At 43.5% G+C, this 144179-nt stretch overlaps 2 protein-coding genes and 1 pseudogene across 10 annotated transcripts; 1 reads left to right on the top strand and 2 right to left on the bottom strand.

Moving 5' to 3' along the window:
* Positions 1-35719: 35719 nt before the first annotated feature.
* MAP7D3 (MAP7 domain containing 3) lies at positions 35720-69683 on the top strand. Of its 6 annotated transcripts, none has more exons than XM_059910935.1 (18): positions 35720-35830; positions 41773-41871; positions 41965-42048; positions 43271-43434; positions 46372-46483; positions 47033-47131; positions 50243-50332; positions 54734-55107; positions 55904-56034; positions 56300-56508; positions 60769-60901; positions 62416-62554; positions 63502-63606; positions 64618-64671; positions 66304-66406; positions 67458-67653; positions 68578-68849; positions 69433-69683. In XM_059910935.1, exons 1-18 carry the CDS (start codon positions 35776-35778, stop codon positions 69438-69440), a joined length of 2427 nt encoding a protein of 808 aa, XP_059766918.1. In that variant the 5' UTR covers positions 35720-35775; the 3' UTR covers positions 69441-69683. The 6 variants fall into 6 exon arrangements, with proteins under 6 accessions (XP_059766918.1, XP_059766917.1, XP_059766916.1 ...); XM_059910934.1 differs by having other exon boundaries at positions 54734-55131; XM_059910933.1 differs by having other exon boundaries at positions 54734-55275.
* A 5407-nt stretch (positions 69684-75090) lies between these two features.
* FHL1 (four and a half LIM domains 1) lies at positions 75091-135451 on the bottom strand. Of its 4 annotated transcripts, none has more exons than XM_059911944.1 (7): positions 135378-135451; positions 112295-112368; positions 79490-79671; positions 79174-79348; positions 78394-78563; positions 77761-77947; positions 75091-76637 (listed from the first exon to the last, which is right to left on the bottom strand). In XM_059911944.1, exons 3-7 carry the CDS (start codon positions 79643-79645, stop codon positions 76483-76485), a joined length of 843 nt encoding a protein of 280 aa, XP_059767927.1. In that variant the 5' UTR covers positions 79646-79671; positions 112295-112368; positions 135378-135451; the 3' UTR covers positions 75091-76482. The 4 variants fall into 4 exon arrangements, with proteins under 4 accessions (XP_059767927.1, XP_059767929.1, XP_059767926.1 ...); XM_059911946.1 differs by lacking the exons at positions 112295-112368; positions 135378-135451 and adding exons at positions 76992-77191; positions 86504-86616; XM_059911943.1 differs by lacking the exons at positions 112295-112368; positions 135378-135451 and adding an exon at positions 86504-86612.
* LOC132357195 (chromobox protein homolog 1-like) lies at positions 124989-128325 on the bottom strand (annotated as a pseudogene).
* Positions 135452-144179: the final 8728 nt, after the last annotated feature.

Below are 144179 nucleotides of genomic sequence, written 5' to 3'. Positions count from 1 at the left end.
AGGGAGGGAAAACAGGAAGGCAGGGGACGAGAGAGATAGGAAGGAAGAATGGGAATGAAATCAGTTTCCTGTATGTCTCATACCATTCTGTACTGCTTGATTACTTTACAGTGAACCTGTATTACTCCCATAATTTTTTTAAAAATGAAGGAAAGAAGGAAAGAAAGAAAAGGGAAAGAGAGAAAGGGAGGGTAGAGATGAAGGACTTTTATGCCTCATACAATTACATGCAATTTGGTTTATGTATGATGAATATCTGTTACTTTTATAATTTAAAGAAAATTAAAGGAAGGAAAAAAAGAAAGAAAGAAGGAAGGAAGGAAGAGAGGAAGACACTTACCTGAGAACTAGACTCCCTTAGCCTCCCACCCCCGTGTCACCGTGGGGTCCAGAAGAAGAGTTTGCTTTTCCAATGACCAGATCTGGTCTCTGAATCCCTATGTTTGATGTGAAATGAAACGAGCAAAAAAAAAGCAGGAGGCTCATTATCTGCTGGCCATGCCTCAGTCACCTTCCTCTGTGGATCAGACCAGCCTCTCTGCTCTTAGCTTTATGGGGCTTGTTGGTCGGGCACATCCTCTTTTCGTGGCTGGTAGCACGTCATGGGGCTGCTCTCCCGAGCATGAAATCAGCATGAGCAAAGTTCTCAGGTTATTACACACCTGCAATAACCCATTAATTTGAGGGCTCTTTCCCAGTTTTCACTAACGATTATCTTCAGTCGCTAGTTGATTTTGGCTTTAATTAAATTAGATCTATTAAACAGGTACTTGCTCACTTCACTCAAGCTCATTTTACTTCATTGAGAAAGTGGGGAGGGGGTGTGGTGGTGTTCAGAACTAGGAGCAGAAAGCAGAGGCCAAGAAACTATTAACTTGTTCACATCTCACGCTGTCAGTATGGGGGAGCCAGCAGTTTACCGTCACTGCAGATCCATCCTTCAAATTGCCTTGAAAAGAAGTAGAATTACTGAGGGACTTCCCTGGTGGTTCAGTGGTTAGGACTCGGCGCTTTTACTGCCCAGGCCCGGGTTCAATCTCTGGTCGAGGAACTAAGATCCTGCAAGCCGCTAGGTGTGGCCAAAAGAATAAAAAAGAAGTAGACTTACTGAACCGGTTTGTTGGTATCATTCTCAAGATGGGGGATGTAGTTTTTGTCCCAGAATGTGTCATTACAGCCCTTTTGGGATGATGGAAATATCAAATCCCATCAACCATCCAGAGATGATTCCTGCCACCCTCTGCATTTCCAAGATCAGGACCCTGAGGTCCACAGGGTAGAATGATTTGCTCAAGGTCATGGACCTTATGAGAGGCAGAGCAGGAACTAGAACCGAGGCTCCTGACTCCCAGACCAATGTATATTCCTTTCCACCTCACACCTTAAATGGAAAAAGTCAGTCTAAAAAGAGGCTGAGTCCAAAAAATAAAATAAAATAAAATAAGAGGTTGAGTCAACCTATTATCTGTAGGTACTCCATGGGGGGGGGGGGAGAAGGGGTGTATCAGAATCACCCATTACTCACCCCCAAGCCTAGAAACTGTGATCAACATGGTGGATGAGAGCCCAGGCTTTGCAGAAGATAGACTTGAGTTTGAATCTCCATTGTGTGATTTAGGGCCAGTTCCCTAACATCTCTGGAGCCCCCAGTGTCCTCGCTTGTAAAACGTGAATAATGGCACTCACCTCATATCACTGTGAAGATTACGTGAGACGGTGTGTGTAAAGGCTTAGGCCAGGGCCTGGCACGGGTGTCAGTGCCCCCTGCTCCTGCGTAGAACTCCACCGCTTCCCCTTTTCACTAGGAACAAGGCTTAGCTTTTGAGGTCTGCTCCCCACATGGGGCCATGCAGCTTACAAGAGGATGTGGGGCAATTGCTAAGCATCTTGGCGCCCCCTGGCGGTAGTTTATATTTCACACCATGCTTGCTCATTGGTCTGTCTCTCCCCGTCCCCCAGGAGCTCTGGAAGGGCTGGGGCTCCATGTTATTCAGTGGTTCACACATTGCCTGGCACACAGAGAGCACTCAATCAAGATTTGATGAATGAATGACTACATCTTTCTCCCCTCCTAAGGACAGGAAAACACATCTCTCTTCTCATGCCCCGAGAGTTAGCACAGTGCCTGGCACATAGTAGGTGCTTAACGAATATTTGCTGAATTGAAAAAGAATTTAGAGGAGAATATATTCATACATACTTGGATATGTTTTAAAAATTCTCTGAAAGGAGACCCTGGTGAGAATAACTGATTCTAGGAAAGGAGACTGAGAGGTCTTGGATGGGAAGGAAACTCACTATTCTCTGCATATACCTTTGTACCATTAGAATTGTAATCATCTGTATGTGTTGCTTTTTCAAAGAAAAACACTGGGTTTTTGTTAATCCAATGTAGTGCAAATGAAATAATTGACGGGAAAACGAAATGTGCAAAAAAATGAAGAGGTCGGAACACTTTGGTCAAGAAAAAAATACCACCTGAGGAGGAAGGACTTCAATGGCTATCTTCCATTCTCAGGAAGGTTATAAGGAGAATGTTGACCATCTGTTCTCTGTATCTATAGAGTAATAGGAAATGGATTGAAATTGCAGTGGGAGATATGAGTTAAACATAAATAAGTCATTATTGACGATAGGGGTTGAAAAACACCAGGAAAGGCTATCATGGGATGTTACGAGCCATCCATCCCTGGAAACTCGAAGGTCTAGATAGCCATATGGCTCTGCTGATTGAAGTATCCTCCCACTCAGAGTGCTGAGCTTGGTGAGACTTTGTCCCCGTTTCTGACAATACAACAGACCCTTAATCTGGTGAAGGTCCAGGCTGTCATTTTTCCCTCTTCCCTTCCCTGCTATGAGCATTCCACAAGACCAATTAGGAGTCTGATGATTTCCATACAACATGGCCCCCCAACCACAAGCACGCTATTGAATTCAGGGCTCAACCACAGTGGAAGGTTTGGTGACTACCTAAGAGATTTTCAAGGACAATCTTGATTATATTTGATTGCTACCTCAAACACTACCATCCAACAAATTCCCTGCTGGTAGTGGTTTCTGTGCGTACCTTCATACTTTTGCTACATAGGTAGGCATTCCTTGACAACATGTAATATTATTTTTAGGAAAATGCCAGCTTAGGTATTTGGGATAAAGTGTTCTTACATAAGCACAGTACAATTATCAAAATTAGGAAACTTACCTTGATGTACTATTACCTCCTATACAGTTCATATTCACATTTAGCCAACTGTCTCACTAATGTCCTTTATTGGTTTTCCCCTTTGATCCAGGGACCAATCTAGGATGACACACTGCTTTTAGCTGTTGTTATTTTTTAGTCTTCTTTTTTTTTTTTAAAGATTTATTTTATTGATTAATTGATTGATTGGTTGATTGATTGCTATGTTGGGTCTTCGTTTCTGTGCGAGGGCTTTCTCTAGTTGCGGCAAGCAGGGGCCACTCTTCATCGCGGTGCACTGGCCTCTCACTATCGCGGCCTCTCTTGTTGCGGAGCACAGGCTCCAGACGCGCAGGCTCAGTAGTTGTGGCTCACGGGCCCAGTTGCTCCGCGGCATGTGGGATCCTCCCAGACCAGGGCTCGAACCCGTGTCCCCCGCATTAGCAGGCAGATTCTCAACCACTGCGCCACCAGGGAAGCCCTAGTCTTCTTTAATGTGGAAATATTCCTCAACCTGTCTTTGACTTTCATGACATTGACATTTTTGAAGTGTACCAGCAGCTATTGTATAGAATGTCCCTCAATTTGGGTTTGTCTAATCTTTCCTCATAGTTCAGGTTATATATTTTGTCAGGAATAGCACAGAAATGATGTGTCCTTTGCAGTGCATGACACAGGACACACATGATGTCATTTTGTCCCATTATTGAGGATGTTAACTGTGATAACTTGGTTAAGGTGATGTCTGACAGATTTCTCCATGGTAAAGTTATAATTTTTCCATTTGTAATTTGTAAGTGACCTGTGGGAAAATACTTAGAGTCTGTGTAAATATCCTATTCGTCCTTGTCTTAGTTCATTCAGGATGCTAGAACAAATTACCATAGACTGGGTGACTTATAAACAAGAGACATTTATCTCTCACAGTTCTGGAGGCTGGCAAGTCCAAGACCAAGGCACCAGCAGATTTGGTGTCTGGTGATGGCCCACCTCCAGGTTCACAGACAGATTTCTTCTTGCTGTGTCCTCACAGGGCAGAAGGAATGAGGGAGCTCTCTGGGGCTTCTTCTATAAGGACACTAATCCTATTCATGAGGGCTCCACCCTCATGACCCAATCATCTCCCAAAAGCCTCACTGCCTAATACCATCACATTGGAGACTAGGTTTCAGCATACGAATTTGGGACATAAACATTCAGTGTATAGCACTCCTCAAACCTTCAACCAATAGTTTTAGCAGTCATTGTTAATTTTTGCCTGATGGTTGCCAAATGGCAATTTTCTATTTCCATGCTTTGTCCTGCATTTATTAGCCAGCTTTCTACAGAAAGGGTTTTCCCTTCTCCCATATTCATTCATTCGTTTTTATCAGTACGAACTCATGGATTCTTATTTTATTCAGTGGTTTGCAATCTATTATTATTTTGATGTTCAAATTGTCCTAGATGGGACAAGTTTCCCAACAGGAGCCCTTTCAAGCTGGCTTCTGTGTCCTTTTTGACACATCCCTATGATTCTTTGAGCATTTTCTTACCTTCTTGCACAAGATACTCCAGGTTTATCTTGCATTTTCCATGCCTCAGACCTAGAATCCACCATTTCTCTTAGGACCCCTGGTTCCATTTAGTGCATAATAGTGTCTAGAAACCAAGATCTGGGTCATGACAGAGTTTTGAGTAGAAGAATAACATGATCTGACATGTTTTAAAAGGATCACTCAGAGTGCTGTGCTAAAAATTGACTCTAAGGAGACGAGGGAGAAAGCAGGAAGATGCATCGGTGTTGACAGAGTAGACTGCTTTCTCTACAATGTAAATCTGAGCATGTGACTCAGGCCATGGCCTGATCCCTGTGGATTTCTCCTTCTTCATCCCCAATAGCTCCCATTCCTCAAATTCTAAACTTTTCCTATAGTGAAGCATTTAGAATTCCCAAAAGGCACCATTCTGTTTCATTCTTCTGTGCTTTTGCAAACTCTGTTCCCTTTGCCTAGAATATTCTTTCCACAGCCTGTCCTGCTACCCCTTGACCATCTGATGATTTTTCTGCTCATCCTTCAAGACTCAACACAGCTATTTTCTCCCTCTGTGAAGCCTTCCCTGAGCTATTCCCTCTACTTGCATCCCGTCCCAGGTATAAACGATCATTCAGACCATCATGGGAACATAATGCCTCTCCTTCAGTCACATTTCTAGACTCCCAGGAGAGATAAAAATCACCTTTTCAGGTTTTTTGTCCTAATGTATCAAGGATAATGATTGACGCTCTTGGTATGAGGCCTTAGGAAGCTCAGGTTCACTAGGGCCTGGCCCCATAATACAAGTGAAGCCCCAAGGCTGGGATGCTGGAATCCTTGAGATTAACTAGGGATAATAGGACTTCCAGGAGAGCACAGGCCTGCGCAGACAACCCTGGGAATATGGGTAGGCCAGAATTTAAAGAAGCCTGGGGCGCAGGGAAGAGGGAGGTAATTGACTAATTAGAAGAAATAACTCAGTTGAGTTTTGAGCCTTCTTCCCTCAGTGCCCTCCAAATCTTATTGAAGCCCAGCAATAACTTTCTTCCTCTTGTTATCTGACAATGAGCAAAGGTCACCCAAGTAGGTCACAGCCTTTAAGCCAGCTGGAAAACCATAAGATGCCTCAAGTTAGTCCTTCTGCAAGGGTCTAGCTTTCTGAAACATTTCCTTCAGGGTCTTGGAGATGAGTCTCACCAGCAGCTCTTGGGTCCCCATCAAAGTGCTCTAATGTCAATGCCCTCCAGCCAAAGGCCACCAGGAACACAGCCGCAGTTGAGCAAGTTGAGTTTATTAGTTGTTGCAGCAAAGGACAACACACACCATGAGGAGCCATAAGGTGTCTCAGAGAGAGTTAGAAAAGACCTTTTACAGGATTTGGTCTTTGGCTCGGTAATTTGGGGAGAGTTTAAGAAAGCAAGGGTTTGCTTTAGGTGAGCTGCTGTCAGAAAGCGGGGACAAGTATAACATTGGGTATCTCAGTAAATCTGACTAGAGCAAGGCGAAAGCTACAATTGGTAGAGAAGCAGCAGTCACCGAGATTAGCCAGGAGAGGGCGATGTTTGGCATTTTGTGGGTTGCGCAGTGACCTTGTTTTTGTCTGCGCTTAGACAAAATTATGAAGTGGCCTTGTTTTGTCTGACTTGATCGTGGTCTTGGAGTAACCTTGTCTGACACTGGTGTTCTATAAGGTTGTTTATGTCTCACGGGAGAAGAACATGGTCTAGCTGTGAGCACCAGACCAGCTTGTACCAACACCGAGGCCCAGCTGTGAGCATCAGACCACTGCCTGGTTGTCAGGTGCTGCTTCTTTCCTTTCTCTTTTGGCCCAGGGCAGGTGAAGTCAGGCTACAGGACATGACTCCATTATACCCAGATTTCCCCACTGCTGATGGGGTGGTTGTTTAGAACACGTAGTCTGTTCTTGGACTAGGGTTTGACTCTCCTGCTTGCTGCAGGATGAATTGCTGCATTCTCTGAGATGAAAATGGCTGCACAGTAAGAAGTCAATATAAAAAAACACTGGGCATTTTGCATCAGCCAACTGCAAAACAAGCAATTATCAGAATCATTGATCAGTAATAGGTCCTGAAGTCAGGAGCCTAGAATATAAAACCCAGGTAATGAAAACATGTTCCAGAAACCAATCAGGTTTGTTTTAGACAAGCAGGTGGCTTTTTCTTTTAACCTAGTCACAAACTCTTCTGCTTGCCATGTAGTATTCACCTAAGTGTGACAGGTAATGTTTGCTACAGCACAAACTTCCTCTTGGCTGGCTAAGAGGAAATCAAAGGCTATGTGGTTGTCCAGGACAACTCTGGTTAATAAATTTAGATGAGTTTGTTGAGCTTCCAGAGCAGAAGTGTATCATTTATAACTTCCATTAGTGGCAGAGACAAGTTTCAGACCCCCTTTCTGGTTGAATTATCCCCATTATGGGAATTGCAGCCCACAGTGTAGGTGTAAAGAGGAAATCAATTATCCCTCTTGGAAGTTCTCCTGAATAACTTGTGTTTGCCTCATTTTAGAGGCTTCTGGGTGTCCTCCTCTAGGTATAAGGCTGATGTCCACGTAAGAAGTCGTACTCTAGTGAAGCACAGATTGTATTAGGAATGCAACTATCATTTACTACAACAGAAGTGAGCCAATTTGTGTCTCTCAAGATGGACATATCTCTTTAGTGGAATTAAATAGTTCGTGCAAAGCAGGTTGAAGAGAACAGATCGCTGCAGTCACAATATCCCCCATATTAGCGTCTACTCCTGATTGACTCGGCCTTGCTGATAGGGTGATAATGACTTCAGCAGAAACACTTTGTTGATGTGAGGTCAAGGTCCAGTTTTTTCAAGACTAAAGGTTGAAGTTAACGCTGTGAGGAAAACAAGTACCAGAAGGCACCTGTAAAAGGGAATCTACCTCCTGAAGTGTTTCAAGGAACAGCTATTAAATTGTTGTCAGCAGAGTCAGCAGTCAGTTAAATTAAGAGCATTGGTTACGGGAAAAACACGTAAGAGAGTTTTGTTTTTTCTTAAGTAGTAGAAGGAGGCATAGGGTAACGAAAATAATCAGATGGAGATAAGGGATATCCCATTAGTGTTCTAGGGGGCATCGAAGTAGAATAATAGGCAAGTTTAGTGGAAGAGTAAAGGAATAGAAAAGATTGTCAGAGAATCAGAAAATTCATCTTGTTCTGTCATTTGGGGCAGAAGCTGTTCACTTTTGAGGTCAGCAATTTGTCCTGTCATCTTGGGTAGAAGCTGTCCACCTCTGAAGTCAACAGACTTTGTAGGATTCCTAAGAATCCAAAGTTTCAGTTCTCCAAGTAGAACGGATGTCCGGTAATCAGGATGAACTGACATATATCTTTTGAGTTGGGAACCATGAATCCAAGGATCAATACCTTGGAGCCATACAGCTGTGACAGTTGTCAACAGTACCTGATAAGGTCTTTTTTTTTTTTTTTTTTTTTTTTGGCTATGTTGGTTCTTCGTTTCTGTGCGAGGGCTTTCTCCAGTTGCGGCGAGCGGGGGCCACTCTTCATCGCGGTGCGCGGGCCTCTCACTATCACGGCCTCTCTTGTTGCGGAGCACAGGCTCCAGATGCGCAGGCTCAGTAGTTGTGGCTCACGGGCGTAGTTGCTCCGTGGCATGTGGGATCTTCCCAGACCAGGGCTCGAACCCGTGTCCCCTGCATTGGCAGGCAGACTCTCAACCACTGCGCCACCAGGGAAGCCCCAGGTCTTTTTAATTGAGGCTCAAGAGCAGTTTTTCTCCAGTGTCTTTTCCAGAAGACAAAATCGCCAGAGCGCGTTGAGGCTGCTCAGGTAGATATTTTGGAAATGTGACTGGTACATGTTGGTGATAAAGTCAGAGGTATTGTATGTGTCCCTTGCATTAACTAATCATATCTGCTTGTAATAGGGTAGAATCGAAGGCTGAGGGTGAGATTCCCGAACACATAGGGTTTATTACTTCATTAACCCTTATTAATTCATAAGCTAACTTGCGGGTCCCTGAGGGGGTTGATCTTATGGACATTAAAGCTAACGGTAATACTTTAGGCCATAGAAGTTTTAGGGTTTCTGACAGCATTGCTAGCTTTACTTAAAAGTAAAATACTAAAGTATTGCATTAATTCTCTCTACTTTTTACGAGGACTCTGGGTGATAAGGACAGTGGAAGTTTCTGGGTAAAAGGGAGAAGTTTAGAGCTCTTTAATAACGGTTCTGGTAAAATGAGTTCCCCTGTGACTACAGACATAATTTGGAATGCCCCGGGTTGGCAAAAAATGAGATCAAGTTTTTATTTTTCCAGAACTTCCCTGGTGGTCCAGTGGTTAAGACTCCACGTTTCCACTGCAGGGGGTGTTGGTTTGATCCCTGGTTAGGGAACTAAGATCCCACATGCCACGTGGCATAACCAAAAAAAAAAAAAAAGCAACAAAAAGATTTTATTTTTCCACAGTTAGAGCCTATTATGTGTTGAATTGTGTACCCCCCAAATTCATATGTTGAAGTCCTAATACCCAGTACTTCAGAATGTGATCTTGTTTGGAAATAGCCTTTGCAGATGTAATTAGTTAAGTTGAAATGAGGTCATCAGCGTGGGCCCTAATCCAGTATGACTAGTGTCCTTATAAAAAGGAGAAATTTGGACGCAGAAACAGGCACACAAACAGGGAAATTGATGAGAAGAAACACAGAGAAAACAGCCAACCATGAGCCAAGGAGAGAGGCCTGGAACAGATCCTTCCCTCGCAGCCTCAGAAGAAATCAACTCTGCCCACACGTTTATCTCAGACTTCCAGCCTCCAGAACTGTGAGACCATCAATTCCTGTAGTTCAAGCCACCCAGTTTGGGGTACGTTATTACAGCAGCCTGAGCAAACTAATCCAGGGCTGTAGCTCTCTGACAGGAAAAGCTTTAACCCACCCTGAAAATAAACAATAATCAGACATATTTATAGCCTAGTGAGGAGACATTTGCAGAAGTTCACTTGGAGGTATTCAAAGGGCCCTCCAAGCTTCCGTTCCTCTCCATGACTCACCTTTAGAGTTTAACCAGGATTGTTGTTAGCAGGTAGGGCATGTTGTGCAAACATCTTCGACAATGCCTCTAAAATTACCCCATCCCACCAATGTTAAATGTAACATCATGGCCAATTTATCTCTGCTGTTGTGGTTAATACCATGAAGAAATCTGGCTAAAATCCATTTTAAAGGATTTGGTGCTACCAGTTAGCCATACTGAGAGTGCCAAATACTATCTTTACGCAATGAGCCTTCAAATTTTCCCAGTTATCTTTTTTCCAAATTAAAGGCTTCTCTCTGACAGTTAACAACAGTTAACAACAATCTTAGAGGAATCTATTAATTCCTCTAAAGCCTCTCCTTTCTGAGTGATTACAGGAACAATTATCTTGGTGAAAGCTGCTTGTTTAGTAGTGAAACAGTCCGCTAAGGTTTTATCGTGAGATGCTGGGTCCTTGCACTTTGAAAGATGCTCCACCTTTATTATAGCTATTCCCTTAAGTTAACAGCATCTAAAGGTTCTTTAGTTAGTCCATTTTTATAAGTGTTTCTGTCAAGGTCAGAAAACCTCTCTGTTTCAAAGCATTCTGAGGTCAGATTAACCTAAAGCCATATACTTACAACAAATATAAATATTTTCTTTTCTCCTTTGTCAGTAGGTAAGTCTAGGTGAGGGCAAGCAATTAAGCTATCTGAACTGATTTAATTTCTATGAGAGCTTTATATTTTAAAAGTAAATGTAAGGGGGGTAGGATAAACTGGGAGATTGGGATTGATGTATACACACTACTATATATAAAATAAATAACTAATAAGGACTTACTGTAGAGCACAGAGAACTCTACTCAATACTCTGTAATGGCCTATATGGGAAAAGAATCTAAAAAAGAGTGGATATATGTATATGTAAAACTGATTCACTTTGCTGTACACCTGAAACTAATGCAACGTTGTGAATCAACTATACTCCAATAAAATTTTTTTTAAAAAAGTAAATGTAACTCTGTGATAGCGTATCCTGTTTGTCAATTTTGATTTTACTTTTTATGCGTGAACAATTAACAGACACAATTAAATTAGTGTTACTCAAGGAAGCCTCTAGAAGTTCTGTGCAGTGTATGGTGTTGGGAATGGGGAAATTTCCCCCTCTCTCCCTCTAGAGTTCTTGTGGCTGGACTAATAACAAAATGACGCAAGACAGAATAACAGGAGAAAAAGAAACAAATTTTAATTTGCGCACACGAAGGTCTCTTAGAAATAGGACCCAAGAAGTAGCCAAACTAGGCAGCTTCTATACTTTTTAGACAAAGAAACAATAAACGTGTCAGGAATTGACAAGACAAAGAAAGGTAGATTTGGGGTGCTCAATTAGAGAAGAATCTAAACAGAGTATGAGCTTGGGGTAGTCAATGAAAGAAGTGAATTCCCCGTCTCTGGTGATAAGGGGGTCCTACCTCCAGATGTAGGGAGTTGCACTTTTCACATGAGAGATTTATTTCCCGCTTTCAGGGAGAGAGAAAGGAGGGTCAAAGTGCCCCTCCTGCATCAGTCATTTCCTAAAGAACTTTAATTCAAAATAATCAACATGCCAATAAAGCATATTTTGGGGCAGCCTGCCCTGGGCCCCAACAATGAATACTTTTTTGTTGTTGCTATTTTGACAGAGGTTATGAGGTTTCCCTTTTTTTTTTTTTTTGAGGTTTTCTTTTTTAAGCAAAGGAAAGAGGCTGGATTTACAGTGTTGCAGGAATGGACAGTGATGCTTGAAGGAGAAAGCAACAACACTTTACAGGAAGTAGGTAACAAGTTAAAAAGTGGTGAGCAGAAAAAGCTTTTGACAAAATTCAACACCCATTTATGATAAAAACCCTCCAGAAAGTAGGCATAGAGGGAACTTACCTCAACATAATAAAGGCCATATATGACAAACCCACAGCCAACATCGTTCTCAATGGTGAAAATCTGAAACCATTTCATCTAAGATCAGGAACAAGATAAGGTTGCCCACTCTCACCACTATTATTCAACATAGTTTTGGAAGTTTTAGCCACAGCAATCAGAGAAGAAAAAGAGGTAAAAGGAATCCAAACTAGAAAACAAGAAGTAAAACTCTCACTGTTTGCAGATGACATGACACTACATATAGAATATCCTAAAGATGCTACCAGAAAACTACTAGAGCTAATCCATGAATTTGGTAAAGTAGCAGGATACAAAATTAATGCACAGAAATCTCTTGCATTCCTATAAACTAATGATGAAAAATCTGAAAGAGAAATTAAGGAAACACTCCCATTTACCATTGCAACAAAAAGAATAAAATACCTAGGAATAAACCTACCTAAGGACACAAAAGACCTGTATGCAGAAAACTATAAGACACTGATGAAAGAAATTAAAGATGATACCAACAGATGGAGAGATATACAAGGTTCTTGGATTGAAAGAATCAACATTGTGAAAATGACTATACTACCCAAAGCAATCTAGAGATTCAGTGCAATCCCTATCAAACTACCAATGGCATTTTTCACAGAACTAGAACAAAAAATTTCACAGTTTGTATGGAAACACAAAAGACCCCGAGTAACCAAAGCAATCTTGAGAAAGAAAAACGGAGCTGGAGGAATCAGGCTCCTGGACTTCAGACTATACTACAAAGCTACAGTAATCAAGACAGTATGGTACTGGCACAAAAACAGAAATATAGATCAATGGAACAGGATAGAAAGCCCAGAGATAAACCCACGCACATATGGTCACCTTATCTTTGATAAAGGAGGCAAGAATATACAGTGGAGAAAGGACAGCCTCTTCAATAAGTGGTGCTGGGAAAACTGCACAACTACATGTAAAAGAATGAAATTAGAACACTCCCTAACACCATACACAAAAATAAACTCAAAATGGATTAAAGACCTAAATGTAAGGCCAGATGCTATAAAACTCTTAGAGGAAAGCATAGGCAGAACACTCTATGACATAAATCACAGCAAGATGTTTTTTGACCCACCTCCTAGAGAAAGGGAAATAAAAACAAAAATAAACAAATGGGACCTAATGAAACTTAAAAGCTTTTGCACAGCAAAGGAAAGCATAAACAAGACCAAAAGACAACCCTCAGAATGGGAGAAAATATTTGCAAATGAAGCAACTGACAAATGATTAATGTCCAAACTATACAAGTGGCTCATGCAGCTCAATATCAAAAAAACAAACAACCCAATCCAAAAATGGGCAGAAGACCTAACTAGACATTTCTCCAAAGAAGACATACAGATTGCCAACAAACACATGAAAGGATGCTCAACATCACTAACCATTGGAGAAATGCAAATCAAAACTACAATGAGGTATCACCTCACACCAGTCAGAATGGCCATCATCAAAAAGTCTACAAGCAATAAATGCTGGAGAGGGTGTGGAGAAAAGGGAACCCTCTTGCACTGTTGGTGGGAATGTAAATTGATACAGCCACTATGCAGAACAGTATGGAGGTTCCTTAAAAAACTAAAAATAGAACTACCATACGACCCAGCAATCCCACTACTGGACATATACCCTGAGAAAACCATAATTCAAAAAGAGATATGCACCACAATGTTCAATGCAGCTCTATTTACAATAGCCAGGACATGGAAGCAACCTAAGTGTCCATCGACAGATGAATGGATAAAGAAGATGTGGCACATATATACAATGGAATATTACTCAGCCATAAAAAGAAACGAAATTGAGTTATTTGTAGTGAGGTGGATGGACCTAGAGTCTGTCATACAGAGTAAAGTAAGTCAGAAAGAGAAAAACAAATACCGTATGCTAACACATATATATGGAATCTTAAAAAAAAAAAAGGTCATGAGGAACCTAGGGGCAAGACGGGAATAAAGACACAGACCTACTAGAGAATGGACTTGAGGACACGGGGAGGGGGAAGGGTAAGCTGGGACGAAGTGAGAGAGTGGCATGGACATATATACATGACCAAATGTAAAATAGCTAGTGGGAAGCAGCCGCATAGCACAGGGAGATCGGGTCAGTGCTTTGTGACCACTAAGAGGTGTGGGATAGGGAGAGTGGGAGGGAGACACAAGAGGGAGGAGATATGGGGATATATGTATATGTGTAGCTGATTTGCTTTGTTATACAGCAGAAACTAACACACCATTGTAAAGCAATTATACTCCAATAAAGATGTTAAAAATATATATATAAAAAAAAGTGGTGAGCATTTTTTTTTTAATGCAAGAGGTTTTACAGCATGGAGATCCATGAAGTTTAGTTAGAACTAAACTCCCTGAAAATTTCCCATCTTTTGCTACTGCTCTTATAGTTTTAAAAGAAGTGGGATATGTCTTGGCTACGGGGTCTAATCAAAGGCTGAAGTAAGCAATAGGCCTCTGATGAGTGCCATGGAGATAAGGCAGTATTCCTAGTGCCTGTTCACACTCTTTATGAACAAGAGGGGAAGTGGGTTTGTGAGTCTAGAATTCTGGGAAAAAATTTTGTGGTTAACAGTTATTGTATTAGTCTTTGTGCTTATATATAAATATGTTTCTTCTACCTTGAAAAGTATTCAATCATTGAAATATATTCATATATAACCTAGTCCTGGTCCACTTACGTCACAGATCAAGCCAGGTCATAGTAGGTTGATTAGCACAGAGTAGTGCAATCTGGGCAGGGCAGGGTATAAATACAGACTCACTCCCTGAGACAGCTCAGACTCTGGAGAAGAGCCTAGGTGAAGACATCAGAAACCCACCTTCGTGGCAAGGCTCACATCCAGAGAATTATCAACATCCATCCACCCACCAGGAGAACACTTGCACTTGACATCTATCAATTCCCATCAGAAGCAGCAGGCTTGCCCGAAAAAGAACAAGGTAGTGGGAGGGATGGTGGATGGGGTATATAGAACAAGCAGCAGAGTGGTCATCAAGCTATGGTTTCAAGGTGAAACTCTCCAAGAGACTGTTTATTCTATTTGCTGCAAAAAGATTTGGAGACAGCTTATAAGGATTCATTCAATAGAGGCATCTAAAGAAATTTTAAATAAAGTAAGATAGAGGGCAAAGGACTAAAGGTACTAAGCAGGTAAGCTAGTCCAGGAGCAAGAGAAAGATGCAGTTCTGACACTGGGTCTCAATTCAAACTAGCAGCAAAAGGAGCATTTAAACTAGAGGGTAGAAGGCTTCAAAGGAGATAATGGACCTGGACTTTGAAAGATAAGTGGCTTTTGTAGGGGTGAAGATGAAGTAACAGGCATTTCAGGCCGAGGGCGAGCTCTAATACTGACACTAGTTCTAGGTAAAATACCTAGAGCAGAGATGATGGGGAGAAGCCTTGGGAGATGGATGGGGCTGGAGGGGGAACAGCTACAAGTCATACAGGGTCCTGAGTGCCTGGTAAGGAGCAGGGCCGGGCTCCTTTTCAAGCACTCAACAGTTTTCAAAAGTTCTGAGGTGCGGAAAACGTAGATATGACTCAGAAAATACATTGGATAATTAGATAAATGGAGTGATTCAATGTGAGTGCTCCTAGGTATGGGAACCAGCAGGGACAAGTGTTTTTACCAAGGGTTACCTGTGAGGAAGGCAGACTATGACATTACAGAATAACAGCAGGGCAACTGGGTGAGGATACGAGGGGATGAGGGGAAAGAAAAGGGATGAAGGGAGAATTCAGGGACCTCCTAGTAAATAACTGCCTTCTATATTTGCATTTCTGCCCCAAGGGAAGTTGTTCAGAGGGAGAGATACATTCCCTGACATCAATATTCATGTGTGAGTACAAGGTGTTCTCTGAGTGGCTGAGGGACCCACAGGCCGGCAGGGGGTGGGTGGGGGGAGCCATGATGTCTCCATTGTGAGGCATTGATAACCCCTCAAACTAGGTCTCCCATTGGTGGAAGCTGGCCAATGGCTGCCTCCTACTTAATCACATATCCTGTATCAGCAGCCGAGGTGCTGTTTAGCACCCCAGTGCCCCAAATCATAAGGTCTGGCCATTAAGACAAATAGGGGCGGTCTTGGAAGGTAATGTTCCTCCTGTCACACCTCCACCTCTACACAGCGCAATCCACCCTGGGAAAGGAGTTCAGAGGGTTCCCAGAAGTCATCCCTGACATTACTGTGCATATGTCTTACCAAGGTTCTCTCTAATTGGCTGAAGGGTCCCATGGGGGAGAAACCATGATGCCTCCACTGTGAGGTGTCAACTGGCCTCTGAAGCTACATATTCCCATTGGTGGGAGCTGGGCCAATAGCTGTCCTCCTACTTAATATAGTTACACTCTGCCAACCACGTGGTGGTTTCCGTTAGACCTAAAGGTGAAAAGGTCTCTCTCCCATTACCACTCTCCTGAGTATACAAAAAGCATAAGCGAGTTTTAATGAAGGGATTATTATATCTTGAAACGTTAAGAGATAAATGTCGATGAGAGTTTGCGAAATAGGATATACAGTATTACACAAAATGGGAAAGGAATTTTTAAATCTTTCTGCGTAGTTATATGTAAATGTACATAATATATGGTCTATATAATTTATATACTCTATAACCATATAATGTAAAAACATTTCCAGTCAGAAAAGGTATAGGCCTTTTCCTGACCCCATTTGAATCTTTTGAAATTGATTTTAGTTTGCTTTGGGCCATGGTTGCTATGGAGATCTCAAAGCTCATCCTATCTTGTCTGTGGTTCTGTCTAAAATGATGTCTTTGGGGAGATTCAAATTATGAGAATGAGGACTGTGGGTGTCTGCCTCTGAAGATGCCACTTGTTATCAGCTACCATCATCTACTAAACTAGAAAGACTCATAGGTTCCCAATCTTAATAGATGATTACATTTCATAGTAGATCTTTTATCCTGTCAACCATCCTGAATAACACACCAAATTAACTTGGGGGCATAAATGGATGTGCTTTTTAGGAGAGTTTGGCTCTATTTTCAGCTGTGAATTATGCATCAGTAAGAATTATTTGGACAGCATTCGTCATCATTTCCGAAGTTAATGAAATTCCATTACACTTCAGTACATTTTCATTTCACCCAGTGGTAAATTAATTCTCCTTCCCTCTTTCTGTCTCAAGTCTCTCTCTCCTCTTTTGCATCATTTACAGTAGTTACAGAGTGGGAACATGGAGAGGTTTCATAACTCGAATAAGTTAAATAAAGGCCAGGAAAGACAGATGTTACTGATTCCCTCTATAATGATGATGTGCCCTATAACTCAATGCCAAGATGAGCAAGGCTGCGTGTTTTCACAGCTGTCACTGCTGTTTCCATTGCTCAAGAATTCAGGGCAGGGGCCGGGTTCAGGGGCTTAGCTGGGCTACAGCTTAGAAGTCTGGCGCACGTCTCATCTTAACACAGCAGAAGCCCAGGCCACCCAGCCACCACACTGAACAGATTGCTTGATCTGGGGAAGCTCTTTGAGCAAATGAGAAGGCCAGGAGCATTGCCAGGTCCAGCCCCTCTGAGAAGCAAACCTGGAGCTCTCCTAGGTGCTGGATATTTCCCTTTAATTGTATTGGCCTTGTCCTTCCCTGGTCCTACCCTGCCTCCGGCCCTAGCCACTGCTCAAACCAAATCCTGCTCCCACGGGTCCCCTGACCAATGGGCAAGAAACCTGTTTGTCTGGTTCTCTAGCAGCTGACCCAGGTGTACCCTGGAAGCTACTTTGACCCTCACTTGGGGGAGGCTCTGTGCTATTCTAGACTCTTCCTCCAGCTAATAGTGGTTAAAAGGGAGTTCTGGCTCTGAACTCAGAAAGACCAGGGTTAGAGCGCCTTGGACTTGTGTGGGAATGCTGCCGAATTCTGGACCAACCTGAGGCCTAGTTTCCACAGCATGAAATGGAGGTGAGATCTCTCTTAGAGACTGATTATGAGGAAGACATGAGATAATCTATGGGAAAATATTGAGCATGGAGCCTGAAACTTGGCAAATGGCAGTTATGATGATTAGTGCTAGGCCATTCTAGTGATGCTCATTGACTGCTTTCTGATTCCCTGTTCCTTTCCCCTTCTGTTGGCTGTGGGGAACAGCCTCCTGGGGAACAGCTCGTCCCCAGTGAGGCTCAGAAGGATACTGGTAGGTAGCCCCACTCACATAACACCCCTGGCTTCCTAGTCTAGGGCAATGTGAGCATGTGATTTGCTTCCTTCCTCATTCCCCCATTCATAAATCTGCCCAGATCCTATCATTTACACAGGCTATTTAGGGGTTGGCATTGTGCCTACAGAAACTTTGAGAAGTATAGGGCTTTTCTCTACTCTGTTTCATTCAGCCCAGCCCCGGGTCCCATCAGGCACTGTGCTGGACAAAGAAATATTTAGCGAGCGCCTGTTCTATTCCAGACACCACACTAAATACTAAAGATTTAATGATCAGCAAAATTAGACATGGTCCCTGTTCTAACAGAACTTAGTCTACTAAGCTAAAAAAGCTAATGAAGCTTCGGGTGAATGTCAGGGCCCCTCACTTGAACGGGCCCCTGTAAGATGCTGGGAGTCATAGAGTGTTCTAGATGGAGAAGAGATATAGATATTAAAGTCACCCCCAAGATGATGAAAGACTGGAGGTAAAGAGGAAGATCATTTTCAGAGTGTTTAGTGATTTCATTATACAAATAATAGGTAACAGATTATAAACTTTCAGCCTTCAGGCAGATGTATGTTTTATTTTAAGAAAAAGAATGGAAGTTTTGAAGCCTTTATAGAGGGAAGGGACTCCAAATTCCTAAATATAAAGCCATACAAAAATAAGTCTGTTTCCATGGCTGAAAAAGTCCTCAGTTCTATCAGAAAGATTAGAAATGACCACAGTCAGATGAATTGTTTTCTGGTCGATGGTATTCAGCCAAACTAACTGGAATAAAATCAACCAGATGGCAATCTCTAGTCTAAAAAATGACCTCCACATGAGCAATCCAGGGATGTAATAACAACACACACTCTTGCTTATATATAGTAGTTGTCACTTTAGATTACTCTTCAGCTTGATTTAGTTGCCCTGTATAACACAATGTATATTTATTCAGATTATTTGATGCTCTCTACTTCAATTAACTCCAGACAGGTTCCTTCCAGAGGTAAAAGGCAGAGAGCGTATTTATTTGCCTACTTTCACCAAATTGGCAGGTAGTCAGGCAAACACAACCGTGACAACATCTGTCTAGTAAGCTGCCCCTAGCTCCCAGGCCAGGAGGGTGATTTGAGTCAGGTGTAGATAAGCAGGTAACCTTGACAACCTTCATAGTTGTCAGGGAAATGACAGAACGGGGGAAGTGCCCTACTCTTGCTCAATGAAAGCCGAAGCCATCAATGAGGGGAAGTAATCAGTACTGATAGTGAAAGGTACAGCAAATCCTGTGACCACACGCATCCCCTTATCAGGAGATGTTCTCCAACACTCACCAGTCCTGGGAAGCTCAGGGTGCTGCAACTAATTCAGGACACAGCAAATTTGTACATAAACCTGAGGACTAAAAAAGGCAGCATGACGCAGTCATTAGAGGGAGCGCTGAATTAGTCTGGCCTCTGGAGACCCTGTAATTTTAATAGAAAGAATGTCAAATAAACTCCCCACTTTGGACCAGGCTTCAGGCTGATATAATGAACTTAAGTCTTTCTCTAGGGTTCTTCATGTCACTCTGGAATGACTTAGTCGCCACATAACACTTGGCCACTACTGTTTTTAGCTACTGCCCCTGCTCATAACAATACTTCATTGTAGCCCCCAATAAAAAAAGCTCCATTCTAGACAAGAGACCAAATATTACACATTTTCATCCTGCTTCCTTGAAGATTTCTCATCTCATCAGCAATATGCAAGAGGTCCAGATACTCTGCATCCTCATCAGCAATTGATAGTATCAGTTTTGGGTTTGCTTTTTGTTTTAGCCATCCTGATTGGTATGCAGTGTTATCTCACTGTGGCTTTAATTTGCATGTCCTTAATGACTAATGAGGTTTGAGCATCTTTTCATGTGCATATTTGCCAACATTATGCCTGGCACATAATCATTGCTCCCTTCCAAGATTTCAGGTGGTTTCTACCCCCTTCTTCCCAAATACATGATTTTAACAGAGGTCATCAAGAGATAAGACCTTACCTACCCCCTCAGGATTTTGAGGAGAAAAGCATGGGAGAGCTAGGGAGAGAAAGGGTTGTCTTTGGGAATTTCTCACACACCACACCATGTAAGTGACCGCAGACTTCTGGTAGTAAGAATTGCCCTAATCCTAAAAATGCTTTTCAATATTATCTTCTTTGGATTAAACAACACACACACACACACACACACACACACACACACACACACGCACACCACGGAGGGAGTTTTTTGGAGGGAGTTTTTTTTTAATCAAAAAATTATTTCACTGAATCGTTCAGTAAAGGTAACAGCTAAATTGGAAGGCGGCTGTAACAAGTCACTGAAAAACTTCCCATACGCACTGCTGGCTGCATTATTACAGTTATGATTCATATACAATGAGATGAGAACATTTACTACCTTTACAGTCTCCCCTTCACACTCTGAAATGAAATCTGTAGTTTCTCATTTCTTTTGCTGTTTCGCCAAAAAAAGCACCTTGATTCTTGAAGCCTGGAATCTGATTACAAAGTCCATTTTGACTCACTAAGTATTTATTGAGGATCTAAAACATACTAAAACTAGAGTAGGCAATCTGGGGGATTTTAACAGTATAGAAGACATAATCTCAACCCCTGGAGGCAACTTGTGGTCAGTCTACAGGCAGCTTGGGTTTATTTCAGGAAACAGCGGAAAATTCTGCTGATAGTCTAGACTTGGTGTGTGGAGTCTAGGCACGAGGTGAGGCCTCTCTTTTCTTTTTTGATGACCCTCCCGACACAAGGCTGTCTTTAGTCCCCGACTCACTTCCTCTTTTTTTAACAGCATTCTCAGTTTGTGTTCAGCTATTTCCTGTTGACCTTTTCTAAATGCTCTCGTTTATTATTCTCTGCCTTAAAAACAAAAATCCATAGAGAGATAGCATAAAATGCTATATAAGCCTTCGCATGTATTCTTAGCCTAAGGAACCAAAAAAAAAAAAAAAAAAGATCAAAAGCGAGGAGGGGTGGTGCAAGAGTAAAATTACTATTGTGCATATTCTGTTCATATTACATAGATTTATATATAATAGATGATAGATTCTTGTTCATGGAAACTCTTCACCTAATTGATAATGTAATGGGAGGAAGACAGGCTCATATTTCACAACAAACACTGGAAGGAAGTCCATCCCTTTTAGTGAATAATTCTGGGCATGCTTGTTGATTACTGAAGGGACTTTTGTGTGAGAGAGGAAGGAAGGTTTGAATCACTTAACCATACAGCCAATTCTTAAGAATCCATGTTAAGAGCGAGCAGCAATTGTTCTGATGAGCTGAACAACAGATTATCAAAACTTCTTCCCCTTAATCACCTGTCTTCCTACATCTAAATCCCCCTCCACCTCCGCCCAGCAAACAATTTGTTGCAAATTAGGAAAATGTTTTTCCGAGGTAATCTCTCCCCCTACAGGCAACTAGCCTACCAAACTGCTGGATCAGTTCCCTGAGGAGAGGCTGGATTACTAGAATGCACCTGCGCACATTTACAATGGGGTCCGCGTGGCGAGAAGGAATTCCTGTCCTAGAGATGGAAAGGTACAAGTCCCCTAGCCAGAGTGTACACTTGCTGCTTCTCGGCATTAGCGCATTTTACTCTGCTGTAAAATGAGGATCGTAATTATTACCTCGTTGGGCTTTTGTCAGATGTAAATGAGATAATAAAGGCAAAGGCCCTGCCTCAGTGGATGCCCTTGGTGATGTCAGCCATCATCATCATCATCATTAAAGGTGGTTGACTGTGCAGAGGATCATTACAAGAGTATGTGGGCCACTTCAACTAGGGCCTATGAGTTTGTTGCAAGTGATTTCTTATAATAGTAGCAAAAGCTTTTGACTTGTTAAATACATTCTAGCAGAGGCAAGTTATCCAGCAATAACCATTGCTTTCACTCTCACTTCTGATATTCTTTCTTACAGGCAGAGGAAAAGGTAAGATAAAGCCTGGTCTCCTGGGAGCTATGGTCACTCCCCCAAGGGTGGGACTGCCTCTCAGGAAGATTGAGATCGCTGGCTGGGGGCTTCCAGGAGTCCCAGGGACCGAGCCCTTCCCTCCTCCCTGCACAGAGAGTGCCTTCTAGTGTTTAAAGCTCCCCTCAGGGTCTGCGCCTCCTGGTTTCCAGCCTGACCACCCCTGCCTTCGCACCAGCACCCTCAGGCTTTCTTTAAATATGTAAATATCGTTGATTACATCTCCTAATCTTGTTCCAGGCCCGGGAGCTATATTCACCTCAAAAGGTGATTTTACAAATATCTAATCTTGTCCATTTGGGGTGGATTTTATCAGATCAGTTTTCAGAGTTCTGGGACCAGTCTCTTGTCACCTCTGCCTATGTTAACTACCTGTGTGACCTTGGCCAAAACATTTTTCCTCTGTACTATGAAATGGGTTGCCCTAGAAATTCTTTGAGGATGTTTCCTTCCTGCTCAGACCTTCTAGGGTTCTGGGATTCCACCTGAGAGAGACAGAGGACCTCGGGAAAGGATCCAGTGTATACACAATATCACATCTACTTAATAATAATGCCCAGAGAAGCAATTCTCCCAACTTCATTTTAGTCAAAGGGAAAGTGATTGGCTTGTAGAAACCTTGTAAGATTTAACGTATCTGTGAAATCCCATGTTACCGGTCAACTGGATGATTTCTGCTCGCTTTTCCCTAGGTCAGCACAGAAGGAGCAGGCCTTGCCTGGAAGCCACGCTCCTTTTCCCCACTAGGTGGCAGCAACACTCAGCTTTGCCAAATAGCAATAGAAAACAGTGTCCTTTCTACTGTCGTTTCTATGATGACCTCCTCACCTATATGTTGGATTCGAGACCTTGACACTTAGTATTTCTAGTTCTATTTTCCTGAGCAACTAAACAGGTTTCATTCCAATTACAAGTAATCGCAAATAATGATACAGACTTCAGAAGAAGACATAGAATGTAAAGCCAGGAAAGAACCAAAGCCATAAGGGAGTAGGAGCCTTTAATTTGTAGAGGATGGAATAGAACTGGAGTGAGTTGGCCAAGGTCACCCAGGTAGGTAGTGGCACTGTGGGAACTAGAACTCGGGTCTCTTAAGTCACAATCCCCATGTCTTCTCCTTTCCTTCTTTTGGGAGGTGAATATGCTGATAGTTTCATTTAGTAGCTGTGTACCCTGGGGCAGATTGAGTTCCTCGTCTGTAATATGGGCATAATAATAGCGTCTACCTCATCGGGTTTTACTAGAATTAGAGACCAGGCATGTCGGGGACTGGGAAGCAGAGCACACTCAGGGAGGCGTGTCACAGACAGGCAGGCATGTCACCCAGGCAGCTGCATCACACGCAGGTATGCCCAAAGGCATGTTGTTCCACAATTTCCCATGACACAGTCTGATACAACACATGACATACACAGTTTTCCTTCTCTTTTCTGCATAGGGACAGTGCAAGCATTTTTTTTTAATTAAAAATTAACATAGGGCTTCCCTGGTGCTGCAGTGGTTGAGAATCCGCCTGCCAATGCAGGGGACATGGGTCCAATCCCTGGTCCGGGAGGATCCCACATGCTGTGGAGCAACTAAGCCTGTGCGCCACAACTACTGAGTCTGTGCTCTAGAGCCCGTGAGCCGCAACTACTGAGCCCGTGAGCCACAACTACTGAGTCCATGTGCCACAACTACTGAGCCTGCATGCCTAGAGCCCATGCTCCACAATGAGAGAAGCCACTGCAATGAGAAGCCCCCGCACCGCAGTGAAGAGTAGCCCCTGCTTGCCACAACTAGAGAAAGCCCCAGCGCACAGCAAAAAAGACCCAACACAGCCAAATAAATAAATAAATAAATAAATAAATAAATAAAATTTATTTTTAAAAAAAGAATTAACATAATTTATTGAGCATATGACAAACAACATTCATCCATTGATCTTGTTATTTTTTTCTGTTAAAAATTCTCTTTATCTTTAAAAGATCTGTTTACCACTCTACATTCCATTAGAAACATGGACTCTAGAGAGCTCATGTAAATTTTTTTGCAAGCTTGGGAACTGAACTTTTTTTCATGTTAATATATGACATTGTATATGTAATAATCACTCATTTTGTAGCATATAATTTCACAAAGAAACAACACATCTTTCCTATTTCCCAACCCTTACTCTCTGACATCTTGCAGCCCCCTCCCCTGCAAGTAGAAATTTTTTTTAAAGCTGTCATGACAAATCCCCTGTAGGCTCATGGGGGAAACCTTCTAGTACCGTAATAATGAAACACATTATGTGTGGGAGGAGAATGATAGAAATAACAACCGTGCCACATCAGAGCTCATTAAAGTCAACGAACAGTGCATGCATTTTTAACAAAAACAATAAAGCTCTATTCAGGAAATAAGAAATGGGAGGGGTGGGTGTCCGGTGAGAGGCTATCTAAGGCCTCTTTCACGGCTAACAGCCTCCCAACGGTCTCTGGTTCAGGTATTAAGGTGAACTGTGCCTAACTCCTGGTTTCTCCCTCAGGAGAGGAAATGAGACGCAGCAGCTCCTTCGCTAACTTGCCAGTTTCATGACTTACCCACTCCAGTAAGACCTGGGCCAGATGAGTACCACGCCCCCACCTAGTCCACGTGACCCCTTTTGAAACACGGATCAGGCCATCGGGAGCGCCAGCACCTGTGTGTCTCGTCTTTCTCCTAACAGCTCTATCGTGGGGGGAGCACTGCATTTGCAAATATCACAGTGTAACTATAATTGGGGACCCACTTCTCAGAAATTGTTCTTAAAACAGAAATGACGGAGTCTCTCCGGAAAGCCTAGGGCTGGGTCAGGTAATGTGGCCCGGTAGAGTCCTATAGCATCACAGTAGCTAAATTAAATCCAAGTGATGATCATGCCTCACATTTATAAAATGCCTGCACATCTATACAATGTTCTGTTTACTCTTTACAAAGCACTTTGGGATTTTTCTCTCATTTGATCCTTGAAACAACACTGGAGTCAGTATGGCAGATAAGTCACCATCACATAAACCAAGAAAGTATGAGAGGCAGGACAAGATCAAGCACAAAGGCCTTAGAATCAAACAGACCTGAGTTCATATGACAGCTCTGGCACTTGCCAGCTGTGTGACTCTGGGCAAGTTAATCTTTCTAAACCTCAGTTTCCTCATCTGTAAAATGGGGATGATCATAGTATCCACTCCAAAGGTGGTTATGAGGATTAAATGAGATGATGCATGGAAGCAAAGGGCCTTAACACTCAAAAATGTAACTTGTTATTATTGAATCATTGACAGTTTGTGAGTGACAGAAGTCAGAAGAGACACCCCAAGTCCACTGGGCCAAATGTTCAAATTCAAACACGTGGATACATAGATCCACAGTGAGATTTTTCTCTCTGAATTGGCAGGCTTTTCTTATCAACTGATCTTTGAAACTAAAATCACCTTTTTGTCCATGATGGAAATTTACAAGTGAATCCCCAACATTTTACTTGGTGAAGCACTAGGGACAGACACACTTTCGTGTGTTGCTTTTGTTAGATTTTACCTCTTATTGATTCAAAACTGTTCATCCTCTTCTCTATTAGCATGGTTGCTTCTGCTCCAAGACTCTGTGCAGAAGGGGGAAGTTAGAAAAAAAGGCCAGGAAAGCACTAACACTGCTGAGGGTTGAAGGGTGGGGTGACCAGGGGCAGGCTAGGAAGTTTCAGTCAAGAACCCCCAAGTTCCTTTTCTATGCCCAGACGGAAGAGTTAAACCACTTTTTTCTCCAATGCTACAGTCTCCCATCACCGATGACACACAAACACAGTAAACTGGTGGTATTTCTCTGGAGAGCAATCTGCTTTGAAAGCTCTTTATATGTCTCATTCCATTTTTGAGAACATTCTCCAAAGAAATCAGCTAAAAAGGAGCACGGGGTGGGGGGGGGGTGGGAAGCTATGTAAGGTTGTTCCAAGCCCTGCTATATATAACGGTGAAACACTGGAAACCACTCAAATGTTCAATAATGGTAGCGTGTATAAAAAAAGTAGAGTCTACGGACCAGATGGAATGTTCTTTCGGCATTAAAATGGTAAGTATGGGGTCTGTGTTAAGTGAAAAAGAGAGATCAAGATGTGATATAGACACAAATGTTACAACTCTGTAAACTCAAAATGTATGTGGACATAAATATCAAGGAAAGGAAATGTGTAATGGATAGAACATTTTAATTTCGTTTTGCTTAGCTACTGTGCATGCCACTTTGCAGACGTTATTGTTACTTAATCCTCTGGACAACTCATCAGCTTGTCAATTTCTACACACAAAAATGCCCCCTGCTGAGATGATACTTTGGATTGTGTATAACAGCATTTTGAAAATGGGACTTTAAAATATATGGGTCTGCCATTTACTCACTGTGTGACCTTGGATAAGTCACTCTCTCTAAGTTGCTTCCTTTGTAAAATGAAGAGGGAAGCTGACTAAATTGTAAATCTCTAAGCTCTCAAAATTGTCTTTGAGCTATCTAAGAAGTCCTAATTTGAGTTTTTCTGTCCCTGGCCTTACCCCAAAAGTGTCCCTTCACAACAGGTTGTCTTGAAGTGTGATGTAAAACGCCACTGGAGAAAAACAGGACTTTTCGATTTTAAAACAAGACACAATATAAAATGTTATAATATTCTCTTTTCATATTTCCATGAAGTCTGGGGACCAGACTGAAAGCGCTTCTTTTCTACCACACTCAGAAATGTGGCAGAAGTGGCAGGGAGGGGGGAGACGTACTCAGAGAGAATTTGGGACCATGCACAGACAGTGTTAGTGAAAAATGTCAAAATTCTGTGCTGTGGCTTCCCGGAGGCCAAAGGGAAAATAGAATCTGCTGTTTTCAGTTAGCATTTAAATAAGCTTCTTACGCAGGAGGGCTTCACTTCCGAGTGCCTGCCGTCCTTCGGAGGTGGGCGGGGCGGTGTGTTCAGCCACGTGACCTGGGTTAACCCCTTCTAGACCTTCAAGGCCCCTATGCTTCCCTCTGTGCCATAAGCCGCTGAGGCTGACTCTGAGCTCCTGAGGCAGGTTCTCATCTGATGCTGCTTCAGCTTTTGCCTTACCCTCGAGAGAGAACGCAAGAGCTAACTTCCAGCAAGGCCGTTTCCGTTTGTAAGAAATGAGGGGGCTGAAAGCATCCTCGTGGCTGCCATGTATCTGCTCCCGCCTTGTGCCTTCCCCACAGGGGGACGTGCCCGGGGGAGGGAGCGGCTGGGTCTCTGCACCTCAGGCTTTGCCGCCACCTGAAGGGAATAGGCCCTACCTGGTCCCGCTCTGAAACAGGCCTTCTCCCCCGCCCCCCAGCCGCTGAGGGAAGCTAAGAAGGGAGGGGGGCGGGGAGCAGGAACACAAAGGGTACTGGCCTCTGTGAAGCTCCAGTATTCTGATTTAAAAAAAGATTTCAAGTATCTGAATGACTCTCGTGTTTGTTTCCCCCCAAACAAGCCTCTTTGTTAGATAGTTCCACACAATTAGTATTCTTTGCATGAAAATCTGATCTCTTGTCTCTGACTGCAAAGCCCTCTTCCAGCATTTGGGTTGCAAAATGCTTGTTCCCTTGGCCTCCTGTCTCCATTCCCCTATCACCTGGTGAGACATCTCCAGCCCTCTGACCACAAATGAAAACCAGTGCGGACGGGGGTGGGGAGGTGTGAGGGCAGATGAGGGAGAAAAAAGAAGATTAGAAAGCATGCGATTATCCCAATCTGAGCTGTGTGGTATATGGCCACGATTAATAGTACTAGCATTTTAGGGGATAGTTCTACTGACCTCATAGCATTATTGTCAAAATAAGTGGGACAACGTGAAAAAAACAAGTGCATAACTCAGTACCCAGCACACAGTACCTGCCTCTGAAATATTAGCTATAGTTATTACTACTATTTTATTTTATTTTATTATTTATTTATTTAGTTTTGGTGGCGTTGGGTCTTCATTGCTGCGCGCAGGCTTTCTCTAGTTGCGGTGAGCGGGGGCTACTCTTCGTTGCGGTGCACGAGCTTCTCACCGTGGTGGCTTCTCTTGTTGCGGAGCACGGGCTCTAGGCGTGCGGGCTTCAGTAGTTGTGGCACGCGGGCTCAGTAGTTGTGGCGCACGGGCTTAGTTGCTCTGCGGCATGTGGGACCTTCCTGGACCAGGGCTCGAACCCGTGGCAAAGGGCACGTTTGGGAACTTCAGGAGGATGCCAGTCAGTCACTAAATTTCGCATGCTTATATAATGACAGCATTTCTCCCTGAACCAATTTTCTTCAAATGTCATTTCCTCCTTCTATAAACAGAGCAAACACATCCCCGACTCACATGTGAACAAAGTCATTTCACATTTCGAATTTTCTTTCCCCTGCAGTCAGCCCTATGGCAATTCCACAGGCGCGGTGCCAGATTCCAGCTCATAGTGAAGGATATGTGAAAACCATAGGCTAAGAAAATAGCCTGAGACCAACTGACAGCGGTCCCCAAAGTGTCATCCTACCCGGCTCTTTCCCAGCAGGCTGGGGATTAAGATATAAATGAAACATATGGAGATGGGAAAAAGCATATGTCAGGCCGGCTGTGGCCCATGTTCCTGTTGAGTGCACGCACGGGGTCATTTTTAATCATGAAAACACCACCAAGCAGACTGCTCAAATATTTCTACAGAACTACAGTTGAAATCAGTGCTTTATTCCTCACAACTTCTTTCTGAAGGCAGCCTCGTCGGCAGTTTCCCAGGGCAGGCGCATCCAGAAGGAACCAGAATTCGCCATACACTCTCCTTCCAAAGAGAGAGAGAAAAGAACTGGGTGGTGGGCTTCCCTGGTGGCGCAGTGGTTGAGAGTCTGCCTGCCAATGCAGGGGACACGGGTTCGAGCCCTGGTCCGGGAAGATCCCACATGCCGTGGAGCAGCTGGGCCCGTGGGCCACAACTACTGAGCCTGCGCGTCTGGAGCCCGTGCTCCGCAACAAGAGAGGCCGCGATAATGAGAGGCCCGCGCACCGCGATGAAGAGTGGCCCCCGCTTGCCGCAACTAGAGAAAGCCCTCGCACAGAAACGAAGACCCACACGTTCTGAACAGTTCCTCCTGGGTGTGTTTCAGTTGAATGAATTATCTCCAGGCATAATAATATCGACAACAAAAACATACTGAACACAAACCCTCTACAGAGCACTGCGCGGGGTTCTGAAGGTAACACATATAAGAATGTACTAGCCAATAAATAGCCACCATTTATAAAGCCTGGTTTTGAGAGCTGTTCCTTCCATGAAGCCTCTCGGGCTCGGTTGGGGCTTGGCCGTCTCCTCCATCCCCACCTCCACTCCTAGATTCAAATAGCAGCTGGATACGGCCGCGCTTGTAGCCCCGGCATAGACCACCAGGCACTGTTTTGAGCAGCCCCCTCTTGCCCTGGCTCCTCAGACCTCTGGAAAGCTCGAGAGAAGTCTGGAGTCAGATTATCCTGAACTTGAATCACACTTCCGTGAGGTGGGGGAAGAATAGATCGAGAGGCCAGCTGGAGCCCAGGCGTTTGCCTGGTCTTGCTGCTGCAGAATAGGGTTCCTGAGAGGAAGTAATGAGAATTGTGTGGGGCAGCAGGTAGGGACCAGCTCATTGGTTCCTTCGCAAAAATAACGGTTGTTCAACATCCTTTAAGTGTGTCTTTCTCAACTTAGCGGGGTCTCCATCTGTTTCCCTCCCATGTCCGTTTCAGTTTCATTGGGAGGATATAGGTCAAATTCCAGCTGGATTACATAGTGGTTCCCAGCACTGGGTCAGCAATTCTCACTTTTTTTTTTTTCTTCTTCCAAAAGATGGTTTGGACAGCCTTTCACTTATGGGCAGAGGTAAGGGCATTAGATAGGGTGTAGGGAGACCTGGGTTCCAGCAGTGGGGACTTGAGTCAACACGCCTCTCTGAGCCTCAGGGGAAAATGAGAGGACTCAACTTAGTGGCCTTGACGTTCCTTCCCAGCTCTCACATTCAGTGATGTGTCCTCAACAGACACTAATATCTGGAAGCTAAAGAAAAGCAAAGTCAAGGGTATGTGTCTTTCCTGAGAGCAGAGAAAGATGGTCTATTCACTTGGCCTCAGGGATAACCTCTTTTCCTCTTCTCTCCCCCATCCACCCCAAGAGTCTTCTCTGAAAACTCTGGAGGGTTTTCTTGTCGAGGGGCTGGCTGTGGGGCTGGCCCTTAGAAGTTTTGTTCCGTGTTGTTGCTGAGTCCTTCACCCCAGCTGCGTAGAGATGAGAGCCCTGCTGGAAGCCTGCTTCAGCTCTCCGCTGCCCACGTGTGCATCCCCACAGACCCACGTTTCCCGAAGAGTGTGCACACAGTTCCCCTTTGTCCTCTCGGGTCCTTTTGTCTCTCAAAGTATACATTCTCTAAATAGATCTGGGAGCTGGCCATGAACAAACAATGAGGTCTGCAGTGCAGGCTTTCTGCTCTGCAACTGTATCAGTGCAGCGACAAACAATTGAGTTTTGCAAAGGGGTCCTCAAGAAGAGCCAGAGTTAAGGACACAATTGTTTAGCCATTCTGACCCTGGGAAACATTCCCCTCTTGGGTCGTGAGGAGAGGAGTTTCTTCTGCATTTCATTTCCTGTCTGTGATCTGGATGTCTTTACTTTCCCCGTACCTATGTTAACTCCTTTTCAAATGTAGGTGTGTATGTGCGTGGACTGTCCTGTGCAGGTGGAAGTGGGGAAGAGAAGGAAAACCGTGTATGCAGTGAGTTGTACTACACCCTGCGCTTCACAGGAAGCTGCAGTACAAAATGCTCTCAGGCATCCTTGCAGGCAGCTAGCTCCCTGCCTGTGATACCCCTCCCTCCATTGCGATGCTCACCCACAAGGCCTTGGCCAGATCTTGACTTTCAGTGAAACCTAGGGCAAAGTATCTGTCTGCCCTTAGTAAACAAATGTCAAGTGTCAGGATGTACACGACACTAGATCTGTACTAGAATTTTTAAATGTTTATCATCATCAGAGTGTAATGATATTAAGCACTCAGCTGTACTTGACATCACGGTAGACATTCGGTACATTTCCTTAGTGGTATATGTTAGTTATACAACTAATAACACTTATAGAATCAGAAACTCTGGGAATGAGGCCGAGCAATCTGCGTTTTAACAAACCATCCCGACTCTTCTTTTCTTCTCATTTTCCCCCATCTAGATTTTACCAATTTTTAGCTCTATTAGAAATTCCAAAGTGTCTTTAAAGGGCATTCCTTGATATTTTATGCTTTTTGGCATCCCCTGAAGCTTCCTTTATATGATAGGCCCTGTATTTAGAATGAGAAGGCACAGCCCATGTTCGCTCTACTTTATTTGAAGTTAAGAAAAAAAAATGAGGACATTGTCTTGCCCTTTAATAATTTTAAGTCTAGACCTTTTCAACACCCCAGTGGCCATCGAAAATTCCTCCTTCAGTACTGTGGAGGCTTTCAGTACTCTTTCATTCATTCAACAAATATTCATTGCAGGATAAACAGTGCACTAGATGTGGCACATTTTCCTTTACACATGCATTTTGAAGTCAGTCCTGAGTACTTGGCATTTATGGACCCTGTGAGCCTTTCTAGAAGGAAGGCTGCTTAAGAGGAGTCTTATTTACCTTTACTGCCAGACATATTAAACACCCATTTTTCAATGGTTTCTTATGGAATAGTTTGAGTCAATCCTAGTAAAGACTTAAGAGACTGCTATAGTGATACTTGGGTTAAGAGATGTAGCTGTACGAAGACGTTACCACTGATAAAAAGTGCATCTCGGGACTTCCCTGGTGGTCTAGTGGTGGAGACTCCGAGCTTCCACTGCAGGGGGCACGGGTTTGATCCCTGGTAGTCGGGAACTAAGATCCCACATGACACAAGGTGAGTGGCCTGAGTGTGGGGACTGGATCAATGGAGAAGTGAAGACATGGGTTAGGAGTTGAGTGGACTAGGGCTCATCACCTGGTACATTGGGAGACACAGTGGAAGGAGTACTAGATATACATGGCTTTGAATCCTGGCTCTGCCACTTCCTAGCTGTGCTAACCCTGGGGAGGTTAACCCTTTCCTTATCTGTAAAATGAGGATGATAACAGAAGCTGTCTCATGAAGCGGTGGTGAGGATTATATGAAACAATCCATGTGAAACCTTAAGCACTGTGCCTGCCAGTGTGTAGGCACTGGACAAACGACGTATCTCTTACTGTTTACTTGTGAGTATCCAAGACGCACCTACTGCTCCAAGCAGATTGCCATCGCTGCCACCGTGCTCTTCCCCTCTGAGGTCTGTGTGATCCAACTGACAGTGGTGCCTCTTCTTCCTCTCCTTGGAAGCTCCCAGCCCCCCACCCTATCCCTGGAAAGAGAGCAAGGTCACCCTGGTCCTCAGTGCAAAGGGAAGGGGAAGGGGAATGGGGGAGGGGTGGTGAAGGGTCACTGTGGGGAGCGGGGGGGGGGGGGGGCGGGGCGAGGTGCTGCAGCAGGAATTCCGGAGCTGGGAAAGTTGCCATCAACCAAACAAGAAATGACCAAAGCCTGAGGTGAGTCTGTAACTGAGGAGAGAAGGAAAGTGCAGATTTGGGAAAAGAAAGGAAAATGTGAGTAGAATTGGCAAGAGATGAGCCCAGAATGAAACATCACTCTTCCCCCTGCATCCCAGCCAAGCTGCAACAGATGCGAGTCAAGAGTCAGAAATGAGAGGAGAACGAAAAACCAGAGCCCTGACTGCTGTGTGTGTGACGGATGAATCCGACAGCTAGTTAAGGATGGAGAGGAACAGCCATCTCAAGGCTGTGAAGCTTAAAACTCTTACTACAGAGCTGTGATGGTGGCAGTTTAAATGCAAATTTGTTAGACTTGATAAGTCCACTGGGTGTTTATTACATGTGAATTCAATGTTTTAGTGACACTTCCCAGACCTATTATGACTGCGGGGTTTCTGAATATTTTTTCCTGCTGGTGTCAGGTTGAAGGGAAAAAATAGCCAAGTAGGAAAAAAATAGTGAGCAGGATTCCAGTTCTTTTTTGCTCACTGGGGAACATAGACTTTCCAAACAGGGGCAGAGAGGAGTCAAGTCACCTGGGTTCTTTCCCAGCTCTGAGTCTGAGTTGGCTTCAGAATAGACTAACTCTCCCCAAGCTGGCAGTCTTCAGTTCCAATATTTTTCTGAGAAATGTACAGACAGTCCCGTGGGGGGCTCCTTAGGGAGCTGCTCTAGCCCCAAGGAAACATCTGAGGGGATCTTCCCTGTCTCTTTCTCCCCAATACTGAATGAATGAATGAGTTGTAAATTTCACAGTGATCTGTCAAAGACGTTAGAGAAAAAGAAGGGTTTATCTATAGATTAAAAGAGACCTAAAAGGCATATCAATTAATGCCATGTGTGGACCTTGTTTGGATTTTCATTTGAACATAAAAAATGAGATAATTGGGAAAGTCGAATATTGATTAGCTATCTGATGATTTTATTTGCCCTGCACCCTGTTTTGCAAAACTTTTAACTTTGTCATCATTGTTTAGAAAGAGACTTTACATTAAAACCTAGATTTCCATCTTATTTTGAGAAATAGTGCAATCTAGCCACAGACGGGCGCGTTGCCTCACTAAGCTACCCGTGGACCTCTCTTTTGGTCCTCAGGTCCAAAATAAGTGCCAATTCTTCCACAAAGAGTTCTCTGATCACTCCAACCATGAGTGATTTCTCATCCCTCTGAGCTCTTGGGACCCTTTTTTTTTTTTTGAAAAATTTTTATTGGAGTAGAGTTGGTTTACAATGTTGTGTTACTTTTAGGTGTACAGTAAAATGAATCAGTTATACATATGCATATATTCACTCTTTTTAAGATTCTTTTCCCTTGTAGGTTATTACAGAGTATTGAGTAGAGTTCCCTGTGCTATACAGTAGGTTCTTGTTGATGGGACCCATTTTAATTACTCACCCAGCTCCCAGCCTATGCCGCCTGTATTTGTTTTCTTGTAGACCTCTTATTGCTACTCCTCCCCCCCAACACACACCTGGGCAGGATTAAGACCTTTAGAAGTTCTAAATGCTGCAAAGATTATGGAGGGTGCCTCCCTGTATACGTAATGCCAAATCAAGTTTTATTTTTCAAAGTGGTGATGCTTAGAAATAAGCTGAAGACAATCTTTCTAGATTTAAAATAAATTCTCCAACTTATTTTGAAAAATTTCAAACCCATGTTAAAAGTTGAAAGAAGAGTAAAATGAGCCTCTATGTAACCATCTAGATTCACGAGTTTTTCACATTTCGTGATATTTGCTCTGTTTGTTCCTATGAACTACTTGACAGTAAGTTTCAGACATGATGCTTTATCCAGCAGTTACTTGTTAAGAAAAAGGACATTTTCCTACATGACCACGATACCATTCTCACACCCAAGAAATTTGACTTTGATACAATAATATATAATATACAGTTTATATTTGAATTTTCCCAATTGTTCCAATAATGAATGCCCTGTAAAAAATTTTTTTTAATCTAGGTTCTAATCAAGGATCATGCATTATTACACTTGGTCTCTGTAGCCTCCTCTGACCTGAAACACTTCCCTGATGTTTGTTTTTAATCTTTCATTTTGAAGCATCCAGGTCAGTTGTTTTGCAGAATATGCCACAGTTTGGATTTGGGTGAATGTTTCCTTATTATTAGATGGGTTCAACATCTAACAGTGGGGGTCAACATTTTCAACAGTTTTGCAAGAAACTACAAAGGTGATGTTGCATTTTTCTAGATTTTCTGTTTGTGAAGTTCCAGATAAATTCATCAAAGCTGAATTTGTGTGTAGGTATATGTGTTTCGCTGGTGCCCTAATCATGTGTGTCATAATAATCATAGCTACCATCATGTATAACATGCAAAGCATTGGTGTCTGTATATATGCAGCAGCAGGGCTTCAGGTGATATAATGTCAAACTTCTTCCCCCCACTAGTGTTTTTTTAATTGAAGTATAGTTGATTTACAGTATTATTTTTCTCCACTAATATTAAACTACATCCTAACCAACTTATTTTCCACTCTTTAATTTTTGCCAAATCTGTAGGTGTAACATGATATCTGTGGTTTCCATTTGTATTCTCTTGAGTGCTTAAGAGTTTGAGCATCTTTTCTTATGCTTATTGACCATTTGTGTTTTCTTTCCTGTGAAAGGCATCTTTATGCCTTTTGCTCACTTTTGGGGGGTTGCCTATTTCTTAAGTAATTTTTAAATCTTTATGCATTCTGGATACTAATCATTTATGAATATTATATATCTATCTATCTGGCGAGATTAACACCAATATGTCCTCTCCTTCACTTTAAAGACCCACAAACACCCTAAGATAATTCACACAACTTTGAGACCTAACAGTGTCACGATTTACTCTCAACAACTTAAAGTCTTTACTCATGATCAGGACCCCTAGCACCTCACAGGAACCTCTCTCTCTCCCAACCCCTCTCTAGGCCTCTTCACCCAACTTGGGCCTTTCTGTCGTGTTTCAAAGACTAGCAAACTCTTGATGCAAGCGCACCCAGGAGGCACTCAGGAAGTGCTCCCTAAGTGAACGAATGAAGAAAGGAAAGAACGTTACTGCGTTTCTAGGTAAAAGAGATGAAAAGAAAAAAGGAATGTTGGAGGGCCACGCCGGCTGATGATTGGCTGGCATCCAGGATGGAGGGTGCGGGGAGAACGCGGGACATAGGAGAGGGTTTATTTACACCAGGTGGTCGCCGCCCAGCGGCTCACCACGTGGTGCGCAAAAAGCAGCGCTGCGGCAATCGCTAGTCCAAGCGAGGCGGTCGCAGCGGCCCTTTGGGCCCCGCCCCTTCCCGCCCCCCGGCGCCACGGCCCCGGCCCCCGCGGCGGCCGCGCCAGAGCCTGCGCACTGGGGCCCCAGCGCCTGCGGCGGCTCCCCGCTCGGCTGCTCTGAAGATGGCGGAGCGCGCCGGTGCTGGCACATCCCTGAGGGGGCTGCGGGAACGGATGGGTGAGCGGGCCGGCGGCTCCCGGGGGGGCTCGGGCCCGCACGGGAGGCGGGGTTCCCGCGGCCCCGGGGACTGTCGGAGCGGCGCGGCCTGCGCCGGAAAACTTCACTCCGGAGTCGCCTCGCGCGCCGTCGGGTGCTCCCCTCACCCCCGCCGGAGCGCCCTGGGACGGGACGGGGCGCCGAGAGGGGACGCGGGCGGGAGGGGAGACGGCCGGCCCGCGCCACCAACGGCCCAAGTCCCGCGGCCCAACTGCCACCGCCAACGGCCGTACCCCCGCGGGCGGGCGGGGCGCGAGAGAACTAACGGGCGCTGCTGGGGCGGGAGGGCGGGGGCCTGGCACCCCGTAGCCCGCGGACGGTCCCGAGCCCCGCCTGCCGTTGGGGAGAGGCGGACGCCCTCGCAGCCTTCGGAAAGGCCGCGCCGCTGCCCGGGGGGTGCGGGCGCCGGGACGGCCCTCGCGGCTCGGGGCAGCCCTGGAATCTTCCCTCCGCCCGGGGCGCTCGCGCTTTCATCCTCTCCCACGGTCGCAACCCCGGTCTCTCCCGCATCCTCCTGGTCAAGGTCTGGTTAAGGTCCGGTGAGGAGGGGGCCTTGGGGGTCTGGCTTTGAAATTTGGGATGAAACTTGGTCCCCCTGCTCCTCCTGGTTTGCCTCAGCACATGACTTCGCCAGGATGTCACCTTCCGTGGGACATCTTGCAGACCCTAGGCTGAACTGAACGGGACTCAGCGCTTCAGAGTGCTTTCTTCTAAACTGGTCCCATCGCCAAAAAGTTCCCCCCCCCCCCAAAATCGTTAGTTTTATAAAATTTGTCAGGATTTGGCATTACTTAGGCCAGGAGACTGCTTCACTACTTGAGCGAGACAGTATTTCTTGCTTGTGGGAGGTTGCTTTTAGTTCTCGGGCTAGTTTCCTCCTATATGAGCTTGAATAAAACAGCCTTGATGATTTTATTGAAATCCTTAGGGATTTTTTTCATTTGCAGTTGAAAAATTAGACCGGCTGCAATTGGGAGGGTTTATGTTACTTCAGAACGCTTTGAATCAACTCCCCAGAAAATAATGTCAGAAGCAAAAACACTTTCATTATTGCACAGGGTGAAAAACTCTTCTGTCTCTAGCTTATTATGGTTCACCTACAGGGAGAGTTTGCAATAAATTCATTGTTTTATTGCTTAGTGACACCTAAGGTCCTCTGACATTGAATTATTTCACTGATTTAAACTGACCGGCCTTCTGGATAACCCCCCAAAGTATTTGCATACTGAATGTTGAAAAGTATTTTTAAATTTTATATGGGACAGTTGCTTGAATTCACAGTATTTTAAACTAAAAACTTAAGCAAAAAAAGGCTTAACCGAGAACCCTAGTTGACCTCCTTGCTGCCCATTTTGTATTAGGAATGGAAAACATCACATGTTAAACTTTTACAGAGGACCACCTTGACCAGAAAGAACTTACTTCATGGTCTCAGCGTTTTCCTGAAGGGGACAAAGAGTCAGTGAAATATTCTGCCACTTTGTGGCAATTGCTTGTTTTCTGTTATCCAAATAACAGTGAGTAGACTTCGTTGCTGTTTTAGGCAAAGCTCCCTGAATCTGCCTTATTTTTGTGGTTCCCTGATTGCAAATGTCTTTGGTTTTCTATTTTTTTCTAAATATTTTCTCACCCTCTCCCTGGCCTAATGACATGCAAACTGTAACAAGGCCGTGAAGAGAGACCCTTGGTGTGGGCGGAGTGGATCTGCACTCCCAACTGCTCAGCTTTGAATGAGGGTGGATCCAGGTCCGGGCCGGCAACTGTGCGGAAGGGTCTGGGACTGGGCTGCTGGAAGACCGTCTGCTGCCAGACACCCCCCAGCCTACACTTTGAGGGCTACATCCAGCAGGAGTGCAAGATAAGGCTTTGTAGCAATTGCTTCTTTTTATTCTGTTATCCAAATAATGGTGAGTAGCACTGTATCCACTAATCTGTAGCAGTTAGTTTCCTAGTACGGTTGCTGTCTGCCTCAACCGTAGCCCTTTTTATAATAGTTTTTTAAAAACCTTTCAATCATTTTTTTTTTTTTTTTGCCATCTACGCCCTTTGCTACCTAATGAGAAATACTAGTTTACTAGTTTGTGTGATCTAATGTTTCTAATTAGTACAGAAGAAAGGTCATGGAGAGGTGGGGCTACAGATTTTAGGTCGAACTCTGACTGAGAGTGATGTCTAGAGCAACAGCTGAGGCAGACAATACAGAATTGCTAATAAATACTGGGATGAGTATTTATCATTGGCATCTCATGGGATTAAGCATTTTGGGGTGATTGTGCTTGGGTGCAGCTTTAGGAAGATTCTTGAACTAATTGTCATGGAAAAGTGTTCTTCTTCCTTTCTTGCATTTAGCTTGCCCTAGTGGAGCAGAGCTCTTGTGACACAGATCGTGTGTGTGTGTGTGTGTGTGTGTGTGTGTGCGCGTGCGCGCGTGTGTTGAGGAAGGGGGAGTGGTGTTTCTGGAGAGAAGCAGAAGTTGAAGTCAGTAGTGACCTAAAATGCTTTATGTCCAGAAGGGGCCTCAAAATTTCAATGACATCTTTTAGAAATCAAGTGTAAAGCATTCTTTAATTTTGGCATCCTAGTGGCATCTATTTTTGGTTCATTTCATTCTGAGGTTTTTATTGGGCTAGATGGCTAGGATGATTGAGTTTGTTGTTTTCCCATAATAGAAGGAGAATGGGGGAATTCCATGGTGGTCCAGGGGTTAGGACTCTGCACTCTCACTGCCGAGGGCCCGGGTTCAATCCCTGGTCAGGGAACTAAGATCACACAAGCCTCGAGGTGCGGCCAAAAAAAAAGAATGGAGAATGATTTTCTTTTTGTAATGTCTTTTACACATTTTCTCTAAACTTAGGCTTTTTCTAGCCACAGCATAACAGTGCTTACTTTAGACAAAAAAAAAAAAGTAAATGCTTTATTTTAAAATATTTCCATTTCCAAAATATTTCCATTCTGTATTTCCAAAGTATATTTTAAACCAAAGCCCATATATTTCATTTACTTATTGTTGAATAAATTTTATACATTTAGATCTTAATTCCTTCATTGTGGTATTTTAAAAAGAAGTAACCTTAGAAGTAGCTGAGGTGGGAATATTAAACTAAGTCATATAAAGGTTGATGTGTGTTTTGTACAGTCTGGTCCTTGATAATTATGTAATGTTTCAAAGTTAAGTTGCTTCTTAATCTACAATTAAGTTCTGGCTTTACCCGTTGCTACCTGTGTGATCTGGGAAAGTTATGTTTAGCCTCAGTTTTCTCATCTGTTAAAAAAAAAATGAGGAAAATAATAATATCCACTTTATAGGATTGTTATGAGAATTAAATGAGGTAATAACCAATGAAAACAACTTCATAAATGGTGGTATACATTATTTGTTATGGCAGTTTTTTGGAAATACAGATTAAGATTCATAATTCAGTTTTAGTAATAAACTCTACATGTTTTCTTACGTAATCTCCAGGCAAAAGGTAACTTTTAACTTTAATTTTGGATTTAGAGTTAGTATAAGAACTATAGAAGTACTCTATTGCACCTGTTACTTGAAAGTGAATTCAGTAAGTTCTGTCATTGAATGGAGTTGAATAAAATGTTCATTTTGTTAAGTCCAGACATAAAGGCTTTCTCCCATTGTGTGGACATTTTTAGAGCCTGTTCTTTTGGTGAATGTATTTCTGGCCAGTAGGAATTTGGATGTAAAGATCTAAAAATAAGATTTGAGGGGAGTTCCCTGGTGGTCTAGTGGTTAGGACTCAGTGCTTTCACTGCCGTGGCCCGGGTTCAATCCCTGGTCGGGGAACTGAGATCCCGCAAGTGGTGCGGCACAGCCAAAATTTTAAAAAAATAAATAAAAATCAGATTTGATATTATAACCTTTATATGATTTGGTTCATTATTGCCACCACAGCTATTTCTAAGGTTACTTCTGAGTAATAAGATCTTAAATCTGGTAAAATTGTACATTTTGAGAAGAATTGTCCTTATGGCCAACTAAATTATGCCAAAATATGGACTTTCCTTAGGATTTTTAAGCAGGAAAACTGAATGTGCAGAAGCAACAGTGGTTTTCTGTATGCTCACATAGAAATGTTGTGAGTGGAAGGGAGGGTGTGTAGGATGGTTTAATTAACTTATAGACTATAGTTAAGAATTTTCTTAATACACTAGTACTCAAATTCAGAGGATAATCGTGGTCCACAAAATTGATGCTAGTTAAATAACTGAAGAAGCTGACAAGAATCTAATCTTCAATTCAGATAGCTAGATCATGGATTATCTGAGCTGTTAGGTCTCTGAGATTTAAAAATAAATCCTTTTCCCCTTTTGAAATGGCGATCTCTATGGCAACAATTGTGACGTCACTTTCAAGGTTACTCTATAAAATGGCTCCCAGATATTTTTCCTCAGTGGCAAGTAACATCTCAAAGTCCATTCGTTCTGAGTACGACCACATCCCTCTATTCCCTTATTTTATAGTTGCCCATCTACAGCTGTTTTATATTTTTCTTGATATTGTAGAACCCAGAATTGTATGCAGTATCACAGGGGCATATTTCCTGTGCTTTTATACGAGAGTAGAAGAGAGTTTTCAGTGTTATTCTCCAGCTCCTTCCTGAAGATGCCTGGTACTATGGGGCATTTTAGATACAGCCGTATATGGAATTAGAGTTCAGGGAATTCCCCAAGAACTTGTTTTTGTATCATCTTAGAATTTTAGTTTTTCTTACTTTCCCTCAAATTGTGCTCCCATACTCTTATATTTCACCCTTATTGAAGTTTATTTGCCATTTTCTACCTGTTCACACAAGATGTGTAAATTTATATTATATAATTTATATTTATTTGCTTGACATTTTCCTACCTAGAAAAATACCATCACATTGGCAATTCCTTGAGTGTTTTCTCCACCTTCACTGTGCATCAGAATAGAGCTTTTAGCAACTGCAAAGGCCTGGGCCCCATTCTCAGAGAGTGGAGGCGGGGAGGGGAAGGCTTTGCTAATTTTTTTTAAAAGCAATTTGGGTGACTCTCCTGTGGAGCCAGGGTTGGAAGCCCCTGATCTAGGTAATTTATAAATGTACTCCTTATATTGGGCCCAATCTCTGAGGCTCTCACCGTTGACACTTTTGCATCCAAATTCAGATCCATAAACTCCAAATCTTTTCTAAATTCCCCCAATTTATGGCGAAACATTTTTCCAAATCCTTGCCAGCTCAGTTTTTCTAGTACTTGCTATAATGTCTGTCTGAGGCATTTTTGAAAGCTATTAATCATTAGCTCTTACTCACCCACCAGCTCGTGCTGCTACTTCTACTGACAACTCTGTGTGCACAGATAGGCTGGCATGTCTACGGTAAACACTGTTAATTCTTTGTTGGATTATTGTTGAACATCATAGGTACTCAGTATGTCTTTCCTGACCCAGAGTCTGTCATGATTTTGCCTTGTAGAAGAGATTCTGTCCTTTATCATCGAAGATACAATTGGCTGTGCTTTGCCACCCCTGGATTAGCTGTTCATATTCTTTCTTTTTTTTTTAAATTTATTTATTTATTTATGGTTGTGTTGGGTCTTCATTGCTGCACACGGGCCTTCTCCAGCTGTGGCGAGCTGGGTCGTTGTGGTGCGCGGGCTTCTCACCGCAGTGGCCTCCCCTGTCTCAGAGCACGGGCTCCAGGCGCGCGGGCTTCAGTAGCTGTGGTTCCCGGGCTCTAGAGCGCAGGCTCAGTAGCTGTGGCACACGGACCCACTTGCTCCGCGGCTTGTGGGATCCTCCCGGACCAGGGCTCGAACCTGCGTCCCCTGCATTGGCAAGTGGACTCCTAACCATTGTGCCACCAGGGAAGTCCCGCTGTTTGTATTCTTAATATCGAATCCCTTTCCTTTATCTCCCTGTATTTTAGTTGCTGCTGCTAATGCCATTGCTGAAGAAAGACGGAGTCAGGGCAGCTTTAGCGCTCTTCCATCACAGCCCTCAAATATAAAATCAGCGTTTAAACCAGGTATAATTTCTAGAATGCTTTGATAGATGTCAAAGTGTTATATCCTTAAAGTTTGATATCTTATGTTTAACTGTATTCTTTCTTTTTTTTTAGTAATAGATGGATCTGTGCTTAAAAATGATGTAAAGCAAAGATTAGCAAAGGAGCGCAGAGAGGAGAAAAAAAGACAAGATGATGGTATATTTTAGACTTTTTAAAAAAATTAAAATGAATGAATTTTATGTTAAGGTTATATATTTCCAAGGTGGTTTTACTTTTTAATCTGTTCATATGATAGGTTACACATTTTACAGTATGTGTTATATTGGATTAAAAGCTTATACTAAATGAGATAAAGAAGGTCCATGCAAAATATTTGACCAAATTGTTTTATTTTTGAACTAGTAGTTTCTGTTAGCTTTAATTTTCTGAAAATTAAGGTATGAAAATTTCTTCAACATTTGTAGAAACAAGCAAAATGAAATTTCAGTAAAAATGACTTAAAAACAAAAATGAGGGAATTCCCTGGTGGTCCAGTGGTTAGCAGTCTGCTTTCACTGCCGGGGGTGGGTTCAAAAATAAAAGCAAAAAACAAAAAAACAAAAAATGGAGTTGCTAATAATCCTAACATAGATACGGTATCTTTCACTGACTGCTGTGCTTTTCAAGTGTAACTTTGGATCAATTAGGATCTAGAAGAATACTCTTTCTACACCTTGAGAGAATGCTTTTTCAACCATGTATTTTTCCCATCTGGCCCTGTAAATCCACTGCAAAACTAGTGCTCAGCTTCATTCAAATAAAATAGCAATTGTCTTTGTTCTGGTGAGGAGCTGTGTCTTCCTGTAGCTCTTTAGAAGAGTGTTTTACAACTGCATAGGTGGCTCTGCAGGCTTTAGTGAGGGGAAATTTGAACGTAGGAAAACATCATGCTGGTCAGTAATGTGAAATGTGCCTAAAGCCCACGAAGGTCAAACTGGCATGCTTAATATGGTCTGTCTAGATGAGGCCTTTGAAAAGAAGTTTCCTAGTACAAGGGAAAAAAACGTATATTCTGGCCATGTGTTTTTTTTACGTCTTATTTTAATGTATAGCATATTAATCTAATGGGGTTTGACTTCAGCTCAAGTCAGCAGAAACATCACATGAAAGAAAATATTTCTTCTGAATTTGGAATTTTAGTTCGGACAGGAGGAGAGTCATCTAAGCCAATTCAGTTCTCAGGAGTTAAATGAACACCCAGTGGAAATGATTCTTTTGTGGCCATCTCTGTTCACTTATATAATAAGTCTTTAGTCATTAGCACAGGTTATGTTATTTTTAAGAAAGAGAATAAAATATAAACTTTTTCCTTCTCTGTCTGTAATGTGGAAAACTTAAATATTTTCTTGGCTCTTACCTTGCATTTGGAATATTTCAGCTAATAAAGAGACACAACTACTTGAAAAAGAAAGAAAGTCTAAGATCCTATACGAAAAACAGATGGAAGAAAAGCAGCGAAAGCTGAGGGAACAGAAAGAAAAGGATGAACAACGGAGAATATCTGCAGAAAAAAAGAGAAACGAAAAGTTACAGGAAGAAAGGGTACATGTTCTTCTAGCCTGTTAATCAGATGATGCACCGTGTTGCCTGGTTCTGCAGTGCTTTTTTCGTAGCCCTTGTCTGCTTTTACGGGAACCAATCCCAATTCTCCTTTCGTCTTTCCTTCAGCATTAGCACCTCTTGCCCCATCCTGATCCGAGCCTTGCACGTCCAGGGAGAGAACCCTGTCCACTTGCAGGGTGCCTGCGGCCTGGGCTTTGCTCTGAGCGGCTTTCTCTCCTACAAAAGGTGTTGTCCATTGCCTGGTATTCACCTACCCACCGTCCCAGGCCCCCTGAGAGGCCCCCGTCTGACCCTGACCCTCTGTGCTTCTCACTGCTCTGCTCTGCTTCTCACCACTCGGCTCATTGTGTGAGTGGCAGGGCCCAGCCACGCCAGAGCCTTGCGCTCTCCCTCGGTGCCCTGGCTCTCTCTCCTTTGCGCTCTCCCCCCTCCCCTTCTTGTTCCTTTTTTTCTCTCTGTTGTTTTGTAGCCCTGCTCTCTCTTTTCCTGTCTGGACTCTGTTTTGGTGTCTTTGGCACTCTGTTGGTAGGAGTCACTGCCTCTGTTGTGCCCTCTCTTTCCCCCTCTGTCCCTCTTCATTCAGTTTGTCTTTGACTGTTGTGTGGGCATCTGGCTGCCTGTCTCAATCTGTATGATTCTCTCTGGCACCAAGTTTTTCTCCTGTAGGTTGTTCCACAACTCTACTCTGAGTGTCCTTGGCTCCTTCTGAATTCACATGTTCTGTCCTGTTCCTTGCTGTCATTCTCTCTTTTCTTTGTTCCAGTGACTCTCAAGTGTCCCTGAGTGAGTCTTGGTCTGTCTTCGGCTCTCTGTCTGACTGACTCTGGCCTTTTTCTGCCCGAGGCACTTCCCTTTTCTTTCTGCTTTCTTTGTCTTAGCTTGTCCCTCTTTTCTCTCCCCATCTTTAGAGTTTCTGCCTCTCTCAGTATGTGAGTTTTTATCTCCCTCTCTTTTTTTCTGTTGCTCCAATTTTTAAATGTTTTTTTTCTCTCCTTTTCTCTTTGGTTTCATTTCTCCCCAAGAGCCCCCTTCTCTGTGTCTTTCTCTGTGGTGCTCGCTTTTCCTCCTAATTTTTGCACACAGTTGGCTCTTGCAAATGCCTCACCCCCCAGCCCTTACCCCCATTGGCGAATCTTCCTTATTCTAGGACTATTCCTGTGCTGTTTCTTCCCTGTCCATGGTCCACTAGCACCTTCTCTGTCTTTTTTTTTCAGCACATTCCAGTATTTAATGAATTCTCATTCAGAACTTGTGTCACTCTCTGTCTTCCTCTGTGAAACATCTCAATTTACTTCTCTGTGGTAAAGAGAGTGAAGGCCAGAGAGACTGAACTAGGTAAAGAGAGAACCAAAGAAAGTAAAATAGAAAACTATGTGCAGAGTCAGGGAGGGTCCCTGGAGGAGAGAGAGTCCCGGGGACTGCGAGAAAAAGAGACCATCTTAGAGAAAGAGGAACCTGAGAGAGAGAACACAGAGAAAGAAGAAGCAACAAAATGATACTGTAGACAGAGCGGGAGCCAGAGACAGGGCAGGAGAAGAGGCCGGAAGACAAGGAGAAAGGGCAGAAGAGAACCGAGCCCAGGGAGCCGGCATGGGGGCGTCCCAGACAGAGCAGGGACCGTTCGACACTGTGAGGAGGCCGCGAGGAGAAGGAGAGAGAGAATGACTCAGTAGAGCAGGGGAAAGCCCAAACTCGGTGGTGCTGAGCGGGGGTGAGTGCGGGCGGGGCTACAGGGGGGACAGGACAGGAGCTTGCCCGTGAGCCACAGGTGCGGGAAGGAACCTGAAGGAGCACAGCGGGTCAGCACATCTGGAAACGGCAGGTTAGAATGCTTAGGAATCAGAGATGTTTTAATAATACAAGGATATTCTCTGTTTTTAGTCTTTATTATACTTTTTAGGTGTCTAAGTAATTTAGAACAACTTACTTTCTGTCAGAAAATATAATTTTAAAATATTGCCATTAGATAAGTTTTATTTTAAGAATTGCAGTTGCTTTTCTCCTCAGAGGATATGGGTGACTCTCTGTTTTCCTAGTATGTTTACCCTATTTGCCCTCAGAGAAACGGTGGGAACATCGTAAGGATGATGTTGCTATGAAACGATTGTTGTCAGGGAAGAATAGAAAACCTTCTGGCCCTGAGTTGATTTGCTTACCTGAGTGTAGTCCATGATGTGTTACAGCACAGGATGAGGAATAGCTGAGAAAAGAAAACTGCCTCTCATTTCCAGCAGTGGCCTTGTTTCGCCACAGTGTAGCATTTACATTTGTAGAGCTGTTATCCTGCCCAGTTCAAATTGAAGCTGAGGTCAAGACAAACACACCTCTTTTTAAAAATTTGATGAGTTAACACCAGAATTTCAGATGTTACAGATGTGGGTGTAACAGATGATCTGGCATAGATTTCACATATGTGTATTAGTTGATTTGTTTTTCCTGCCTCATTCTGCAAAGAATTTAAGGTATATTTTTAAAAAGCCGTACCACAACCAGATGAGAAAATAAGTGGTTGAGGGAATCAAGCAGAGGGGGAAATTAAAGTAAGAAAATAATAAAACATAAGGTATGATTAGCATACACCAAAGTGTACCACTCAGTCTTTGTATAGTTGCTAGAATAGGCTACATGTTTGGTTCTAAATTTCCTAATGATACAAGCAAAGATGGAAGCACAGTCAGTTCCTTGATTCATGTCCATAAGATTAAAACCTAGTTATTCGGGAGAACATGGATTGATACCCGAGATGTATTGAACTTTAACTTTTTACTTGAGATGTTTCCAGTTCTATTCTTTTATTAAAAAAAATTTGCCTGATTGAAAAATTTGGTGGTGGGGGTATTTTATAACCAACAGATCAAAATTATACTAACCAATATAATGCATACGTAAAAATTTGTTGGCATTTATTTTAAATAGGAGAGATTCAAAGCTGTCCTTCATCGTACACTGGAACGGAGCAGCCGTGTGGATCATCAAAAAAGATGGTCATGGGAAGGCTCTACAACAGTAAACTCTCAGAATAAAACTGGTAATTAATACAACTGCTAAACTTTAAGTTCATTCATTTTCACATGTAAATATTGGCTACTAGTATAAGGTTGCATTTACTACAAAAGGTTTTGAGCTTTGTATCCTAGGTGAAAACACTGCTATGTACTTACTCTTTGGCATGCGTTTAAATTTGTGTCATGTGAGATCGCCAAAGAACCAGGTGAAATTTTACAGTAATTTTATTTTATCCACTATATCCAAAGTCTTACCATTTAAACTTGTAATCAGTGTAAAAATGAATAATAATTGATAAGCTTTACACAGCTTTATCCAGTGCATATTTTTAAAATAGTCCTGTTTAATATTGATGTACTGTAAATTTTTCCTATGTGTGGACATAATTCTATACAGTTGCATAAAATGTAAGTTAAATTTATATAGTTTGTAAGGAATGACTGACAGTGAGCATTGTGTACCTAATTAATACACGTTTATGCTCCATAGAAGTACATCATGAACTCATTTTGTTTTAGCTAATGATGCTTTTTTTAAATATGAGTACAGTAAATCTTATATCTTTTCTCAGCCAACAAACATTCTATATCTACTGAAAAGCTTGAACAGGGGACTTCTGGATTACATAAACAAATGTCATCTGCAAGTTCTCAAAATTCTATTGCCAAGAGTAAGTAGTTATTTCATGTATTCTACTGAGTTTCAAACCAATGAAATCAATTCTTTATATGTATTTCCACAGTACCACTTATTCTTTAGATTGTAGGACATTTAAATATTTCAGAAGAGCACTACCTTGTTTTACAGTAGAGATGGTCATTACTATCCTGTATTTTCATCAGTATAAATCTTTGTTTCTTGATTTGTGTACTAATCATATCAGATGGGTTTGTTGGGCTTAGGTAGCCCAACAAATATGAAACATCTTTTGACCAAAAGACTGCCATTAGGTGGCACAATAATTTATTTTAGAATTAATTCATATTCTATCTAACCTATAAATGAAATCACTTTTTCTAGGGACTAGACTAGTCATTCAATTTTCATTAAGTTTCATGAATATTACCTCTTTTAAGTAAAATCATAGCATATGTATAGCAGTGGACAGGTTGATCTGCTTCACATATATAGAAAGTTGACAGGCAAGTATAATTACCTTCCTAGTTGTATAGTTAAGACCCCAAGAAATTCGGTGATTTCCACTCCACCATACTTACTTATGGTTTATATTTTGGTCATTTGATAGATGGATCATGGTATTTAAATTGTACATTCCACTAGCAAGTCCATGTTTTCCCCCAAAGCAAATAAAGTGGTAACAGTGTTTAATGAGAGAAGTATTGCTAAGCTCCACTTTACAACTCTTCCTAGAGGTAATGCAGTATTCTTTAAAATAAAACAAAGTTATCTACTATGGATACTTCAAATACCTTTTGCTCCTAGTGTTTGCACTTTTAATTAGCGTTCCTTTTTTTCTTTTTTTTTCTTTTGGCCGCCCGGCTTTTGGGATCTTAGTTCCTCGACCAGGGATTGAACTCGTACCCTACGCAGTGAAAGCACGGAGTCCTACCACTGGACAGCCAGGGAATTCCCTAGAGTTCCTTATTTTTAAAAAAATCTTTACCAGAGTGTGTGTCAGTGACCATTTCTGGCTTGTAGTACATGGTGCTTCTCATTGATAATTGAAATGGATTAGACAACCATACCCATCCGGAGAAAAAAACAGAAGTGATCTGGGCAGGAAAAAGACATGGCAGGCATATTCCACATCATTCCCTCGAACTTAGCCATAAGAAAAGAAGAAATACCACCTTTGTACCTTGTGAATTGAGACAAAGGCATAATTATAGTTTGAATTAAAAATGTTTCTTTTGTATTATTAGGTGCCTTGGCAGTTTTTTGAGCAATGCTGATTGCTCTAAAATTCCACTACAGCAGAAGATTCTGGACCTCATTTAAAGTATAATTAGTTAATTGTAGCAGTGGTTAACTTAGTAGGAAAGATTTCCATTTTTGTCTAAATATTATAGTTTTAATATGTTGAAAAGGATTTTTGTTTTGTTCGTCCTACGATATTTGTACTTTTAGAACTCTTACAGTTTCCAACGATGAACTTGAGAGGTCTTTCATTGTTTGTGTCTTGGTGCATCTAATTTTCTCTTGTAATGGTCCAACAAAAGTTGATCCACTTTCCACCCTTACCCTCAATATGCTTTCCCAGAGCACTTTTATGTATAGCCCAGGTTCATTCATAGATTAACGTGGGAAGATTTTCTCTAGCACCTTGCTTGTCGTGTAATTAATTTATTATTCACAAACTCAATCCTTTAGAAAAATTAGGTAACATTCATTGCAATGTTATATTTATATACTTTCATTAATTTATTTTAATTGTTTCATAAGCATTGGCCATGTTTTACTATCTAATTGCTTGGAGGAATTAGCAAAGATTTCTTGCACAGACATTTATTACATTTTTAATATAATGAGCAAACACTAGTGTGTTTTCATTAATATGTGTGCCTGCTGTATCAATGAGACATGTAAAGAGAAGGGACAGGTGATGACTTTCAAGTTAATAATTAGTTAAATTGCACTGAAGGAACAATTCCAAGTAATTTTTTAATATAAGAAGGTATGTGTGGAAGATACTTTATGAAAGAGTTTGCTTAAAGTTACAGTATATTGCACACTCTGAAATGATGAATGCCATTAAATTAATGATTCCAATAATTTTATTAAAAATAAAATCAATATTGTCAGTGGCTTACCTTTGTAAAATCCCTTCAAATTGAAATAAAACCTGTTCAATCCAGAGAGATGGACATTTCAAACTTAAATGAAGTTCATAATCTAACCTGTGATATTTTAAATAGCGTTGCTTTAAATCTTGACTGATTCAAATAGTCTGTTTTTTTTCTGCTCATTGCTGACTTATAATAACTGTTCACACTGTTTTGTCATTTCTTGCAGTGTGATAATGAGGGATAGGTGATTTCATCACATGGTTGAATTGATTACACTTCTGTGGTTCATGCTGTGCAATTACATTATCAATTCAAGAATTTTCACAAGACGCTATATTGTCAATATGTACTTTAATTTATAGAGGTTCCCAAAAAAGAAGTTATTCTTTAAAGACTTTCATCAGTATCCTGAGCCATAATATTTCAAGTGAAATGGAAAAGTGTCTACACAAAAGCCATAATATTTCAAGTGAAATGGAAAAGACACAAAAGTGTCTTTTCCCATATGACTGGTTTGGGTTGCTAAAATTGTGACATCTATACCAAATGTTAATGATCATTTTTATTTAAAAAATGCTAGTTAAGGGACTTTCCTGGCAGTCCAGTGGTTAGGACTCGGTGCTTTCATTGCCGTGGCCTGGGTTCAATCCCTGGTCAGGGAACTAAGATCCCACAAGCCACGTGGCACAGCCAAAAAAAAAAAATACGAGTTAAAACTAAACTATCAATTACTTTAGTAATAGACGTTATGGACTGTGTCCAAAATTAAATGTTGTATATTCCTAATTTGGGAACTTTGATGTTGTCAGTATCAGATTTTCCCGCTTAATTTTTACTGTTTCCTAAATAATTTTCTTTCACTTCGGATAACTTACTTAAAGAGTAAACTAGTTTTAAGTTTGGGCATGTAAAATTTCTACATAACACTTGAAATTTAAATAAGATAAAAAATGTTTGGAAACGGGTGGCTCACCCCTGAAATAATATATATAAACAGCTTGTAAAAGGTAATATTCTTTGCCCTTGATCTCCAGAAACAACAGAAAAGAGGAGAAGCTCATCTCTGAATAGAAGATGTAGCAAACTGCATTCATCTACAGAACAAGTGGAAGAAAAAACACCTGGTTAGTTATTTCTATGTACCGATCTTAAATGGTGGTTTAAAAGTGTTATATTCATGTCAACATTCAGCTGCTTGAAAAGCCATTCCAAAACATTGGAAGCCAAAATTTCCCTTCTTTAACTAAAAAATGTACTTTGGTGCCATGCTTATTTGGCTGAAGCCAGAAGAGTCTTTTTAAATGAAATATATAATTCTGCAATGGAGCTGAGGAGCTAGATCACAGAATGTTTGTATAGACAGAGTTGTCCTGAAGCACTTGATTCCCTTCAAACGTTTCATCAATTCGCACATTGAAGTTCTAAATTATCGGCAACATTTTGAACTTCAAAGCTTTGCTTTGTTGCTTCACAGCATAATCCGCATCTATCCTTTGGGCGTGTTTTCACTGCTGATGATTACACACAAGATTTCAAAATTATTACTGAAGTACTTCTTTATGTAAGGTTGTTTCTAACACCCCCCTAAGTTTTCCCTGTTAGACATGATTTTCCTTTTTTTCCATAACAAACTGTTCACTTACAGAAGACTCTCCATTTAATTGATTCAGGTCACATCCTGTTATAACAAATGTCATTGTCACAGGGATCTTTTTTTTAATATAAATTTATTTTTATTTTTGGCTGTGTTGGGTCTTCATTGCTGTGCACGGGCTTTCTCTGGTTGCGGCGAGCAGGGGCTACTCTTTGTCGCGGTGTGTGGGCTTCTCGTTGCAGTGGCTTCTTTTGTTGCGGAGCACAGGTTCTAGGGTGCACAGGCTTCAGTAGTTGTGGCTCGCGGGCTCTAGAGCGCAGGCTCAGTAGTTGTGGTGCACGGGCTTAGTTGCTCCGCGGCGTGTGGGATCTTCCCGGACCAGGGCTCGAACCCGTGTCCCCTGCATTGGCAGGTGGATTCTTAACCACTGCGCCACCAGAGAAGTCCCCACAGGGATCTTTTTGAACATAAAAATTTATTGGAGCAAGCTATTTACAAGATTTACTTTTAACAGAGTAATTCACTCAGTCTCTTGGAGCTATTGGCAATTGACTTGACCAATATGACTGTCAGTGACATACATCTGGAGGAATCCATGTCAGAGTTGTTTTGTCATGTACAACTATTTTCTCCACGTGTGAGTTCCTCTGTAGAGACTCCAGTACATTGGGTATGGCTCTGCTAGATACATTACCTGGATTCCTGCTTTGGGGTTATTGTGGTATGCTGGCGCCTTTGCCCCTCTATTCAGGTATTCTCTTCCCTGACAGTGTAGTCCCATCAGGTGGCAGTTTTCAGTCCTGTTATATATGTGTGGCTCTCATTGCCTCTGCTTTTAGGCTCGGAAAGTTATCATTTGCAGCAGTTCACATTGCTCCTTCTTGCTTTGCATTTATTTGTGAGACCTCAAATCAAATCCTTTCTGTTTGTTCTCATCATTTAGTTTGTCAGCTATATACTAGTCTTTGGGAGAATAATTTAATCAGTCGCCTGTTCATCCCAACAAAAGCGTCAGTAGCCAGGAACAAAAGTACTGCTTCATTATTAATTTCTGGAAGCAGTACTCCAGGTAACAGGCAGAGTAGAGTGCCTGAAAGTGTTAGTATTTGTGCTTAAAAAGTAGGTTGTATCACTTAATTTTTTACAGTAAGACATAAAAATAATTTGAATCAATACTTTGCAAATGAGTGATTATACCCAACATTTTATGTTGCATATTTATGATTTCTAGCAGGGTAGAATAGTTATCAGTGTAATTTATAGGATGAGATAGGGACCTTTGGTTGTTAAATTGTAAAACTGTGGGTTTCTTAACCTGTGCTTAAGTGTATCACAGTACTGTAAAAAGTACTGGATTTTAAAAATATAGAAAAACTTAAATAATATCAAGGGAGAAAGTGTCCTACTCCACCCTTCTTTTTTTCTTAAAATGTGGAAGAATAACACTGAGTGGCTCTTTAGCTTTTAATTAAGAACATAAAGATTGTTAGTAAAATAAAACAGATCTTCAGGGTTATGTGGATTTTCTCATTTATAGATTACATATCATGTTAGACATGCCTCTAGTAAGTCCTTAGTAATGGAGAGCTCTAGTGCATTGTTCCCATCCTTTTTGTCTTTTTTTCTCCACTTTTTCCTTTCCAGAATATATCCCACCCCCTTTGCTTATTTTTATGTCAATATCCATATGATTAGTAAACCAAAGTGCTGTCATAGACTTTGTGGTAGTGCAGCTTTACTTCTCTTGGTTCAAATTCCCAACTTTGTTTATGCCTAGTTGTATGTGTGTCAGATTATTTTCTACCAGTCTCCCCTCAGTCTATTGTAAGGTATTCTAATTACTTTCATTTTATTTTAATATATTACTCCCATCAAAAACCTCAATATTTTGTCTTAAATTTCTGTAGCTATTAGAAATCTAGTTATTATACTTACTATATTTTCTGTAGCACAGTCAGTGTTAAATAAGTGACTGTTTAGGCACATACAAGTATGTAAGTAAAATGCTTTCTCTACCAAAAGTGAGGGACTAAAAAATAACCGAGTCTTATATTTACCAAGTCTTTAGAAAGCCACCACCAAATACCTTCCTTAAAATGTTTACTTTAGGGAATTCCCTGGTGGTCCAGTGGTTAGGACTGCATGCTCTCACTGCCCAGGGCCCGGGTTCTATTCCTGGTCGGGGAACTAAGATCCCACAAGCCACGTGGTACGGCAAAAAAGAAAAAAAAGCTCACTTTATTATAAAGCAATAAATATTTAGTGTAGAAAAATTTTAAATATAATTTTCTGTTATTCCAATACCCACTGATAACTGAATATTTTTCTTTGCGTTTACATGTTTTTTAATAGAATGGGATCATAACCTGCTTTTGTTTAAACTCAACATATACCATTTTCTATGTCCAAAAATTGTATATTACTCTTAATGACTGCCTTAGTATAGTCCAAATTTTGTGTTGAATAGGTTATATTTAAATATAATTATTAAATTATATTATTAAACAATGCTGTAGTAAGTAATCTCATACATACATTTTCATTTATTTATCTCATTTTTTCTTCAGAATATCCTAAGTGAAATTGCAAGAACAAAGAGTGTGGACTTAATATTTATTGATTGATTGATTTGGCTGCGTCGGGTCTTAGTTGCGGCATGCGGGATCTTTGTTGTGGTGCACAGGCTTCTCTCTGGTGTGCACGCATGGGCTCAGTAGTTGCGGCATGCAGACTCTCTAGTTGTGGCGCGTGGGCTCTAGAGCGTGCAGGCTTAGGTGCCCCGCGGCATGTGGGATCTTAGTTCCCCAACCAGGGATCGAACCCTTGTCTCCTGCATTGGAAGGCAGATTCTTAGCCACTGTACCACCAGGGAAGTCCTGAGTGTGTACTTTTTAGAATGGCTTTTGATACACTATTGCCAAAATGCTTCCCAGGGAGCATATACCAATCCATACTTCCACCAGCAGTGCATGAGGTTGCCTGGTTCCCAACATTGGTATTATCACTTTCCTCTATCTTAGCTGGTACCAGATATTATAATTTTTGTCCATTTGTTAGGCTAAAAATATTTAGATTGTTAAAGCTGGAAGAGACCTTGGAGATCCAGTCCATTCTGATTAATGTCTTATTACAATTTTTAGTATGGGTGAGAAAATGCTCTTTTTTATACTCTATTTTAAAACAATCATATATAGAATGCCTTATGTAATCACCTGTAATGGTAAGATCCCTGGCCTTGGTGACGTTGTTTAGATTACTTTTAAAAAACGTTGAGGGACTTCCCTGGTGGCGCAGTGGATAAGAATCCGCCTGCCAGTGCAGGGGACACGGGTTCGAGCCCTGGTGCAGGAAGATCCCACATGCCGCGGAGCAACTAAGCCTGTGCACCACAGCTACTGACTCCGCGTGCCACAATTACTGGAGCCCACGCACCTAGAGCCCATGCTCCGCAATGAGAAGCCCACGCACCGCAACGAAGAGTAGCCCCCGCTCACCACAACTAGAGAAAGCCCGCGCGCGGCAACGAAGACCCAACGCAGCCAAAAATAAATAAATAAAAATTAAAAAAAAAAAAGCATTGACGGTCTTGTAATTTTCTATGAAAATCATTCTGAACTATAGTGTGATTAAAATAGAAATGGCTTACGGCAAACATCAGCTTTGGAGAAGCATCTTATTTTCATCTGGAGTGGACTGTTGTTTTCACAATGCCTCTCTTGGTGGTGGTGCTGCTTCTGAAGTACCAACTTTGCAATGCTTCTGTCCTGTGTCTGTGATCCATTTCAGTAAACATTTCTGTGTTGTGTGTAATCCCTGTCATTTCCTAATAAACGCAGTCTCTTTTTGTTTTTATATTGTTACATGGTGCATTTCTGTCTTATCAAATTTCTAGCTGTGTGGAATTTCACTCTCTGTCCTCATTTACCTACAGGCATCCACAATATATTCCAGTATGTAAACATGCCCCTGCTTAAGCATAGCAGTGATGAATTGAAGAGTACCATAGTGCCTCACAAGTCAACAGTGATAATACCTCCCCAGGAGAAAGTAGACACACCCTCCAAGACAAGCGTGGAAGCGGCCCCCAAGGCGAGTGTGGAAGTGCCCCTGGTGGAGGTGAGCGTGGAAGCACCCCCCGAGGCAAGCTTGGATGTATCCCCCGAGGCGAGCATGGAAGCACCCCTCGAGGCAAGCTTGGAAGTATCCCCCGAGGTGAGCGTGGAAGCACCCCCCGAGGCGAGCGCAGGAACACCCCCCACGAGTGTGGAAACATCACCTGAGGCAAGCGAGGATCTGTCCCTTGAGGCGAGTGTGAATCCGTCCCCAGAGGTGAGCATGGACTCATCCCCAGAGGTGAGCGTGGACTCGTCCCCAGAGGTGAGCACAGAAGCGTCATCTGAGGCTAGTGTGGAAGCATCTCCTGAGGCGAGCGTGGAAGCATCCCCAGAGGAGAGCACAGAAGTGCCCTCTGAGGCAAGTATGGAGGCGCCCCCCGAGGCCTCCCCTGAGGTGACCATGGGAATGTCTTCCAAGGTGAAAATGAAAGACTCTCCACAGGTTTGACAAGTGCCTTTCATTGAGAAATTTTCTATTAAAATCTGTATGTCTTGTTGTATAGATTATGATAGGTCAGATTTCACAACATAACTCCTTATTTATAGCGTTCTGTGATAAAATAAATTCACTTTAATAATTTAAAATTATATGATATTCGTTGTCGCAGAGTTTACCCCCCCAAAGCTGGAATATTAGTTAATTTTTGGTAGAAGAGACAAAATAAAGCAGTTTATATGAACTGTGTTTCTAAACTCTGAAGGAATGTTTTTGAGAACTATTGCAAACCTCAATTAGGATTTAAAAATAAAAGTAGGTTTTGAAGTAAAAGAATTCTTTTAAATTATTTCTATGACATGCTTGAATTGTGTAATATAAATTGTTAGTCTGGAAGAATGTATCTCTGTACCTAATTCTCATGCATGAAAGGAAAATTGGGAGTTTAAGGAGCTGTAATTATATTTTATTCAGAATAGTTTTCTCTTGAAAAGCCAGCTGCAAAATGTAATGCTAGTAATTTCTTATCTGATTGTATTGATCTGTTCAGAAATCAGAAACGGACAAACAGGCCTCAAACCTGATTACGAAGAAGCGCCTACCACCATCGCAGATACCGTGTTATAGATGGTCATCTTCTCCTACAAGCAGGTGGTGTCCTCCATCTCCCATCAGTGCTAGGTAAGTAGCTTATTTGCCACTGTTCCTGATACGTATTTTACCAGGATAAACTTCACATCAGCGTTTCATAAATAATGTAGTATGCATGGTAATGTAAATATAAAGGGAAAAGCCTTTAAAAATGGATTTACCTTTGTCTGTTATAAAATATCATTATATCATAAAGTCAAGACATTATAGTTTATGAAATGGTACACTAAAAATCATCACATATGTATTACGAAACCATACCAGACTTCCCCTATTAACTATTACTTTTTCCCAGCAGGCAAATCCAAAAGAATCGCCCCCCGTCACCTTCACCCGTCACGTCAAAACAGTCGACACAGTTTTCTTTTTCCTCTAGAGCAATTCCTATGCAGCGTACCGTATTTGCACAAAATGCATTAGGTACTATTGGAATGAAAAGTGAAGCCATCTCTAACACCATTAACAGCTCTGAGGCTGCAAGCCAAAAGGATATGATCTGTGAAGGTGAGTTCCTTCACTAAGAAGTTCATTTCAGCAACACAGAAAATCTTAAGGTAGTTTGGGAACTGTCAACGTCATTTTATTCCCCAGTTCAGAGAACTTTAGGAAGCGAACTTTCTTTTAAATAAAGAGAATTTCACCAGTCACGCTGGCACACTGCTTTTTTTTTCTTGCTGGAACTTCTTACCCCCATTTTTGGAACTGATATTGGAAGTATGGATGGGTTGGATGAGCGCCATGGTCTAGGTGGTCCCTGCATTTCCTTCCAGCTCTGATAGTGGATGGCCCTAAGGTACTTTCCATCCTTGGAGAGAGCACTCCAGCCATTTGTGGCTGAGCAGGTTTCCTTCAGGAGCTGTAGGGCAGTTTCCATACATAGACCATACATGTGTCAGGTCAGTATGTGGGTTCCAAAAAGTATCATATTGGTATTTTGCCATTCTTTTTTTAATTGAAGTACAGTTGATTTACAATGTTGTGTTAGTTTCTGGTATACAGCAAAGTGATTCAGCTATATATATATTCTTTTTCATATTCTTTTTCATTATAGGTTATTGCAAGATATTGAATGTAGTTTCCAGTGCTATACAGTAGGACCTTATTGTTTATCTATTTTATATATAGTAGTTCATATCTGCTAATCCCAAACTCCTAATTTATCCCTCCCCCTGCTCCTTTCCCCTTTGGTAACCATAAGTTTGTTTTCTATGTCTGTGAGTCTGTTTCTGTTTTGTTTTGTTTTGTTTTTTAATTTTAATTGAAATACAGTTGACTTAAAATGTTGTGTTAGTTTCAGGTGTACAGCAAAGTGATTCAGTTATACATATATATATATAAATATACACATTCTTTTTTTACACTCTCTTCCATTATAGGTTATTACAAGATATTGAGTATAGTTCTCTGTGCTATACAGTAGGTCCTTGTTGGTTTTCTGTTTTATATTTAGTAGTGTGTATATTTTAATCCCAAACTCCTAATTTATCCCTCCCCGCCCCTCTCCTTTGGTAACCGTAAGATTGTTTTCTATGTCTGTGAGTCAATTTCTGTATTGTAAATAAGTTCATTTGTATCATTTTTTTAGATTCCACATATAAGCGATATCATATGTTATTTGTCTTTCTCTGTCTAGCTTACTTCACTTAGTATGATAATGTCTTGGTCCTAATAATGTTGCTGCAAATGGCATTATTTCATTCTTTTTTATGGCTGAGTAATATTCCATTGTATATATGTACCACATCTTCTTTATCCACTCCTCTGTTGATGGACATTTGGTTTGCTTCCATGTCTTGGCTAATGTAAATAATGCTGCTGTGAACAATGGGGTGCATGTATCTTTTCAAATTAATGGTTTTCTCCAGATATATGCCCAGGAGTGGGATTGCAGGATCATATGGTAGCTCTATTTTTAGTTTTTTAAGGAACCTCCATGCTATTCTCCATAGAGGCTCTACCAATTTACATTCCCACTAGCAGTGTAGGAGGGTTCCTTTTTCTCCGCACCCTCTCCAGCACTGATTGTTTGTAGACTTTTTGATGATGGCCATTCTGACTGGTGTGAGGTGATACCTCATTGTAGTTTTGATTTGCATTTCTCTGATAATTTGTGGTGTTGAGCATCTTTTCGTGTGCCTTTTGGTCATCTACATGGCTTCTTTAGAGAAATGTCTATTTAGTTCTTCTGTCCATTTTTTGATTGGGCTTTTGGTTTTTTGTTACTGAGTTGTATGAGCTATTTATATATTTTGGAAATTAAGCCCTTGTAGGTCACATTATTTGCAAATATTTTCTCCCAGTCCATAGGTTGTCTTTTTGTTTTGCTTATGGTTTCCTTTGCTGTGCAAAAGCTTGTAAGTTTGATTAGGTCCCATTTGTTTATTTTTGCTTTTATTCCTATTGCCTTGGGAGACTGACCTAAGAAAACATTGCTACTATTTATGACAGAGAATGTTTTGCCTATGTTCTCTTCTAGGAGTTTTATGGTGTCCTGTTTTATATTTTAATAGTCTTTAAGCTATTTTGAGTTTATTTTTGTGTATGGTGTGAGGGAGTGTTCTGACTTCATTGACTTACATGTGGCTGTCCAGCTTTCCCAACACCACTTACAGAAGAGACCGTGTCTTCTCTGTTGTATATTCTTGCCTCCTTTGTCAAAGATTAATTGAGCATAGATACGTGGGTTTATTTCTGGGCTCTCTATTCTGTTCCATTGATCCATATGTCTGTTTTTGTGCCCGTACCACACTGTTTTGATTACTGTAGCTTTGTAGTATTGTCTGGTCTAGGAGGGTTATGCCTCTAGCTTTGTTCTTTTTCCTCAGGATTGCTTTGGATATTCTGAGTCTTTTATGTATGGTTTCATAAAAGTTTTAGGATTATTTGTTCTGGTTCTGTGAAAAATGTCATGGGTAATTTGATAGGGATCACATTAAATCTGTACATTGCTTTGGGTAGTGTGGCCATTTTAACAATATTAATTCTTCCAATCCAAGAGCATGGGATATGTTTCCATTTCTTTAAATCATCTTCAGTTTCCTTTATCAATGTTTTATAGTTCTCAGCGTATAACTCTTTTATCTCCTTAGTCAGGTTTACTCCTAAGTGTTTTATTGTTTTTGATGCAATTTTAAAAGGGATTTTTTTCCCCTTTCTGATACTTCATTGTTAGTGTAAAGAAATGCAACAGATTTCTGTATGTTAATCTTGTATCCTGCTACTTTGCTGAATTTGTTTATCAGTTCTAGTAGTTTCTGTGTGGAGTCTTGTGTGGGTTTCCTATATATAATATCGTGTCAACTACATATAACGACAATTTTCCTCTTTGCTTCCAATTTGGATACCTTTTATTTCTTTTTCTTCTCTGATTGCTATGGCTAGGACTTCCAATACTGTTGTTGAATAGAAGTGGTGAGAGTGGGCATCCTTGTCTTATTCCAGATTTTAGCAGGAAGGCTTTTAACTTTTCACCTTTGAGTATTAGATTGGCTGTAGGTTTGTCAAAGCTTTTATTATGTTGAGATATGTTCCCTCTATACCAACTTTGGTAAGAGCTTATCATGAAGAGATGCTGAATTTTATCAGAAGGCTTTTCTGCATCTATTGAGATGATCGTGTGGTTTCTGTCATTGCTTTTGTTGTTGTGAGGTATCACATGGATTGCTTTGCATTTGTTGAACCATCCCTGTGACCCTGTGATGAATCCAACTTGATCATGGTGTATGATCTTTTTTGTGTGTTGTTGGATTCGGTTTGCTAACATTTTTTTGAGAATTTTTGCATCTATATTCATCAAAGATATTGGCCTGTTATTTTCTTTTTTGATATTAAATGCATTCTTAATATCCATTGACATTACTTAATTTTAAATACACTCATGAATTTTGCTTTTTGAAGGAATTCCACTGTGAATTCTTTGTAACAGAAACGATCTTTTTATTACAAATTATTTATTCCTGATTTTTTTAGATCCTCATTTTTGTATGTAGTTTATTTGAAACAAATTCATCATACTTAAAACAAATTCGTCACATGAACTAAAATGTTATGCGTCCATGTGGTCACCTTATTTTACTGATAGTCTTGGTTTCTTTGGTTATCTACAGTTAGCCACTCTATGATCAACCAAATATGTTAACATACGATTATCAACAGTTAGCTAAACAGTACTTATTTAGTAAAGATGATGCACAATGTACACTGGATATATTTTTGTTTAATCGAGTAATTAAGATTTGTACACTTCAGGGAATTCCCTGGCGGTCCAGTGGTTAAGGACTTGACACTTTTACTGCCAGGGCCCAGGTTTGATCCCTGGTCAGGGAACTAAGATCCTGCAAGCTGCATGGCATGACAAAATAACTTAAAAAATAAAAGATCTGTACACTTCATTTGGACCGAGCATAAGCTTGTCTTCCTCTATATTCAGTATATCTTAAGTTTTTTCCCATAGAGGCAATTCAGTCAGGTATCTCAAAACAACTAAACCAAAGCAGGAGTACATTATTTCATTTTGGAACAGGTAGTTGTTAAAAATCAACAATATGCTACTTCTTTTGTTGTGGGGTGGGGGTGAGAGGGGGCGGGAGTTGGGCTTTTGAACAAAAGCTGTTACATAAATCACTTATAGTTTATTTATACATTTTAGACCACAAACATACTGTTTGGTTTTTTTAACATCACAGGTTGTCTTGTACCTCTTTGTTGGACTTAGAGGCAGTAAGTTCCCTAAACTTAACTGTTTTACATGTTAATTTAAATTAGAGTCTGGTAATAAAAGCACACCAGGGCCTATGAATGCCGAGGAGGCAACAAAAATTTTGGCAGAGAAACGACGTCTTGCTCGTGAACAAAAAGAAAAAGAGGAAGAAAGACTACAAAAAGAGATGGAACAAAGGTTGGCACAAAATCATCCTTTCTATACTGTAAATCTTGGCTGGGGCCTGAATTCTGAAAGTCAGACTTTATCCTCAAGTTAGATGTATTATAAATTCTCAAATAGTAACTGACTTTTTCTTCAGTGTGAATCAGAAATGACTTGTCGCCTTCTAAACAAATGTGGGGAGCATTTCAAGCAGACAGGACGCTGGTGTGTAGATGAGTGTATGGTCCTTTTTAGTCTCTATGTGTCATGTGCCGTCAGGTGTGCTGTAAAGATGCATGGAGACCTGAACTCATGTCAGGGGCCTGGATCTCAGTGGGAGCACCTGAGTGATCACACAAGACTCTTTCTGTTGCCATTCACTGGCATCAGCCCCTTTCTTTATTTCAAAGGTCCTTTATAACTTTAGAATTTGTAAACCTGTTTAAGAATAAGTTGCATACATCATGACCCTTTCCTACGAAATACTTCCGTGTATACTTCCTAAGAACAAAAGCATTCTCTGACATAACCAGAGTATAATAACTAATATCAGGAAATTTATTATTTTATTTTCTAATTCAGAGTCAGCAGTTCAATTTGCCATTTGTCCCAGTGACATTCTTTATACAGTTTTTTTTTAGTTCAGAATTCAATCCTTAGACGGTTCATAAAAAATAATATATACACACACATAGAGTTAGTAACTGGTAAAGCAACTTTGCTTGAAACTTTTTTGTAAGTTTGAAAATAAAAAGTTACCAAAAAAAGAAAAAAATTGTAAACCTGGAAGGGATACTTCTTGTGTTTTACTGGGTTTCCAATGACTTGTGGGCTGCCATTGTCATGTACAGTTGTGTGCATTCTACCTCAATCTAAAGGTTTCTTGATCTTCGATCTCAAGGCCCATTTGATTTGGGGCCTTCTAATGTAAACCTCTGTCCACTGCCTGCAAAGAATAACTACAGTCCTGACTTTGTTTTTAAGTATTAAGTGTTTTTGAATCACAGTCACATGCTTTCTATATACCTTATATGGGTTTGGAAGAAAGGAGGAGGAGACATTATGAATAGAAAAAACACCCCTATAACTTGAAGAATATTATTCATTGCTTCATGTAAACAGAGCTAGTTTAACATTTTAAAAGCCCTGAATACCAGTCGTTGTAGACTGGGCTTTTCTCCTCTGAGCACCACCAGACCCTCCTCTAAATTCCGTCTGTCACACCCCCATGTGAGACTGGGTATGAGCATACGTCTAAAACAGTTAAGAAGGAGTGATTTTATATATGTGTGTGTGTGTGTGTGTGTGTGTGCGCACGCATTTGTGTTTTAAGACGCAAAGTAGCCCACTACTTGATAGAAATCTTTTTCTACTCCCAAGGGCTAGTTTTCCCCATTAAAAAAATATGAAATTATGCAAATCCTGTGTAGTAACAACACAGAAAAAGTGGTGAATCTGGTGTAAATAGAAATTGTATTACTGTACACAAGCAGCTTTACTATAAAAATGCACATAATAAGAGTTATTTAATTATTCTGTGTCATCAGGAAAATGAAAGACATAGCAAAGAAAGCAGATGAAGGCCAACAAGAGGAGTTCTCAAAATTTGGAGATGGGCAGCCACCAAAGGGGATAAAAAAGAAGAAAGGAAGTCAAGAACAAGAAGACCAAAAAGTAGAACTCCAGGTTTGCCGGCTCCCCACTTGATCAAGGGATGAGAACCAGATTCTAAAATTCAGTAGAAACCCAAAGCAAAAGTCTATTTCTCCAAGACAGAAAACCAGCAGATGCTGCACGCTCTGGTTGCATTCACATCACAGCCTCGCTATTACCAGTGTCGCTGTGAGCTGTTCTCAGCCACCCTTGGCCGAATCCCAGAATGTTTTCCAAGTGAAACAAAAGCAGAAAGCAGCAAATTACAGATGAGCAGTCCTTTAGTTTGTCTCCATAAATAATATTACAGCTTGGTTTCGGGAAATCCAGATCGCTCACAGAGATTAAACATCCTGTGTGAGTTTTCCCAGCCCTGCATTCTGTGGTGACACTTAACACCTGCGCCACAACAGATAAGATACAAATTATGAATGCCTCATCAGATTCACCGATGAGAATGTCACCCATGTAAATTTAAATCACCAGGTAAATAAACCCCCAAACTGAGCTCAGACTATACTCAGCTTAAATTATTGTTGTAGCCTAATTTATATTCCAGTTTTAGTGTATCATTTATCAAAATCAATTAATATGTTACATAAATGATTGTATGCATTTGCATTCCTCGAGAAAGTACCTTTAGGAATCCTCTTGCTGCTTTTGAGAAGTATAAGACTTGGCTTCTGATGCCTGTGTCAGTGGAAGACTACACAATCACATACATACTTGAAACGATCGTGGTCTGACAACCCTGAGGTCCTGAAGGGGATTAACATGGCTTGTAAATCCTTGTGGTAATAGTTAGGCTAGTTTTGTATATTTTTGCTAATGCTTTGAAAACTGGTGATCCATGAATGTTATATATGTGGGTACTCTCAATCAAAAGGTTACATTATTTTATTCTGGATAACATCTTACTGTTTGACTGATGTCACTCAGATACATTGAGATTAAATGACATTTTTATACAAATTTTCTAGAAAAGTGATGCCAAAATAAAAGCTCAGGAGGAGGCTGACAAACGCAAGAAGGAGCACGAGAGAATTATGTTACAGAATTTGCAGGAGAGATTAGAAAGAAAAAAGGTACTCCTTCTCTCTGTTTGGGGGGGTTTGATTCTTTGTTTAAAACAATGTTGGGCACATGATATCAAAACATGTTTTTGAAAATGACAAGTGATATGCTAGCCTTGGTTGTTTTCCCTCTGTACTCTCTTATCCAAGGATCTGATCCCTTCTCCCTAGAATGATCTCCTCTTATTGATCATACCTCTCCCTCATGGACCACTGATGACCATTACAGGGATATCTCTATACAGCAAATCTCTGGGAACAAAGCTCCTTTGAACAGAGTCACTCAGGTCATGGTAGGGGTTGGTGGAAGTTAGAGTTTCTTCTAAACTGGGCTGGAAATTGCAGCAACTGAGTGGGAAGAAGCAGAAGGTGGAGGCTTCCCTGAGAGGCCAAGGTGCAGGCTGTTTGTAAGGTAGGACCTCACTTTGTGCAACCCACGTGGCTTGTCTGGGAGCAAGGAAGGCCCTGGACCAGGCCAAGGTACTTCACGGCGTCTCTGTCAGGAGATCAGTCACCCTGAGGAGGCCAGAGAGCTGCAGCTTTCCTCGCCTTCAGGAAAGAAGGGAGCTCTTATCCCTCCTGCCTGTGCTCCTTCTAGTAACAAAACCTCTGACGGGGTCGCATTGTTGGGGTGCATTCTTTTCATTAACTCGGCTTCACTCGTGGTCTGTTCAGACTAAAATCATGTTCACAAGTTCTAATTGGTTTGCAATAATATGTGCTTAGTCTAAGTAATAAACTTCCATGTCGGCAAAATCAGGAGTGAGAAGTCATTTGGATTTCTGTGTTAGGATAACAAGTACACCTGTCACTGCTCAGGGTGTTTTCTAGATGATCATGAAACTGGGCTTGAAGGAAGGCACCCAGCTGCCGGCCCAGGGTCTTGCGTCGGCTATATCTGTGGCGTTGGAGCAGTCACTGATATTGTCCGCTTCTGGAACATGGAAATAATCAACTTCTTCAGGACCAGTGTTTTGTTTTTAATCTGTTTTCATGTTTGAATTTTTATTTTCCTTTAAATAGAGAATTGAGGAAATTATGAAGCGGACAAGAAGGCCAGATTCAAATACCTCAAAGGTAGTCTGTGTGCTCCTACCAGCAGTGTATAAGAATTCCTGTTGCTTCACATTCTTGCCGACTTTTTAATTTTTGCCAATCTCTGGTGGTAATGAAATAACATGTCACATTGACGTTTCCCTGCTTATTAAAAAGGTTGAGCATGTTTTCATACCTTTAGTTAGCTTTCATGTTTTTTCTTGTGTGGAATGCTTGTTTAGGTCTTTTGCCCAAAACTTTCTGGCTGACTTGTCTTTTCCTTACTCATTGGTAGTTCTTTAAATGTTCTAGAAACTTCTCCTTTCTTGCTTGTATGTGTTGCACATATCTTCTCCCAGTTTGTGGCTTGTCTTTTCTTCTTGCTGTCTGCTGCTACATAGAAGTTCTTGATTTTCACATCGCTGAATTTATCAGTATTTTTGGATGACTAATGGAGTCGGGTGCCTTATTGGCCATTTAGAGATTCACTTTGGTGAAGTGTCTTTTCAAGTCCTTTGCCCCTGTTTCCATTTGGTCACCTGCCTTTTTCCTATTGATCTGTAGGCGATTTTACCTGCTCTGCTTCTGAGCCCTTTGGACATTTGTATTGCAGTTATTAGCCCCCGTGCAGTAGTTTGCCTCACACTCTCATAATGTCTTTTGATAAACAGAAGCTTATTTTAATGAACTGAAATTTAGCAGTTTCTTTCCTTTATGGTTAGTGCTTTCAGGGTATATCTCATAAGTATTTGTTTACCGCCACCCTTCCCTCCCCGGCCCCAGTGTCCTGTCTTTTGATGGTTTGCGTGCATCTAAGGTCTTTTTCCCCCAGATTCTGTGTTCTTTACCCTCTGAGCTACAAAACTGATATTTTGCCTATTTACAGTTGCCCAGTTGTGGTCACTCATATCATGAAAATTTAGAATAGAAATGTCATTCCTGAAAAGTGCTGGGAGTCGCCATCTCAAGGATCATTTAGCCCATTGGCCTGAGACGCCCTGCCTCAAGCAGCAGCCAAGAACTTTTTTAGCCAAGGCCCCACCTTGGCAGAGCCCCCATGCCAGCCCAAAGCTGTTGCCCCTTGGCTCCCACTCAGGGAAGTCTTTCATTCTTGAGTGGCTTTCCCTAGCTGCAAGACACGGGCCACCTGTCCTGTCCTCTGTAGATTCTGTGGGCCAAAGAGGTTAGATTTTTTTTTTTTTTTACCTTTTAACTGAAATGACAAAAATTAGCCATCAATCCAGGTGTGAAATCTGTCTTTTTTTTAAAAATTTATTTATTTTATTTATTTTTATTTTTGGCTGTATTGGGTCTTTGTTGCTGCACATGGGCTCTAGTTGCAGCGAGCGGGGGCTACTCTTCTTTGCGACGCGTGGGCTTCCCATTGCAGTGGTTTCTCTTGTTGTGGAGCACGGGCTCTAGGCGCACGGGCTTCAGTAGTTGTGGCTCACGGGCTCTAGAGCACAGGCTCAGTAGCTGTGGAGCATGAGCTTACTTGCTCCGCGGCATGTGGGATCTTCCCGGGCCAGGGCTTGAACACGTGTCCCCTGCATTGGCAGGCAGATTCTTAACCACTGCGCCACCAGAGAAGCCCTGAAATCTGTCTTCTTTGAAATAACTAAGTCAGGATGATTGAATATTAGATGTAATCACGACTTTCGTTTTTCATGGTAGGCTACAGAAACATTCAGCAATGATGCATATGAGGAGGACGAGGCAGACGATGAGGACGAGTCGGAAAGTGACAGTGATTCCTTTGATGACATGCATCCATCAGGTTTGCTTGCCTTCTGAGTTCTGTTAGTCACTGTTTAGAAGCTGGACTGTCTAGGCTCATCCAAAGGTTTCTCCACTTCTGAGCTGTGTGGATTTGAGCAAGTTACTCAACCTCTCTGTGTTCAGTTTTCCCGTCTGAAAAAGGGGAAGCCAATGTTGTTCTCTCCCTAGGGTGGGCATGAGATTGCAGTGAGATCATGCAGTGCTAATAGTGCCTGACACATAGCAAACTCTCAATAAATATTAGCTGCTGCTGCAGCTGTTACTGTGTTTCAGGTTGTGCTGAGAGACTGTAAGTGGCAGCTCTTTCTCAGCTCAGTGTGAGGCTTACTAGCATCTCGCAGTTCAGGACCTTGTGGCGCATTCATGACTGACCATAGGTAGAACGCCACTCCCCGCCTCACTGAGAGAGAATGAGAATCATGTCGTGATATGAGTGCCCCTAAGGTGTATTTTTGAGTCTCGTTCATTCCCTGGTGAGTAGGAGCCACTTGATGGCCACAGTAATGGCATTTGAGAAAACATGATTCGTTCACCCTTTATGGCGTAGCGGGCATCAAACACACAAGTCGGGCGCTCTGCTGGCTACTGGGGCCTCGAGGAACCACAGCCAGTGGGGAGCCAGGCATGAACAGACCGTGGTGCTGCCACAAGCTGGTCGCACTTAAAAGCACTTTGGCCAGAATCCACGAGGACGGAGCGGTAGGCGCAGCACCTCGGGGCGCTGGGAAAGGCTGAGGTCGGAGGTGAGGCGAGAATAAGAGGGTCATCAGGAGGAGGGGCAAGGAGCGTGGTGCCATCCTGCCCTCTGGCCGTCATTCTTTGCTGGCAAAGGAGAGAGGGCAGGTTCCTTAGAGGTGGTGCTTTGTGCTTTGAGGGCCGGCTGGACTTGTGCCCTGGGCAGTAGCCCAGGCCGTGGCTCCGGGAAGTGCTTCCATGAGACCGCTCCGGCCTTCAGGCAGGCTCCCTCCCGAGCCGGCAGGCACTTTGCTTGTCTTGTTGTTGAAACTCCAGTTTTAATCTTGTTGCTCTTTTTTTTTTTTTTCCTCTAGCTTTTATAAACGGCATGGAGTCATCCACAAAACCAAAAACACATTTTAAAAACGTGAAGAACACTCGCAAGCTGGTGCTTTTAGATGCGACTTCTAGCTACATCCGTAAAGAGACAAAAACACTTTTCAATTGTGACATGAAAACCTTCAGACAAAAAAGAGTGAAAGACCCTTTGAATCAGACAAAGAGTGCCAGGTGAGTCCCTAGGTGAGTTCATCAGAATACACTTGGAAGGGTTATGATTGGCATTCTTAGAATGATGCATGAGGTTATTGACTGAGCTCTTAGTTTGTACCAAACACTGTGTCAAGCACTCGACTTATAGAAACAAACTAATCCCCACAGCAGCCTTGCCCAGTGAGGATGAGCATCCCTATTTTTACAGGCGAGGAAACTCAGGCGTGCAGAGATTATGGGCCTTATTTGCCCAGCATCCCACTGTTCAAGGGCAGAGCCCAAATTCAAACCCAGATACATCTGACTCCAAACTGTGCTTTTATTCATGCTGGTTAGTGTTGTCTCATACAGTCAGGGAAGGGGACATTGATTGAGTGACTGCAGTATACCAGGCATTTTAACTATTTTAATTCTCACTGCAACTCTGAGTTTGATATTAAAGTCTTCACTGTACATACGGGAAACTGAGGGTCAGAGGTTAGGTTAGAAGAACAGGACCAGATTCCTGGAAAGGAAGGCTCCTTGGGCGATGGCCTGAAAAGACATTAACCTGCAAGGCCTGTGGAAACAATCTGCTAAGAGACTCAGTGATGGCGTGGAAAGAGCACTGGAGCTGGTAAACCCACATTAGTCCTCACTCCGCCTTACTGGCCGTGTCCTGGATGTGCCTGAAGTAGGGATGGCGTCCCCGGAGCCCTGCGTGCTTAGCTGCTCCTCGTCCCCCTCAGCATTCCCATGGAACCCTAGGACCTGGGAGGACACAATTTGGAAACCAGTGTGTTCTGTGATCTCCAGGGTCCCTTCCATCCAGCCTTCCCATTCTGTGATTCTGAAAGTTTATTTATGTCCAAGGCATTTCTTAGAATTAAATAATAAAGCTTCTTTCAGGCAAAGCCTTGGTTTGGGGATAATCCGGATTATAACTAAAATATCTTTTTCCAGATCCTCCACCAAAAGAACAGCCAACCGAGCAGCCAAAACCGGAAAGGCAGAAACCAGCAACACCGTGGGACCTTCCAAGAGCTTACATTCAGAGGCACAGGATTGGGTCTGTGACAAGATTATTGACATCACAGGCAAGATAGAACCACCTAAGTCCAGTATCCCTCCTGATAGCCGAAAACACCATCTGAAAGGTCCCATGACATCCTGCCTAAGTCACCAGCTGCCTATAGACAACAAGAAAACAAGCAAATCTGTTTCTGCTCTATCAGGTAAGGCCTCATCCCATCTTCACTTCATTTGAAAGGTAGTTGACCTTGAACCCTCCTGTGTTTCCAGCTGTTCCAGGGTTGTCTTGGTGAGGGAGAAGACAGTGGTTGGTCCAAAACTAGGTTGATGTCGAAGAGCCCTCCATTAAGTTAGTTTTGAGAGGGTAAATGACTTGATTCTAATTTTTATGTCCTGCATTTCCTGCCAGATATACAAAGTAGGGTTCATTTCAAACCCCAGACCCCTCAGGTTCCTCTGCGCTCCTGATCCACTGGCTGCTCTACAGCACACAGATAATCATTTAGGGCAGAGGGTTAGTGAGTTTTTTGGAATTAGTCTCTCAACTTGTGTTTCCAAAACCAAAAGGCCTGTGTTTTTCTTTCCTTGAGAAGCTCTCTGAAATTGAGAGGCAGCTTGGGCCCATTTGGGGGTTGGGGAACGTTTATAAGAGCACCAGTGTGTCAGCCACTCCGGGGGTGCTACTGAGGGTCCCAGGCCCACCTCAGAGGGGAGCCAGGGCCCACTTGGTGTGGAACCAGCATTTTCTCTACTAACCTTCTTTCTTTTCTTTTTCCCTCTGGTCAGATATGTAAACCTCATCCAGCCTGGAAGAGAATCCATTCTCCACTCTGGATTTTGACCTCCAGGCACATCTCTCAAAATTTCTCCACCTCCTACTTGAACCTGGCAAAGAAAATGACTCTCAAAAAAAAAAAAAAAAAAAGGGAAACATCAAAACGTCATCTTAACTTATCTCAGAAGATGCTCATATCATCTTGACTCTTGCCCATAAGCAAGGGTTCTGAGTAAAGAGTCGTTTTGTTTGCCTGTAAAAATCTTCATGTCTCTCGTTCTTGTGTTTTCCTACCAACACGTTTGAGTGTGTATCAAGGGTGTCTTTATAAAATGCTAACTCTTGAGTTTCTAAGAGAATCTCTACCAGAGGAATAGTTTTTTCTCAGTATATATTTGAAATCTTAAAATCACGTTTACTCCATTTAACAATTACTTTAATTTACCAATAAAAACTCACATTCGATCTTGTAGAGGACGTGATGGCTTATTTGAGGGCCTCAAGATTCCTCACAAGAGCTTTGTTTGGATTGTTCTTAATATACAAATACAGAAGGTTGCAAAATATTAAATCACATTTTACCGCTATGTACGTATATTTCTAACTCTGCCATAGTCTGCCAGCCCCGTACACAGGCACTGATACCCCCAAATACTGGGAGTCCTAGAAGGTGTGATCTTCAGCATCTTCCCTGCTTTTGTCAGTGTTTCATTTTGAAGTACATACTGCGGTTTATCTATAAAAACATGTTATTATTTTTATTGTGTACATAGGGCAGTATTTGGCTGTTGTCAAGGGGTATGTTGAATTCCTCTAAATGTTTACTGTGTATAATCTTTTTCTGCTTGTGCTCTCCAGGCCTGCCCTTCAATATACACTCAGGCTTGAGATGTGGAATCAAAATTTGCTTGCCTTTCTCTAGCGGCTGGCTGCGAGTGAGTACAGGAGCAGTGTTATTCTTCGGCCCCCTTGATAGGCACAGAGACATACACGATGTACACGCACACACGTGTACACAGGATATATGTTTCCTGAAATCCATTGAATCCTGCTTAAACCATTGACTAAAACTTGAATTCAAATTAGTGGTCCTAATGCTAATGAGTTTTCTGGTGAATCACAAATAGTTTGAAGCAGGCCTGTGTTCCTTTGTAGCCACCAGTCTTCGATTAGTAAAAGGAAGTAGTTATTCTTTCTGATTCCCTAGTTCTTTGCTATTCAGAGTACTGTATCTTTGTTATAGAATAGAGCTTGGTGCCTTAGATTTAAAAACTTTTTATACACTAGCTCTTTTATAAAAAAGGCAGAGACAGTCATCTTAACAGATGTGATTCTGATATTTTTCTGTACAGATTTCACATGTTGAAACACTGTTATGCCTTCATATAAATGTGTGTGCTCTATGCAATAAACTTTGCAGGTAAAGCAAGTTTTCTTCTTATTTTAATAATAAAAAATGTACTGGTGGTGGTATAAAGGTGACACCAGTTGTTAACCAAGCTGTGAACACAGGCAACAGGTATGTTCGATAAGTAATCAAATCCTCTGATGCCACTCTGCAGTCACTTGGTGATTTGGCGGCGTTCCACCGTGGGACATTAAGATGTGAATTTTGAACTCTGGTCTTCTTCCTGCACCTGTTTCAATGCTTGTTAACTCTTCCCTGTGACGGCTCTGACTTATACTTGAGGCCAGTGATTAAAGTATCTTTCTTTTTATTGTGGTAAAATTCACATAAGTGGCATTTAGTACATTTACAATGTACAACCATCACCGCTATCTAGTTCCAGAATATTTTCATTATCCTGAAAAGAAACCCAGTACCCTTTAAACAGTCACTCCCCATTCCCTCTCCCCACAGCCCTTTTTTTTTTTATAAATTTATTTATTTTATTTATTATTTTTGGCTGTGTTGGGTCTTTGTTGCTGCACGCGGGCTTTCTCTAGTTGCAGCAAGTGGGGGCTACTCTTCGTTGTGGTGTGCGGGCTTCTCATTGCGGTGGCTTCTCTTGTTGTGGAGCACGGGCTCTAGGCACGCGGGCTTCAGTAGTTGTGGCACGCGGGCTTCAGTAGTTGTGGCACACGGGCTCCAGGAGTTGTCGCTCGTGGGCTCTAGAGCGCAGGCTCAGTAGTTGTGGCGCATGGGCTTAGTTGCTCCACAGCATGTGGGATCTTCCCGGACCAGGGCTCGAACCCATGTCTCCCGCATTGGCAGGCGGATTCTTAACCACTGGGCCACCAGGGAAGCCCTTTTAAACATCACATTTGGTGGTGGCTGCGCATGAGGAAAACACATTTGCTTTTGAAAGTCTGAGCGTGCGCTCAGGCAGTAATTGTGCTCTGTTAACATGTGCATCCCTTCATGACATCACTGTTACGGTGTGTGGCCAAACCAGTGTTTTGATCTGCCCATAAATGTTTAGTTTCTAATCTGGAAACATGTTCCACTGCACTAGGTTTTGTGTTTGATAAGGTGAGGTCCTTGTTTATCCCCGATCTTTGGCACCTGGTGCTTTGAGAACAGTGGCAGCCATTCCCCACTTGGCATTCAGTACCGGGCCATCCACTGGGGCTGTTGATCCAGGACATTCCCTGGTGCGCAGACAACCTGAAGTACGGTCAGAGCACCCTGCTGACAGCCCTGAGGTGATGGACGCTGACCCAGCCTCCGTGCTTACCGTAGGCTGAGGGCAGGCCCCTCGCCTCTCCCGGTGGATTCTGGAGATAGCGCATTTCCCACACCCGTGTCATCCGCATCCCCCCACTGCCCCTGTGTGCAGTGAAGCTTTTCAACAGCTCCAGTCCCCGGCAGCCAGAAAAACGCGGTGAGAACACTAGAAAGGATGCTAGACAGGAGGCCTGAGGACCCGAATTCCTGCCGAGGGGGCTGCAAGCCCTGCAAGCAACCCTGCGCCCGTCATGGCCCCTCTGAGCCGTGCCTGTCTGGTGAGCGGGCTGGGGCGCTGCGCTAGGATCTCGGAGGGCCCTCAGTTCTCAGGAGTCGCTAACTCACTGTGGCGAGAGCTAGAGGGTCGGGAGGTGGGCGTAGAACCGCAGCAGCAGCTGGTGCCAAGATGCACAGCTGGAGGCAGACTCCCCGGCCCGTCCTATCAGGGCTCAGTCTGATCCCCGCACACCCTGCAGGCCTGGTCAGTTGAAGCAGGTCCCAGAAAGGCCGCCTTGCCCTCGGTCTCCCTCCCCACCAATCCAGTTCCAGTGTTTGTTTCCAGATGGGCTCGTCTCATAATTTCCCCAACAATTGTGTTGTAATAACCGTAGTTATGTTTACACATTCTATGTGCCAGGTACTTTATAGGTATCATTTTAAACCCTCACAACAACCCTGTGAGCTGTGGGTATTCATTTTTACCTAGGACACAGATTAGTGGAGATTGGCATTTGTTCAAGGTTACACAACTAGAAAGAGGCAGACCTGGTGTTCAAATTCAAGTCTGATTCTCAAGTCACACCCCATATCGCTTTGGGGGTGGGAACAGTATCTTGTGGCTTGCATGGTGGGTAACATAACATACTATCTTTGGTGCTAGAGATAAAAATAACTGCTAATGTTTATTGAATGCTTTTCTTGGGTGTCGCTTTTCTTGGGTCAGTTGCTGTGTTTAATAAAATAAGCGTTTGTATTATCACGCAATGTGCATGTGATTCTGTAAGATAGGAATTCTGTCTCATTTTACAGGCGAGGAAGCCAGCTCAGAGAGGTTAGGTGACCTGCCCAAGGTCTCATAACTGGAAAGTGGCTGTGCAGCCAGGATTTGAAGCCAGGTAGTACAGCTCCAGAACTCACCCTGTTACCCCAAAGTAGTTTATGTTCGTGATACTCTGATTCCCCTTCATTATGAGGGAGAGAAGTGTTCTCAGCTGAAAATTTGGTAACTAGAAATTTCCCCTCCTGAGTCTTAGGTTGTCACTCTTAAAATTGACTACTGAGCGCTGTGCGTGATGCTTTCCTCATTGTGATGCGGTGAACAGACGGCGTCCCCGCTCTGTGACAGTGCAGTGTCATAAGCCTTCTAGCTTGGGCTAGAGGTGTGCCCAGGGTGGTGTTCTGTCACTTACTTGCTGTGTGATCTTCAGTTTTCTCACTTGGAAAATGGGGCAATAGTGCCCATGTTGGCTGTTTGAGGACTAGGTATAATTGTGTAAGGCGCTTACTTCAGCATTGAGGGCAGGTGTCTCGTGGCAAGCAATAGCTAGAGGCCCACTGCTGGTGGGCCTGTTGCTGGGGGAAGAAGGTGGTGGCTCGGGGATACAGGCCATCTCAGGCAGGCTTGAGGGCTGGAGTCTAGCTGTGCAGCTTTTTCTCCACAGAGCTCTTCGGCCCTGGCGTGGGCCAGGGTTTTGCAGGCTGAGTGGGATGGGAATCAAAGGGTGACAGGATTGAGGGGGCCAAGAATGGTGGAAGTGATAGAGGGTAGAATCTCGGGCAGATAAAGCGGGAGAAGGGGCTGAGAGAGGTAGTTGGAGCCATCAGTGGACTGGAGAGCGAAGAAGTAATAAATTCAGTGCGATGAGGATGGGGACCAGGAAGGGAAGGCATGAGGTCTCAGAGGCAGGTCTGGGTGCTGCCGAGGTCCAGGGCTTGCCCGCGCAGAGGCTCCGTCCCTTGCCACTGCCTGTCACCCAGCTCCCTTGGGAAGCAGAGGGGTGCCATCCCAACTCCCTACCCCACCCCCACTTCCTTGGTACCCCAGGAGATGACCAGACACACACACACACACACACACACACACACACACACGCACACACACACACGCTCACACACACACATACACACGCTCACACTCTCCCCATTCATAGAAATGCTCACGGTTTCCTATAGACAGGTTTTGACTCCTAACAAACAAACACAGCAAATGTTAGCCCCAAAGGGGTTCTGTCCTTTGATTACCCTGGGCATGAGGCTCCTCAAAGACGAGGTCCTCTCCTCCCGCCTCTGCCTTTAGCTGAAGTATCCTGGGGACCCTTCCACCTGAGGAGTCTGCAGCAGACACCCGTGTCGCTGGGCACCCAACGCCGTCCCGAAACGACCACATGGCGTGGACGGCTTGGACGCCTGAAGAACCTGAGCCTCGGGGGTGTGGCCGTGATCTACAAGCTACCTCCACCTCTGCCCACACCGTCCCCATGCCCCCCACCCCTGAGATACAGGGGCCCAGGTGAGCAGCCTCCCAAATAAGCGGCAGCCTCAAGGTGGGGGGGGGGCGCCTTCTTCTGAAGGCCCGACGGTGGAGGAGCGGCAGTGGAGGGCACAGCAGCGTTCGCCACGGCTCGGGGCTCCAGGGGCCACAGGGAAAGGGCTGCCGACAAAACAGGGACGGGATGACCTCTCGATGACAAAACTTCAGCTGCAGTTCCCTTCCCACCCCCAACCCCCTGGCCAAAGGAAATCAGTGTGCTCTTTTTAAGGGATATGGAACATCTGGGAAATGTTATTTTGGGTCAGAATGGGGTTTTTTGTTACTGTTTTTAACTGGATCCAAGTGCTGTTACAGGTTTGTTTTATCTTGTCTGTAATTCGTGTAGTTGCACTCAACCGCACTGAACTGAGCATCTCCTCGAAGGAAGGAAAAGGTATTCAGGTTTCTGGATCAGCAGTATCATCACCTTAGAACAATTGCACCGGACAGAATCAGAAGTCAGGAGGCAAGTTATTTATATGCTGCTTTATTTCTGTAAGGATACACTGAACTGTCAGATGATCATAGCTAATGACAAAATGTAGAAATGAGGCATCGGCTTCTCTAACCACTCCTACAAGAATGTTAATATGCACTGTCATTACATGTGTACTCTTGATATCGTCTCATTATACTATGTAATATAACAATGTAGCTAGAATACAGTAAGTAGGTGATCCTGCATCTCAGGTAAGCGCTACGTGGAAATCCGGTTCTGCCTGCGGGGACAGTGGCCTCCGCATGCCCCCAGAGAGCCAGCTAAGCTCTTGAGGAACAGTCCTCAGAATCCCAAGAGAAGGGACTTGGCGGGCCTGTTTATTAACACACGGACACAGAGCAGACAAGTACTGTGTTACAAGGGATTCCACTTGCCACTGTTGGGAAATGTCATATCCGTGTCAATGACAGTCCTGGCGCCTGCTCACCTATCCCTCTCGAGTTTTATGGTTACTTCTGTAGGATGACTTTCAAAACTGCAGGAACGTCTGAGGGGGCTAAAATATTTCCATGCAAGTCTCCAAACCCAATAAGCTATATTGCTGTTAATTAAAACGAAAATATTATTAATTAAAAAAAGATAAAGGACAGCTGGGTTAGTTTTGTTAAGCTTCCAGAAGTATTCACTGTGATGACGTTCTTCTGAAACAGGCTTGTTTTCTCAGATCTGCCTACACTTTCCAAGTCACCTGCACGTTCCATGTTTGAAAGTAGGAACGCTCAGAAAACACGCCACACGGGGAACTCAAACGTTAGTTAGTACAGGGAAAAGGTCAGTTGAGAATTACAGCTAAATTCAAATGTTGTTTGTTAATTTTCTGGAAATCCGTGTTAGTCATTTGAAAGCACAAAAGAACAGAAGGAAGGTCTTGATGAGGAAGTTAAACCATGCATTTCGTAAGTTCTTTCTGCTCACAGAACAGGGTGAGCAGCCGAGTTGGAGCAGCCGCTGCAACTCTGATGTGTCGCGTAACCGACACGGTGGGTCCCAGCTGAGCCACAAGAGGCATCTCAGTGGGGGGCTTTATCTCTTAGGCTTCTTGCTTACATCACTAAGCAGCTACATGGTCAGCACTTTTCTGCTCTATGATAAACATGCAGAAGAGTCAATCTAGCTAAGTGTTCATTTGCTAATTGCAGCTATGGAGAAATTAACTTTGCTGCAGGGTTGCTTTTTGCTAAATCCTAATATGATCACTGTGTGCCCTTACTTGAGTAGTAACTGTAAAATGGGAGGAAAGACAGAAGGAGCAACCCTGAAGAGGTGAAAGGCCGCTCTCGCCCTATGGGTGGTGCTGGGCAGAGGGCAAGGACACGAGGAACAAGACTCAAATTCCATTTTACAGGACAGGAGCCCCTGTCACTTTACAGCTTTTTGGCACAGTCGGGGCAATACACTTGCTCCTGATGGAAAACAAAGCGCTTGTTGGCCAGATTCATGGAGCATTTTTTGCAGTGGAAGCAGTAGTCGTGCCAGGATTGTCCTTCATAGGCCACCACACTGGAGCCTTTACCAAACCCTGTGGAGGAAACAAAAGCAAACAAAAGCGACAGCTGAGTGGACACAGGTGGCAGCCAGGCCGCCGCCTTGCCCATTCACGGAGCCGACAAGCACGCGGGCAGCGTCCGCCCGGCGCCTGGCCCCCCGCTCCACCGCGCACCGTCCCCCGCGCCGCCGGGACCTGAGAAGATGCCAGAGCTCAGTCGAGGGCCCCCTGCTCTCCAGAACCCACATCCCCTGCCACCGCCATCGCCCTGTGACTGACGCGCACCGACCTCCCAGCACAACCAGTTTCTTTGATTTAGGTCAGGGCCATGGCATCAAAGTGGCCACCAGGAGGCAAACTTGGGCTGTTTGTGGGGTGTGCACTTACCGGGCCTCGAGGAGCTGCTAAGCTTCGATTTTTTCTATAAAGAACCACCACCCACGAGGGACAAGTCCTCTCTCCACCCGGATGCCTGCCCCGGAGGTTGGCGCTGGGAAACAGGGTGAGAGGCAAGCGTTTCCCGTGGCACACTGGGGGCTTCCTAGCTTTAGAGACTGGGTGGCTCACTCTTGACACAGTCCTTTTCCCTGAGGATGGCAAAAGTCTTCTCAAATGTACATTTCAAGGCTCCCCGGGAGATGGGAAAATTGGAGGTGGGGAGAGGGCCCAGGGCACGTGGACCGCGGCCGCGAGATGAGGAATGAAGTGATTAGCTCGGCTCCTGATCGCAAAAGAACTGCCCACTGGCACCTCTGAGCTAGCCTTCCGCTATGGGGTGTTCTCATCCCAGCTTCTCGCTCTCCGGCCTCCCCCCACTCCCCTCCCCTCCCCCACCTCAGCCCATCCCGCTCCTCTCCCCCCACCCCTCCCCCCAGCATCCCCGCGCAGTGCCTGCCCGTGGCCGTGGGTCTCAGGCTCGTGATCTCCGGCAGCAGCGTTAGTTAGTCGGCAGTCGTCAGAAGTGTTCTGTGTTGCAAAGGCTAACCTGGCCTGGGGGAGAATCCAAACTATTTGGGGGCCTTCGGGACCACAGTGGCAGGGGGAGAGGGCATTCTTTGGGGCCTTTGTGGATGAAACCGACGACGTAGGAAAATGAGAGATGGTTACCATGCGCAAAACCTAGCCTGGCAGACTTAGCAAGGACTCTTTAGCCTACCAGTGATGGGGTTCTTGCATCCAGCACACTTCTTGGCCACAAAGTTCTTGTAGCAATCCACGCAGTAATACTGGTCCTCCACAGCGGTGAAACGCTGCCCAGCCAGCTTCTTAGAGCAGGTAACACACACAAAGCACTCGGCATGCCAGGGCTGATCCTGGTAAGTGATTCCTCCAGATGTGATGGCCTAGACCAGGGAGTGTAGCACCGGATTCAGATTCAACAACCATTTTGTTGAATGCCTACTACGTGCCAGGCACTGTGCTGGGCGCTCTGGTCTACAATATCTCATTGAATCGCCACAACGGCCATGGGAGGCAGGCGCTATTATTATCCCCCAGTTACAGATGAAGACACTGAGGTTCAGAGAAGGCAGGCCCCTGTGCGAGGTTACTACACAGCAACTGGGTGGAGGAGGCCGGCCTCCAGAGCCAGTGTGCCCACGGACAGCCTGCCCTGGCCTGGGCACGGCTTTCTACTACCACAGTCTCCTCATCTGTAAAACGAGAATAGTAATTCCTACGTCGCAGGGCTGTCGTGAGGATGGAATGGGATAGTGTGTGTGCAAGTGCTCTGCAAACTGTCAAACGCCTCTAGAAGCAATGGTCAGCGCAGAACTCCCTTGACACGTACCTTGTTGCACTTCACGCAATGCTTGGCAAACTTGGTCTCGTGGCAAGTCACGCAGTAGAAGTCCTCCCCTTTAGGGAAGAAGCTTCCCGTCCCGATGACTTGCTTGCAGTTGCTGCAGGTGAAGCACTCTTTGTGCCAGACGGTGCCCTTGTACTCCACGTTCTGATCTCCTGCGGGGGGAAGAGACGGGGTAGCCCCACTGACAGTGCTCTGCAGGGGGCTGCATCCGCTGGCGCCGTCCTGGGCCCTCCAGAGGGGAGGAAATGCAGGCCCTGCAGTTCTTGGCCTCACGCTTCCATTCACCTACCCGCAGGGGCTTCTCTACCGCGTCCTCCTGTGGTCATGCCAACCCAGACTCTGTCAGGGAGGGGACCCCGGCTGTAGTGATTTAGGGTCAGATGCCTGAACCCCCACCCCCCCACCCCCATGGCCTTCGTGGACTCCGAGATTCAACGGGGGACTACGTGACCCAGAATTACACCCTAAGGAAGAAGCATGCTTCGATCACTTACTATCCCAAGTGAGAAAGCGCTACATACTTTTCACTTCCTTCTCTTGCCACAGACAGTTCTCTCCAGTGTTCTTTAGTTGCCGAGTGTGTGCGTGTGTGCGAGCATATATGTGTACACATATATACGTGTATATATATGCGTGCATATATACGCTGAACTCCGGCCGCGGCTCCCAGCAGCACCAGCCCCATCACCGCAAGCAACCCCACGCCACGCCTGCCCTCAGGGCCTCCTCCCTGGCTGCCCTGGGGCTGAGTGCGGCCGGTACCTGCCACGATCGGCTTGAAGCAGCCCTTGCACTTGGGGGAGTCCTCCCGAGTGGTGCACTTGTTGCACAGGATCTTGTTGTCCTTGGCCACGAAGGTCTCATTGGCCAAGGAGCGGAGGCACTTGGCGCAGCGGAAGCAGGTGTCGTGCCAGTAGCGGTTCTTGTAGTGCACCTCCTGGGAACCAAGCAGGGGGCCGGACGCCGTGAGCGGGGCCTCCCGTCAAGATGACACGGTCCCTCACACCAGAGCCCGAGCGGAAGGGCCGGCGCCCCGTCCAGGTCCACCCTCGGCCCCGCCCACCCCCGCGGCCGCTACCTTGGCGTCGGCGCCGATGGGCTTGCGGCACTCCACGCACGTGTTGGCGCAGAACTTGTCGAAGCACTTGAGGCAGCAGTGGTGGCCGTCCTTCTGCACGTACTTCTTTCCCTGCAGGGCGTCCCTGCAGTAGTGGCAGTTGAATTTCTCAGCCATGGTGCCCACCTTGTAGCTGGAGGGACCTGCGGGGGACGAGCAGGTGGGACAAATGACCAACGGGAAGGCCGGAGCGTGGCCCGAGGGGCTCTGGGGAGGCCACCACGGGACCCAGGTGACAGGCGCTTCACCGTGACTCCTGCGATGAAAGCGCCCCGCGGTGAGGCCCCGGGGCCCCGGGAGAGAGAGTCCCGCTGGGCCATCCCACCACAGCGCTGCCTCACAGAGGACACTGGGGGAGGGGGACAAGGGTTCTGGTGGGCACGGGGCCCCAAGTGGTGGGGTGAGTGAGGGCAGGGCTGGGACGGGGCAGGCAGGAGAGGGGAGGCCGAGCCTACACCAAAGGACAAGGACACAGCTCTCTGGGCCGAGTCTGCAGGCAGGCAGCCCAGCTGGCAGGGAGGGAGGTGCCCAGGCCCTCACTAGAGACCGAACCAGGAACCCCCGCCTACAACTTCCTCGTCGGGGAGAGCATCCTCCGGACGCCCGGCTGTCCTCCTCCCTGCAAAATGCAGTTCATCTGAACAGAAACATACTGCTGACTCTGGACCACGCTAGGCACGTAAGCAATGCTTATTAATTTATTTTAAATGTCCGCTTTTATTTTAAATCTGCCAGAGCACTTTTTAATCCCTGAAAAGATCCTAAAGAATTATTTCCAAGATAGTTTACTGACTTTTGAGGCCCAAGCAATCAGGCAAGAGAGGACTTATTTAAAAGGCACTCTTGACGCATACCGGCCAGTTTTGCAAATGTGAACTATCTGTCACAGTGACATTCGGTTTTGTGATGCGCCAAAATCAAATCCCCCTTTGTTTAAGCAACTAAGGGTCAATACAGTCAATGAACTACACGATTTAGGACATTTGCAATTTTAAAGTATAATCTGGGGGAAAATGGTTATTCCAAGAACCCCCTCCATCGCCTTCATATGAACTACTCCGTCTCACCCCGCCCCCGCCCCCGGAATCACAGGCACTAAAAAGCACTCTGTTAATCCTGCCACCAAAGAGGTACCAAATGTGAGTTTCTATTAGCTCCCAACTTCTGTAAGCAGACGCTAATTTCTTCCTCTCTCCCTGAGAAAGAAACTTACACGGGTAAATAGACAGCAATTATTTAATTTGCCCAGGAAACAGGAAAACAGAGACTTATTTCTCCAGCTACCCACAAACGTGGTTATTGTGCAAGCGAACACCCCAGGAGTAATTTAGAGAGAAAGAACGAGGGAAAAGAAACGAGCAGTTGCCCGGTACTCACCACAGCTCTTCCACTAACTGGCCAGCCCCAGACTCCCACTTTGGGTCCCATTCCCAGTTTTTTTAATACAAACACATGTCCAAGTTGTTTGGATCCTGTTGCCGTAGGCAACCAAACAGCAGAGTGAGCTAAGGAAACCACACCCTGTGTCTGAGCACCGCCGGGGCTGGGCTGAGGCGGCGGACTCGCACTCAGACCGGCCTCCGACAAGGGCAGGTGGGCAGCACCCCCAGGCCCGCCGGCTCCTGCTCCCGCACACAGACCCCTGAGCACTGAAGCCAAGGAGTGACAGTCTTGTGCGAAGACAGGTGCTTGGGACAGTCGTGTCCCAGCTCAGAGATTTACTGAGACTACAGAACGGTTCTTACTGGCACTTTTCCCCCAAAAGAAAACCGGGGTGTTCCCTTACATAACTGGGTTAGAAAGGAAAAGTAGAGCCATGATGAAACCAGGGTCTATCTCCTTGAACTACGCGCTGTTTACTTAAGGCAGCTTTTAAACTGTCTTTAGCCCCCGTGTACACTGGAAAGAGCGCCTGTCACAGGGATAGAATGTTGAAAATCACTCTCCTTAATTCATTCTTGTTGGCCTTTCACATGTCACATAAAATCCTTGTCTTATTAGCTCTTCCATATTGAAATTGTGCACTCAGCGAAGATTTACTTTCTTGTTTAGAGCTGTGTAGAGAAACCAAATAAATCTCCGGTAACAGTAAGTGCCAGGAAATTAAATTATCAGTGGGTCCTAAATGCCATTTGGCAGGAAGTCAGAATTTGTAAGATTAGACAGCGCTGGCTTCCTGCGTGGCTAGAGACTATCTTCTTGGACCACATTTGAAAATCCCTCCTCTCTTACCGAAGTCTCTATTTAGAGTAAGTCTGAACCCAACTCATTTTAATATCACTCTCTTTTGATGTCATTCAAAGAAGAAATGGATTCTAAATATTTCTATACTAGAGTACCATACAGAGACCCACCTAAGGGATGGTTCTGTCTCATGGTATTTCTGAATCCTAGCTTTATGGTAAAAATACAGGTATTTATGTCATACAAAAAAACAAACTACCAGAAGACACAGTGAATTCCATTTAGAGCTTTTGGAGAGAAGGAAAACCACTATGGTTTCATACTACCAGAGAGATCTTACCTGCCAAGCCTTTCCCACCTTAAAACCACATACTTTCAAACTATTATTTTACCAACGCCAAGTTCTTCATTGGTTATTTTCATCGTTCTAGAACACAACTCGCCCAAGAGTTTCTAGGCACCCACACGATGAACTAATCCATGGCTCAGCAATGAACATGGCAGAACCAGAGAGTGTTGAAAATGGAGTCACTGAATCTGTTCACCACTTTATCACACCTACAGTGCAGGGTCGTAAAACCAAGCAGAAGGGAAATTCAGTGAATACCACTAAGGAAAGTCCCACCACTTGGTGTTTTTGAGTCCTAGCTGTAGGCATTATTATTTTTTCTTTCTTCAGTATGAAAAGCCCAGGGTCATCTCATATTCCCCGCCAATGCATACTTAAACCCAGAGAGCGTGTATCCAGATGAGTGACAGATTTCAAAGGGCACACCCTTTAGAACAGCTTTCCACAGCTGCCTCGAGCCTCTTTCATGTGTGTGCGAACACTTATTTGTCAAGATAAAATAGGCACTTCTAGGAATGCAGGCTCTATTGCCTAATAAGTAAACAGGCTGGAAATACTTAAAGCATGTTAACAATGTCGATGTCAAATTCATGAACTTTAGTACTTTTTTTTGCAATAAATCCAGTAAGTGGAACTTTGGGCAATGGGAATGAGCTTACCTTGTGGTTTTCTAACCTTATGATTATTTGGTCCAAAACTATTTCAAACCTTCGCACAGTGTACTTAGGAAGAAGTTGGAGTAATACATTCCTGCTGATGAGATAGTTACCACATCAGACCTCTGCATAAAATATGGACAATGTGCAGAAGAGCAAAATATTTCGTTACTACTTATCCTCTAAGAGGTTAACAACTCTAAGAAAACGGCTTATAAATGACGACGCTGACAGAGGTTCCTAAAAGACAGCAAATACCCTGATTTGTGGGCTGCACCAAATGAGTCACAGTTAAGCACTGACTTCATGAGGAGAGAAAAGCTCTACACTTTCCTTTCTTTCCCCTTGTTAGAAATAAAAGAATAGAGGGAAAAAAATGAAGGTGGCATTTTCACGTCCTCTTTGGGGCTCTCTTTAATCTTAGTGAATGACATAGACTTAGGTGTATCTCTTAGGGAATAATTTTTTACCCCCTTAGCAATTTGTAAGTACATGAAATACAAAACCTTTTAACCTTCCAAAACTTCCAGATCTGTTTGCCTTGACCTATTGCTGTTATCTGGGAAAGGGCGTCATCAATCGTGAGATGAAACACTGGATACATACCAGTAGGACACTACTTCCCTTCCTGCCTTTGTCCAGGACATGTTTGCCCCAGGGAAGCTCTCTGACTAGTCATTTTATAACAAAGATTTCTGTTTTAGAAAATCAGGGGGCAGCGCCTGTGACCCTAAGGTGCTGATGTCTAACTGACAGTCCTTTATAAGACTTAGCTGGTTGGAATGCAGTTGGAAATGTGTCAAATTTTAGGTATTTATTCCAAGATGGTAGCCTGATTTTCTTGCTATGCCTGCTTCAAAAGACACATCATTCTTCACTTAATAAACAAGCTTCCTCTTTCAGAAAATTCCTGAAGTACATCCAACGTTCTAAGAGGGGCCTCTATAAACCTCAGTGTCTCAGTAAAAAGTTTGGCTTCCGATTTAATCATGTACACATACAAGAAATATAACATTGCAACATCTGTTGTTTTTTTTTTTACTATAAACCTCATTAGAGAAGATCCAATTTGTATTTAATAATCTTGTTTCTGCTTTATATGTATTCTCTCATGGATTTCTTGCTAATCTTCATTTTTCCCCTCCTGCCCAAGTGGCTCAAAATAAGAATATTTAGGAAAAAAGTGAGTATTATGACTAGGTAGCATTTTTCTAACTATGTGCTTTCCCCGAGTGGTATAATGTACAGTATAAACAATGAACAGCAACTCAAATGGGAAAATATGCAGGTTATTTCTGGTCTGTTAATGGCTAAGTGCAACATACCAGGACGTTAGTCACTCCACGTATGAGAACATTCAACACACGGAACGAAGCCTTCGCTGATGAAAGGGAGGCTTGCGCAGCAGTCGCGCCTGCGCACCTGGAGGCGCCGCCCCACGCGGAGGATAAACACCTGCACAGCTGCGACAGGGAGGGGCTCACGAGTCACTGAAAAGTGGGCTTTCAGAGAATTGCACAGAAAATCGGAAAGTGGTTTTTCCCTTACAAACAGACCAGGTAACAGTTCCATGTTATTAGCAACTTCGCCGGTACGCTGCGTTTAGGAAAACCCCCGCCAACTCTCCTTTGGCTTGCTGGTCACAGGTAACCCGGTTTAGATGACACCCGGGATCAGGAGGGCTGCATAGAGATGATCAAACGAAACATTACGTGCCCCTGAACTTACCCCAGGCAGATCCTATGCCAGAGCCACTCTGTCCTGACACAGGGCTTTTCTGAACGTCGCACACAATATGTGCAGCACGTTCTGCCTCTCGCACCGCAGAGAAAGGGCTTCTGACCTGGTAGCCAACACAACATGTGTTTTCAGCTTTTCTAGTTGTGGCAAAGTAGCAGGCGGTCGTTTGGTGGTCATTGAAAGTACAAGACGTTCAGTTTCACCCTCGACCAAGGCTTCTGACTACCACTTTCCAGTTATTTCAGGAAGTCAGTCCACCGGGTCTGCTCCCCTCGCCCACCCGTTCCCGTCACACCCCTGCCTGGAGAGGATGCTGGGTGACTTCACTGCCCTCCCACCCACCCCGTCCTCAACCTGAAAAGCCAAAGGGTAAAGGAATGAAATCTGCACAACTCTGCAGATGGTAAGTGTTCAATAACAAAAGGATCAATTCTTGTCCTTGAAACGTCCTCTCAAGTATGTGGACGGTCCCTAAAAATGGTTCTCATCCATCCAATTATCCGAGCCTCTATTTTGTCCACACAAAGTCCATTTCAGGGTACTGTGGGGCTTCTTTCTGTGAGCACTTCTTTCTCAACTGCTTTCACGGACCTATGAACCTAATGTAACACAAGATGATAGTTCCTGATTTTAAAAATCATCTAGAAGGTGTCAGTAATCTGTCTAGTCACAGTTATAGCCTCCAGATTTACTATAAGAATAATGTCACGATTTGGTGCACTTTAAAAATCAAGGTTGGGTGTGTTATAAATATGTCACCTTTGAGATACATTTCCCTATTCTGTCATTTAATTAGTAAATACAACGGGGAGTTAACGTGAGTTCAAGGTCCATTGGAACAACTGCTACAGCTGACTGTTGTCTACACCCAGAGAATATGTATGTTAGCCGATTACCACAATCTCAGGCGTGTGGTGCCATGTTTGTTAAATGGCTCCTGGGGGGTGGGGAGAAAAACAGACAGCTCTTGAACACTTGGGAACAGAGAAGACATTGCACACTGATTCATTAAAGCAGTGCATTCCATCACAGCATATTTGTTTTAAAACAACGAAAGAGAAATTTCTCAAAGTATTTCCATTGTTTAAGTATTGACAGGCAAAAAATATATATATATTGACAAGCAGTTACAAGCTTTCAAAATTAATTTTTCCAAAAGACTGCCGCTGATAATTATAATACTTCGCCCCTTAATCTGAAAGCTGGGAGATGGGACGAAGTGCCTGGTTGCTACGAAAGGGGACTGTTACTTAGGCAGAGGGCAGCAGAGCCACGGCGACATTCCTGGCTTCGCAGGAGAGAGCGGCAGCAGGCTGACTCCGGAGAACCGGGCTTTCTGGGGAAACTGGCTGTCCTTCAGTCCCCATCCCGGGGGAGTCTTGGCCATGGCCCAGGGGCTTCCTCAATGTCAGGAAGACTCTCACGGTAATGACGGTCTAGAAGTTCCGAACCTTTGCCCCTTTTTCTGATCAGAACAATTAATAACCTATGTGTCATATCAGAAGTATCATAGCAATTTCTTCAGGAAGAAAAAACATGGAAAAGATGTTCTTCTCCTTTTCTGAGAAAAGGAGAAGATGTGGTTAAGTCAGTATGGACTTTCTTAGTTATAAATCTTCCTCCTTCCAGCTCCATATTCGATTGACCTTTTCTAAACACTTTAAATTCGATTTATAGCACTGTCAAGATGAAGATTTGTATCTTATAAATAATAAAAAACTGCCTAAAACAACAAAGAAAACCTCCTTCCTCATACAGTCTCTTTCAGCTTCATAAGATGTCCTGGAAAATGTACAATACAGTAGTATGTTTATACATTAAAAAAAAATAAGGCACTCAAACTGCTGATTTTACTTGAATAAGAATAATCTTTTGTCTTGGAAACAGCATTCGAAGAAGGCAAGGACAGAACAGAGACGAGCTATGATTTACTATTTAGACAAGGCTAAAATCATTTTGTCGAAAAGTATCTTTTAGACAAATCATAAGATTCAGTGCCCAAATAAAATTGTGCTTCCTAGAAGATAAAGAATATGAAGCTTTTACCTGAGTGTCTATGGGAAGCCATGGCTTAGAGACCAAGTTCAGGAGCAGCACCTAGACCAGTCTTCCCTCAAGCCCAGCTGATAAGGCTGTGTGGCTCAGTTGTGAACATACATTTAAGGGGAAGCGGCTAACACAAAAATAACCAAGAGCAGATGGCCCACCCCTCCCCAGAGATCACAACCTTAATCCCACTAGAAAATTCTTAACCATTTTAGGTGATCCAAGGGAGAAGAATAGGACCCAGTAAAAATACCAAACACTACATATAAATACCTGTGGGGCTACTCAGCATCCAAATTAGCTCCAGAGCCAGAGAGGCCACATAGAAAGTGATCCCTGTACCGGAATAAAATTTGGACTCGGCTCTGGCATACCTTAACGCTGAGCCACCCTCATTAATCCACTTTATATGCCTAAAGAGCTTGCATTTGGTCCTTTGAAGAATTCATTTTTGTGCTGTTAATGATAAAAGTAACTATAAGAGACAGACTTATGCTACCAGTGTAATTAAAAGCGATTAGACACTATGAATATACAGATCAAGGGCATTATCTCTGTCCTACTTGGTCTGCACCAGAGATCAGGAGAATACCGAAGACAGCAATCCTAGCCTCGTGTCTCCTTAGTGTCAGAGCAGGGCAGGAGGGAGAGACATACACGCCCGCTATGTACACCAAGGAAGAGACATTGTCCCACAAACGAAATCTCTCGCTCTTCACTGTCAGGAACAATGAATGTTAAAAATATGGACGAAAACATGGCGCCCTAACATGCTGTAAGGGCTCAACAGGTCATCCAGTGGCCGGAGGCTGGTCATCGGGATGGAGCTCCAGGCGAGCCGAGGTTCTGAGGAGGGCCTGTGAGTCCCCCCCACCAGCCCCCGTCCGGGTCCTCCTCTAGCCTCATCCCTGCCCCCCTCGCCCTCATGCCTCGCTGGCCCCTGCGCCCTCCAGACACGCCCCACCTCAGGGTCCTGGCGGCCATCCCCTCAGCACGGAGCCTCTCACGGCTGCTCCTCTGCTTCCTTCAAGGCTTTGCTCCAAGTCGCTTTTGCAGTGCCGTCTTCTTCGGCCACCCTGTTTAACATCGCAAACATGCTCCCCGCCCCCGCTCTCCCTACCTCTTCCCCAATTTGTTCCCCGCAAAAACTCTATGTTGAAAAAATGAATTAAAAGACGTGGAAAGTGTTAATCAAGTCACATATGAAACGGAAACGTGGTCCCACCTGGAACCCAAAAGTGGCTTCAAGCCGTTGAACTTCAAGGAAAGGGGACGACCTGCGCTCCGGGTCAGGCCACGTCTCGCCTAGCGCTTGTCACTGGTGTCACCCTCTTCATGCATCTTCCCCCCAGGCTGAGGGCCGGGGTCATGCTTTACTTGGCTTCCTGCTCCCAGAACCAGCAGGTAAGCGATACACGCTTCACGATGAATGAATCAATGAGCTTCACGGCTCTTATGCTCTTCAAACGTTTAATGAAAAGTTATTCTAAATATATTTTGGACCCTTAAATGTAAAACTGACTAAAAACACAGCAATGTTGTTATATACGGGTTATATGAAACATGCTCAAGAGAAACAGCTGAACTGTCTTGGATTATTAAAGTATGGTATGCATTCAACTTAAAAAAAAAAGTTATTCTAAAAGATAGCTAAAACTGTCGGTAACTCCTAGTTAGCTGGAAAATGATGTAACAGTAAAACCCCGGACGTTACAGGCAGATTTATTACATGTCAAAAAAATAGAAATAAAAAAACAGGAGAGAAAGCCTGGGAAAAGAAGGGAAGGGGCACTGCGCTCCCAGCGCGCCTCCGAAGCCTCTTGCTTATCTCGGCTGATTGCGTTCTGGCAGGGAGACCGGCCAGTCTGAACGACGCCACGCCCCTCAAACAAACTCAAACTTTTCACCCAGAGGAAACGCTCTTAATTTATTAGAGGATTAACCTTTACTAAATTTTCGGTTTTAGTGAGGTGTATTTTTAGGTAGAGCTGAGGTGTTTTTAAACGCCCCTCTCGCCGTGCCATGAACGATAAGCTCAGCGCGCCCAAGGCTCTCCTCCACGAAGTGAAAGGTGACAACGGACTACGGACAGACCAAGAGCCATATAAAATGAGCAAATAAACTGAAATCTCTTTTGCCCGAAACACGAGGAAAAACACAAAAACAAGAGGACTGCTTTCTGACCATGCATCAGTTAGCCACTCCGACCAGCCGGGCTGAGCCGGGAGCCCGGACGACGACGACAGCATTCACTCTGCAGTCTGCACCAACCAGGTGAAGTCGGCCTCCCGAAGAACTTCATGCGGTATGACCAGCGCCTGCTCTGACATCTGTCCCCACTGCCCATGTCCTCAAGTCACAAAGCTGTAACTTTCACAAAACCAAAACAGCGAAGGCCCTCTGTCAGCTGAAAATCAATTTCTCAGCAAGAAGAGTCGGGGGCTCAGTGGTTCAGAAACTCTGACGGTCCCTCAGCAGACACCCGAACGGGCACCAGTTTCATCAGCGTCTGAGCCACCTTCATTTCACATCACACGTTATGTGTGTACCAGCATCCCTAATAATCACTGTACTGTTTACAAAGCACCTTCATATGCTGTTGGTGGGGCTGGCTGGTGTTTCAGGAACAAATCTCTTCAGCGTCTGAAGGCCGCATTTCGGGCCTTCCGGCCTCCCCTGCTCCAGCGAACATCAGGATGACTTCTGAGTGAGCGCCGGGCATCACAGCTCCTCGGCCCCCTCTCGCCTGAGAACCCCCGAGACTCCACTTGCCTCAGGTTATCTACACACTCTTGTCCTCCAACCACGCTGCACTTACATTTAACCCGCCTTTGGCTCGACCTGTAGATAGTACCACCCCACCTATTCGTTGATTTTATAAGAACACTTGCTGAACACATGTCCTACTGTGCAGTGCAAGATGTCTTGCTGGTCACAAAGAATAAGAGACAGTCCTTCCTTTGCAGTGTACCAAGATCAACCTACAGATGACTAGCACACAAGGCACAGCACGGTGAGTATGACAAGACAGATGGAAAGTGGTGCCGAGATTTATCACAGGCAGAGATCACATCGGGTTTGGGGGATCAGACAAGACTAGATGGCTGGGATGGTACGTGCCCTGGGCCCTGAAGAACGGGGGATACTGCAGTGCGCAGAGAAGGGCAGGGGCCATTCCAAGAAAGGGTACAGTGTGAGCAAAGGTACGAGCAGAGCAGGGCCCGCTCCAGAGGCAGGATGCAATCCCCTGCAGGCGGGAGCGCAGGACGAGAGCACGGTGGCACACACAGCCACATGCAAGGGGAGAGCACAGCCTGGCAAGGAATGGCGCGGGCAACAGCCTGAATGAGGGCACCCAGAGCAGTGGGCACGGAGAGGAGGGCTGGAAGGGACACCGTGGGGCAGGACCAAGAGGACGGCTTAGGTATGTCAGAGGGGGAGGAGCCGTGAGCCCTCTGAGGTCGTGATTCTGGGTGATCGGGGAAGCGATGGGGGGACGTGGGAGGCGGAGCCGGTGTGGGGAAAAACGGCACTTTATTTTGGGCTTTATAAGGAGGTTCTTCTGAGATGTCAACAACTAAGCCCCTTTAATAGGGTCCAAGTTGTCAAGCCAAGAGAGAAACAGGGATGAGGGTGAGGTTCCAGTGGAATCATGTTTGTGGGGATTCTTGCCCTGCAATCGAACCTCAGAATCTCTACCTCGCAAATACCACTGGGAGGATCAAACTTCCAAAGTTCAAAGGGGTGCAACCTAAGAGTCAAACATGACAAATTCAGTGACCTAGTTGGCCCACATCTTGGGAGTTCCTCACTCACGGCTTGGCTTGTGGTCACCCTTCTCCCCTGACTGTAGTTTTCTTCTCCCGAAGAAATCTGAAAACTTACTCAGGTTCACTTACTGGCTGTGAGTCGCCACCAGAGGCAAGAGAATGATAACAAGCTGGAATGGAGTCTTTGTGGATGTATCAGTGGTTTCATCTGAATTTTTCTCTTCCATTCTTCCTCTTCTCCCCATGCCTACTACTAATGCATTAACACACGGCAAGTGTTTTCTCAGTATAACTTTGTCAGACTCCCCAGTCCCTCCACCAACAATTTTCCCGAGCGACTCCAACCGCGAGATTAAGGCACCTAGTAATGCACCGAGACACGATGCGATTCCATGCTGAGCACTCCAGAGTATTTCTTGTCCTATGTGCTCTTGCCAGAAAAAGCCCAGGACAGCTTCTGCCATCTCATGTTCCTGTCAACCTTCAGAGTGGGAAAGGGTACTTTTTCTTACCGAGTAGCCAAATTTTGCATAGTCACCGCTTAAGTGTCACAACTCAGTGTCACCACCAGTCAAAGAATAAAACGAGGGGACCCCCTCGAACCACACGAGGGGCAATTATATCAGGTAAGGCCCGAATGAAAGCAAACCTGGAATTCTTCCTCCCCAAAGGGCCTCTGAATCTCGGAGCGAAGGAGAAAGGGTGGCTATGAAAGGGGAAGACCTGTTACAAATGAGATAAGATACATGAAACAGAAGACCCTGGAAATGGCCAAGCACCTTGGAAGTGCTAATTCATTCCAGTGAAGGCCTGTTCATTTCACAATTCACCCAGGCTTAGAAAATCTCTGTGTAAGACTCAGAGATTAAGCATTTAAACACGTGCCGTGGCCTCTGCCATTTGATTTTTGAAAATGTCATTCCATGATTAGTAACAGTGTTAAATGTCTCCTGTCCCCAAAGCCTGCCCCTTCCTATACCGCTCCTAGACTCTTGCCAAGATGTAGGAACTGTACCAACCGCACCCGAGAGATATTTCCGTGGGCTTCTAACCAGAAATCACCATCAGGACAACATGAACAAATGACTTTCAAAGTTAGCCACTATGATGATCTCAGATTTAAAAATACATATTTGAAGTGGCACTTAAAAGAGGAAATAAAGAGAAAGTGATAAGAGAAACGAAACAGAAATCAGAAATAGTTTTAGAAGGAAATACACAATACAAATACAGAATTTCAGATCAGAGGAAAACGAGTATTTCATGAAACGGAGAAGCTTGTAGGGATAAATCTTTGTCATATTTTAGGTGTTAAAATTCTCTTCCAGTCTATTTCTACCACCACCACCCACTTGTGATATATCTGTTTTATTTCCACGTTGCCATGTGCCATGACTCAAAACACCCTTTCAATCATGCTAACTCCTGGCATTCACCAAGTCCACCTGTTATGGACATTTCAAGCCTCTGATAGATGCTTGAGAGCTAAACATTCCATGACCCTAGTCTATAATTTAGCCAGCTGATTAATATCCATAACAGGACAGAACAGCAAATCAAATAAGCTTCCATCTCCTTACTCTTAATTCTGCTACCTGGGACCGACTGCCTTGACCAGAGGTGTGATCATAATAACTCACGAGCCCTGCTTTGGGGTGTGAGATCTCAACTAGTAACATACAACCTGTGCTCATGTACCAAAGGACTGGAATTACTACATCCCCTCATTATGCACTGGTGCTTTCAACTCCGAAACAGGGGAAAGCCCCAGAATTCAGGGTAGAGGTTGGAAACACAAGTGGTTCTCTGGGGTTGGTCATGGGGCACAGAAGTGGGTGTGGGAGCACAGGGGGAGGAAGGGCGTCAAGCCGCGATCTGGGCATCACTCAGGAAGTCTAGATTTTGTCAGGCAACAGGGTTGACTGTTTGATAGCAGGGCCAATCGGGTTTCTGGAGGATTGAAAGCCTCACTTGGTCCCCATCTGCCAAGTTTCCCCGAGGGCCATTATTCGTCTGCCTGACCCAGGAGGGTGCTGGTCCACGGTGACTCATGTCTGGGAGAGCAAACGTGAAGATCTTTCTGCGGGAAGAGCTACCCTGTTGGCGAGGACAGGCACTATTACCGGGAAACTCAGTGGCGAGACGGGGGTAAAGGCCAGTGCGCCCTGCCGTGAGGTTACTGCCCCGTCCGTCTGTGCACGGGGAGGACGCGGCACGGGGGCACGGGCTCCACCTTCATCAAGACCGCATGATGACAGAGTCGGAAGTGACCGCAGAGGCCTCATCTTACGGACGGGAAACTAAGGCCCAGAGGCGGGGGGTGACTTCCTCACTGCGTTAGCAGCAGCTTCAGGTCTGGAACCCGGGTGTCGGGCCCCCCAGGGCGCCGCTCCGGGCACGTCACGCTGCCGCCAGCAAGGGCTCTACTCACGTCGCCGGAAAAGCTGCACGCGGGTTTATTTATGCTCAATGGGGGTCACGGTCCCTTGACTTCTGGTCATCATCGGCAGAGGCTGGGTGCCTGAGTCACCGACACCGAGACTAAGGGACAGCTCTACGATCTGTGGATGAAAACACCTCGTAGGTTCTCTCACGCAAAGCCAGGGTCTAGTCAAAGTGACCGTACACTTCAGCCGAGCTCAGTGGGAAGCGGCAGCTGATACGGGGCCGAGAGAGCAGGGCCCGGTCGATGGAGGAGCAGAGGGTCTCCCTGGAACAGCTGGCACTCCAGAAGCACGAGCGAGTCGTTTCAAAGCTCTGGAAGTCAAGCAGCACGCTCACCGTGCCAGGCGGGCAGCACACGAACAGAACGACAGGGACACGAGGTCCAGCAAACACAGCCCAAGAAGGAGTCTGTGGCTGGAGTGGCAGAAGCCACCACAGGTCACGCGCTCGGAGAGATTACATCACGTTCACCTCAAACTCCAACGCTTCTTGTTGGTTTTCCAGCAGTGTGATAATCAAAGAGAACAAGCATGTGACTACGGACCGAGTGTAAACAAGACCAGATTGTCGGAGGTAGGGAAACCCAATGAACAGTGGTGGTGATCACTGCATTCAATGGAACTCAGGCGAAATGCTTTAGACTGGACCATGACTATTTTTGAAGGCTTCCACGAAAGAAATTCAAGTCTTAATTTTATATGAGATTGTTTGAGCAACCAACATTGTTCTAAGACAAATAACATAGAATTTGCCCTGGGTTTAATATGGGGTTGTTTTATAAAGTTTCAAGGGAATACAGCATAGTGGCTAAGGGCATGGACTCTGGAGCCAGAATGTCTAGAATCGACTCCTGCCTCCACCACTTAGTGGTTGTGTGCGAGCAAGTATTACTTAACTTCGCTGTGACTCAATTTGCTCATCTTTAAAATGGGGATAACAAGAGTACCTACCTTAACAGGGCTGTCATGAGAAATAGTAAATACTGGCAACATTTAGAACAGTGACTGGCACACAGTAAGCACAACGTGTTATTATTTATTCAATTTCACTCTAAAAATACGGATGTCCCAAGAAGCAGATTCCTGCAAAAGAGGAATTTATCCTCAAGTTTACCAATCCACAGGGGATATGTGGAAAGAGACAAGAGCTCAGGATCTTGGCCCAGAGCCCAGCTGCAAGGATTACGGGCCTGAGAATGACTGGGGCACCCAAGAACAATTCTGAAAGTCCTAGGAACTCAGAGGAATCAGCCCAGAGGGGAGAGCTGTACCTCCCATATGGACAAGGAGGGTTTATGAACACATGACGGAGACCTACGGAGAACAAAACTCTGCCCTTTCGATCCTCTAGTGAAAATAAAAGACCCACTAGGTCTAGGTCTCCTGCTCAGTCTTGGGCTGGGGAGGGATCTTCCCTACATCCCTCCTACAAGTAAGGTCCCAGTGAGCCCAATGGATGATCAGACCTTCCTACACGATGAATAAGGCCTTGCTTCGATGAGGCTAATTAACGAGGTAGGCCCCCTGTGGCTCACATCTCTGATCTTCAGTTGGCCTATGAAGATCAACAGTGAGAAGAGGCTGCCTGTATCACTGGGAGCCACAGCTCCGGCCAGAACACAGGTTAGTCTTGGATCGCGTGAGTTCATTCGGAATGAATGCCAAGGACACGCATCTGAAGACGCTATCTTCTTAGGCCACTTACAAGGAGAACTCAGCAGCTCGGCTGAGGTAAGGCTGCTTGGGGAGAGACTTCGCTTGAGTGAGCACAGTCAGGCCGAAAGTCTCAGGGCGGCAGAACTGAGATGTGCGTCGTCTACCCCACCCCTGAGCAAAGATACATTGTGCTCAACCCCCCATGCCCAACCCCAAGATGAGCTCAGGTTTAGGCACCTGGAGTTGGGAAGACTGACAGAAGACTGTTATCTGACCAACCTACGGACAGGCCGATGCTATGATGGCAACGGCCCAGCACCTGTGAACACTCCGTGACTAGGGGAAGAGAGGTCACAGAGTCAGGTCCACCGATCTCACCCGAGAGCCCTAAGGCTAACCCCCTCCTATTAGGAATGGCTCCTCAAACCCCGAGACTCAGCTTGACCCAGGAGAACCCAAGGAAGGGTGTGGGGCGGCTCACTGGCGAGGCAGGCTAGGGGCAGGAGTTGCTCTGACATCAGCTGCGGGGAGAGGAAGGGCAGCTGCTCCAAAGATTCTGAGGCTCCTTTAAGAACTCCCATAACCTTCTCTCCTCGTGGCAGGGAGTGGGGAAGGCCTGCAGCCACAATCTCTCCATCTCATATAACTGTAAATCCTTTTTTTTGGCTATTTTGCTTAAAATTCAATCAACCAGGGCTTCATGTGGGTTAACAATATTCCCCTAGAAAATAAAAAGATCCCTGGTGGGTGTTAGTGAAAGTAGCTAAAGGATACGAAGTCTTCCGGCGTCATCAGCGATACTACGTATAATATTTTACAACGGAAAGATTTCTTAGGTGGAAACTTAAGAAAGTTGTTCCTTGTTTAATATGCTCACAGTGATTCTTAAAGTTTCCATGTTCATGACTTCACCAAGTTGTTTTTTATTTTATTTAATGTGATACAATTTACACAACATAAAATTCATCCCTTTAAAGTGTACACTTCAGTGGGTTTTAGTACATTCATAAAGTTGTGCAACCATCAGCCTTATCTAATTACAGATCATTTTCATCATCAAAAAACAAACCCGATAGTCATCAGCAGTCACTCCCTATTCCCCCTCCCCCAGCCCCTGGCAACCACTAATCTACTTTCTGTCTCTGGGGATCTGCCTATTCTGGACATTTTCATACAAATGGAATCACACAATGTGTGACCCTTTGTGGCTGGTTTCTTTCACCTAGCATGTTTTCAAGGCTCATGCATGTTGTAAATGTGTAAGTACTTCATTCCTTTTTATTGCTGAATGATATTCCATCGTCTGGATATACCACACCCCATTTATTCATTCACCAGTTGATGGACATGAATTGTTTCTACTTTTTAGCTATTATGAAAAATGCTGCTGTGAACATTCTTTTTTGCACGTGGATTTATTGCATTTTTAAAATATCTATTGATGAAAAGGTAGTGAAAAGTCTTCCTCTCCTGCCGGCCCCAGACACCTATTTCCCCCCTCTCCATCAGGAACCAATGATACCGGTGTCTTATGTTTCCAGAGGTACTGGGCATATGAAAAGTAGGTGGCCATGTACACTTTTTTCTTTTTCCTTTTTTAAAAACGTAACAGTGATATACTATACATACTCTTCTACAGCTTGCCTTTTCTATTCAATATACTTTAGAGAGTTTCCATGTTAGTACATCAAGAGCCTCCACTTTTGTAACAGGTACATAGTATTCAACTGTGTAGATGGACCACAATTTACAGTTCGTTACTGATAGACATTTAAGTTGTTTCCAGCCTGTTATTACAAACAATGATGTAAGAAATACACAAAGTTTAAAACGATGGAATGAATCAACTAAAAAAAGTACTGTAGTGAGTTTGACCAGATTGCCTTCCCCTAATACCTGACAAGGGTCAGCTGCACTCAAAGAACCAGAGCTGTGATTTATTTACAAGGAAAGAGAGACAGAGAAAGGAAAAGGATGAAGGGATCTCAAGTGGATCAGGCAGCACCCACCAAGGCTTACTGAAGTGGTAGATTATTTTTGTTCAGGCAGAAAAGACGCCATCTGGAAATCCCATGCCAACTATGCTAAGGTTACCCTCAGCTAATAAGCCACACAGACAGGAAGTGGCTTTTAATTCCAAGTTGAGTGCTCTTTGCACCAAACCACAAGTCTTGGCCAATGAATTATAAGACAATAAACTGAGTCAAACGCTTATCCTGACAACGTACACACGTGCTCACTGTGGCGCACCGTGATGCACTGGTGACAACGGAGACGTTACCCCTTGAGATTAAGGAGGCGCTTAGCGTTCATCAAGTCTTTAGGTGGAAAAGCTATAAAGTACCTATGGTATTTGACTTTCAAGTGTTCACATTCTCTTCTTTATCTATTGAACAAAATGAAAGGTGGCTTCTCAGCCAGGGTCTGGAGCCAGCTGGGCTGGGCACGGGTGCCCATGCTCAGCACCAAGCTGGTGCAGCTGAGTCACGAGGCTGACCTTCACCTCGCCTGCCTGGAAGGCAACACTGCACACCTTCCTTATGGAAACCTGTCAGGGATTTTCCAGCTCTGTCTGCATCAGAGCTTTAAATGAACCCTGCAAGAAGAGTAGCTTGATGTCTGTCGTCTCAAAAGTCACTCTTTTCTGAAACGGGCACTTGGTTTTTAAAAGGTCGCATAACTAACGGAAGCCAGGTGACTCGTGCTCTGTGTGTCACTGATTTCGCAACTTAGATTGTACCTCCCTGTTTCTCCGACAAACAAGAAACAGAAGTGTCATTTGTACCCCGACTCCAATCTCACAGTGAACATTTAAAAAATTAACTCTTTGGGTTTCGGGAAAAGGGGTTCATGTTTATAAATCAGCATAATATATGTAAATCATTAAAAAGTATGTCTACCAGCAGTTTTTGTTCGGTGTTAAAATAGGGGTCCTCAGTCATGGTGTTGCAGCAGGTCAGTGTGGAGGACCAGGAGTATAATAAAAATTATACCGCTAATTCATTTCAATTCCCTTCCAACAGTCTACTCATTTAATGTCAGAAACACATGCTAAATACATGCTACATCAATGATCGTATTGGACAAGGAAGTGTACAGAGAAGAGACGAATTCAGGAGCTGTGAAACAGGACATTTAATTCTGAAAGTTTTAGCAAGTGCAAAATCAATTACAAGTTAATTCTGTCAAAGTAAACAGAGACAACGTTATAAAAGTTAAATTCATTTTAAGCTGGCATTTAATGAAAAGAACAGTGAACGTTTGGTTGGCTTCACTGTTTTGTAACTCAAGGAATGAGCAACAGATATGGAATCAAAAATCCCAGGTAGAATCCCTGACTCTGTTGACCTACTCACAAGCCAAGTTATTTTTTCTTCCTCATCGATCAAATGCGGACATGAATACCTGTCCTGCTCTCCCTATAGGATTTAATTTGGTTTTGGGAACCAAATTAAATCATGTGTGTCCAAGTACTGTATGAACTGAAAAGTAATGTCAAAATAAAATATCTGTAAAAGAAAAAATATATATAAAAATCAGGCTTTGTACCTAAGTAGACAGTGTCTTCTAATTTTTCGAGTGGATTTCACTTTTCACACGACTTACAAAATTTTCACAGTAAACACATACACAGTTATACACCATACACCATAAAATCTAGTAGCAGATCATTGTGAAAAGACTGGTGATGTCTCTCACATTAGCCTAAACTTCCAAGGATATAGAATTTAAAAAATAGTCATATGGGTATTTTAGTTTTACTCAGCATCTAGCTATTTAATCCTCTTGCTATTTAGTTAACGTTTGATTCTTTGCAAAGGCACAAGTAGCTGGGTACAAATGTATTATAAGCTAGCTCCACATAATCTTGGTTCTTTGCTTTGATCTGAAAATCAAAAGCATACTCCCCTGCCCGTTTGTAGAGGGTAATTTTTGCTGCTTTAAGTAACTGACATGGTTTATCCTTCATTCTTTACAAAGAGAACAACTTGGCAAGCTCTCAGCAAAAGAAAAAATTAAGCCAGGGTTAGTTAGAAGACTTTTTTTCCAGAAAAATTAAATAAAACAAGGAGCACTTTTTATTTGTTGTCTAAAGGGCTGGAGATTTAGTAACCACTTGAAGAAGTGAGTTTATCCCTTTGTAACACAGCCAAGACAGGGTTTATTTTCCTACTGTTATGATGGTAACTTAGAACACACAGGACAACAATATCAAATATCAATTCCCTCCAGAGCTGTAACTTTCTAAATGTAGTAATTAGTAATTTGTCAAGATTATTATTCAACATACAAATAGTTTCTACAGAGTAATTTGAACCTTGATGCCACCTTCTATATCAAGTCCTCAAATGCTATCAAATATAAACCAGGTACTGTTTTCATGAAAGAAGAGTACAGGTGTTACACATGGATAAACTGAGACGTTAAGAAGATTAAGTGTCTTGCCTTAAGAGAGGGGAACAAGGTCAAACTAAGAATAGAAGCTCACACTGTCACCTGTCGTAATCATAAATCTAGAAAACTTTCCACCTTCCTGCCAGCAACAGGTATAGAGTCTAATCAATTTCTATGTGTTTTAGACATCTGTCTTGCGGTCAGGAAATGAACCTTCTAAACTGATTTGTGGACATATCATTTACTTAAGGGTGGTACTGTACATATGAATGACAGAATATAATGTATTCATATACAAAACAACAATTTTCAAACAAAATTAAATTGGAGTAATGTTAATACCTAAATGTTAATCATTCAAAAACTTGAGCTATAACGGAAACTAGATATAGTTTTAAATGTCCCTATTATACTATATACAGTAAATCAGTTTTATTATCAGTGCTTATGAAAGAAACCATCACAGAACAAGTCAGTCACATTCTGAGATCTAAGAGCAAGTCGGTGGTAGAGGAACTGAAACCTCTGCAACCTAACAGTCTCTTCCAAGACCAAAGGGCATTATCCTTCCACGGTGCCAAGGACTTTTTACAGGTTTTAAAGAGTAGTGCGTCTGTCTGAAGGCGCTGCTTAAGCTTTTACAACTCCCTATAGGTAATTTTTAAATTCATGTCCTACTGACACGTTTACGATGTATCCAACCGCCCAGTTCTTCACCCACAGCCCGCCACCTAGTCCCCGCCCCAAAGAGTTTCTCTCCTAACTTTCTGTTCTTAAACATTAAATTTTCTTGCAAGGTCCAGAGATTGGAAGCATCGCAGAGATCTGCTTCTACCCAGGCAATAGCAGCTGGAACTGAAGTGGAAACTGCAGGATTAGCCCCTATAGGGGGAAATGCTTTTAAGGGATCTCCCGCCAGCTAACTCAGGAGTGCGAGGGAAGACTTCCAGAAGGAAATACACCCAGCCAAGCCCCGGGGCCAAGGGAGAGTGTTTAGACAAGGTTCTGGGGATTGAGAATAAAGGGAACGACGACGCAGCTTTGCAAGGATGGAGGGAGTGCTTTCCGCATAAAGGGGGCAAAAGCCACACACTAAAATCTCTCATCTCCATCACGGTCTCACGGTTCCAATTGTAACAAGAGTGTTTTTTTAATAATTTGCACTTAACACCTTGACACCAGGGTTTGGGATGGGATCCAGCATAGACCAAATTTAGTCCTTAGTTAACTGCTCCCCTGCTTTCCAAATATAACAGATTTTGTTGGAGTGACCAACACGATGTATTTTGTAACACTTTAAAAGATGATCCTTCCTGCCTCTCTATAAGAACTGGAAGTTATCTGGCTCCTGTCTCAAGGATGAAAACAAAATTTACAAGTATAACCCCCTTCTCTATCAGAGGTCAGCAACGTCTGAGTCACAAAAAAGTTCAGATTTCAAAATAAGCCAGTATTCTTTTCCAACTCCATGCCAGAATTCCAGAAACTCTGTGACTTTTTTCTCTGGCCGTGCTCCAGCATGCGGGGATCTTAGTTCCCTGACCAAGGATCTAACCCGTGCCCCCTGCAGTGAATGCGTGGAGTCTTAACCACTGGACCGCCAGGGAAGTTCCCCAGAAAATCTGTGACTTTTAAAAAAGGCTCCGGAATTTTTTCCCAGTGAAAAGGGGGCATTTATTTGACAGCTTCTTTCACAGGACTCGATGCCAATTTAGGCACATTTGTATAATGTTCGAAAAGCCAGACTCAAAGTGTGTAAAATATATGAACTTATTTGACTGGTGAAATCTACCACATTTACTTTGAAATGCATCCCAAAATCATATGCATTGATGAGTAAAACGTTAATGGGGATACAGGTGTTCGCTGCAACATCATTTCAACTTTGAAAATCTTCATAATAAAATGTTAAGAGAAAATAAAATATAGATGAGCAAACATTTTAAAAATCAACTGCAGCTACAAACAAGCAGGTACTGGCCTAGGTACAGGCACAGAATGTGGTACCACCCAGAACAAAGGGACCAAAGTGAGAACGGCGGCCTCCAAGTGAAAGAAATCTGCCAGAGCCATTGTAAGGCTTTTCGGGCGAAATCAAAGAAGCCCTGAAAATCTCATAACGAACCGTACTATTGCACCCATGCATTTTCAGACCTGTGTTGAGCGGTTTGAGCTATGGGCCAAGAGAGAGACCTTTCGAAAGGTTCCCTAATCCATTCACACAGCCCCATCTGAGGGATGACACTGGAACCAGCCTCCGGGGCCTCTTCGCTACCTCTCCCCTTTTATGGTGGTTTCAAGTTGAAAGCATATACTTGTCTGTTTCCAGATTCCTAAAGGTACTAGAAAAAAAAAATCTAAATATAACAGATGGATAAGTGCTCACTGTAACTGGAAACCAAAATGTAACTTCAGCTTTTGCAGGATGATGCCCTAACACCATGGCTTTAGTGTAATGGTCTCACTGAAGACCTTTTGTCTTTATTCCCACAACAGAAATACTATCCTGACTTTGATGAATGACACGTGTTATTCAAAATTTTATTTTAAGCTGACATGAACAACCTTTACTTATTTTAAAGTCATTCAGTAAGTGTTCTCCAGTATGTTAAAATTTACTACAAAACACGGTTGAGTATGTCTGTTGTTTTTTATTAGTGCTTTCTAAATAGCTCGATACACTTCTAAAGAAATCTAATTCATGTTAGATTTTTAAATGTTGGTGAAACCTCTGAAACATTTCTATGAGTTCTAGGCTTCCACGGAATATAACCAATAGGTTAGAAGGACCCTCTATTTGTACTGTTAGTGTTTATTAAATCTACCACCCTTGGGTGATATAAACAGCCACTAAACCCTCTCGAGACCTTGTATAAGTAAGCGGTATCACGCTGGTAACCTCCTGCCCCGCTATCCTCAACCCCAATTCTCCGCTTTTACTCATATAAACCAGACTCTCAACTTTATTTCCTAGACTGGCCTTCCAAATGTCAACAGTACAAATAATGTGACCGTGTAAAGTGGGAGAAAAAGGGCAGTGATACAAAGTGTTTGTTCACTTGCTGGTAGTTAGAAACAAAAACTCTCCCGGGTCTGAAAATGGAGCTTATTTCACATTCAACTTACCATCTTTTCCTAGCCACCAGCAAAATAAATGTCAGAATCTTAGCAAATCTGACAGCAGGTCTAAGAATGTCAGAACTGCAACCACACAATGATACGCATGCTGCAGTGTTTAGGGGTAAAGTGTAAGGATGCCCGCAGGCTGCTCTGAAATGCAGCCAAGAAATGAAGAGGGACCAACGGACGGAGGGGTACGTAGTAAAGCGAATTTAGCAAAATGTTTACCTATAGGATCCGGGTGGTGGGCAAGGAGTGTTCACTGTGTAACTTCAACTTTTCTGTCTGTCTGAAAAACTTCATAACAAAGTGCTGGGAAAATGTGATGCTATGCTATAAGGGATTAGGCAGGAGGGACTGTTCTATTCAAGAATATGCTCCAACCATGTCAGGAATACTGATATTAGAGGAACAGGAAGTCAAAGAAAGATCCCAAGAGTGTCCTATGTAATACTACGGTAATGCTATGGTTTGTAATTTATAAAATGCCTTTCATTTAATTAACTATCTCCAGTAAATGCCTCTGGCATAAATCATAAATGACTTGGAGGACACCAGAGAAATCATCAGTAATTCTTGCTCCCAGGGAGCTTCCTGGGGAAGGAGAGCACTATTTAGGGCAGTAACCCCAACCAAATCCTTGACTCAATTTGTGCCTTAGATTGTCCTAGTAATAAAAAAGAGCGCACAAGAGAGGACCAAAGGAGTTGGGTCAAGATCCTATGTAAAGTCTACAAGGACTGATGATACAGAGGACACAGCTGGGAGCATAAAGGACAGGCTACAAATAACAGAATATGTTGTACTGCTTCCAGGTTCAAACCCATCACGTGAGCCCAATGCCAAGGGTGGAACTCAGCCTCTCCGATTAGCACTTGAACCACTTTAGTGAGCAAAAGACACTATGGATTATGAATCCCCTAGGCACGTACACTGAGAACTACGTACACAAACCCGTCACCAGAATCCACAGAAAAAAGTCCACTGGTTCTGGGAAAGAAACACTTGGAATATCTTAAGTAAATTATTAATTCATAGCCCTGAAGAAGGTATAAAAATGGTCATATCACACACACGTATCACATGGTTTAAGAGGTGTCCACAGACCCGCAAAGACCACAAGTTCTCACCAAACTACCTAAGGACCACTGCTTTCCTACCTCGGTGAAGAACTGTTACAGAAACTAACTGTTCATCCAGTAAATGGAGATCCTTCAGTGAGAGATGCTATACAAAGGGGGAAGCTTATCTGGTTGACAGGACAGGAGAATGAGGCTACTATTCCAAGTACATTTTTATATACTTTCTCCTTTTTTAAATTTAAATTGGTTCGATCCCTAGAGCTGTTTAAATAAAACTGAAATATTAAGAATTAAAGAGATGAGGAAATAAATTATAACTATTATTAGCACAGTTCTCCACACTGGGCTTTCAACACACAAGGTTGATATGATGATAATGATGATGACAATGATAGTGAAGGGAACAGAAGTGCTTGCTGCTCTTTCTCAAGCACTGTTAACAGCTTTGGGCCTTAACGTTTTGATTTCTCCAAAAGCTTGGACCTGAGCTATGCTTATTGTACTTACCATAATAAAATGTATATGATTTAGCTATGGCCCTAATCTCACAAGTTTTCTAAGTTCACGGTTATAAGCCACATGAGCAAGGTTTCAACCCCAGAACTTAACGAGTATCCAACATTCGTCCCACAAGTATGGATCTCTTTCACAAGTGAGCATCTGGTGTTGGCTTCTCAAGTCTCTGTACTATTAATAGAAGAGTTGATGATGGAGAAAATCTTCAAACAACTTCCATATCCACTGGGTCTTACGATGTTACAAAATCTTAATAAAAACATTGAGTATTCACAAGTTCCTACTGGACTTGAACTGAACTTGATGACAGATCTGAACTCTAATATTTTATTGAGGAATAAGAATGTAAGGGCACTTAAGTCGCTTCTCTTGTCTCAGTCTTTGTACAATCCTTATTAATCATTTACTAACTCCTTTGTTTTGGTTTTAAAGAAAATTCACACAAGTGAATTTGTTCCTAGAGAGGATGAAAGGACTTGCAAATAGATAAATTATCCATGAGTAAACTAACACAGTATACACTAGCATTAAATAAAGCACTCTGACTCGATTTGGGGTATATTATTAAACTTCCTAAAACTGGAGTGTCCTTGTGAGTCTTAAAGCATCATATGGAAGAGGAGAAAAAGTTTTAAAGGATCATTTGAACCAACTCAAGTTCAAGATGGTTTGACTCTAGCTACCTTAGAGGTCAGAGATCCATGTCTTCATTTCACATCAGTTAGGTATGGACAGAACACTAGATTTGAATTCCAATGTCCAAACCTGACTTCTTCCGTGCGAATCCTAGTCAAACCTAACCTTTACTGTGGACTTCCATGGGCACAGTTTAATACACTGGAACTCTGATATATGGTTCGAACATTTCTATGCATGGAGACTTAGAATCCTGTAATGGATAAAGGAGATACTTTTTTATTTATTTATTTATTTATTTATTTATTTATTTATTATTTTTTTGGCTGTGTTGGGTCTTCGTTTCTGTGCGAGGGCTTTTCTCTAGTTGTGGCAAGCGGGGGCCACTCTTCATCGCGGTGCGCGGGCCTCTCACTATCACGGCCTCTCTTGCTGCGGAGCACGGGCTCCAGACGCGCAGGCTCAGTAGTTGTGGCTCACGGGTCTAGTTGCTCTGCGGCATGTGGGATCTTCCCAGACCAGGGCTCGAACCCGTGTCCCCTGCATTGGCAGGCAGATTCTCAACCACTGCACCACCAGGGAAGCCCAAAGGAGATACTTTTTAAAAATAAAAAAAAAATGTAATATCCAATCAATGTTCCCATTGATTTAATATTCTTAGAAAAGATTCTCTTATAAAAAGTTCTCACCGAAAGTTCACCCACATTAACAAACAATAAAGACATGACCCTGGGAAATATTATTGATACCTATATTTTCTTCAATGTGAGACCCGGGGAACCTCAATTTCCTTAACAGTAAAAAAAAAAGAAAAGGTCAAGTAACTTAAAAGACTGCTTATAGTAGGATTAACAAAACACCCAGAGATCACTTTAAAGGACGTGAAAGACTATTCATTCAGGTGAAAAAAGGATGGCGCTTGCTGACAGTAACCAACTACGTGAATATTAAAACTCCAGGAATTGGGCTAGCACAGAACCAGGCAGTGGCCTCACATAATTCAAGTGTACGCGTTTTATTTAAAGCAAGAAAGTTTCCGGCTCTACAGAAGAGGCATACCCAACTCTGATGCTGCTCTTATCCAGGGGGGCAGGCTGAGTTATGGTTCACTGACAGAGAGCACTTGGTGTTGAAAACACCGTTCACGAAGAGGACCAGGGTTGGCCAGGAAGGCTGACGGTGGTGTGTCTGGAAGCAAGTGAGGGCCACTCAAAGAGTCCCCTGAAGGCTGTTGTCCATAACATATGCCATTAGTCCTTTGGAACTGATGATCTGACACCATGTGACTAAAATTAGGAATTCATTTCTCCCTTTGTGGCAGAGCACATGGTCATTTGGGAGCTGTACTGGAGCCACTGGTAATGTGCGTGTGTGTGCGCGCGTGCATGCATATTTATCTAGAAGACGTCTCCGCTTTCTCTACAAGTGCTACACAAACTCTGATCAAAGACAGCAGAAGAATCGAAGACTCTGGAGATACCACTTTTCCAGAGTCCAGTTAGGACCCTTTCTCTAAGTGAGGCAATTTCTCTCCTATAGTGAAAGTGAATTCCTTCTATATCAGAGGCTGGGAAAGTCAGGAGATGTACAAGAGGTCAAAATTAAGTCCATTAAATCCCAGCCCCGGATTTAGTCACCATAGAGACAGGGGAGATAAATAAACCAGCAACCTTAACAAATGTGCTGCACCTTTGCCAAACATCTCTCTGACTTACCGTTATTTTTACTTAAGTGTCTTTCAGTCCAAACATAACTGACGATGAAGACTACAAAACCAAACAGAACTAGGCCCAAAAGAAATAGCAACACTCATGCAGGCAAAGGGCAGGCAAAGAGTCAAGAGCTGCCCCCCTCAGCAGTGTGCTCTCTGTTCCACTTGAAAAACGATTGCAACACGAAGCTGCAGAGGCAATGACAAATGGGGAAAATATGTGGCACTACAGCCAGAGGAAACCATGTCAAAAAAGAAAAACAGACATGAAGTAACTGACCTAATTAAAGGAGAAAAGTATACTGAGAGCAGGGACATGGGGAACACAACTGGAGGGGAGGGGGCGCTGGGAGAAGGCTCAGGACACTGAGGTGGAGTTTTGCTGCTTCTCTGAAGGAAACCAGAAGCTGAAATGGGCGTTGCCCTTCCTCGCGGCTCCACCGAGGCTCTACTGCAGCAAACACGGAACCCGGGCACGCGAAGGTCCGGGCCCCAGCCCTGCTGCACGTCAATGAGAAGCTCCGAGACAGACATGTACACTTTGTCACGTGGGACACCAAGATGCCTCTCCACCGACCACAGGAAGCAAAAGGGGGGCTCGGGATGGTGGAACAAAGCAATCAAGAAGGAACAATACCATTGGAACTCAGCGTTTAGGCCCTGAGCAGGAGTCCTCATCATGTTTCACAGCTATTTACTAAGCACCTACTGTGTGATCAGTGGAAACATCACTGCTTGTGATGTGGCGTTGATTTAAGGAGGTAAAAGCTGAAGACTCTCAACCTCCAAAATGTACAAACAATAGGACAACAATGCGAACAAAAGCTCAGAGTGCTACTTACATTTGTCCAGGTGCCTTCTAGGTCTTGTCCATACGTACACATCACTTCACAAGGTAATAATCAGAGCACATATACCGTTTTGCATCCTGCAGTTTTTAGTAAAGCTGTATTATACAGATTCTTTCATACTGCTCTGCAGGCATCAACATTTTAATTTTGAACAAATTCATGGAATTCCACTTCATAGAGATATCATAGTTACTTAGCCAAAACTATCTGTTGAATAAATGAACCATTTCTCTAATGTTGGATGTTTAAATTCTAATTTTTTGTCCTTACAAATAACACTGTGAGGAATATCCATAACACACAGCTTTTTTCTTTTCTTAGAACAGCTTGTTTCTTCGAACACATTTCCCCAGATAGGATTACTGGATCAAGGGGTACCAATCTTTGTGACTTTTGCCATATATTGCCAAATAATGTTCCAAAAAGCTTTTTACCAACTTACAATGTTACCAGCAATGAGTAAGTGTTTACTGGCTCCAAGGTAACCATATTAGCATTGGGCTTTCTTTTTGTGTTTGCTGATTTTACAGATGGAAAATGTACCTCACTGTTGTTTGAATACGCTCATCTTTGCACACCAGTGAGGCTGAACATTTCTTCATGCATTCATTTACTCTGTGCTAGAACATGAATGTCTTTTACCCGTCTACCTGCTGGAGAATTCACTCAGCCAACAGTTACGGAGCATCTCCTTTTGTTTTGTGTTTTCCTTTTCAGTATTTTTTTCCCCAGCTCTACTGAAGTATAATTACAACAATTGTACATATTTAAGGTATACAACGTGATGGCTTGACATATGCATACACTGTGAAATAATTACCGCAATCAAGTTAACACAGCCATTACCCCACAGTTACCATTTTGTGTATGTGTAGTGAGAATACTTAAGATCTACTCTCTCAGCACATTTTTATATATTTGAATCCATTGATCTCTTCCTTTCTGACTTCTATCATTTCTTTTTCGGCTGCACCGCGTGGCTTACGGGATCTTAGTTCCCCGACCAGGGGTTGAACCTGGGGCCACAGCAGTGAGAGTGCGGAGTCCTAACCACTGGACCGCCAGGGAATCCCCTGACTTATATCATTTTATAGTTACAAGGTTATCATACTTCCAGGGATTTGATTATTATCCTATTTTCTGTGGTCTTATTTAAATAAGTTTCTAGGAGTCTCTCATAAATATATTCTCCTATAATTATACAATTTAAAGCTCAAATTCCTACTTCATGATTCTTGACCTTTAACATATCTAGCTTTTTTATCAGAAGCACTTAATTTAAAACAAGATTTAAAATAAAAGTTGGATTTCTCTTTTACACAGGCTATGTTGTATTAAAAATAATTAATTAAAAAAAATTTATCCTGCTGCAACCAGAAGTGAACCCACTTCTGGTTTGTTAATGAAGGTTTGTTAATGAAGATTCAACCCCAAAGAGCCTGGTTAAGATCTCCTTCTCTTTCTCGGGCCAAAGGAAGAGATATTTAGAACCACCACTGCATGACTGCTCTTTCTTAGGACTGCTTTAGGGTAGAGTCCCCTTCGCCAATCAAAGAGGCGAGTCCTCAGAGCAGCCGTGGTATGAGCAGCTGCTTGCTGGAACTGCAGAACCTCAGGCCTGCCCCCAGACCTGCTGCACCAGAATCTACATGTTAAAGGCTGAAAAGCACCGACACAGACCACGGGATTCCCCCCAGCTCTGCCGATGCTCCTGCTCTGAACCAGGCACCATCAGAAGGGATCCCTCCCCTCAGATGTCTACCCTCAACCCTTTTAAGGTACCCCCTTCAAATGAACATCACCCAGCGTATCATGCACCTGAAAATTCACATGCTGAGGTTTTGAGAGGAAGGATGGCTCTAACTTTGTAGTCGCAATTTCACCCACACCTGGGATCGAAAAGTCACATGCACGTAAGAGTCAAGCAGGTCTTACAAATGAGTAAGACATTCAGATAATGGCACCTGACCCTTGTCCTTAGTGTCAAGGAGATAACACGGCGCTGGCGACCGTGGCAAGTTTCAGAGTTCATGCTCTATCTAAAGATCCAGCGGCTACTGGCTCCAGCCTAGCGTTGCCCAACAGGAATGCAGGCTCCATGCTGCCAGATCTTCTGATATCTCAAGAGAAGAGGAAAATCTGCATTTTTTAAAAAATGTGAAATCTCTCAATTCCTAAATGCTTGGCAATTCACTTAAAATTTTAAAAGAACCCCTCTGTGTGCCAGATCCAGCCCACCAGTTTCAGACCTTGGCTCCAGATGGACGGTTTCCAAACTCTTTAAGCCTGTGTGACCCATCTGTGCACCAAGAAGAGAGGTCACGTCAAGATCAATGGTACATGGCACTGACATATGTACACTACCAAATGTCAAATAGATAGCTGGTGGGAAGCAGCCACATAGCACAGGGAGATCAGCTCGGTGCTTTGTGACCACCTAGAGGGGTGGGATAGGGAGGATGGGAGGGAGGGGATATGGGGATATGTGTATACGTATAGCTGATTCACTTTGTTATACAGCAGAAACAAACACAACATTGTAAAGCAATTATACTACAATAAAGATGTTAAAAAAAAAAAGTCAACCCAGTAAGTTAAAAAAAAAAAAGATCAATGGTACAAATCAAATAACTATGACTACTGCTTTTAAAAATTTTGTTTTGTGAATATTAAAAACTGCCAAATCAATCATGAAAGTGACCATATGTCAATGATACAAATATTTCCTAGATGTGAAATAAATGTCTCATTATCGTCTCTACTACAAAAACAAATACGTAGAGTACCCAGCTCAAGTACGCATTAAGAATTATGTTGTGTTCAAGTTTTTGTTCCAAGTAATTCCATACCTAAAGGGCAGCCAAATGGAACAATTTCAAGTTCCTGAATTATAAAGTTTACCTGTGATAAATACTGTACTGAACATAAAACGGGACGCATTACCATTAAAAAATATATATATCCTCATGTGGAAACTGCAGAGTCCGTTTTCCTAAACTGTCCAATTTTTCCAAATAAACTTTAAAAAACTAGAGTGTGAAATATACAGTTTACATTTGTTTTCATTTTGGGGGCATCTGGGTCCCAGGCACAGCTGCATCCCCAGGAATTAAGGCATCCTTTATTATTTGCACACACTTATATGGAGGTGGCATAATTCACAGGCTCAAGGAGCAGACTGGAGACAGGGACTTTGGTTTGTACCCCTGAACCCATACTGGTCTACTCAATACTGGGCAATTTAATTTAAAAAGGAAAATCAATTTTCAGTTTCCTCTTCTGCAAAAGGAAGAGTAATCTAGGGATGTCCTATACTTGAAGAATATCAGATGAAAATGTATCACATTCTTTTTGTTTTGCTCACTCCTACATTCCTGGCCTAGTCCACAGTAGGGCTGAACGAATGAATGAATAAAAGAAAGGAAGAAAGATCATAAGATACCACTGCATCGTGATTGTTGAACTGTTTTACATCAATCCCATAGATTTCTGTCACGGTGAAACAGAACTTAATGGATTCTATTTCATTAACTCGCTTGAGAAACTCACTGCTCTAAAAGAAAACCCAAAGATGCTAACTTTTGGTGAAATTAAAGATGTCATTGGGGTATTCTTAGTATCACAGAACCACTTCAAATATGTGTTCAAAGGACTTCAAATTAAAATGTTCCATTTTAAGAATACAGTCTTGTACACATAGTTTCTATTAAAGTTTTCTTACTGACAGAGTTTGTCAAGGCTGCAGACTGCTGTGGAATTCCTAAGGGCAAACAATGCATGTGAATGGCCAAGCCTCACCTGGCCAGCATTTCCAACTCAGCTGATGGGAGGGTGTTTTTGACTCATCTGTGTATGTCCTTCAACAGTCTAGTCTCTCTTGCTGTGGAAAAATAAAAGTAAGAGCTGTGAAAGGGCACAGAGTGAAAACCTCTGCTCCTTAAACAGGGCACTGCTTTTCAACTGCCCTAGGGCTCCTTGGAGGAGAAGAGTCGCAGCCTCCTACTTGAGCCCAGGCAGTTCTGGCTGGGTATTCTCTACTGGGGTTTTAGACCTCATGTTTTTATTTGAAGACAGGCTTTCATCATTTAAAAAAAAGTCTGAAAACAACCCTTTTAGGTAAAGGCTGTGGATGATAGTAATGCCAGGGCTTAAATCTGAAGATGGAAGAGTCGACTGAGGCTGACAGCTGAGAGAAACTGCCGAAGCTTTTGTCACAGGGCCAGTCTAAAGCCCCAGGCCCCGCGAACGACTGCCAGCTACCATTGTAATGGATGAAATTGATCAAATTCAGATTAAACACTTCTAAAAAGCTGTCCTACTTTTTCACTCTTTAGGGTTTATATTTTATAGTCGTATTTAGGGTTTAATATATTTGCATATATATTTTAAAATTTCTGGAGAATCCTGCATCAAGTAGATGTAAGAAAGGCAACTCTCACCTCCGAGGAAGCATCAACCCTAACTGAAATAAAAGGCCCTACATTGAATATGGGACTGAGCATGGAATGGGGTGGGGTGGAGGGGAAGGCAAAAACGCAGCCACCTTTCGATGGATGCAAGTGGAAATCCTGAGTGGTCCGGTGTGGCAAATGTCACCACCTCTCTCTCATTTTTTTTTTTTAAACAGTATTTTATTTATTTTTTAAACGAATTTATTTATTTATTTTTGGCCGCGTTGGGTCTTCGTTGCTGTGCGTGGGCTTTTGCTAGTTACGGCGAGCGCGGGCTACTCTTCATTGCGGTGCACGGGCTCCTCATTGCGGTGGCTTCTCTTGTTGCAGAGCGCGGGCTCTAGGCGCGTGGGCTTCAGTAGTTGTCACCACCTCTCTTATAAACACAAGGAGACTGGGGCCCAGAAAGCAGAAAGACCGTGGCCCCTTACACTGCGCCTGGAGGAACCGTCTTGCAGACTCCCTCCCTTTCCACATCCAAAGGTGAACGTCCCCCATCTCTCAAGAGAGAGAAATGAGTAAGCCGGCGTCATCACAGAGTGTCCAGAGGCCGCCGAGGCGAAAGGAAGAGGACGGAGGATGCCTATCCAGGGCATGTTAAATGGAAGGCCTGGCGCACCCCACTGCTCACACCCACGCGGCTGCGCTTAGAACTTTAGTCCTAGTGAGAAAAAGATCTGGCGGCCCACGTGAATGTGGCTCCCTGGAAACACTCCAAAGCGCCAGATTCTGCAGTGGCAGCTCCACACCCAGGCTCGGCTCTCCCCAGGCGTGAGAGTCCCGACAGCTGACCGGGCGGCCCAGCCTTGCCGGGCTCCGGCCCAGGGGCTGCTCCATGCAGCTTTCCTGCTCCCTGCTGTTCACGGGCAACACGAGCAGATCTATACCCTCAAGCAGACCTCTAACCGTTCTGCTGTGCTTGCCACATTCACTTTCCATGCCCCCAGATGAAAAGCAAATGAGATGTGTTTGCCCTTGAAAAGGCATTCCCCAGAGACCCAGCATCTAGGGTAAGCGGTGATGTCGCTCAGCTCAGTTCAAACAAACCCCCTTAAAGTCTACGGTACAGACAGAGATCTCTGTACAACGTTGAGCCTAACACCACACGTCAGGAGGTGGAGATCAGTGGTAAGAATGGGTGGCGATTCGGAAAACTTACCTCACACTGGATGTGTGCAGAACGGGATGTATTCAGTGAGGGCGGGACGCAGCTGACAACAACCTCCGACGTACCTAAGTTAGGAAACAATGAGAATCAAGAGGTCAAGTTACCTTTTCAGAAGAAAAGTTAGAAATTCCTAAAAAACAAAAACAAAAATCAACTTCCTTTGAAATGGCTCACGGTAACACGTTCTACTTTGTATTTACAACCCTTAGAGCTAAAGGAAAACTGCCAAGATGTTCTGCATATTTCCCCAAATGTCTGTTTATCATATAACATTCGCACCGGCAGTGGATCTGGCCCCCTCATTATCAAGCTGTATTAGCTCAAACACTCAGCATTGTTAGCGGAGTGAGCTCATGGCCTATTTCAGTTTTAAATTAACACTTGGCAATCACCCGGGTAATCAAAACAAATGACTCAGTCTTTTAGAATAGATTTATTAGTTGAGCCTTTTTTTCCCCCTCTTTTAACAGCTCTAGAATATTTTGCCACAGGAGGGCTCAGATCCAGAAAGAATGTAGAGCACAAGTCACCAGAGGAATATTTAGAGGTGTTGCCATGGAGATGAGGTGCCTTGCAACCGCTGAAGTTATCTCCAATCAACAACAGGATTAGGACGTAGGCTGGTGGGCATGCCTAGGAAACAGGTGTGCCCCGTGCTTTTCCCATCACGACACAAAGACGGTATACCCTGACACGCTGCCCTCTCCGCACCCGCAAGGCCTCCCCATGGGCACGCTGGCATCACCCCCTTAGCCGTCCCCCATCATTCAGAAAGGACTGGCTGGGGCTGAGGAGCAAGGCAGTGTGATCACTGTTATCATCCCCAACGTGTGAAATCCTGAAACTCACACCAAAGGCACTTCTATATGAACTGTAAAATGTACACGAGCAAATGAAATCTGAGGAAAAGACAGCTCCCAGAGAGGAGGGCCCCCCGAGCCCCGTCTCCTCTGTTCACTGCTCTATTCCCACACCCAGAACAGTGCCTGGCACACAGGAGGCGCTCAAGAAGCATCCACCCAATGAAATAAGGCAAACATAAACCAAGGATTATAACCAGGCTCATAACTGCCCCCCGCACCCCGACCAACCGGTTCCAGGCCGATCATCAAACAAGCAGTGGTGAGAGATTTTTTTTTTTTTTTTTTTTTACTGTTAATGAATGGGAAAATAAGTACCTGGTCCAGTTAGCTCAGTAGGCTAATGGGTTCATCTGTTTAGAGACCTTAATGACAACTGTCACAGTTGAAGACAACTCTTCCAAACTTGAAATGGACAAGTCTGCTGACTATAGGGACAGGGGTCTTGTCCGCCAGATCAAAAGCCCAGAGGAAGGCAAATCTGTGCCAGCGACGAAGAGCTAACTTTCAAAAGCAAATGCTTGAAAGTGACTGACTCCAATAGAATACCTTCTAGTCCCCTTCCCACCTATACTTAAGTAGAGATAATATTTTCTTATTCTATCATATGAATAATTCATCATTGGTTTTATATTATACCTCATTTGTCTTACAGGACTTTAAGTTTCTTGGTGACAGGGACAGAAATCCCTGACTTCTCTTCTATCTCCCAGGACTTAGCATGGTATGTACACACAAAAGGTTTCGCTCAGTCTCTTCTCCCACCACCCACACCCCACTCACACAGAACTCAGTTTCTAGAAGGTGCCACACCCTTTCATGCAGCTGCGGGGAGAATGCAGCATGGCGCAGCTGTTCATAGCAAGGGCGCCAGAGTCAGACTGCCTGGGTTCACATACTGGCCCCGCCTCATATTAACTGTACAACCTCTGTGAACCTCAAGTTAGCTGACCTCACAGAGAGGCTGTAAGGTGGCCACAGGGCAGTGTGTATAAAGCACTTAACAGGGCCTCACGCATACAAGGTACTCACTGAATATCAGATATATAATTATCACTACTATTACAGCAGGCGCAGAGTGAAAAGGTTATCAAAACTGGATAACCATTTCATATGCTGCCTCAGATACCTGGCCCCAAATATACCCCTACTTAGATCGAACCCAACTTAAACTTTGAACCTGAATCCATCACACTCTAGCCTTATTATACTAGCCCATTTTACTCACCCTTCCAGAACCAATTTTTCCTAGAGATGGATTTGATACATGCTGGGCTCTACTTGAAGGAATCCCGTTCTCTAAAGAACCAGAATAGCTTCCTCCCTGAGACCCCAACCCTGCCAGTACCTTCCCTGCCTTCTCTCTGTCTGCTCCCTAACTCTGCAAATTCAGGCTTTGATGGGGCCAGAGGAGGCCAGAGAACTTGGCATCTAGTAACCGCACCAAAATGCCGGCTCTCCCTCGCAGAGGAAGTCCTTGGATGTCATATTCCCTGATGCCCTCCAGAGGGCAGAAGAGAGAAAGGCCCAAAGGCTGAGCAGGCAGAGCTCTCGCATGGGGGTCCAACTTGGGCCCCTGCCAGAGGAGTTTTGAGTTGCTCGGTTCATAGTTTCACCATCAAGAACTAGCCCACAAAGAAAGATAAAAACGTACAGCAAGATTTTAACAGCATTTCTATGTCCAGTTCACTTTACTGTGTCCCGCTTAACATTTAGTTGGGGATAAAGGCACTCAGAGCCGTAGAGTTGGGTACACTTTTCAATCTGCAGTGTGTAACTGTGGCTCTGATCAGACATAACACAAATTGTGTTGATGATATTGCGCAAGTCAAAGAGTAAAAACAGAACAGCAGCCAAACACACTGGGTAAAATGTGATGACAGCAAAGTAATCCAAAATAAAACCCAAACACTTCGGGGTCAGTCATGCTTTAAAATAAATCACGTTAATCTTATCCCACCCTGACAGAATTAATAAGTGAAATTAGACAAACCATTTATGTTATTCCAGAAGCCAGAAGCTATGTTCTAGTGACATTTAACATACACAATCATTCTCCTTCAGGTTTAACAATGGTATTTTGGTCACAGACACTGGCAATCCTATCACTATGGACAGCCAAGCTTAAATGGTCCCCAAATCACCAATCAATTGGGTGAATTACGTGGAAAATAAAATCCAGAGACAGCAGCTGTTTGAATGAATCTAAAAGACCAGTTGAATCAATCAAAATGGATGAGCCCCACAGATTTATTGTCTCCTCCAAATTCTTTGAATGCGATTGTCATGGTAACCATTCCTTAATCATGTCCTTCAGAATATTCTCTCCTACCTAAGAAACCAAAGAGCAGTGAACCCCAAATACCTTCTTAATTAGGTACAGTTGTGATGGTACTGAGCAGCCGCTTAGACTTCTCATTTATCCTGCTTCGATTCAAATGCTTACGCTGCTATGGTCGTTAGAGACATCGGCATTTGCACCATCCAAAAACACATTTGAAATGTTACCATAACACGCAATAAGAAATACAAACGAGATGGCCACTGGCTTCTTTCCTTTAGCAGAAGAACTGATAAAGTGGCTCTTATCCGGCAAAATAATTAATTGGTATAAATAAATGGTTCAGATAAAAGATGCCTCATTTTAATAATTTCAACATAATCAGGATCTGCAACATCATCGAGTCTTTACCAGCACATTAACTTAATAAACAAAATCCAAGAAGATATTATGTTATAGAAATATAATAAAATCTAATTTTGTGTCCTTAGACGGAGTATAATATACTCTATACTATGTCTGGAAGATCATTTATTCCACACAAGTTTCTACATTTATTATTTTATATGCTATAATATTCTTCAAAATTTGGAAAGAGAAAGGTTTTATCTTTACTCAGTCTGGGAAAAGAGAGGTTATATTTTTAAAAGGTATCTACTAGATATACTACACATTTCAAGTTGTGATCCTTCTAGATTCATCCTTAGATTTTTATAGTTCCTTCAGAAAACTAAAAAGTGCACAACTTTTCCAAAGTTAGAGCGGTGACCATTTTAAAATATTGCATTGGAATATATGGAACCCTTTAAAATATCAAATTTGCTGTTACAGGTTTGCAACTAGTAAGAAAAGGTCTTTCCTTCCAGATATGGCACAACCTGTAAACTAACAAAAGGATGAAAGGTAAGCAGTGTGCCCACCAGGCCCCAAATAAGCTCTAAGGAGCAATTTCGATGGGCCATTTCTGGATGCAAATTTAAAGAATTTGTGGTCACAAAGGGGGGATAAGAAATAAAAATACATGCATTCCTTTTTAACTGGCACACTAAAACATTAAGAATACTTTTGCTACAAACACAAAAATAATCAAGTGGGACTACATAAAATAAAAAAGCTTCTGCACAGCAAAGGAAATGATGAACAAAATGAAAAGGCAGCCTACGGAATGGGAGAAAAATATTTGCAAATCATGTATCTGATAAGGAACTAGTATCCAAAATATACAAAGATCTCATACAACTCAATGGCAAAATAAACAATCCAATTAAAAAAATGGGCAGTGGAGCTGAATAGACATTTTCGCAAAGAACACAAACACATGGCCAACAGGTACGTGAGAAGATGCTCAACATCACTAATCATCAGGGAAACGCAAATCAAAACCACAATGAGATATCATCTCATACCTGTCACAATGGCTATCATCAAAACACCACAAATAACAAGTGTTGACAAGGATGTAGAGAAAAAGGAACCCTCTTACACTGTTGGTGGGAATGTTAATTGGTGCAGTCACTATGGAGAACAGTATGGAGGTTCCTCTGAAAATTAAAAATAGAACTACCATATAATCCAGCAATTCTGTTTCTGGGTATTTATCCAAAGAAACTAACTCAAAAAGATATCTGCACCCCCATGTTCACTGCAGCACTACTTACAAGAGCCACGATATGGAAACAACCCATGTTCCTATCAATGGACGAATGGATAAAGAAGATGCAGTACATGTATACGCAATAGAATGCTACTCAGACATAAAAAGAAGGAAATCTTGCCATTTGCAACAACATGGATGGACCTCCGGGGCATTATGTTAAGTGCAATTAGTCCGAGAAAGACGAATGCTGCATGATCTCTCTTATACACAGCATCTCAAAATTAAAAAACAAAAAACAAGCTCACCAGTACAGAGAACAGATTGGTAGCTGCCAGAGGCAGGGGGTGGGGAAATGGGTGAAGGGGACAAAAGGTTAAAAAAACCCAGACTATACGTATTTTCTGCATATGTCTTTACATAACTGCTGGCTAATGAGCTTTATAAGACTAAAGAAAAGGAGAAAAACAAAAAAAAAATAATAAAACATTAAGAATACTTAGGAATAAAAAAGCCATCAATGACAGAATAAAGGGAACTAAAATTATCAGGCATGAGGAACAAGTAGGAACAATGCAAAAAAAATCCAAAACCCAAAAACCAAAAACAAATTAAATGGCAAAATCCAGCAAGAAAAATGGAGCAGCAAATATTTGCTAAAGTCAAAAGGTAAAACCTCGAAATTCTTGCCCTTTGCCCTAATGTTCAATGGTATTTTTGTTTTGTTTTGTTTTAAAAATACGGAGATTGATGTTCTTTCAGTGACTATTAACAACAGTTCCCAAATAAAACAAATGATAAAATAAAAATTCACTTAATTGACTGATAGGCTTGAATTAGTCATTGCCAAGTTTACAACTTTCCCACAACTCCAAGCATTCTTTCGTCAAGAGAAATAGGATTTTTCCCCCCCGCCCCGATGACCATGGGTAGCTTTCTGGACGACTATAATTTGTGTCTTTCTATAAGTCACTGGGGAATACCCACCCCCCAAATTAGAACTCCAAAATCAAAGCAATGAGGGACAAAGGATAAGTACAGATGCAGAAAACGTGACGATTCTGAAAGCTGCATCTGGAGAGCACTGGCTGTCCCAGAAGAGAGGAACTCCTGAGCCAAAGACTCATTCTAACTGTGCCTTCACCCCACAGCTATCACCAAATCCTAGCCATCTGTACTGCAAGAGAGCTTTCATACTTTTTCTTCCTTATAATCACATTTCTACATTCCTAGTTTGGTGCATGATTACTTCACACCTAGACTACTTCACCAGACTTCCTGACTGTGGACGCACTCCCGTCTTCATAGAACCGCGAGAATAACCTTTCAAATGTACCAGCTTGAACGGATCACTCCCTTTCCCCCCCGACTTTCCTCCATTGTAATCTAAAGGCCAAATTGCTAGCATGAAATTCAAGGCCTTCCAGTCACACTCAAGCCCGCTTTTCCCCTTCTCCCACACTCAGCTCTGGCTCTGGCTGACTCCGTGCCTCTGAGCAACAGGTGCTCGGGTGCACGCCACCGTCCCTACACCAGTGATTCTCAAACTGGCTGCACCTGGGGGGCCAGAGCAACTAGTAACGTCTCGGTGCCCCCCGTGTTCCCCCAGAGGAATATAATGTGCAGCCAAGTTTGAGAACCGCCGCCCCGAATTCCTAGAGCCCACAGTCAAAGTTTAGTGGGCATGACAGCCTCCGGGGGTGGGGGTGGGGATTATTAAAACACAAAGTGTTGAGCTGCATTCCCAGTGCTTCTGAGTCAGTAGGTCTGGGATGGGGCCCCTGAGTCTGCATTTCTAACGAGCTCCCAGGTAATGCTGATGCTGCTGGTCCAAGGACCCGACTCTGAGAAATACTGGTCTATAGTCAGGATAATTATACAGTATAAATATATGCATCATTTACACATAATAATAACTATTATATGCATATTCCATTCGGCAAAAGAGAAGGTACCGTCTTCCGAAATCCTATTACTGCCTTGTACTGTTGTTTACCTTTTGAACCCATTTGTTTGTGAACCAATCTATAGAAAGTCTTAGGGATTATCCAGTCCGATTCCCTTTTTATAAACTAAGTACTAAGGGGAAGTACTTTGCCCAAGGGATCAGATGGTTATTGGTAGAACTCGGGCTGGGATTCAACACGCCCGACTCCCTCCTCCTCCCTCTCAGTTCAGTACTCTTTCTACCACATCCTTAATGCGTCTCTAACAGCTTCTCCAATTAGAATGGATGTTCCTTCCTTGAAGAGATCCTTTTTGCTTTTAACGTTCCCCACAGCATCTAGCAGATAGAGCAAGCAGTCAATAAACGTTTGCTGATTTCATGTGAGGAAGTGTTCGGACTCACACTCTAGAAGCTGCCTTTGGTACCCTATGAACTGTTTCCTTACATGCTGGCCACTGGGCAGCCCTGCTCCAATCAATTAGCCGCAGAATAAACCCTTCACATCGGCATGCACGCAGCCAGTGTCTGCTATAGGGACAATAACACACACATAAAGGAAAATTATAGGGTTTTAAAAGTGGAAGGAACGATAAGTTTATAAGGTGACACAAATCAACTTTCAAGTTGTATGTTAGAAACTTTTACAAGTACCCCAAGTTCCATCTGACACCCAACAGGCCCACGCAGCTGTAACAGCCCGGCAGTGGGGGAAGTCTGGGCTTGACTGCTTCAGCCAAGGGGCCCTGACTTTTTGGTGCTGAGGTCCTGCTTCCTTGTTCCTTAACAGAAAATCCACAAGTAACTGAATCAAGGGTAAACAGGAGATAGAGGGAAAGGGAGATGAAGAGGAGCCAAAGGGCAGCGAGCAGTGGCTGGGTGAGCAACAGGGGGCAAGAGGACGCTGTGACATACCCGCCCTGCCTGCCATCGCCACTGCACCTCCACAGGCCTTCTAGCTATTTCCAGCAGCGTGGCTGAGAGGAGCATGACTGACTGGGGCAGGCCTCCTGACTGACCGGGCCTGTCTACACCCGTGGGGCAAACGCAGGATGCTTCGGCCAGACGGTTAGTTCTGCCGCCTCTACAATGGACAGGAACTGCTGTACAATCAAGTCAGCTCACAGAACCTGGTGTCAATCGTGAAGGTGACCACAAGGAATGCAGCGGCTGTGCCACCGTTTGGTTCACCACCAGCCCAGAGTAACCCTTGATCTCGGCAGCCAAACTGGAATCCCCAGCCTCCATTGCGGACTCTGACTCAAGGGAGAGGTTCTCTCTGTCCCCTCTTTCCCCTTCCCCCCGTTAAAATCTGCTGCTTCCAACAGAGGTAGGACCGCATGTACAGTCGACCAGTCAAGCAGCGAATCAAGAAAAAAAATACGTGAAAGCTTCTCTAATAACAGGTATAACAATGAGTATACCTAACAGATCCATACATTAAAAATTTTCTTCCAATATACAATAAAATTTAATAAGTTAAATAGGTGAACTCCATAACCAACTCCCCCCTTCATGAGTATTTTTGCAGCTAACTGTATGAAGTTTTTGACCCTGCGTCTAATCACAGACCTGATGGACGCCATTTCATGAACAACCATATCCCCAAGACATCCATTCCTTGATTCCTTGAGTGACTGCCGTCATTTATATTCCAATTCTTGATGCTTTCTCAATTTTTCCTCTTCCAGTGACTTTAACACCATCCCAATGTCTGCTTGTCTCCCTCAGCCTCAATGTCATTCTCAGGCCTGACCCCCCTCCCCGGCCCCCCGCACCTACTAACGCCTACAGAGAATGTTCTGTTTACACAGCCAACTCAAGGAAGCAACACGTACTTGCAGTTGCTCGTAAGAATCACCCAGGTCAAAAAAAAAAAGAATCACCCAGTTCCAGTATATAGAAACCATTGGCAATAAGACCTTAAAAGACTTCATCTTTTCACATGCTTTACTGTCACACTGGCCACGCTGAGTAATTGCCCAGAGGTTCTGGTCTCAGGTCCATGCTACTACAAGCCAAGCAACAGCCTCTGGCCGAAAGCAATCAAACTCTGACCTGGATATTGGCTGCAAGAGTTGGCATGAGCTCACCGATCGTCACTGTTGCTAGGGATACCACAAATGCAAGGGTCAAAAAAGGGCTCACTGGGTTGTAGGGCACGGGATTTGTCAAGCCCAGGGCTCCACTCCACCACAAAGATGGCACGATGCCCCAGTGGTGGCAGACAGACAAAGCCCCAACACAGTGCTCACACTAACCTGCTCAGTAACTCTTGTGCAACCGGACAGTAGTGAACGGCGCCAGGCAGCTCTCCCGGGAACTCACATTTTCACTATTCAGGGAACCGATGGTACAAGTTACAGCATTCACGAAGAGGCACTTCTCTTACGTTACTAGTACTTAAAAACAAACACTGTGCTTTTATCTACAAATTAATAATAAAAAGTGACTGATATATTCATTGTATTTCTGAATCCCAAGTGAAAAATAATATTTATAATAGATTTTTTAAAAGCAGTTTTAGATTTACAGAACAATTGAGCAGAAAGTAGTTTCCACATACCTCCACAATACCTCCTTCCCAGTTTCCTCTATCTTTAATATCCTGCATTACTGTATTTTTTTTTTTACAGTTGATGAGCCATCACTGATATATAATTATTAACTAATGTCAATAGTTTACATTAGGGTTCATTCTTTCTGCTGTGCATTCTAGAGATTTTGACAAATGTTGAAGTTTTTTTGTTTTTTAAAACAAAACAAAAAAACCCAACCCTTTCCAGGAATTTCCTGGCAGTCCAGTGGTTAAGACTCCCACACTTTCACTGCCGAGGGCCCGGGTTTGATCCCTGGTCAGGGAACTAAGATCCCACAAGCCGCATGGTGTGGCAAAAAAAAACCCCAAAAACAAAAAAAACACCAAACCAAAAAAACCTTTCCAGTACATTCTGAGGCACAATACATCTCCTTACCTCAAGACCATTCTAATTGCTGTAGCTTTGTAAAGGGAAGTTTCACAGGAACGCTGTAATGTACATCATTCATGTCTTTTCAATGATTCATGGTTTCAAAGACTGACTATAACATAGCCCTGCAAACATATTCAACTTTGATTATGTGAAAACCAACCATTCACAACGCTCAGACCTCCAGTATGGCCCCCAAAAAAAGGAGTCTGAAGAAATTCTTGGACCACAAAACAAAAAGTAAGAAAAAGAGTCTCCAAGATGACATCTGACATGTTGGAATTAGTCTGCTGATGACTTGGTCTGGAGATGTTTATAAAAACAGCTTTGTCATGAGAAAGCAGAGCAGCGTAAGAGAAGTAGCATCGGGAGACAGAAAAGAGGAGGAAGAAAACTGGGAAAGGAAAGCAGGGAAGGGCAGAAACAGTAGAAATCAGGAGTGGCAGATGGACGCTAGATGCAGGACAGAGCGGCAGCAATGGAAAGGAGAGCCAGCTAGACATAAAAGGACGGTGACATGAATTATTTTGAGGGGGTGAGTGAGGAAGGGACAAATTGCGTCTCAATACTCTAGCCCTTAAATTGCCTAATCATTCATTCAACTGAATATATCAATGGGAAAGCAACATTCAGCATGTTAAAAGCCGGCTTTGCACGTAAGTGTGTAAAGATGGTACACCTTCCATCCACTGAAAATTCCCTCTGAAACCCATTTCAAATCTTTTGGAAGGCTCTAGGGATAGGGTTATTCCTGAATAATGATTACATAACACACACTAGCTGGAGGTATAGACCTACAGGTGTAAAACATTTATCCTGATGCTTTCATTTTTAATTCATGAATAAGTGTGAAGCAAAATTCAAATTACATTACTTGTCCTGTCCTTGAGGGATTTGACATCTCACCCTATCTACTTCAGAAGAGCATATGCTGCCTCTCTGTTTTATCAGGATTGTTTCTCTCTTGGCTCTGATTTCCCTTCAATCCAAGTATGTAATGAGGCTATTCAATAAAGAGACTGTGGTTTACTTGCAGGCAAAATCTTAAGTACTCGTCTTTAGGCCACCAGGAAAAGGTTCTAAGAAGTCAAACCTGGAATCTCCTTGTCATATTATTTGATCTTAAATGTAGAGAAGAAAACAGCGTTCTGGATTTATAGCTGGTCTTTGGATTGAGAAAGATCCACAAACTTTCAAATCTAAGTTTAGAAAGCAGCTCTCACACAAAAGCAGATCAGTGGTTCCCTGGGGAAAGATGCACTGCAAAAGGAGCACGAGGAAGCGTGGGGGGACTGAGCGCCACACAGCTCTATGCCGCTGCCGCAACTCGTCAAGCTGTGTGCCTTAACTGGATGCAGTTTACTGTACATAAATGATACTCCATACAGTGGGTATTAAATTATCTTGATAATCATTCCACAACGTACATGTATATCAAATCATCACATTGTACACTTCATTTTCTTTTTTCTTGTTATTTTTTAAACCATTTTTTAAATTGAAGTATAGTTAATTTACAATGTTGTGTTAGTTTCAGGTACACAGCAAAGTGATTCACTTATCCATATATGAATATATCTATTCTTTTTCAGATGCCTTTCCATTACAAGATATGGAATATAGTTCCCTGTGCTATACAATAGGTCCTTGTTGTTCATCTATTTTGTTTTTTGTGTTTTTTTTAATAAATCTATACTTCGATTAAGACAAAAACTGACAGTGTTGGTATGAAGTTTAACAGTTAAACAAAAGTTTTCACAGAAACCTAACACATGCCTAAAATGATTTTACAATGGAGTTCTAGATGCAGGTCTAGACGATGTCAAGAACTGATGGATCTCATGATTCAAGACAGCATTTTGGGTTTTAGTTAATTCTTAGGATTAAAAAAAATTGTTTTGTTTTAAAGTGAACCACTGCCCCAGTATGAAAGTTTAATCTTCTCCTGAGACCAGGGCTTCAGAAATCATTCAGCTCCTGAAGTGATTCAGTGAATTCGTGCTGTCAGTGACTGAACCCTGCCACCAATGGTTTCAAAGTTCAAAAAACAGAGGCTCCAAGAGTTTTCCACCCTAAGAGCACTGGCCCTTGTCTTTCCCTACTCTCCCACCTCCTATACCACCCTCTGCCCTTCCCCAAATACTTCAGCCAGTGGCTTGGATGGAGAAGCTGATATTTATAACTTCATAATTGGAAAAGAAAGGGTCTTCTTGTCAATTTCAAGAATTATCACCTCTAAGACAGAATGATGTGCCTGTGTGTCCACTCCAGTAAGACTTTTCCTCCTCAACCAGTTTCCATCCCCCAAATGGCAGCTTCGGTAACTTCGTAACTGGCTTGGTCCTTTGTTGGGAACAGCATTAAGCTCAGGCAGGGAACACCTTGGCTTCTAAGTTTCAGGCATTCACAGCTTTTAAACAGTCTCTCACAGTCCTCACTTAGGTTGCCAATGACATTTTTTGAAAGGATGAAATATTCTGGACACAGAACCAAATCATCATTAGTTGTTCTTTCCTTTGTTTCACCACTTCCCCCATCAGGCCCCAAATTTTAACAAAAATGACCCTAACCCATCTCCCTTCTTTCCCCCCCATCCCTCCCACCCCAAAGAATACACCAGTAATAGCCAAAAACTACATGCATGCTATGCTGTAAAAATGCAGAGTTAACACTATTGGGAAGAAAGCTGTGGGTTGCAGAGATGCTCTTTGAAGATCTACAGTATCTCTATAGCTCTCCCACATCCCATTCTGCAAGTTTTGTCCTTCATAGAAGGTCCTTTGCTTTTCTCAGCAAAGTTCAGAACGGGTTGCCTTGAAACACTGACCCTCCTTCCCCTCCACCGGAATGGGTGTGCAAACTATACAGCATGGAGCAGCTTTAAAGCACTTGGGCTGCTGTAGGGCACAGAAACTATACTGGCTCTTCAAAGGACATCTTCTCAAGCCACCTCTATGGTGTCAAGACAAGTAGAACTCTTTCTTTCCCCACTTGAAACCCACAGTCAGATGTGACAGGGGCTGGTACTCAGGACAGTTAATTCTTGTCAACTTTTTTGTCATCATCCTCCGAGGGGTAGGAATGCCACGTCAGCCTTTCCTCACAGAAGGATATGACAACCTGTGGGCGCTTAACATTGGCTTCCTTGGCAGGGACCAGGTCAGCCTCATCACAGAGTTTTTCCATTTCATCAGGAACATGAGTTCTCCACTAGAGTCTGTAGCTCCAATAATCTGCTCTGGTTCCAAACCCCGGGCAAAGCCTCGTGGCTTTTCTGACTCTTCTTTCTTCTTCTTTGGTTTGCTCTCCTCCCCCTTATCTTCCGCATCAGAATCAGCTTTGCGCTTGCCTCCCTCTGATTTATCTGTCTCGTGGGCTGTTTTCTGTGACTGTAGGAACTCAGCAATGAGGCCAGGGGGATCCAGGTTTTCTTCTGGTTCCCATGTGCTGTCTTCATCTGAGGACCCCTTCCACTTTAGGAGGTACTCCACTTGGCCCTTTACCACTCGACGGTCGAGAACTTTTTCCACCACTTCCTCTTCTTCCTCTTCTTCTAGCACCTCCTCCACTTTCTTCTTGTTTTGTTTTCCCCGTGGTGCCCTCCAGCTTTCTGGTATAAAGGGTGACGGGGCTCAGAGCAGTGCCCACGAGCCCGAGAGGAATCGGTGCCCCGCTACTGGCGCGTCTTGTCGGGCTGGCCGGGGGAGTGGCGACCAGAAAAGCAACAAGCCTGCTGACCAAGGCTGAGCCCCTCCCTGAAGCGGCCCTCCCCTCAGCCGAACCTCTGTTTTGTATACAGTAGTGTGTATCTGTTCATCCCAAACTAATCTATCTACTGTAACTTATTTAAAATAGATTTATTTATTGTACCATGCCATACACTTTAACTATATACAATTATATCTGTTAGTTATTCTTTAATAAATTGGGGGGGAGTTGATATTTAAAAAGTGTCTCTAACAAAGGCCGACTGCTTTATCTGTAGATGCAAGTATACATTTTCACCTCCTATTAGCTTGGCTGCTTGGTTTCTTTCCTTAGTGTGGTTAGGTGCGCTTACTACATTGGAAAATTCTGCATCTTATGGCCTAGAAGGGAAGGGCCTAGAATTTGAAAATTTGAACTGACCCTGGCATCTGGAGACATAGAATCTTTGACAAGGAACTTAAAGTGTCTCCTTAGCTTCTAGAAGCCATCTGCCTGAGGACTTTTTATAAAAATTGTTTTAAGTATGTGAAACTACCATTATTTACAGGGTGTTTCTTACAAACTATTGAAAAACATAAAATTTTGTTAATTCAAATGTCTAATAAATCAACTACTACGGCTTAGTGATACACAAATTTTTGGAATTTATGTGTGTGTGTGTGTGTACTCTTTAGTCTCTAAGAAACCTGGGGGGGGCACCTGTTACTTCAGTTCAACTGGTCACACGAAAGTACAGATGATTGATTATGTTTATAGACAGATGCTGGCCATCAGCTTCCCAAACAAGAATAAAGTCTAATACTGACCCGGCAGAGATTCACTGAAAAACCAGTCCTTAACCTCTTCCTAATAAATCACACATTTTTATTCTGACAGGAGCCAAGCAGCCTTATCCGCACTCTAAAACTGAAAGTGAATAACAAAACTTGTTAATCGAGTAGAGAAATTTACTTTTGTACCATCCTCGTCAAAACAACCTTGACGGTAACATCTCTACATTCCTATCTATCACGTCCTTAGTATTGAAAAGCACATTTAGAACTCGGTGGATATTGCAAATTCTTGTGATTAGAAGGTCTATGGAACATTTTATGCCTTGAATATATGTAAGAACCAGGGTTGTTTTTTTTTTCTGGTTTGTTAATTTAATTTTATTTTTTTAACATCTTTATTGGAGTATAATTGCTTTACAATGGTGTGTTAGTTTCTGCTTTATAACGAAGTGAATCAGTTATACATGTACATATGTTCCCATATCTCTTCCCTCTTGCGTCTCCCTCCCTCCCTCCCTATCCCACCCCCTTCTATGTGGTCACAAAGCACCAAGCTGATCTCCTTGTGCTATGCAGCTGCTTCCCACTAGCTATCTATTTTACGTTTGGTAGTGTATATATGTCCATGCCACTCTCTCACTTCGTCCCAGCTTACTCTTCCCCCTCCCCGTGTCCTCAAGCCCATTCTCTACGTCTGCATCTTTATTCCTGTCCTGCCCCTAGAACCAGAGTTTTTAGGTGCGTGAATAAAATATAAATCCCACAAAACATAGAGTGCTGGCAACCAAGACTTACTTTGACTGCTCTTTTCTTTTCCTAGGTTTCACTGCACTTACAAAGCCAGTACACATGTATCTTCTATCTGTGTATTTTACACCCATAGTAGTTCCAAAATGAAGCTCAAGCAAATCCCATTGGTTTAAATACAGAGAAAAACCCATTTTCAGAAGAGAAATACAGTGTACTGCAGGAAGCTGGGAAGAGCTGGCGGCTCACTGACAATGCACATATTCATTAGCAGGCAATAATGAGGAACAGGAGCAAAAACTACTTCACAACACACCCCTAGGCAAGGGTACAATTTTCTCATTTGTTCAAATAGTAAGCCCTTGGCAGTGAGTATCCATGTTCATTATTTCACGAAGCTTCAGTGTTTGCTGGGGCCCTGGCCATAGAAAAGGGATGATTTTGCGTTCACAGGTTTACATGTGTACACAGCCTATGTAATCTCCAGATGTATTTTGTTTAATTCTATTCGAACAGTGACGTTTCTGTATCAAGGGACACCAGATCTCACCCGACACCTGTTCTGGAGAGCAGCTTCCCTGACCATCCTAGGCTGGAAAACGGAACTGGCCCAGGTTGGGGTAACTGTAATACTGGCAAATGCGGGAAGGGGAAGACGCAGCGGCAGGTAAACATGATGATGACTCTGGAGCCTGGAAAAAGAAAAGTGGGCAGAGTCCACTGGACCGAAAAAAGGTCACCCTGAGGGTAAAATAGACACCCAGGCAAAGGAGACACGAAGAGAGAGGGGCCCACACAGCTACAGAAAGAACAAAGAGGGCGAAGAAAGAAAGGGCGGGAAGCCGAAGAACGTATTATTTTTTTAACAGCGCCAGATTTAAAACAACAATTGCATGTGAGGGTGTGCGCGCATGCGCTTGTGCCAGCATTTGCTACAACTTAACTTCCTACCCGAGTCTGGAAGCAAATGCAGTCTTTACCATTTCTTTCCCACAATTTGAACTTTACCACAATTTTAACAGACATTTCATTTTATAAAGGAAAAGAAAACTTTCATGCAGCGATGGCTCCAATTGGGGTCTTTCAGGCTAGTATGTGTAAAGACTCTTACGAAGTCGTTGCTGAATTTCTGTGACTCTAGGCATATTCGATAGGCCTCGGTACTAGTACTTGCTACCTAGGCCAGAGGAAATCAAAGGTTAGATGCAAAAAAGAGGTTCCCCACCACTAATGTTCAATTTCAGTAAAGCACATAATATGATAAATTTCTGCAAACAACTGTTTTGATGATTTTCTGAAATTAGGAAAAAATTGGCATTTTTGGTATCCTTCAGTACATAGTTAATATACTTTCACCATAATAACTTGTTCTTTTGAGGGACAAGGCAACAAAAAGTTCTGGCTGTGAAGTTTTTAATTAGGAAATTAAAACTTACCTAGTATGGAGGACCTAAAACTTCTAATTGGAGCTCTGACATTAACACATCATATGACCTTGGATCAGGTGCTTGGCCCCTTTGAGCCTCAGTTTTCTCATCTCTAAAACAAAGCAGGGGGTGGGTCTTGACAGTCCCTTCTAGCGCTGAAATTCTACTACTCAAGTTGGAGGAGGAAGAATTTTAAGGAGCTTACATGAGGAGGCCACATGATCATTCTCTAACTCTCGGGTGGCGTTCCCATTTCACTCTTCATGACCATGACTTCTATCTAGAGATGCAACAGTAATTCAGAGGATCTTTTGGTAAAATTTTTAAAAAACCTTAGACTACACTTATAAGTTGGAGATTCTGCAATGGACTTTTGAGTCCACCATGAAAAAAATCACTGCATTTAAAAAAGAAATACAAAACATTGTCACTAACTTCTGAGTGGTGGATTATAACTGATTTTTATTTTCTTTAGGCTCGTCTGTATTTTCTAAATTTCCCTACAATGAAAAAGTACCACTCTTATCATTTAAAAAATTGATTTTCAAAAGGATTAGTGCATTCTTGCAAGTTTTACCAGATCTCTCAAGTCTACTCTAAAATCATGGGGCGGGGGTACGAAATCAGACAGTATCGCAATGCGTGTCTGCACACAGTGGTTGATTACCCAAGTGGCTGGCTGCTGTAGTCAGAATCAGGACATTATTATTATAATCAGAATCTATGGCTCACAGTCCTACGTGGAAATCAAAACATACGTTTTATCTAAATAACTTTATTTTTTCCAGCATCCTGGCCCTTGAGAATCATGGTTAAAATTCCTTTCCAGTTTAAAGTAAATGAAATGAAACATGAGGTACTTTTTCTACCCACAAAAAAAAAAAAAAAAAAGCTTTCCAGACAAAATATGGTTGCTATTGGGCTGGGTTTTTTTTTTTTTTTCCCCTCTTGCTATGCTCTAAAACACAACACATCAAAAGTTAAAATAAATATTTAGCTGTCAAAACAAAACACACCCCCCATATGGAAAACACAAATATGAATTTGACGACGCTTGTTATAAAAACAACGTCCACAGCAAAAACAAATGTTTAAATTGTGTACAAAGACTACAAAACTAAATGCTATCATTGTTAAGTTCTATACGACAGTCCAAAAAAGGTTGAAGGTAAGCTGCAGAAAGGATATAAACACAATTAGGTAACTTCCAGCTTTACCACCATAAAAAGTAAAATTTTCAAGGAAGATAGACAATAAAGTTCCCCAAAATGACAACGGCAGGCTCAGTGTGGGTAGATCTCTAGAACAAACTTCATGTTCAACTGAATTCTCCTCAGCTGAGGAAGGTAGAGTATAAGAGTTCACCTCTCCATTCTCCACCTGGATGTGATCTGTGTCTACAACACATTACCTCCGAAGTGACTTTTTACCCAGGACCAGTCACCCACCTCTCTGCAGCAGGCCCCTTGCCTCACTCGCCTTCAGCAACCCCAAGCTCCAGACCAAGCAGCAAGGGACAGTGGCTTAGTCACGGGACTGAAGTTCAAATCCCAACTCTGCCGCTTATTAGTTGTGCAATCTTAGACAAGTTACTTAACTAACCTCATCTGTGAAATGTGCATCATAACCACTTTGCAGAGTTCCTTTGAGGATCAAATTACATAATGGGTGTAAATTCAACTCACATATTTTCTAGAACTATAGTAGGCCTTCAAGTAACCAGTTCCCTTTCGCCCCCTACTCCTGGCCACTTACTTCAAGTATGATCAAGTTTAATGTTCATGGTTTTAATTACTCTCCAGCAAACTCAATGGTATATAGGACATGTAGTAATTTTAATTTTGTTAAGACTTTGAATAGAGCACACCACAAGGGAGACAGTACGACGTTGTGCTCAAAACCATGAACTTCTGAGGAGTAAGACAATCTTAATTTTGATGTCTCCTAACCGCGACCAGCTGTGCAACCGAGGGCAAATTACTTTACCTCTCTGAGCCTGGTTCTTAATTTAAAAAATGAAGAGACTAGACAATGTATACAAGTGCCTGGCACAGAGCTAAATACCATAAATGGTAGCTTTTATTGGTCTTCGTGATTTGGGTCGATGTTCAGGTACTAGTCACTTTAAAGACTAGTAAAGTAAGCTCAGCCAACAACTCAGTCACGTCAAGACACTGTTAGTGTTCTCTACTCTCCTGAAGTTAAGTTCTACTGCATTTCATAGAGGAAATTACATCAACCTTAGCACTATTGACAACTTGGGTCACATGATTCTCTGTTGCGGGGGACTGCCCCTTGCATCCTAGAATGTTTAAGCCCCTTGCCTGACCTCTACCCACTAGACACACCCCAAGCTGTGACTGCCAAAACTGTCTCCAGACATTGTTCAATGTCTCCTAGGGGACAAAACTGCCCCAGTTAAAAACCACTCGTCTAGCACTATCTGCAGATGGGAATTCTCCACCACCTCGGTAGGCAACCCAGCAGGAGGACAAAGGTTTACTCGCCCTCCCATTTAGTCTTATCTACTCCTCTGGGCTCCATCATTCGTTAGTACCTGTAATTCAAAGGTGACCATAGAAAAATTAATTTTTTGGCCCAATTTGCTGTCAGAAGCTGCTTTAAGTCACAGGAAGGAATGCTGGCCTGGTTGTCTTTTCGCTACTCTATACCGTCATACAAAATGCTGAACTTTAATATCAAGGAATCTGCTATGTCCTAATTACTTTACATAAAATTTTAAAAGGCCATTGACCTTAAGATGACTTATAAACCATGTTATTACCCAAACTGACAAAGTATGTCTTCATTGGGAAGGTGAGATGGAATTTATGCAGTGACTAATACCCTGGAAAGAAACGGTTCCCCTGTTTGCATGGCTGAAGCATGTTTACTGTACATAAAGTGCTACGTTAAAGTCCAAAAGACTCTGGACAACTCTTGATTATGCACAACGAATTCACTGTCTACTTTTCATTTTAATAACTGCACCAGAAAGCAGGAGCCATTTCTTATCCACTGTACATCCCGGCACCTAGCACAGAGCCTCTAACAGAGGCGGTAACTCAGTAAATGTTGGTTGAATAAATAAATGGTCATATATTCTGCTTAATTAAGTACTCTGTTGACAAAAAAAAAAAGAAAGAAACTTTCTTTGCTCTCGTCCAACAGGAGCTGAAAGAAAAGATCTTTTTTTTTTTTTTTTTTTTTTTTTTTAATCATAAACCGAAGTTTCCTTCTTTTATTTTATTTTTTGGCTGTGTTGGGTCTTGGGTTCGTGCGAGGGCTTTCTCCAGTTACGGCAAGTGGGGGCCACTCTTCATCGCGGTGCGGGGACCGCTCTCCATCGCGTTGCGCGGGCCTTTCACCATCGCGGCCCCTCCCGTTGCGGGGCACAGGCTCCAGACGCGCAGGCTCAGCAGTTGTGGCTCACGGGCCCAGCCGCTCCGCGGCATGTGGGATCCTCCCAGACCAGGGCTCGAACCCGTGTCCCCTGCATTAGCAGGCAGACTCTCAACCACTGCGCCACCAGGGAAGCCCGAAAAGATCTTTTAAGAGAAAATAATTACAGTCTGCTCCCTTTTACTCCAAACCTAAACAACTGGAAAATTCAATTAACCAAAAAAATTTTGTAGGCAAAAGTTGGGGAAAGCAGCCAAACAGATAAGGCCCAAAGTTCAAGCAAGCACGAACATTTGTTCAACTCCCACAAGATTATAAAAGCCAAAGTTGCTGGCACAAGAGGGCAAGCAGGCAACCGGGAGGTGGGAAGCAGGAAAAGAGGGATGGATCAGCCTCAGGAGGTTAGCTGCCATCCTTCAGTGAACAGTTTTTTTTCTTAACCTCAAAACGTTAGAGGTAAGAGTCAATGTCTTACGCAAAGCCTTGACTTACAAATTACTTTTCAAATGGATATGAGCAAAAATTTAAAGAATATTTAGAAAGATATCTGATCATATTTTTGTTAATTTTTCAGGTTTCCTTATCTTTTTTTTCCCCTTCTCCAGTCCCGCGGGGCAAACAACAGGTTCTTAAAAAGCTGCGTAAAAGACACTCCATTTACTCCTTTTGTCTAGAGAAACTTAAGGCCTACCACCATCACATGCTTCTCTCTGCAAAAGATTTCACCACTCCCAGCATTCTATTCATAAGAGAAAAAAACAGTCAGATTTAAATTGTATTTTTAAAGTATTATTTTAAGATCATTGCCCAGTATATAGAATGGGTATCACATTAACATTAGAAATGGTGCAAATAATAGTGTTTAAATGCATTCTCGGGGCTTCCCTGGTGGCACAGTGGTTAAGAATCCGCTTGCCAGTGCAGGGGACACGGGTTCGAGCCCTGGTCCGGGAAGATCCCACATGCCGCAGAGCAACTAAGCCCGTGCGCCACAACTACTGAGCCTGCGCGCCTAGAGACCATGCTCCGCAACAAGAGAAGCCACCGCAATGAGAAGCCCGGGCACCGCAACGAAGAGTAGCCCCCGCTCACCGCAACTAGAGGAAGCCCACGCGCAGCAATTAAGACCCAACACAGCCAAAAATAAATAAATAAAATAAATAAATTTATTTTAAAAAAATGCATTCTCGTCCACCTTTGAGACCAAAACCTCTATTTCCACTTAAAACGTTTCCAGTTTATCATTTCCAGTACACAAATAAATTATCATGTTTAAGTGGTCCATTAGTTTGATCCATATTAAATTAGCTTCAATTTCCTGGTGTCATATATGAAGAATTTTCCCAATTTAAATCTTGCACCATTTTTTAAAAGTTTCACTCAAAAATCTAGACTTGGTTAAAAATACCCAAAAAACAAAAAAAACGCTTTCCTTCTCCAAAAATTCAATATGGGAATGGTAGCCTAGAATTTCAAAAACCATATATGGTTACAGAATCCATATGGTAGTCTTAGACTATATACTTACTGGTAGGTGGTTCACACAAATCATGGCGTATCTGACCAATTTCCTGTTGCATAAAGATTATATTTGCTCTGAAAAATGTTAAATAAGCATTTTTAAAAACTGAAGGTAAAGACTAGATTGGAACCTTATGTAACCAAAATGGGAAAGCACGTATAGCGTCACCACATTAAAGGCCTAAACCTTTTCAATATGTATTCTTCCTAAGCAAATATGAGCATGAGTTTCCAAAGGCAAAGCTACCATCCCAGAAGCCCTTGCTTCCTCAGTGTAAAGAACGGGGAGGGTTCTGTTCCTGGAGATGAGCTGGGGAGGGAAAGGCTTTGCAAAATTCCAAGGGGCTCATAATTTAAATGTATGCTATTCTGCAAATGTTCACATTTCCAAAGAACAACATAAAATTTACATTAAAACTGTCAATCAAGATAACGAAAAAAAATTATTCCTACTGCTCTATAAGCTTGCCATAGATTTGATAACCCAGGAACGAATTACAGGCAATTACAAAATGATGGCTCCAATTAGGAAAACTGGATCTATTCCAAATTCAAATCAAAGGGGGCTCAGATAATCCCAATGGAATAATTTAAATGAATATAGGGGACTTCCAGCAAAGACATACGTTTATTCTATTTCTACGTCTTCTGAAAGCCAAGCAAAATGTTACAACGACATATCTCTTGCACTTCAGGAAATTCAAAAACCAAACCTGGAGTCTCCTTAATAAACCTTGTTCTCTTCTTTTCCCAAGGGGTCTCGCTGGTACAGGGTTTTTATTGTAAAGGGCAATCAAAACAAACCTGAGAATCCCGCACAGTCTCAAACGCAGAAGATAATACAGCACCGAACACGAACCACACACAATCTTTCCTTGCTGATTTCCAAACCTCCACCTAGTCCTGGACGCCTGAGAAGAGGCCGCGAGGAATGGAAGAGAAAGAGAAACTTCGAAAGCAGAAACCTCTCTCCCAGAGCCTAGAACAGACGGCACCTTGTAGGGATTTCACGCTTTTTGAGACGGAAAGGTCACACCCTGCAGTTTTGAAAATCCACCTTCTAAGGCTCAACCCATGTTACAAAACCTTCCTCCTGCTTCTCTAGGTTTCGCGCTGGAGCTGAAACCCCCCCCCCTCCCCACCCCCGTTCGCCAACCCCTCGCCATCCCCTTAGAGAAGAACCAGCGCGGAACCTCCCCCTCCTCCTCCCCACCGCAGCATCCCCGACGAGCAAACCTTGGAAGCCCCTCACCTCCACTCCCTCCCACGCCCACCCCCGCCCGCCTCGTCGTGCGAACCGAGGCCGGTTCCCCCTCGCTCCCTCCCCGTCCTCGAGGAGAAAACCGAGGGGAGCCCCCCACTTCATCTTCACCCGCTCTCCCCACCCGGCCGGCTATCCTCGTTGAGAAAACCGAGAGGTGCCCCCCACCTCGCCCCAACCCCCCACTGCCCGCCATCCTCGGGCAGAAAGCCCAGGGGCCCCCTTCCCTCTCTCTCCACTCCCCACCATTCCGCAGAGGAAACCAGGGAGAGCCCCCTCCTCCCTCCCGCTTCCCCCACCTCCAGGCGCTCCCGGTCCCCTCCGCCCGCCACCCCTGCGGCGAGAGCCCGAGGGAGGCTGAGGCACGCACCGGCGGGAGGGCAGAGGAGGGGACCCCGCGGCCGGCCATCCCGCAGCCCCCGCCCCCGGCCGGGCGGCCGAGGCCCGAGGCCCCGGATACCCGCCCCGGGGGCCAGCCCGCGACCGGCGGCTGCGGGGCAGGAGGCAGCCTCTCTCCCGGGACGCGGGCCCGCTGGGCGGGAGGCACACACGCAGGCACGCACACGCGGAGAGAAAGCGGGCTTACTGCCTGGGGATGCTCGCCCGCGCGGCTGTCTCGGCGGCGGCCGCTGCCAGCACCGAGGCCAAGGCGCGGCGACGGCGGTGGCGCTGCGGACTGAGCCCCCTCGGCCGGGCGTTGGATCTAGGGCGCGGGAGGGGCGCGAGGGGAGGGGCACGCGGGGGAGGCGGGGAGGGAGGGTGCGCGCGCGCGGGGGCGGGGGCGGGCGCGGCTGGCCCGGGGCGGGGCGGGGCGTGCGCCAGCCGGGGCTCGGCCTGCGGGGGCTGCTGTGCGGGGCGCGCGCGCGCGGGAGCCGGCCCGGCCGGGGACGGGGCGGGGGCGCCACGCACCCCGCGCGGCCACGTGCCCCCGCCTCGGGGGCGGCCCGCTGACTGCAAGGCGCGGCCGCGCGGGGAAGGTGGCTGCGAGGAGATAGGGGCGAGCGCTTTCCTGGAGGGCCGGCTCCCGCCCCGGAGGCCGAGGGGAGGGCGGGCTGGGGGCGCCAGGGGCACCCCCGCCCCTCGCGCCGCAGCCCTCGAGGCCGGCGGGGAGTCACGAGTCACTGCAGGCAGCCGCGGCCGGCGCTGGGGAGGTGGGAGCAACAAAGAGAGTCGGGCGAAGGTGGCCTCACCGGGGGCCTACGCTAGCCAGCGCACCCCCTGCAAAGCGGCCCGCGTCCGGAGCGCACCCCGATTCGGCCCCTGACTGCAGGAGCCCCGTGGTTCTGGGCGACGCCGAAGGACCCACCGGCGACCCTTCCCCTTAGTAATCGGCCGCGGGGGAGCGAAAGGAGCCCCATCATGAGCCCAAAGCTACCATACAGAGGGCTTTGCATCATTCGAAAAAGCACTGATGGCAAAGCGGCACGTGGCTACTCATTCATTCACTCAACCTTCGGTTTACTGGGCCTTCACCGTGTGCCAGGCACAGTGCCAGGCGCTGAGGATACATGGCAGGGTCGAGCAGGACACCCTCCACCCTGCCCTGGGAGCTTGCAATCTAGTGGGGAGACAGACGATTAAGAAGTGAGAAAATAATCAAATTTGGAATTAGGCCTGTGCAGCAAAAGGAGAGGGTGCAAATTGTGTGGTTAGGAAAGGAGGAGGTGGCATCTAAGCCGAGCCCTGAAAGTTATGAAAGAAGCAACCATAGGAAGAGCCAGGGAGAAGCCTTGCAAGAAGAGGGAGCAGACATATGAAAGCCAAGAGGGGGCAAATCTTGCTGCTTTAGAACTAAGAGGTGGTGGTTGTGATTGGCACCAGGAGAGCTGAGGAGGGTAGCATAAGCCTGGGCAGGCTGGCACGGACCCGATCATGGACTGCATCCTAGTCCATAGTCAGACGGTTTTATTCCAAAATCAATGGGAGGCTAGTGAATGAATGGCTTCACCCCTGGGGCATGACATGACCTGATTTATATTTCTTTCCTATTTCTTTTTTCTTTTGGGATAATTGTAGATTCACATACGTTTGTAAGAAATAATACAGAGAAATCCTATGTACCCCTTACCCAGTTTCCCCCGATGCAAAACTATAGTACAAGATCATAACCAGAATATTGACATTAGTACGATCTACGAATCTTATTATTTCCCTGGTTTTACTTGTACTCGTGTGTGTATTTAATTCTGTCCAACTTTATCACGCGTAGACTCATGTATCCACCACCACAGTCAGGATACAAAATAGTTCCATCATTACAAGAATCCATCCTGTTGCTCCTTTAGCCTCAACCCCCTCCCCAGTCCCCCCAGTCTCTTGCCATTGGCAACCATTCATCTGTCCTCCATTTCTACAATGTTGTCCTGTCAAGAATGTTATGTAAATGAGTCATACAGTTTGTAAACTTTGGGGATTGGTTTTTTCACTCAGTTTAATTCCCTTGAGAGTCATTCAAGTTGTGTGTATCCATAGTTTGCGCTCTTTTATTGTCGAGTGGTATTCTAGGTTCTATTTGTATTTTTATTTATTTATTTATTTATTTTTAACATTTTTATTGGAGTATAATTGCTTTACAATGGTGTGTTAGTTTCTGCTGTATAACAAAGTGAATCAGTTATACATATACATATATTCCCAATATCTCTTCCCTCTTGCGTCTCCCTCCCTATCCCACCCTTCTAGCTGGTCACAAAGCACCGAGCTGATCTCCCGTGCTATGCGGCTGCTTCCCACTAGCTATCTATTTTACATTTGGTAGTGTATATATGTCCATATGTACACTGCCACTCTCTCACTTCGTCCCAGCTTACCCTTCCCCCTCCCCGTGTTCTCAAGTCCATTCTCTAGTCGGTCTGCGTCTTTATTCCCATCTTGCCCCTAGGTTCTTCATGACCTTTTTTTTTTTTTACATTCCATATATATGTGTTAGCATATGGTATTTGTTTTTCTCTTTCTGACTTACTTCACTCTGTATGACAGACTCTAGATCCATCCACCTCACTACAAATAACTCAATTTCGTTTCCTTTTATGGCTGAGTAACATTCCATTGTATATATGTGCCACATCTTCTTTATCCATTCATCTGTCGATGGACATGTAGGTTGCTTCCATGTCCTGGCTATTGTAAATAGAGCTGCAGTGAACATTGTGGTACATGACTCTTTTTGAATTATGGTTTTCTCAGGGTATATGCCCAGTAGTGGGATTGCTGGGTCGTATGGTAGTTCTATTTTTAGTTTTTTAAGGAACCTCCATGCTGTTCTCCATAGTGGCTGTATCAATTTACATTCCCACCAACAGTGTATGAGGGTTCCCTTTTCTCCACACCCTCTCCAGCATTTATTGTTTGTAGATTTTTTGATGATGGCCATTCTGACCGGTGTGAGATGATATCGCATTGTAGTTTTGATTTGCATTTCTCTAATGATTAGTGATGTTGAGCATTCTTTCATGTGTTTAAAAGACTACCTTGACTACCATGTGGAGAAAGATTCAGAGGAGACTGAGGATGGAAACAGGGAAACTAGTTAAGATGCTTTCCCAGTTGTCCCTATCAAAGCGGATGGTGGTTTCGATTAGGGTGGTGCCTGTGAAGGGAAATGGAAGGATTTGATGGAAGAGGTTCGGAGAGGAAATTGGAGCTGAAGTAGAGACAGCATTGTATAGACAATTGTTTTGAGATATTTCACTGTGAAGGGGAACAGAAGTGGAGTGGAACGGGAGGGACAATTAGGGACAAGGGAAGATTCCTTTCTCTCTTTTTCATTTGAGAGATGAGAGCATGTGGAGGGATAATCAGTAGGGAGGGATTGCTGATGAGAGAAGCCTGCCTAGCCCAGAGGAAATGAGAGCTGGGGTCCGCGAGGAGGACGGGCCCTCCATCTGCTGAAAGGAATTCTCCACTGTAAAGATGCTGATCAGGGGGCTGGGTGGAGGGTGGCCAGCCGTAAGTATAGACCAAGCAAATCCAGTCTGATGACTCCTATTTTCCCCAGGGGTGCACAAACTGGGCGCTGACCTCCCTTATGAGAGAGCCTAAGCCCTTGCAAGGTTCCCTTCTCTCCCCCTGGCACCAGGCTCGTGGCCCTTCCCTTTTCTCATAACGAGCCCTCAGAAGCACTGACGTTTGGTCTTTCTGGTTGGCAGGAGAGGCTGTGGCTTCAGGCTTGCTAGAAAAAGAAGTCGATCTGCCCGACCCTGATGCCAAGAAGGTTCTGAACAATTAGCTCCACTGCAGGCAACTCCCGGAATAGAGTACCAGCCCAGCGCCCAGCCCCCAAACAGCCAAGACACGTCCAAGATGGAGGGCTCTATGAAGGGCCCTCTCCCAGGGAACCTTCTGGCCATCCTTTGGCACTCATCAGTGTTAGTTGTGGTTCATTCCTCACAAGATCCTTTTCTTCCTCCCCACTTCCTTTCTCCATCTTTCCTTCCCCCTCCTCTCCGCCCCCCACCTTCTTTCCTCCCTTCCTCCCTTCTTTAGATATTCCTGATGTGCTCCTACTAGGTGCAAGGCCCAGATCTCCCACGTTGCCCACGCTTGGTCTACACCCTAGGCCAGCCCTGTCTGCCTCTGAACACTTCATCTCCTTGGATTTGAACTCAACTTTTGCGGGTCATGGAAACAAAATGTTCCACTTAAAATATGTGGGAGACTGTGTTGCAGAATAAGCAAAACAGATGAAAGGAAAGAGGCGGCCCAACTTGTGAACTTGTGTGCCACATTCTGGTAATGTTTTCAGCATCAAGAAGCAAAAAGAAATTAAACAGACTGAAATCAGATGGTATGATCTCAGATCTGGTCTTTTTCATTTCTGTTTGAGTAATGAAATAGGCCTGAGGAGAAGGGTCTTAGATTTCGACAGAATTTAAAGCACCCTGGGAAGGAAATATGAAGCATTTATCGGCATATGAAGTAGTCGAGTCCTTTGCCTTCTCTTCAAAAAGTGCATTCTGACCAATGATTCTAAGTTATTGAAACTGTATTACATACCTGACAGTTTATATGCATCATTTTATTTGTTCCTCATTTTATTTACTCTTTGCATTAGACACTATTATCCACGCTGTACAGGTGAGAAAACTGAGGCTCAAAGAGGTTAAGAAACTTTGGAGCCAGGATTTAAAACCACGCAGCATGGGTCCAGAGCCCACAGTCCAAATCAGTATACTATACTTGCAAAACAATGAGAGAAGAGAGTTAATCGCTTTTACTGTGGTCAGCCAAAGTGGCTGCTTCTTTCTGGTAAATGATTCTTTTTACAAAGTGATGCTGAATATTTCATCTTCATGACTTCTCTATCCATGTAACCCACAGAGTTCAAGCCCATTCTTCCACAAGGGGCCTCAAGCCTACTGACAGTTGCACCATTTCATGATCATCACACATGGTGGCAATGGTGGAGTCCAGCTTAACTCCCAGTGAGCACATTACCGCTGCGGCCAGCCTTACCTCCCACCTCTTCCCTCTCAGACCCTATGGGCCATCAGCCTGAGGTCTAGGAGGGTCTTGAAACGCACCCTGTACATCCCCCTTGGAAACCTTTGTTACTTCTGCCTAGAACACAGTTTCAACGTCTTCCTGAACATCTGTACATTTCAAAGGTATACCCCTGATGCCTACCCCTACCCCGACCCATTTCCCTTTCTGTATTCCCTGTCTTCGCTAATGGTGTGCCGCCCCCCGCCCAGGTGCCCAAGGTAAACTTGCATTTCCTTCTCCTCCTTCTTCCATGTATAATAGGTCTCCAAGTCCTGTAAATTCTACTTGTGAAACAGTCAAACCTTACCTCGTCTTCGGAGTAAACCCTGACCAAGTCAGTCAGAATTAGTTGCTCCCAAAGCAATAGCTTTATACTGTGAGTACAGCAGGTGATCATTTACAGACCTGTTGATTTGAGGGATCTGTTTCCCCCACCAGATCATAGGCTTCTTGAGGGCAGGCAATGTGTCTTTCCTGTTTATACCTCTAGTCACTTGGAATATGGTAGGCATTCAATTAATATTTCTTTTAAAAACATTTCATTATAGGGCTTCCCTGGTGGCGCAGTGGTTGAGAATCTGCCTGCCAATGCAGGGCACACGGGTTCGAGCCCTGGTCTGGGAAGATCCCACGTGCCGCGGAGCAACTGGGCCCGTGAGCCACAACTACTGAGCCTGCGCGTCTGGAGCCCGTGCTCCGCAACAAGAGAGGCCGCGATAGTGAAGAGGCCCGCGCACCGCGATGAAGAGTGGCCCCCACTTGCTGCAACTAGAGAAAGCCCTCGCACAGAAACGAAGACCCAACACAGCCAAAAATAAATATAAAAATAAATAAATAAAAGATTACTATTAATTAAAGAAAAAAATTAGATGCAAGAGCATAAGGGAATTGAGATTAAAATAAAATTCACATTAAAAAAATATTTCATTATAAAATATAAACATATACAAAACAGAGAAAATAGTATAATGAACTAACATGTACCCAACATCCATCTTCAACAATTATCAACACCAATTTTATTTATTTCATTTACATTTCCCTATCCATTTCCTCCAACACGCACACACACTCTATTTTATTTTATTTTTTTAAAGGAATTTTTACAATTTAATTAATTATTTTTGGCTGTGCTGGGTCTTCGTTGCTGCGCGCGGGCTTTCTCTAGTTGCGGCGAGCGGGGGCTGCTCTTCGTTGCGGTGCGCGGGCTTCTCATTGCGGTGGCTTCTCTTTTTGTGGAGCACGGGCTCTAGGTGCGCGGGCTTCAGTAGCTGTGGCTTACGGGCTTAATTGCTCCGCGGCATGTGGGATCTTCCTGGACCAGGGCTCGAACCCATGTCCCCTGCATCGGCAGGTGGATTCTTAACTACTGCACCACCAGGGAAGCCCTACTGTACTATTTTAAAGCAAATGCAACACATCATATTCCATCCAGAAATACTTCAGTATATGTTGCTAAAAGATTTTCTTTTTTTTTTTTTAACATAAGTGCAATATCATTGTTACACCTCAAAGCAATTAACTAAAATCCCTTTATCAACAAATACCCAGTCAGGATTCAGAATTTCCCAGATGTCTCCCAAACGTTTTTTACAGTTTGTTTATTCCAATCAGGATATTTTCAAGGCTCATTTATTATATTTGGCTGATATGTTTCTAGTTAATGGTTCTTGGATGAATGGATGGGTGAGTTAATCTTTCATACCTTCTCTCACCCACGTCTCCCCTGGTCCAAATTGTACCCATTTTACAAAGACCCATCTCTCTGATGCCAGAACCTGTTCAGACTCCTCTCTGATACCCCAGCTGAAAATAACCTCTCCCTTTTCTCATAACATTTTTCATAAATGTCTCTTGCTCTGATTGCATTTAATATACTCAAGACAGCTTATCTCACCTATAAAGTTTCCAGCTCTTTGAAGTAAGTGCTGTAATCACTGCTGTGTAGCTAGTGAGCTTGACCACCTCTTGCTGGTACGACCCAGGGCACATTATAAACTCAGGTGTCTTCAAACTTTCTTCTGGTGACTATAGTAAAAAGAAAAAAAAGGTTAAAAACAAAGAAAAAAATTTTTAAGTAAAACATTTTTTACTCACATGCTCCCGAAAATAATTTTGAAAACCTATTTACCTGCTCACATATTGGAAGTTGATATCTAAACGTTTTTCATCCCATGTTTAAATAGTTACAAGGGAAGTTGTTTGGGGGTATAAAGTAAATGCTGACATTCTAAAATAAAATGGTTACATCACTTTTTGAGTCTGTCCAATTGAATCTGAATACAATAGCCATTTCATACCCACCATCAGCTATTTTTAAAATACATGATTAATATCTTTAACAGTTGGAAATTTTACATCATTCCTTTTTTTCTCCTTAAACTCATATCTCCATTCCACTTCTCCCACAGAATTTTGTCCTAATGTAACATATTTTATGCTTATAAGTTGGCTTCTGATTGCTCTCTATATATAATTCTCTGCAACAAAAATAAAAACATGAATTAAAATTAATTTGTTTATTTTTACCTTTCGATCCCCCTGCCCCTGGCAACCACTAATCAGTGCTATGTACGAGCTTGTTTTTTGTGTGTTTTTTTTCTTAGATTCCATATGTAAGAGAGATCATACAGTATTTGTCTTTCTCTGTCTGACTTATTTCACTTAGTGTAATGCCCTCAGGGTGCATCCATGTTTTGCAAATGGCAAGATTCCATTCCTTTTTATGGCTGAATAATATTCCATTGTATATATAAATCACATTTTCTTTATCCATTCATCCATTGATGGACAGTTAGGTTGTTTCCATATTTTGGCTATTGTAAATAATGCTGCAGTGAACCTGGGGTGCATTTATCTTTTCTTTTTAAAAAATATTTATTTATTTATTTATTGTTTTGGCTGTGCTGGGTCTTAGTTGTGGCACACGGGATCTTCGTTGCGGCATGCAAACTCTTAGTTGCAGCATGCATGTGGGATCTAGTTCCCCAACCATGGATCGAACCCGGGCCCCCTGCATTGGGAGTGTGGAGTCTCACCCACTGGGCCACCAGGGAAGTCCCGCATTTATCTTTTCGAGTTAGTGTTTCTGGTTTTTTTGGATAAATACCCAGAAATGGAATTGCTGGATCATATGGTAGTTCTATTTTTAATTTTTTGAAAACGTACATACTGTCTTCCATAGTGGCTGTACCAATTTACATTCCCATCAATCGCCAGAGTAATTAAATTGAATTTTTAATATTTCCTATCACCATAAGGCTCTATGTGTTTTAAAAAAGTTGTCTGAATAGTTATCCTTAATAAACAATTGATCCAAAAAAATTAACTCTTTTATAAAATTTGAAAAATAATTTAAATATACAATGTAAAAATGTTTTGGAAATGTATCTTAGAGGTGGATGAGGTGTTTCTGAATTAGTTCATGCATTTGTGGATAAATATGACTTAATGCTACAACGAGATAGGGTTCAGTATCGATTTTATTTTGATTCTTTTTTACTATTTAAAAACGTAAACACCAAGAACCTTTGGTCACAGAAACAGTTAGAAGGAAATGAAATTTTTTCTCACAGCATTGTCACACAATTCTTTGTATTTCTTCTGAGCTGCGGACCCAAGATCCCATCGTGATCTATCATCAAAAATTAATTTTAATGCTTTATTAACTGACAACTCCATTAAATCCTTCAGCAATTTTGTTGAAAACAAAGCATTAGAATCCACCTGTGTTGCAAAAGTTCTCGTTAAGCAGTAAATAGGGTCATTCGTTTTTCCACACCAACACCCTTATTTTGGCTGGTCCCTTTGTTAGGTACCAGGAGGTCCTAACAAAATCAGATTAGCGATGGAGGGGGGTGGGGGAAGAGGATTGTTTTTCTTTTGTAAAATGTGAGAAGGGCTG

Source organism: Balaenoptera ricei, chromosome X, assembly GCF_028023285.1.
Source record: "Balaenoptera ricei isolate mBalRic1 chromosome X, mBalRic1.hap2, whole genome shotgun sequence".
Classification (NCBI taxonomy): domain Eukaryota; kingdom Metazoa; phylum Chordata; class Mammalia; order Artiodactyla; family Balaenopteridae; genus Balaenoptera; species Balaenoptera ricei.
This window is presented reverse-complemented; position numbering and strand designations above follow the sequence as displayed.

Excerpts from the sequence above, each read along its gene's own strand:
- FHL1 (XM_059911946.1), bottom strand. The coding sequence starts at position 86,525 with ATGGCTTCCCATAGACACTCAG. Across the intron at positions 79,672-86,503 it reads GGCTTCCCATAGACACTCAG|GTCCCTCCAGCTACAAGGTG; the intron begins GTAAAAGCTTCA and ends CGTCCCCCGCAG. Across the intron at positions 76,638-76,991 it reads TAGCAGCTCCTCGAGGCCCG|GGTTTGGTAAAGGCTCCAGT; the intron begins GTAAGTGCACAC and ends TTTCCTCCACAG.
- MAP7D3 (XM_059910929.1), top strand. The coding sequence starts at position 35,776 with ATGGCGGAGCGCGCCGGTGCTGGCACATCCCTGAGGGGGCTGCGGGAA. Across the intron at positions 35,831-41,772 it reads GGGGCTGCGGGAACGGATGG|TTGCTGCTGCTAATGCCATT; the intron begins GTGAGCGGGCCG and ends CCTGTATTTTAG. Across the intron at positions 56,035-56,299 it reads CCATCTCCCATCAGTGCTAG|CAGGCAAATCCAAAAGAATC; the intron begins GTAAGTAGCTTA and ends ACTTTTTCCCAG.